This window comes from Glycine soja, chromosome 11 (assembly GCF_004193775.1).
Source record: "Glycine soja cultivar W05 chromosome 11, ASM419377v2, whole genome shotgun sequence".
In the NCBI taxonomy this organism is placed as follows: Eukaryota; Viridiplantae; Streptophyta; class Magnoliopsida; order Fabales; family Fabaceae; genus Glycine; species Glycine soja.
Genome location: NC_041012.1, coordinates 42,665,157 through 42,784,025, shown reverse-complemented (window position 1 = coordinate 42,784,025; position 118,869 = coordinate 42,665,157). Strand labels below are relative to the sequence as shown.

General features: G+C 33.2%; 13 protein-coding genes across 17 annotated transcripts; 7 read left to right on the top strand and 6 right to left on the bottom strand.

The window, feature by feature from the left end:
* Positions 1-2,008: 2,008 nt before the first annotated feature.
* On the top strand, positions 2,009-3,744 carry LOC114376710 (stem-specific protein TSJT1-like). Its single transcript, XM_028334953.1, has 4 exons — positions 2,009-2,349; positions 2,486-2,726; positions 2,867-2,987; positions 3,256-3,744. The coding sequence occupies exons 1-4, from the start codon at positions 2,141-2,143 to the stop codon at positions 3,438-3,440; spliced, it is 756 nt and encodes a 251-aa protein (XP_028190754.1). The 5' UTR covers positions 2,009-2,140; the 3' UTR covers positions 3,441-3,744.
* Positions 3,745-4,786: 1,042 nt separating this feature from the next.
* Positions 4,787-5,871, bottom strand: LOC114376711 (polyphenol oxidase A1, chloroplastic-like). The gene has a single exon (XM_028334954.1). It carries the CDS (start codon positions 5,770-5,772, stop codon positions 5,122-5,124), a length of 651 nt encoding a protein of 216 aa, XP_028190755.1. The 5' UTR covers positions 5,773-5,871; the 3' UTR covers positions 4,787-5,121.
* Positions 5,872-10,080: 4,209 nt separating this feature from the next.
* Positions 10,081-12,231, bottom strand: LOC114373600 (dof zinc finger protein DOF1.4-like). The gene has a single exon (XM_028331096.1). It carries the CDS (start codon positions 11,750-11,752, stop codon positions 10,877-10,879), a length of 876 nt encoding a protein of 291 aa, XP_028186897.1. The 5' UTR covers positions 11,753-12,231; the 3' UTR covers positions 10,081-10,876.
* Positions 12,232-18,722: 6,491 nt separating this feature from the next.
* Positions 18,723-25,617, bottom strand: LOC114376194 (splicing factor 3B subunit 2-like). Its single transcript, XM_028334168.1, has 18 exons — positions 25,309-25,617; positions 24,648-24,767; positions 24,441-24,566; positions 24,269-24,331; positions 24,037-24,144; positions 23,444-23,521; positions 22,786-22,878; positions 22,588-22,674; positions 21,849-21,950; positions 21,650-21,769; positions 21,440-21,502; positions 20,599-20,744; positions 19,945-20,026; positions 19,803-19,861; positions 19,644-19,689; positions 19,459-19,550; positions 19,296-19,365; positions 18,723-19,209 (listed from the first exon to the last, which is right to left on the bottom strand). The coding sequence occupies exons 1-18, from the start codon at positions 25,507-25,509 to the stop codon at positions 19,138-19,140; spliced, it is 1,728 nt and encodes a 575-aa protein (XP_028189969.1). The 5' UTR covers positions 25,510-25,617; the 3' UTR covers positions 18,723-19,137.
* Positions 25,618-27,474: 1,857 nt separating this feature from the next.
* LOC114373840 (probable polyol transporter 4) lies at positions 27,475-30,540 on the top strand. Of its 2 annotated transcripts, none has more exons than XM_028331385.1 (2): positions 27,475-28,007; positions 28,869-30,540. In XM_028331385.1, the coding sequence occupies exons 1-2, from the start codon at positions 27,797-27,799 to the stop codon at positions 30,230-30,232; spliced, it is 1,575 nt and encodes a 524-aa protein (XP_028187186.1). In that variant the 5' UTR covers positions 27,475-27,796; the 3' UTR covers positions 30,233-30,540. The 2 variants fall into 2 exon arrangements, with proteins under 2 accessions (XP_028187186.1, XP_028187188.1); XM_028331387.1 differs by having other exon boundaries at positions 27,893-28,011.
* A 1,964-nt stretch (positions 30,541-32,504) lies between these two features.
* LOC114375273 (lactosylceramide 4-alpha-galactosyltransferase-like) lies at positions 32,505-34,103 on the bottom strand. The gene has a single exon (XM_028333051.1). It carries the CDS (start codon positions 33,987-33,989, stop codon positions 32,712-32,714), a length of 1,278 nt encoding a protein of 425 aa, XP_028188852.1. The 5' UTR covers positions 33,990-34,103; the 3' UTR covers positions 32,505-32,711.
* A 7,035-nt stretch (positions 34,104-41,138) lies between these two features.
* Positions 41,139-44,711, top strand: LOC114373659 (NADH dehydrogenase [ubiquinone] iron-sulfur protein 8-B, mitochondrial-like). Its single transcript, XM_028331168.1, has 9 exons — positions 41,139-41,250; positions 41,536-41,598; positions 41,909-41,987; positions 42,527-42,580; positions 42,671-42,762; positions 42,846-42,959; positions 43,856-43,923; positions 44,000-44,111; positions 44,289-44,711. The coding sequence occupies exons 2-9, from the start codon at positions 41,545-41,547 to the stop codon at positions 44,382-44,384; spliced, it is 669 nt and encodes a 222-aa protein (XP_028186969.1). The 5' UTR covers positions 41,139-41,250; positions 41,536-41,544; the 3' UTR covers positions 44,385-44,711.
* A 2,986-nt stretch (positions 44,712-47,697) lies between these two features.
* LOC114374342 (RNA polymerase II C-terminal domain phosphatase-like 1) lies at positions 47,698-56,629 on the top strand. 3 transcript variants are annotated; one of them, XM_028331980.1, is made up of 18 exons: positions 47,698-48,386; positions 49,174-49,644; positions 50,006-50,216; positions 50,418-50,575; positions 50,671-50,741; positions 50,951-51,053; positions 51,199-51,282; positions 51,372-51,974; positions 52,094-52,157; positions 52,246-52,376; positions 52,494-52,547; positions 53,015-53,111; positions 53,190-53,285; positions 53,367-53,425; positions 53,534-53,623; positions 55,143-55,208; positions 55,333-55,406; positions 55,848-56,629. In XM_028331980.1, the coding sequence occupies exons 1-18, from the start codon at positions 48,126-48,128 to the stop codon at positions 55,954-55,956; spliced, it is 2,802 nt and encodes a 933-aa protein (XP_028187781.1). In that variant the 5' UTR covers positions 47,698-48,125; the 3' UTR covers positions 55,957-56,629. The 3 variants fall into 3 exon arrangements, with proteins under 3 accessions (XP_028187781.1, XP_028187782.1, XP_028187780.1); XM_028331981.1 differs by adding an exon at positions 55,695-55,750 and having other exon boundaries at positions 53,190-53,425; positions 55,848-55,962; XM_028331979.1 differs by having other exon boundaries at positions 47,699-47,935; positions 48,076-48,386; positions 53,190-53,425.
* A 2,790-nt stretch (positions 56,630-59,419) lies between these two features.
* Positions 59,420-62,891, top strand: LOC114375779 (clathrin light chain 1-like). The gene is made up of 3 exons (XM_028333636.1): positions 59,420-59,890; positions 61,857-62,010; positions 62,102-62,891. The coding sequence occupies exons 1-3, from the start codon at positions 59,532-59,534 to the stop codon at positions 62,528-62,530; spliced, it is 942 nt and encodes a 313-aa protein (XP_028189437.1). The 5' UTR covers positions 59,420-59,531; the 3' UTR covers positions 62,531-62,891.
* On the bottom strand, positions 60,516-71,155 carry LOC114375778 (putative serine/threonine-protein kinase). Of its 2 annotated transcripts, XM_028333634.1 has the most exons (13): positions 70,657-71,155; positions 70,412-70,604; positions 70,204-70,372; positions 68,711-68,988; positions 68,422-68,517; positions 68,195-68,264; positions 66,685-66,882; positions 65,881-66,091; positions 65,531-65,768; positions 65,174-65,327; positions 64,434-64,580; positions 62,278-62,302; positions 60,516-60,783 (listed from the first exon to the last, which is right to left on the bottom strand). In XM_028333634.1, the coding sequence occupies exons 1-13, from the start codon at positions 71,153-71,155 to the stop codon at positions 60,749-60,751; spliced, it is 2,313 nt and encodes a 770-aa protein (XP_028189435.1). In that variant the 3' UTR covers positions 60,516-60,748. The 2 variants fall into 2 exon arrangements, with proteins under 2 accessions (XP_028189435.1, XP_028189436.1); XM_028333635.1 differs by lacking the exons at positions 60,516-60,783; positions 62,278-62,302; positions 68,195-68,264; ... (3 more) ...; positions 70,412-70,604; positions 70,657-71,155 and adding exons at positions 67,046-67,146; positions 67,608-67,733 and having other exon boundaries at positions 64,131-64,580; positions 66,685-66,797.
* Positions 71,156-80,651: 9,496 nt separating this feature from the next.
* Positions 80,652-94,529, top strand: LOC114374577 (mediator of RNA polymerase II transcription subunit 16-like). The gene is made up of 16 exons (XM_028332239.1): positions 80,652-80,980; positions 82,588-82,656; positions 83,439-83,527; positions 84,685-84,797; positions 85,195-85,296; positions 85,839-85,929; positions 86,801-87,394; positions 88,922-89,540; positions 89,680-89,759; positions 89,935-90,017; positions 90,627-90,863; positions 91,195-91,366; positions 91,929-92,446; positions 92,594-92,770; positions 93,119-93,493; positions 93,901-94,529. Exons 1-16 carry the CDS (start codon positions 80,766-80,768, stop codon positions 94,045-94,047), a joined length of 3,681 nt encoding a protein of 1,226 aa, XP_028188040.1. The 5' UTR covers positions 80,652-80,765; the 3' UTR covers positions 94,048-94,529.
* A 5,730-nt stretch (positions 94,530-100,259) lies between these two features.
* Positions 100,260-102,452, bottom strand: LOC114374889 (acetolactate synthase 2, chloroplastic-like). Its single transcript, XM_028332609.1, has one exon. The coding sequence runs from the start codon at positions 102,391-102,393 to the stop codon at positions 100,456-100,458; it is 1,938 nt and encodes a 645-aa protein (XP_028188410.1). The 5' UTR covers positions 102,394-102,452; the 3' UTR covers positions 100,260-100,455.
* Positions 102,453-114,277: 11,825 nt separating this feature from the next.
* LOC114376788 (CBS domain-containing protein CBSX5-like) lies at positions 114,278-116,833 on the top strand. The gene is made up of 2 exons (XM_028335065.1): positions 114,278-114,925; positions 115,706-116,833. The coding sequence occupies exons 1-2, from the start codon at positions 114,555-114,557 to the stop codon at positions 116,529-116,531; spliced, it is 1,197 nt and encodes a 398-aa protein (XP_028190866.1). The 5' UTR covers positions 114,278-114,554; the 3' UTR covers positions 116,532-116,833.
* Positions 116,834-118,869: the final 2,036 nt, after the last annotated feature.

Here is a 118,869-nt window from a genome sequence, read left to right as displayed (position 1 = left end):
TAGTGAATAATAAGGCGTTCACCCGAGCAAACATGTCAAAGTCAATGAGTGTAAGGTGTGAGTAATGAGATTAAGATGTATACCATTAGATATGATGATATTAGAGATGGTAATGGGGTGGGTCGGAAACAAGTTTGACCCTCTTCATCTTCATTCCCACAAAAGACGAGACATATATGTGTATAAAAGAAACGAGTTTAGAATTTCAATACTCATTCCCATACCGTCAGATTTTGTTGAGTTTAGATATACCTATGGGTAATCCATTATACTTTTTTATAATTTTAATTTACTTATATATATATATATATATTAAATAATTATATATTAAAATTTTAATTATATTTTGATTCAAAACAATATATAAGTACAATAAATAACAAATAAATTAAAGTTAAAAAATTAAGAATTCAATTATGGTAATACAGAGTCCCACAAACGATAGCATTTATTCAAAACATTTCTAGGTGCTTTCCAAGGTTCACTTGCCAACAATTTTTTTAGAGAAACTTATACACTGCCTGAATTAAATTACCAAAATAAAGAAGACATTCTTGAATAGTAGTAAAAAGTAAAAAGAAAAAGAAAGACAGAAGATAGATTAACAAAAGCAACTGATGGATGAGAAGGCCAAAATTTCATCTTTCAGCAATCTTAAACAAAGGAGAAATTATACCCTGTATCTCTTGCAACGACTATCATAATAGCTCCTCCTGAATACACCAGTTAATATTTCAGATATGACTTGCTAGCGGGCCAACATATAGGTCCAAGAGAGATCTATCAGCCTTCTTGGTTCAAGGACTACTGTTAAGAGTGTGGGCCTAATTAGACTAATTGCTTGTTATTTCCGTAGCAGTTGCTTCCTACGCCTCCATTAAGTTGAGTTGCTACCACTAGCAACCGGTTTTCTTTCAAAAAAGTGGGTCAAAGATACAAAAAATAATATAAAAATTGAAAAAAGAAAACAATTAACCGTGTCTATTTTTGTAAGAATTTTCAAAATGTCCCTGCACAAAGTGTTTCCTTTTGTTTTAATGTTATACGGTATCCTACCAAAAACAAAAACAAAAAAATGTTACACAGTAGTACCTATTCGTAACATTAAGTCATTCATTTATTATTATTTTTTAAATCATTCATTTGTAACATTAAATTTTTGTTTTAACGATCATTTCTAAATTAACTATATTTTGTATAGGTTTGTAGTGTATAACTATGCATCTAGAAAGCATTTTTTCAAACATCAATTCTCTCAATTGCTCTTATATTTATTTATTTATTTTACAAAAAAGGTAGAAAAAGGAAAAAAAAAAAGTTATTCAAATCCGGCACGATGTACCAATGGAAGAACACATGCTTGCTTAGAAGTTAGAAGTTGAAAGTAGCATCATTTTCATATCAATATGATAAGAATACTCCCTATGTGTTTTTTTTCTCCCTCGTATTCAATTCCCAACAACCTTGTCTCGTTATGCCTTTCCAAACAATCACTGCCACGTCATCATAGACTGGATTCTGATGCTATCCTATCCTAATTAGTAATTATGTAACAAAACCATTTCTCGTAGTATTACTTTATAAAAATTCTTTTTTTCTTTTTTGGGAAATATTTCATGACTGCAGTGTGCTCTAACTATTCAGCCAAATCGAAGTTACACACAAAAGCGGAGATTATGTGGCCCAGAACATTACTAGATTTATAATATGATAATATACATTTCTGGTGACTCTTTACCACTTAGCACAATATTTTATTCTCCTTCCTAACAAATTAAAAATTAACATTAACTTTTTTTAAAAAATACTATACTTTATCCACGCCCATATAAAAGTTTAAACATTTCAAATCAGTTCCGACGTGCATATTATTATTAAAAACGGCTAGCACGTTAGTTGTTTTTTCATCTTTATCTACTTTTCTTGTTCGGATAGAACTCCCACGTTGATACACGGTTTCTCTCTTCGCATTGCAACTATATATATTAAACATGAACAACTCATTCATCCTATCATATCATTGCACTAAATCTCATTCTTCATCTGCAGCTATTTGGATTACTGATATTGGTGCATTTTTTTTAGAAAGTGTGTACTCTTTTTGGTGACATTGGAAGCTAACTCATAGACAGAGGCAAAGATGTTGGGAATTTTCAAGCAGAAGTTAGTTAATGCACCCAAGGAGCTGAACAGTCCAGCTTCTTTGAATTCATGCACTAAGCCTAAGCTAAGTCATGAAGTCCTGAAGGATTTCATGTCCTGCAATTCCTCCAATGCTTTCTCCATGTGCTTTGGGAGTGATGCTTTGCTAGCCTATTCCCCTTCAAACAAGCCCTCCATTCATCATAGGTATGCTTAATTTAACAAGTACATTCCCTTTTCAAATTCCATGGCAGATTGGTTAATGAATCTATTAATTGTTTGTGAAATGGATTTATGAATTATTGAGTTGTATTGCTAATACAAAAGAAAAAATGTGTCACAGGTTGTTTAGTGGTTTGGATAACATATACTGTGTCTTCCTGGGTGGCCTGCACAACCTTAGCATGCTCAACAAGCAGTATGGGCTATCAAAAGGAACAAATGAGGCCAGGTTTATCATTGAAGCGTATCGAACTCTTCGCGACAGGGGTCCATATCCAGTTGATCAAGTCCTCAAAGAACTTGAAGGCAGTTTCGGATTTGTGATATATGACAACAAGGATGGAACAGTTTTTGTTGCATCTGTAAGTCTCTTTTTTTTATCTCTACAATATTGGAACATGTGTATTGGGAATAGAAAAGGAATGTGTGACTTGACAATGTATAAATGGTGTTATTAATTTTTCTGGGACTGATTACCCATATGTTGTTTGTGTTTGAGCAGGGTTCTAATGGCCATATTGGGCTCTACTGGGGAATTGCAGCGGATGGTTCGGTTACAATTTCTGAAAATCTGGAGCTTATAAAAGCAAGCTGTGCTAAATCATTTGCACCATTTCCTACTGGTATGCAAATTTGATTTCTCTCTACCTTTGCAAAATCAGATTTTGTAATTTAAGTTTGGCAAAATTACAATTAATAAAGGATTCCATTGATAATGTCGCCATCAAATGTTGCAGCATTGATTCTAAACCACCGTTCAGATTACATTTTCTTCATTTCTTGTCATAGTAATACAATTATAAGACATGGACATTGAAAGGGTAACTACATTTCAAAGAGTGACTTGTGTCTAGATTCTAGAATTTAAAGCATAACCGGTTGAAATTGCAGGGTGTATGTTTCATAGTGAGCACGGTCTCATGAACTTTGAACATCCAACACAGAAGATGAAAGCAATGCCTCGGATTGACAGCGAGGGAGTTATGTGCGGGGCCAACTTCAATGTTGACTCTCAGTCAAAGATCCAGGTGATGCCACGTGTTGGAAGTGAAGCTAATTGGGCAACTTGGGGCTAACAAGCTTAGCTGATTTAATCTTAGTCCAACATTTTTTTTCTAAGTGGTTAAAAGAGGAACATAGTGTGATGAGTGTGACTCTTTGCTTTTCTCTTTTGGTTCCATTGTTGTGTACATATTCATGCTTCAAAGTTGAACATGACTATGGTAATTGTATAATATGAATAACAAGTGTTACACAACATTTATTTGTTATTAAATCTTTCCTCCCAAAAGGAAGCAGGGCAGGACAAAATCAAGCACACTTGTTCCATTGAGTGTACACAGCATGGCTCGGTGGTCGGTCAACTTAAATTGTGGCAAATAGATCCTTCTTGAGTATAATACTTCCATTAAAATATTTGCATACAAATAAAAATACGATATATGTGAAAAAGAAAATTCTGTTGGTAACTTTTTATATTTGGTTGTTGGATAGATTAAAAAAAAGCAGCCCATAGATCATATGGCTATATGATGAATTCCTCTTGTCCAACCCGCCAGCATAAAATTAAACATTCCCTCATAAGACCATCCATCCACCCAACCATTTGGAAATATACCACAATGCAAGGACCTATTGGTCCACATTCCATCACAAAATGTTCCAAATAACCCCCATTATGCTGTGATCAGCAAAGACCAAATACTTGTCTAAAACTGGAGATGCTTCACAACACCAGATGCTCCAGATAATCCTGTAAACAATGCTTGATTCAAATATCAGAATTTAAAAAATCAGTTTTGGCTACGCTTTAGTCTATACTCTGCCCACAACACCAGGTCTCATTGTGCCTGCTTTCCTAGCAATCTTTAACCAAAGGTAACATATGTAATTTGGATGTCAGAGTTGCAAGGAAAGTTAAAGTTTAGCAGGTTGCCTTGTAATCATCACTCATCGGTTCTGTTCCGCACTATCTGAAATTGGCTTCACAAATTTACTCAAACTTACTCTTGGGAAGAATCACAATGAAAACAACATTACTGTATTTATCAGGTAAGAATTCTAAAACATTGATGGGGATAGATATCGGGAACTTTCATCAAGAAACCTCAAGGACAACATGACTGAGTAATTGTCATCAGTTTTAAAATAGAACACATGTAACTAATATTATAAACTTAACAATAAAGAATGAAGTGTTATAGTATCACTTATTTTTTTCAGTTTCTTTTCATTAACTGATAACATTATCTTACTCATAATCGATATGAAACTCATGGTAAAAGTAACACAATTAGATATCAACACACAATAATAGAACTTGTGAACCAGCAATACTGATGTGAAATGAACCCTAAGCAGTAAAATTGAATCAAAATGAACCTACATATACTGAACCAACATTATGGAGACCACATGCATATGCTGAATCAACATTACTGAACTAGTAAGTAGTAACATAATCAAATAGCCAATACTGAACATGAACCAAAATCTGCCCTGAACCTAAACCAGAACTAATACAGTAATACTGAACCAATATTAACCAATACTTCAACATATGTTTCTCCAACACAAATAAGATTAGGTACTTGGTGAATTTTGGGACAACTGACCTCACAAGCTTTTAAATTTTTCTTAATATAAAATACAAGCACAATTATAAATTGTCTCCATAATTTAAAAAGCAGTAACAAAATTAACCTATAATACAAGTATTACACCCCACAAATTTATTTATATGCATAAGTATTTCCTTCACTCTGCAAGAAGCCGTGTCTTGATGGCTCTGATTTTGACACGTCCATCCCTGGGAACGAGCGTGACGACAACACTGTCATCATCGTCAGCGCCCAAATCTTCCAACAAATCCGTTAATCCCAGACTCATGGAAGTAACGATCTTTTTGTTATTTGAGTGAGGCAGACTCGCAAAGCTTCCTGCAAACTCGGTGTGATCGGGGCGGATTTCGTTATAATCATCGGCGTTAATGATGACATCGAACTTGGCATGTGTGTTTCCCTCAAACTCGATCCCTTCAATCACGAGAACCTCCTCCTCCTCTTCCTTCTGCTTCTTGCTCCTCGACTTGCTTGGCCTCTTCACCACCGTGCTCACAGCGGAATCCAACACCAGAGGGAACATGGGTGTGGGAGCAGCAGAGGCAAAAGGTATGTTCTTGTTGTTCAGAGACATAACAGCAGCGCCGCAAAATCCTCCTAGGCCAAGTAGAACGTTCCTCCGATGTGGGAGCTTTTCTCCTTCGAGTGTGTTTTCACTGCATGCAATTTTACTAATGTGGTGGCGTATTGGTTTTCTATATTTGGCAGATTGGAATTGTGAAAATGTGGGAGTGGTGGTGGTGATGAGGTTGTGAGAGACAAATGACAACGAAGAGATTAATGCCATTTTTTTATTTAATTTAAAAATTTAGATATTTTCAGACATTTTATTACGAATGAAGAACTCGTTAGGGCCGTCTCAACCTAGGTCTAGAGCCTTTTTTATTTGGGCCACTCCTTGGGTTTTAGTGGCCTGCCTGTCTTTTACGACTTTAGGTTAATTAAAAATCACGAGCTATCTATCTATTAGAGGCGGTCAAAATTCACATGAAAATTAAAAATAATCGTAAAATATTAACATACTTTTTATTTTAAATATATCTCTACTTTATCTCTTTTACATTGACAGCAATATAATTTGAACCAACAATTCCTTAAAAGCTATTCTAAAACCCTCACTATTAGGATAAATGTTAAAAATTAAGTGAAAAGTAATGGTATAATTAAAATAATAATAATAATTAATGTATCTTGAATTTTGAAAAAAAGAAACAAATAGATTTTTTCTCTTCAAAATGTCAATGGTAAATAACATTATAGGAATGAGCATTAGCCATTGCCAGTTGACATAATGAAAATTCAGTGGCCAGTGTTTGTCCAAATGAATCTGTTTGAACATGCCGCTATCGAATATTGATCCATTAACACTGAGCGCTCCTACCCGACTAAAGTAAAGTCTAGGCATTCATGTTTCCTTTAGTGCGTGTTTTGATTTATGTTAGATCATTTAGAATTGCATTGAAATATCATTTAAAGAGATTTTAGGTAAGTGTTAAGGATTCTATAAAATAAAAAAGGTAAATGTTCAAGAATTAATTACAAGTCCAAGATTGATTTTAAATTTAAAAAAGTTTTAAGTAATTTTTTTCATTAGATAAAAGTTTTGTACATAAATAACTTTCACATCAAAATCAGTTTTTAGAATAATTAATTTTACAAAAATTCATCCAAATGCAAACTATAATTAAAGAGCCCAAGATCTTAATCATAAATCCAACTCTAGAATCTCATACTTCCATTCCAATCTGAGACTCAACTCCAATGCCTTTCAATTGAATCTTAACATATTGTTGTTATATAAATATAAATAATGATATACAGTACCAACAATAATTCTATGAAAGTTAACAACCTGACGTGTTGGATTTATATTGGAAGATAACTTCATTCCATATCCTCTCTTGAATGATTGTGTTATCTACTGTTAGACTTGAATCTGCGTACTTTCGTGCTTATCACTTCAGTACTATAAAGCATTGTTATATAAATTTAGGTAGGAGAAAGATACTTGCAGTGTACATTCACTAGAGATAGTGCTGAAAATAATTAATAAAGGTTTATGGAATGTCATAGGACATACAAATAGGACAATACATACATCCAAAAGTTAGATACAGAAGTCCTCCCCTTCTGCGCAGTTTGATTCATCTCTGAATATGTTTTAAGGTTACATCAACATTTTCTAATACTGATTAACGCATAATTCATTGACACTACATATAATTCCTTTGTGTAACATTTTAGTCATCATATTTTACCATATTCCTGTATTATAAGACTCCTCCCTATGTAAAAGTATGAGAGAAAGTCATTTTATACGGTCTTATCTTTACATACACAAATAGATTATTTTTGGATTCAAACCCATGGATCATCAAGATACAACTTTATCATATACGGTCTTTTCTACGCCACTAAATCTATCTTAAAAAAATGATGATTTTGGATTCATTCATCATTGGATCGTCATGAAATTTGAACACCAGGTTCTGAATTCATTTCCAAATATTTTCAACGTTGGAAATTACTAAAAAATGTCGAAGCGGAGAGAAATACCCTTTGCATAATAGTTTTTTCTTTTTCCACAGAAATCTAAAACTATCTCAGTAAAACTATGATCTCAGACTCGTTAATCGTTAGACTGTTGTGAAATTTTGATATGTGGTTCAGGATTCATTTACGCACATCTTCACCGTTGGGATTTACAAAATAACGTCTCTGGAGGGAGAAATACTCATTGCACGTAGACAGTGGAATGGAGACTTCAATCACTTCTCCTTCTCTCTAACGTTTGGGTACCCTATCAGAGCAGTCAGAGAAAAAACTTGAGGAATCCTAGGAAACCGCTAGAGATGTCGCTATTGCTGTCACAATACACACATGAGCCCGGTAAGAGATAAGGGATGAGTTTATCACAATTGGAGTTAGAATGAACATGTGTAGGGGTTCTTAAAAGATCAAATGGAGGTTTATTTTGGGATGTTTATTGTATTAAAATTCTTCTTGTATGATTATGTAAAATTGTTTGAAGGGTTTTACTCCCCGGGAATTGAGAAATATTTTTGTATAATTTATTTGTGTTTTGAATAAGATTAGCATAATAAATAGTTATATTGGAATTATGAAATTATGATTGAAATTGTATATAAGTGATAAATTGAATATATGATTAATTGTAAAATAATATATTACTTTGAGATTATAATATTGTTATGGAGATTGAGTATAAGTGCAAAGTTGAATGTGTTAAATTGTGAGATACACATAAATATAAGATGGTTGATTGTGACATAATGAGATGTGAAGTTGTGAACATGAGTTTTAGTTGTGAATAAGTGTGTAGTTAACACTTGATGTGACATTACTTTATTGTGAGCTGTGAATTATACAATAATCCGACCAGTGTTTATCTTGAGAAAAATGCTGATGCGCAGTGTTAAAGGGAAAATGCAGGTTTCCTAGTTAGGAACCAGTATTAAATTGTAGTGCAATGTGTTAAACGTGTTTGAAACACAAGTGTGAGATCGTGAGTATTGTATAATTCATGAGTAGTGTCTGCTTATAATATTATTGTTGAAATCGAGTATAAGTATAAAGTTGAACATATGTTAATTTGTGAGATACATGTAAACCTGTGATGGTGGATTGTGACATTATGAGATGTTAAATTGTGGACATGATATTTAGTTGTGAATAAGTGTGTGTGTTTAACACTTATGTGACAATAATTGTGTTGTGAGCTTTAAATTATACAATAACTCGATCAGTGTTTATATTGAGAAAAATGTTTATGCGCAGTGTTAAAGAGAAAGTGTAGGTTCCTAGTTACTAACCAATGTTAAATTGTAGCGTAATGTGTTAAACGTGTTTAAAACACGAGTGTGAGGTCATGAGTATTGTATAATTCACGAGCAGTGTCTGCTTGCAAAAAATTGTTTTAGGGGTTGGACCTGAATCAAGAAGGTGAGACCCTAACGGATTCTTCGGAGTTTAGGCCTTGGGGGTAAAGACACTCAATTTGAGTGCTCCTTTAAACCTATGTTGATTTCATATGGTTGGAGCATTCTCACAAAACGAAGTGACTCTGACTGGTCACCTTATGATTACACTTAATGAGAGTGACCTGACATACTCATTGTGTGATGTGTCTTGTTATGTACTCGTAGGTGTCCCAGGATGATTTTTCACTGACATGATATCACATTACATGTAAGTTTGAGTCTTAGTATAATTGTTGCATAACGCTTGCTAATTGTTTATTATGAAATTAATGAGTATTATTGCGTCTTGACTCGAGTATGTGATTCATGTGTAATGTGATTAGTGATTGAAAAACGAATTTTAAAAATAAAGTGGTGAAGTGACGTGGGTTGTATTAAGTTGAGTTATGTTATAAATATTTTCATAATTTATTTTGATTAGGTCTTGTTTATTTGTTTTGTTATTTTTTTTTATAACTCACTTCATGTGTACTATTTGTGTTTAGATCTTGTGATGATCTCGAACCTTGTGTTCGTGGGAGCAAATGATTAGGTGGATGACTTTAAAGAATTTCGTGTCAGAGGACGTTGGGACACAGTGTTCTGATAGAATGTGACATTGGAGATGAGTTTTTATTTTAATTGCATGATATTATTTTATTTTATTTTATCTTATTGATTTAACAAAATATTTTTTGTAAACTTTGACGGTCTTGTTTTGAGCCGAATATATTTTTAATAAGTGAGTAAATGTGAACCTTTTATCCACATAAATTTGTTGATCAATATTTTTATATATTTTATTTATTTATATGTATGTCAGGGTAGAAAATATCATAGAGAGCCTAGTGGGAGGCCTAAGGCAATGACCTAATTGCCCTTACCATTGCCACGGCACTGTATAGGTTATACATGATAAGGACACTAATATTATTCTACAAGTTAAATCTGAATTTGATACAGTTACATTTCAAAACCCTGAGGATATCTTCTATTATGTGCAAAAATTCATACCTGAAAGGGTTCTACTATTGGTCCATGGCTATGCAATCATAGAAGAAACGACAAGCATAAACAAACCCTGAAAATACGGTGGGCCAAAGATACACACACTGTTGTATTAAACAGGAACAAATATTAAAGCACCATGTGAAGTATAAGCCCACAGATAAACGATCCGTGAGGAATATAATAGTAACAGAATATCATAACATCAATAAACTACTCTGGAACCAGAATTCCTTATGGCCCAGAAGCAAAGAATGATTCTCAACAAGTGGTGGTGATGAATCTTGGCCAATCAAATCCATGCTATATCATTCCAATTTCCAACACATGCATATATATACATATCCACAAGAATCTTCCATCACATTCTGTCAGTTCAGCTGTGCTGGAGCAGACCCCATGTCTCAATAGTAATCCCCATCACAAGGCACTCAGAAACCATTAAAGAAATACTACAAAACAAACAAAAAAAAATTCCCTATACTTGTGAATAATGCTAAACTACTTGGATACAACATTAATGTAACATTTTATTACAGGAAATTATGATAGAGAGATGAACAGGAAAACTCATTGGGTTACAGTTAATTGGATTTGGACCCCCTTGCTTGAATCTGAAGCTGAAACTAAAATAAGACAGCTCCAAATACTTCTCTTTGCAAGACTTACAAGTGCAGAAAGACCAGTGGATAATATGATATGATCCATCTGCCACTTCCTCTCATGGCTTTGTGATTTGCAGATATCTCCTCAAACCATCAAAGTGTGGCATAATATAGAAATATGATCCATCTGAAAACAATAACACTTACTAATCCCTATGAAACACAAAAACGCCACAATTAATTAATAACTAATCTATAGACATGGGTTACTATTTTCATTTTTTTTCCTTTTCTTTTGTCAGGGTTTGATATCAGAATCATCCCAAGGAACATTTAGATCAGTTGAGACCAAGGAATCAATGTCCTCCCAAGTCCAATAGTTTGACATTTCCAAGCCAGAACTTGTTGCAGCTATCTCCCATGGCTGTGTGTTGGTGCCTCCGCTAGCGTTGGGCATTATGCTGTTGATGGTTGGCTCCTCCGTTATTTTGAACTCTTCACCATAGTTATACACACTGGAGGATCGCAAAGAGGACGATATTGCACATTGGTTTGTGTCAAAGGAGTTTGATGTTGTGAAGGGGAAGAGAAGGCTTTGACTTTGAGGAAAAGGCACAGTTGAACTGAGAAAGATGCCATTACCAATACCAAAGTCTTTGCCTTCTTCTGAGTCTTTGGTACTCATCATCAGATTCTGTTGTGGCAGGCACAAGGATTGGTAGAGAGAGGAAGGTGTGGTTTTGTGATCATCCACTGCAAAAAGAGGAATTGTGATGGGGGTATTCAACTCACCATCCATGTTGGTATTTGAGGTGGTGGTGGTGGTGCTAATAGAATTTGTGGCCGTGGCTGTGTTTGGAGTGGTTGATTTCTTGACTCGCTTATTCTTCCTGCCACCACCAACAGGAACATTGCGTAGAGTTCCACCTTTAGTCCAGTGCCTCTTGCAAGCTCTGCAGTAATGGCGAGGCTGAGACTTGTTGTAGTTGTTGTAGTAACAAAATTTGGTGTTAATAGAGTCACATCTTGGACACTTCAAAGGCTCTGATGGCTGAGTTTGTTGCTGTTGTTTCCTCATAGGAGGAGGCTTTGGGAGCTCCAAGTTTTGAGCCTCCAACAAGGTCTGGTTCCAATCAAGTCCTCTATTAGAAACCTGCTTAGAACTCAAACCCATATCTTAAAAGACACCCCCTTGAAAGTACTAGTAACCAGAAAACAATAGTTTTTTTTCCTTTTTCTATGCAATTTTGATGAGAAAAGGTGGCAATTTGGAAAAAAATTATCCGTTTGATCGAGATGTGAGAAGAGAAATCAATCTGAAGGATAGCAAGAGGATCAGATTGCTGCTTATAGCCCAAACCTTGTGAAGGTCTAAGGAAATTGATGAATGGAAGTGGTTTGATAGAAGGAAAGACCTAGGAAGATGAGAAGAAGTGAGCATGTCTTTTCTCTAATCTGTCTATATCTTAATACCTATTATGGCCTTATCTATCTGTAAAGGATCAATAATTATAACAAGAAGACCATAAAAATTACTTGAAGTAGTGTGTGGTGAAAGAGAGAGAGAGGGTGTGTGTGATTGATTGCTACTTGTTGAGTGGAGGAAAATGAAATCCCATAAAACTTATGCAGACTATGGTAACAGCTTCTATTTTGGTTCTCTCCACACATAAGTATTTTAAAAGGGGAAATGTGGGGAGATGCTTAACCCCTAAGGTGAAGGTGGGTGGGTGGCACGTGGACGGTTTTAGGCCATTGATAGTGCTTTGTGTTATGGCTGTAAAAAGGAACGTAGAAGATGTGCATGATCCTGTGCTATAATAATTTAAGTAGCAAACTTGGCCACCAATACAAACACAAAGTTGGCAAAAAAGAAGGCAAGTACATTAGGGTCATGTTTTTTTCTTAATTTGATTGACATTATAGGAAAGGGAAGAGTGGTAATAGTGGGGCCTAAGATTCTTAGGAAGGTTAAAAACAGTTGGCAACACATGGTTTCTTGTGTGACACAAAGCTGAGAGTGGATGTATGTAGTGGTGGTGTTCTATGAAGTATGAACCTATATATGTCATTTGATTATATGTTGTGAGTTGGGTATATCTATATATTGCATGCACGTGTTGGTCTCGTATCTTTGGCCTATAGGTTTTGTTGATTGAACAATTCATGATATGTTAGCTCGACGCAAATTTTAAAAAATATATAAATAAAGTTTTAGCTTGTGGTTCTCGTATAATTTGTTTTTTTATATAAGAAAACATAGAATTGGTAATTGGTATTACGTTTAATTTTGTTTCAGTAGAGGAGAGTTTGATGCAGTACTTCAGGTGGTATATATACAGTATGCACTTGTTTGTTAGAGAGGATAACCCAAATTCTAGTGATTATTTATTTGGACGAGCAGGTGGCAAGTACTATACGATTTGTTGCTCAGAGTCATCACAACAACCCATGGTCAAATATCAGGTAAAAAAAAAAAACTGAGGCTAATAAGTTGAACCTTTGGAACGTTTAAAACAAGGGAAATGTTGTGGAAATCATTTCATATTAGTTTTTCTATATTAACAAGTTGTTAATAAAATTCATTCAACAAAAACAAGTTGTTAATAAAATTTAAACCTATAATCTTTATCTAAATTCTACAAACCTCAATTAAAGCAATTAATTAATAATATGTTTGACTGAGATTCAGATTGATTTCGCAGAAACTAACAAAAAGTTAATACCCTGTATTCGCCACTATAATTGAGAGGGCGAGCTCATGCTCCGTAGTTTTTACTAGAGACTACTATCACCATAAATTACATTTATTATATAAAAAAAACTAAACAAATAGTTCAAATTTTTGCTAAAATGTGTTCACAGAGAATAAACAGGAAGAAGAACAGAGATATATTTATTGAAATATGTCGTAAAATATTGTATAAACAATTGAATCGTTATAAAGTTTTTTAAATGACTAGTGGAAGGTGTCATATTAATTTGAATGTCTTGACACGAATTCATGTACAATGGGTTGATATCAGCCGACACTTGTGAGCAAAGAATGTGAATTTCAAGCCAATTACACCAAATTTTGAATTTTATCATAATCAACATTATCAAATTCGAAAGTTTAAGGAAAATTTTTATAAAATCGATTCATAAACTCAATTCATAGATTTATAAAAGTCTACTTCATATAAAAATAATAACAAAATATTTATAAATAACATATCAATTAAACATTTTAACAACATAATAAAGTAAGATAGTAAATTATAAATTTTATAATACTTAAATAATCAAGTCTAGTAATGCATCACTACTAGATGATAACTTGCAAATGTTATAGGAGTGATAGAGCATTCTCATTGAGGATTTGATGTTATTAGAGGTGAGAATTTTTTTATTCGTGAACAGCAATGAAGATATGTTGAATACTAAAAAGATAAAAAATAATTTAAAATAAATTATGTTTTCGTCTAATTTTTTTAACTTGCTGACTCTTTGATTCAATGGTAAACTTGACAGTCATGGAGTTTACTTAAAATTTATTGGATTTACTCAAAATCTACTAAAAAAAGAATTTACACATAAATTAATTCACAAAAGATAAGTACACTCATTAATTGAGTTAAGTCAAGTTCGATAATCATGATCACAATTACTAAAGAAAATACTAAAAACAAATGCTAAGAAATTTCGGAAAAAACATGACTAAACGGTTTGATTTTTCTTTCTTTACCCTGATACATAACCCTTTCTTCCGAAATCTCCTCGGTGCTTATTGATGTAAAAAAATGCATTTTTTTTCGACCTTTCATAATTCTGGATAGAATTTATATGAAGTAATAAATATATAAACTAACTAAAGGTACTATTTTGCACATATTTTTTTTTATTATCATTTTACACATGTTTATTTAGTTTGTTTTAATTTCTAATTATTCATATTTGATATCACCTATAAAAGAAACTCAATGCAAATGGATGAAATAAATTTCACGCATGAATAAATGAACAAATAATCACACGGTAATAATGTCTCCCACTTGGTGCTGGTTACAGTCACAAGATTAATTATTATTGTGAATAAGAAAGCAAAAGCCACATGCACATATATAATTAAGCCATGACTAGGGTAAGATATCACAATTAAGTGTGCTTGATTGCATTCACCATGTTCAAAGATGGGTTTTTCAAATCAGTGTCTTAAAGAATCAATAATAAAGAAATGTTAGAAACATATTAAAATTATAATGAAGCACACTAATGATAGTTTTTAGTACAAAATTTTCAAATTGTTACACTTAAGATATTGATTAGTAGTAGTATTTTTTTCTTTAATGGTTAATTTGCAAGGAAACCAATCTTTGTCGGTTGGTTAGGTAAAGGGTCTCGTGTGAAGGAATGCTACATGACAAATCAAAGAATGTTTGTTGGACAAATATGAAAACGACACAGTGAATTAAGTCTATGTTGAACTCACTTAACTCCGGGAAGAGTTAATAATGTCCAACTAAGATGCCACCTAAAGTCCTAAACTACTATTATGTCCGTTGAAATAAAAATAAAAATAAAAAATCGATTAAGGGTCAAAACAAGAGATTCTCATTCTCGTGTTCATGCTTTGGTGGCTCTTAGTGTAACAGGTGGACCCAGCAACCATGTAGTTTTAGTTTCGTAATCGTTTGACTTAATCGTTCAATTTTTCACCCTAACAAATTAACATTTACCTATTGCCTATAAAAAAAATTGTCATTGCTTATCTTAAGAAGACACGTGTTGTAACATCACGGGACAATTGGGCCATCTGATTGAACTATTTGAGCCTTTGATGCTCTTAGGAAAATCGATTGCAACGTTGCGATTGCGATGTTTCTTTATCTTATCGGTTAAGTGACCCAATTTGACATTTTCCATCACTATATATCTATTATTTGAAGAAAATGTAGCTTAATTCTTTGGTAATAATAGTTGTTGTGGAGGTTTTTTTTAGGGACGATGATGGCTTAACTATAAGGGATTTTTTTTAGTCAATTATAAAGGGAAGTGTTATTGTAAGTTTATAAGGATCTATTCCTAGCTTTCGAGTGGGGTTTTGCTACCATGTGACATTTTGCTATTGCGAAAGTTATAAAAGGTGTGTTTTTTTCTCTTTAAAATGATTAGAGAAGAAACAAATAATTGATTTGGAAGATTGCATATTATGGTGTAAATGTTTGTTGAAATAAGTGGAATGTGGACACGAAATTATCCTCTGTAGTATGTGGACAAACATATGCAATTTTTTTTTAGGTTTTTATTACAACACGAAAGTGATATACTGATTGAGTGATTGTCTGATTGATTAAGAGACAATACGTATAACTATGAGACTGCGAAATCTAACGATGGCATTTGAGAATCTGTTTAAATTAAGTATCCTTGTACGTGTAAGAACCAATCTAAATTGTCAAAAGTTGGGAAAATAGACCCCTTGTACTATGCTTTGTATCTGCTATCTGCTTTATTTCATGTTTAAAAAATTAGATCAGCCGATTCAGTTAAAATTCCAGTGAATACCAGTGGGAGTTAGGTTTAGTGAATAGTAATGGAAGTTAGGTTTAATGAATAGTAGTGAAAGCAGTTATAATCTTTCATAATACAGTGAAACAAGATTTGAATTTTTCTTAGAACTTATGTTCACATTTAATGTTTCTGTTGTGATGTATTATTGAAAATCAAATGTTAACCTAAAAAAAATGTCTCATTATACCTTGAATAAAATTGATTTCAAAAGAAGATACTTGTCTAACTAAAAAGAATGGTAAACCAATCAAATATTCAAAGGAAAAGATTATTTAACCTCCTAAACTTCATTTTTTGAAAATAAGGTGTTGCATGTCTCTCTTATCCATTTGCGCAATTACCTTTTTAATAAAATAAGTATAATATATTCATCGCATACTTATATCTAAGAAAATAATATTACTATATAAATATTAATCAACAAGAACACACCAATAAAACTTTATGAGCATATGTTTAACAAGCACACTAAAACAAAAGGGAACCCCAGTATTGGTATCCGCAGTTATTTTTCGTTATTGTAAAATTAATTAAATATTCTTACCTAAATATATAATTGATAATATTAGCTTTGTAATCTGTATTTTTAATTTGTTTTACTCATTATTAATTAAGAAGTGATTCTCGAGTTTTACTATTCCTTTTAATTAGTTTTCATGCATGAGTTGAATGATAGGAATAGCAAGCGACCTAAGTGTAATGATAAATTAAATTTATCATTTGTTTGATAAAGTCCATCTTATAAAAAAAAAAAGAGAATATATGGTTACTATTTTAAGTATTTCGGTGAGTTACACTAATACTAGTAGAAAATCTCTCTCTCTCTCTTTCCTTCACCTTACTGGCGATGCCTCAACATCATTCCCCACACAACCCTTCACTCCCATGACTACTCAACCCCTTGAGTTAATTTTTAGTGATTTTAATCACTTTTGAGGATGACCTAATCATGACCTGACGCTTCCAATTTAATTTGGCAAACTTGATTTGATTTAGACTAGTCTCAACTCACTATATTAATACTACTACACAATCTTTAACTTTAAATTCTGAAAATGTAAAAAAAAAAATCTTTAAAAAAAAAAGTTCCACATTACAAATTTTAAGTAAACAATAAATAATAATATTGAATTAATAAGATATTGAGTAAAAGTATGGTTAAATAAAATCTAATAATATAAAATTCAATTGAGGAAAAATTTTAAAAAAAAAACAGAAATTAGGCATTTTTCATAAAAGCCGAAGGAATAATTATACTAAAATTCAAAGCACAAGCTGGGCTTGAACAACGTCGTACACACAGTGCTACAAAATCTTCCTACCAAGCATATGTCCTCAGTAAATCTTAGTATCATTTCCTAAACAAGCATAAATCCACAACGCCTTAGGAATTAGTGTTCTGGCACTGGGACTTGACTTCTCCATCAATGTAGCCAAAAATAAAATGCACCACATGAATAAAAAAATTTGACAATGCAGCTTGATATAAAAAAAAAAAAAAAGAGATAAATCAGCAAGATTTTTTTTTGGTTATGTTTAAGAATGGGACAAAAGTAATTTTTAACCGTGAAAATTGTATTAATTATTAATTACAAATTAACCTTGGACTTTGGAGTGTACGTAGAATTGATTGATATATTTAACTTTATTTTATAGTTGAATCTGTAAATTTTGGTGTGAAAGATTGAAAATGAAAAGGATTTATGATCTTATAGAAAATAATACATTGATTTGTTTTTTTTTATTGACAAATGTTAATTGTTAATTTTTATTAACACATGAGGATCAAATTCCTTATTTTTTTTATATTTTTTTTCTTAACCACTCAATTAATCTTATATTCTCTTATATTGACTTGCTTAAATTCAGTATATTGTGCAAAATATAAAATGTTTTTCCCATAACTTACATACTATCATACTTTTTAGAATGACTTTCAAAATTAGGGGCATTTGCTTTCATTTTTTCTCATTTAGAGTGACTTCAAAATCTCTTCCTAAATCTTTTTTATTGACTAATCAGTTGAAATTGCTCCGAGCATGAATTCTATAAGTCAAAATCAAACCTAAATTGATAGTATTTTTTTGAATTATTTTTAAATTTATACTACCTTTATAATCAGACACATGTTTCCATAAAAATTACACATAATATCAAAAAGACTTACAACACTAACATACCTTACTCAACCAACTAAAATAAACTCCCTTAATAATCAACTGAACTAGATTTCTTTAGTATCGAAGACATTCTTATTATCATATGTGAATAACCAAGACCTATGCCACATCAACTCTATGTATTAAATTAAGTGTACATTGTATAAATATCTAAAACTAATTTCACGTATCATACCACACATTTTAATATAAAATTTGTAACGTTCGACCACTCATAATTATTAATATCAATTAATAAAACTATTAAACCCTACCCTATGACGTTTATGTTATTATGTTCCAACTTCCACCACTCCCCAAATAGACATTATTGTTTATTTACAAAGTTTTGCAAGGAAAAAAGTGTCAATTAAATTAAATGAAAAAGCAAAGCCAACAATTTGAATTTAAACAGATTTTTACATGTTACCAAGAAAGAAAAAAACAGATTTTACCACTCTTGATTCAAAAGTTTTTGTCTTCCAAAAGAAAACAGAAAATATTACCATAAAATGTCATTTAAAGAACAAAAGGAAATGAAAACTACAAATATAGTAGTAAGAATAACTTATTCCTCTAAGTAACATGCATTCATGTCGGCCAGAATCCGTAAAGCCTTGGTAGGATTCATCGTATTGAATTTTCAACTAAAGCTTGACTACCACGTTCTCTGCATGGAGTCTTCATTGTATTATATATAGTCGTATATAATTATATATTCTTATCAATTGAGACCCCTGCTAACAACAAATTCTCAACTCATGGCTCATGGAATGTTAGAACTTGCCCAGTAGAAAAGGGTAGCAGCCCCCCCATCTTCCAGCAAAAGAAACGAACTAGGCGCACCCTAAAACTTGAAGTCTCTCTTCTTTGACTTGCCCTCCTTTTCTTGCATCTTTCTTTTCCTCTTCTTCTCGTTCTGTATCAGATAACAACATTAATTATAAGTCGCATTGGCAAGTTAGCAACTATAATATATGATTTTGAATGGTGAATGTAACACACCTCTGCAACCATGTCACTGAAATCTTCACGCTGACTACGCAACTTCTCTTCTTCCCTTGCTTCTTCGTACCTGTACTCATCCAATAGAGGTAAGAAACCACTGCCTCATAAACCTTACACAACTAACCAACTCTAAAAAATTAGAAAATAAAAAAATTCATACTTCGCGGGCAAAACATTTTCCATGGCTTCCAACTCTTCAGGCTGTAAAGTGACATCTACTTTATCTGTCTTCTGACCTCTAAGCAGATCAACCTGAAAATGCCAAAGCCAGAATGCATGAAACATGCTACTCTTCAAAACAAAACAAATATCATCATCATAACCAACCGCATAAAAAACTCTTACCCTTTTAGCACCTGACTTGTCCTGTGTGCCAGTGCCAACCACATAACTGCAGAGAGGAGGAAAAGAAAACGTGGCAACTCAGCAAACAAACTAAGTGTGCATGGAAAAATAAATATGCTATTCAAATACTATAAAAAAGGAGGTACAAGTATTGCATACGTGTGAGTGGTTCCAAGCAAAGTTCCAGGAGCAATTTTTTCTTCCTTCTCTTCGAGTACCTACATAGAAAACAACAAACAGTAATTACATAACAAGTCAAATCAGAAGTCAAGGATGAAAAACAGCAATTAAAAAGACTCACTTGATAAAGAGGCCTCTCAGGCTCCTTCCTCTGTTGCTTCCGGAGGTCAATAACATCAGGTGTTTCCACTCCAGTGGGAGTGCTGAGGTGAAAATGCATAGGAAAAGGGTTAAGAGATGAGATGATAAGAAATTTACACTCAAAGATCTGTTAACTATTCTATCCATGAGATTAGTTCATTTTGAGTGCTAAATGTTCCTTACAGTTATACATATATTTACTCTCAAACAATCATTAATTGTAATAGTAGTAATAAACAAGCAGAAAAACAGAAATGCTAAATGTTCAAATGAAATTCTACGAAACCATTTTACTAATTCTGAACCATCAATTGATTGTTTTCCTTTTTCCTTTTGTTAAATGTTTAAAAGTAGAGCATGTTAGGTTGTGATCAAATGTTAGGGGCAAAAAAAATATTTTAAGTTTTCTTAATAAGATTTTTGATTATGTGCTTTAGTTAACAACAGTTAACACAATAAGCTAATCCAAAGACATCTAATCATGCCACATCATTAGTAAAGGATTCTCACAAGTTAATACCTAAATGAATAATAGCAATACTGATCACAAAAAATGTTAGTTACTCTTATCAACCTGAGCCACTTTAAAACACCTATGCTACCCATCATAATAGTAAACAAAAAATGTTAATACCTTGACAGACTATCAACAGACTGAATACCAGCTTCAAGTTCCTCCTCCTCCATTTCTTCTTCTTCTTCCTCCTCCTCCTCCTCCTCTTCCTCTTCCTCTTCCTCTTCCAAGTCTCCCCAATGCTTGGTCTTATCAACTGGCTCTTCCTGCATCATGAGAACATTAAGTAAAATGTCAAGATGGAATACCACAATGAATTTAATAACCATTTTTTAGTTGATATATTATCACAATCCTATGTACAACTTATTATTTTTATTTCTTGCCCAAAGAAAGATTGCACTCAATCAATGACAGGACTGTTTCTTATGAGTTAAAGTGAGAAATAATGTTTTTTCCCAATCACTAGGAAGGAACCATTAGTGTGTTTTCACCAAGCAGCTGAAGCCTTGTGAATTCTTGGTTCATGACATAGTAATATGCTTATCTGAACCTCTGACCATTTGATTCAGAGTTTAATCCTAGTTGTTTTAATTCTTATAAATAAAAGTCAAATTTCAGCAAAGAGTAGGGTGCGTTCATGCATTATTCAAGCTTCAAACCTAAAAGACTCTTAGGTGGGGCATGTTAGATGAAAACCACTCATGACCTTTAAAACAGCATAACTTTTGGGATTGTGAGTTCATGATAAAAGGAATGGTGATAAGCACTATATTGAGTTTTGGACATGCAAGATGACCATACATGCATTTATTTTTTCCCACTTCTCTCGTTTTCATCTATAAAATGTTTGTCCTATCAAAACACAGGATAAAAACACCAAAACAAAATTTCACATGCAAGGAAACAAGAAGGAATTCCATAAGCTTTAAGGCAATTCAACTCCGGCCTTAAACCAAACCTCATAGTTAGGCTGATCTTGTTGTTGAACACCAAAAACATCTCCATACAGTGGACGCCCATACTGTTCACATGAAGAATTGAAGACAAGTAAACAACATGTCAGTGAGATAAAAGAATGGGGGACTCTTCACTGAAAAAGAAGAATTAAGGAACCTATCAATTTAAAAAAAATGATAAAAAAACAGTGAATATGTAAAAAAATATATACTTCATCAACAGGAGGCTTGCCCCATCCACCAGGATGATAACCAAAGCTAGCTCCAGGGGGGATAGGAGCATTCAGTCCAGGGATTTTCAGATGAGGATATGATGGTGGAGGACCATATCTCTGAAAAAATCATATTTAATGGGGTCAAAAGGCCAGTAACAGAATATGAAAAATGCAACAGAAGACGCTATAATATTACCTGCATATTAATAAGCCAAGGAGGAGGAGAACCTTCAGGCATACCAAGAGCTTCTTTCAATTCATGTGATAACATGCCAGGTTTCATCTCCCTCAACTTCACCTGTGCACCAACCAATGACATCATATAAAAAAATAAGATCCTTTTCAGTCAAAAGATATGCTTAAATAAAATCTAATAACAAAATTAAAACTGGTGAGTAGGCAAGGAACTTTGACACTCGAAACAGAACAATGTACACCTCTATTAAAAGGACAAAGAAAGAAATTTAAACTCTTAGACTGGAACTTCAAATTGAATACCTATAGAAGTTCAAATTCAAACCCCAAAAAAATAATAACATCCTGACAAACAAAATATTGCAAATGAAAGGACGGAAATACATTTATAACATATTTCAAACAATACATACCACTTAATAACTTTATTTAGCTTCTTCCATCAATCATAAAATTTTCATTTTTTCCACGAGTGGAGATGGTACATAGAAATTCCTAACCTAAATATAATTACACACGCTATATTCCAGTCAACTCATTCATTTCATCAACTACCTATTGCTCCACATTAAAGAACCACTCCCTACTAAAATAACAAGAATGAGATTCTAATAGGGTCCGCGTCATAAACTAATACAAGAAAATTAAAATGAAAAATGTTGCAACAGAAAAATAAGCACAACAAAAACAAAAGTTATAGTAGTTCAAATCTCCCTACATTACTGTAGCGCGGGTAATACCTCAAACTCTTTTCCTTCATGATACAGGTCTCCAAGAGAGGTCAGTTTAGGCTTTGTTTGGTATTTAAAGAATGCATCATGAAGAACCTGGCAACCAATAAAAAGAACTAAGGATGAGAATAGTTCTGAAACTAGAGTAAACAAAAACCAAGCAAGCAATGCAAATGGTGCAAAACCAAAGGCAAACACAAATGAAACCTGATAATCTATATCCATTTTCCCCATTTTTGGTTGCATGCGCTCCCTTTGCTTTTGTTTCAGCTTCTTACTATCCTCTTTCTCAATATAAGCCTGCATGAGACAACATATGACAATTAAAAAACAGCGACTACAGCAATGATTTAGGTAAATTAATTAAAAGACACACACATGTAAAGAGCACAGAAAACTTCTAATATATATAAATATATTAAGTTGTTGGGAAGAGAAAATTAAACAGAGGATGTGAAACGAAAGCTGTATCTAGTACCAGCCACACTCACAAGGCTATCCCATTAACATCCTCAATATTATAGATCAATACCACACAATATGTTGATTTTAAGACAGACCACCAACACTTTAGAGTAATGCAAACTTCTTATTAAAATGAAAAACCATCCATCGATCAAAATATAAATAACAAAATTCTAAAACTTAAAAGCGCTTCTTCCAGAATCAGAAGCTCATAATCTAACATCAGGAAGAAAAAAAAAGTAACAGCTTATAATAGTGCATAGAAATGCAGCTTCAAGGTCACAAATAGCACATATCACAGAATATTTAATTTATTTTTGTAGGAAGTCACTCCAAATTAAAATCATAACGCATGCAAACAGATTATTTCTTGAAAAACATACGCAAAAGATCATATTACCTGTCTGATTTTCTCAATTCCAGTGGCAGCAATGAAATCAGGAAGCTGAAAGGGTGGTTTCTCTATACCTCGTTTACCCTGCCAAGAAAAGATAATAATTGATGAGATATAAGTACTTTATGTGGACATACACTATGTAATTGGGCTAAGTAATATCAATCATAAAAAATTGAAGATAAGACGAATTCAGCCCGAGCATTAAGCACAATGGAAAGGCATCTGAAAATTCAAAGCAGAACTATTAGCATCTTTGTCATAAATAAATGCCCATTAAAATTATGCAAATATGTCATATGATTATTCATTATAGATCCCCATTATTTAACATAATGCAAGCTCCATATTCCCATTCAATCTAACAGATAATAAAAGAGAAATGACTCAAGGTTGCCCATTGCCAAACACCTACAAGTCCAGGGTTGGTGATTGCCTCAGCAGCTCCCCTGCAAGCACCACATACATACAGATAAGAGAAACCTTATCAACGTTATCTTCCTCACCCTATCACTACATCCCTCATGCAGGCTACAACTATCAGACATACTTGCATCACATCTTGAACCCATAACTATCAATTTAGAATGCAGATTTACCTGTAAAAATTTTCTCTTCTGACACCAATGCCTAGGTACAGGTACAGTATTCCGATAAGACTTCAAGAACACCAGCAACTTTGGGTCTGATGCAGTAGCATCCCACACCTTAAAAATGAAAAAGAAACCATTATATAACATTTGCATATTAATGGCCATGAGACCAAACTAATAGTGGGAGGGGAATGCCCAACAATTGAAATCTAAGCATGCTACACAAAAAATATCCTACCTCAACAACATCTGGCCTCAAGCAAATTTGTTTCAGTTCAGCAATTTTCATCCTCCGTTGAAGCTGAACAAAAAAAAAATAAACTTTTTTTAGAATAATTATCAAAGGGAAGACAAGTAAAAAATGAATAAACAGAAGAAAATGTGTATAATCATGTTACAAATTACTACACCTTTTTCTTCTTGTTTGAGATGCCTTTCTCTTTTTGCTCATTATCGTTTTCTTCCTCTTCAGAATCAGAATTAGCCTTCTTATTAGTTGCTGCATTTTCTTCTGAACCATCCTTCTTATCAGTATCCTAGTTGTATAATAACAAACTTTCAGTCAAAATATACAAAGAAGATGTAATGATAAGAAGACAATTGAGACATAAGATTACCTCCAAAGCAGTGGCATCAGTGAAAGTAAATTTCTCAAAGATTTTTCTAAACTCTTCATCCATGCCTTCAACTAACTCTGCCTTCTCCGGTACGTACTCAATTTCAATTTGTTCAACAAGCTGCAATTGAAGAAAATTAACAACAAAATTTGTGCACTAATGACTATATTTCAAATATCATCCAGAAAAATTCAATCTATGATTAAAAGGAAACAATGATCTGCTGCAAGACATGATCTAATCACCTATAAACCTTCCAAAACACTCAACAATGAGACTCAATGCAATAATTACAGTAATTGGTCCAGTTTAAGAACTTCAACCGAAAAAAGTAAATTTGCAACGGAAGAATAACTAGTCCGAATACACAGATCATTCTCCAATCTTTTCCCTCCAATTCCCTTTCACCAAGCAAAGCCCTAGAGATTCTCTCACTCTCAACCAAAGGCCCTGAAACGCAACGAGCTCTATTCAAGTACGAAAACCCTAGTTTCACGTCAATATTGTTTGAACTAACATTCAGAATCAATTTCCTATGAATCTATCTTTCCCGGCGATTAAGCTATTATCGATTACAAACTTCCAATGGAGTAGGAACAATAACCAACGCAGCAAAGCCTATGAAAGTATCAAAGTAATTAAAAAATAGATGGAAGAGAACCTGTTTTGAATCGTTGTTCTCTTTCGCATCGTCACTCTCTTCGGAAGAGTTAGGAACCGGGGCCTCAGATGCCTTGTTGTTCTTCTTCTGCTTCCGGCGGCGGCGGCGGCGGTCGTTCTCCCGCGATTTCTTGCCCGTGGCGGTGGAATCGTTGGAGCTGGCAACGACGCCGTTCTGGTAGGGAATCGTTTCAGCGGCCATCGTTGAAGGTTTCTGCGGAATGAGAAATTCGATTAACTACAAGAGTGTTCAGTGTGAGAGATAAGAATCAAGAGTGAAGAAGATGATGAAGAAATGCAGAAGCTGAGGAAGATGGGTAAGTAAATAACTAGGCACCCAAACAGTCCTCCAACTTGCGCACGTGCAACGGTGTGAGATATTTTGGGCCCTTAGGCTTTTGGTTGGGCTATAACGCCGTCTAAGAAGATGAAGATGTGAAGGAGAACGCCTTGCTATTCTCACCCCGCTTTTCTTTCTTCCCATCCCATTCTTTGTTTGATAATTCTGCATTACGAAAATATCACAGACGGAAATGCTAACAGAATACAAACAAAAACACGTTTTACATTATTAAATTTTTGTATATAATTATTGTCTATTTTATCCAAAAAAATATTAGCATTCTATGACTAAATTAAGATACTTGATAGCATTAAATAAGATCATAAGAAAAAGAAAATTGAATGAAGAAAAAAAAAGATAAAAAGAGAAGAAAAATCTAAGTCCCAAAGTCAAAAATATTAATCCATAGTTAAAAAATATTAATTAACCAGGTCATCAAGTTGGTTCGGATTGAAAAAACATAAATCTAATAAATAAACCAAATATATACGGTTTAGTTTATATTCAAAAATAAAATAATCAAACAAATTCAAATAATTTTAATTTATTCTGTTTGAAATATCAAGTTCATGGAGTCAATTTTTTTTTACCGTGAGAATTAAACATCATCACAAATCTTATTTAATTAATTGAGTTAAACTCTATTAATGTTTATGGAGTCAATTTAATTTTACAAACACCCTTACTATATCAAAAGAAATAAAAGAATATTATTGAAATGATTAAATATTCATAATCTGTATTCTTTAAATTTAATTTAAATTTCATGTTTTATTAAACTTTGAATTTTCGTGAAGTTTTAATTATAATAATATATTCATTAAATTCTTGACAAATTATTCGTTATTTTTGTCAGTATATATTGAGATTATTAATTTCTGTTAAATAAACAATTTTCGATTTTCTAATTTTTTTTAAAACAAAACATGTATAGAAGTATTTAAATATTTTATATTTTTTAACTAATAATCAAATTGATTTAATTAATATTTTACATAATAGAATATTTGGAAATTAGTTTTGAAATCAAATTTTATTAACTTTAAAATATTTTTTATATTTTCTAAATTAAAATTTTAAAATATATTCATTACCTGAAATAAAAAAATATTACTGAGATGAGAAAATAATATAGGCAAATAAATTTGATATTTTAAAATACTTATATTTGTATTCTTTATATTTAATTTATAAACCAAAAATTGTAGTTAAGTTTTGAAATTTAATCACAAAAATATATTTATTAAATAAATTTTATATTATTTATGGAATTATTTTTAATATATATTAAAATTATTGAATTTTGTTTAAATATCTTTTAATCTTCTAAAAAAATATCATTGTTTAGATATTGCAAGTATATTTTACGAGATGTAAATTCCACTTGAATCTAAAAAATACTATTGAGTATTGATATATTTTTATAATTATTAAATATTTTATATCTTTTTAATTAATATGATTTTTTTATTAAAGCCGATTCAATAGTGCATTAAAAAATATTGTGTAAACTGTAGAAAAAAAATAGTGTAAAACAATTGATGCTTTGGTATAGCAAAAAGTGACTAAAGGGCCCATAGGCAAAGGGGGTTATAAAAGGGAAAACACTATGAATCTGTTATTCCAGAAATACCCTCGCCGACGGTGGAAGCCTCTTTTCCAAACCGGTGACACAGCTCAGCACCACGATGGTCTAAATTGGAGTTCAACACGCGCTAAAGGACGTGTTTCCACGCGCTACGGCAATCTCCCTCCGTACTGTACGATGACGTGTCGTCAATTGAGAGGCGAGGCTCCTGAGAAAAGCACGAACAGCAACGACAGAACCTGAGACATTTTTTTTTCCTCACCCTCAAAATACGTTTCTTTGAGTCCAAAGCGCGCACTGTGGAAATTCTTAACACATCGTTTGGCCAAAACCGAAATTAACAAAAACTCATTTTTCCAATGGAGTGCCAGTTTTTCCTTCCTCCTTAAAATTGTTCCTTCCCCCATTCAATCCCTTTCTGCATTTCAGATCTAAGACCATAATTGGGTTCCTCGCTCTCTAAAGAACAAGGGACTCCAATTTGGGTACTGTACTAGTTTATAAAGATTTCATTTTTATTATAAAATATTTAAGGGTGGGGGCTAGAGAAGGAGAGGAATGGGGTTAGTTGGGGTCCAAGAAAACGGGAACGGTAATGGAGATGGAATCTCTGAGATTCCGTTGGGGACTAAAACAAAATACATTAAGATGACCTCTGATCCAGTTGAGGAAGATGAAGAAGTTCTGCAGAGCAGAAAGTACGAGACCAAAAAATATATCTTTGCATGTGCCGTTTTTGCTTCTCTCAATTCCGTGCTTCTCGGCTATGGTAGGTAATTCTATTTCTTTTTTCTTCGTTTTTATGCAATTGGGTGGGTTCCTTTAAATATTTTATTAATTTTGGTTTTGGTTTTGGTTTTGGTTTTGGTTTTAATTTTGATCTGCTGGTAAATTCCCCAATATGTTTGTCAATAAAAAAATTAAAAATAAAGTAGATGAGGTGTTGTCTTTTGCGGGACTTGATACCTTGTTTTTAGGACTTTGGTAAGATAATTAAGTTTATAACGATCGTATATAGTGATGCATGTAAAATCCAGGGCCGTTTGTGTAATTTGCAACAGCGGTTTTGTGTTTTGGGGAGAATCTTTTCCCAGGGCCTAGATGCCAAGTCTTATATCAGATAGGTGCTTTGCTCGAGTATGTAGGCAATTTTACTGTCAGACACTCACTAGCAATTGAACATGCAAACCTTAAATCCTCTCCAATAGTCTAACTATTGAACGAGAACGTATTGTTTGTGTCTTGTTTGTGGTCATGTTCTATTAATTTATTTATAATATTGACTACATAAACACCACAGTGTGTATTTATTTAGAATTACAATTTAGTAGGAATACATCGAGCTTTTAAAGGATTTTTCACTATTATGTAATCATATGTTGTCATATAATAAAAATCATTAACTTTTCTAATAATTACTACTTTAAACAGAAATGCTAATAATAGTAAAATGTGTGTCAGAGAATGTGTTGGTAGCATTCATCTGACTTTAAAAGTCATGTCTAAGTTAATTTGTAAGTAGTCGACAGTGTAAAAGTTTTTTTCACTATATATCAAAATTAAACTCATTTTTTTATGCTATTAATAGGGATCAAAACTAAGACCCTAGTTGGTTGTCTTTGGTTTGCAGATGTGGGTGTTATGAGTGGAGCAATTATATTCATTCAGGAGGATCTGAAGATAACTGAGGTTCAGCAAGAAGTACTAGTTGGAATTTTGAGCATAATATCCCTGTTGGGTAGTTTAGCTGGTGGAAAGACATCTGACGCGATTGGCCGAAAATGGACAATTGGTTTGGCAGCAGTTATCTTCCAAACAGGTGGAGCTGTTATGGCTCTTGCTCCATCCTTCAAAGTGTTGATGATAGGCAGACTCATGGCTGGGGTGGGTATAGGTTTTGGTGTCATGATTGCACCCGTCTATATTGCCGAAATTTCTCCTGCCATTGCTAGGGGATCTCTTACCTCTTTCCCTGAGATATTTATAAATTTTGGAATCCTTCTCGGCTACATATCAAACTATGCATTTTCGAGGCTTCCAGCGCATATAAATTGGAGGATAATGCTTGGTGTGGGACTTATCCCTTCACTTGTTATTGCTATTGCACTGTTTGTCATACCTGAATCCCCAAGATGGCTAGTGGTGCAGAACAGGATTGAAGAAGCTAGAGCAGTGTTGTTAAAGATAAATGAGAGTGAGAAGGAGGCCGAAGAAAAGTTGCAAGAGATTCAGGCAGCTGCAGGGTCAGCTAATGCTGGCAAGTATGAACCGAAAGCTGTCTGGAAAGAAATATTGTGCCCTACTCCTCCAGTTAGAAGAATGCTTATAACCGGTTGTGGAATTCAGTGTTTCCAGCAGATTACAGGCATAGATACAACTGTATACTATAGTCCCACAATTTTCAAGAATGCTGGGATCACTGGCAACTCTGAGCTTCTTGCAGCAACAGTTGCTGTTGGGTTCACCAAAACTCTGTTCATCTTGATAGCCATATTTCTCATTGACAAATTGGGGAGAAAACCTTTGCTTTACGCGAGCACAATTGGGATGACAGTATGTTTATTTAGCCTGAGCTTGTCTCTAGCTATTCTGAGTCATGCAAAAGTTGGGATCGCATTAGCAATTCTTGCAGTGTGTGGAAATGTTGCTTCGTTCTCGGTGGGACTCGGCCCCATATGCTGGGTTTTGTCATCCGAGATATTTCCTTTGAGACTTAGAGCTCAAGCATCAGCTCTTGGAGCGGTGGGAAGTAGGGTGAGCAGTGGTGCAATCTCCATGTCGTTCCTCTCAGTCTCTCGCGCTATCACCGTGGCAGGAACATTCTTTGTTTTTGGCGTTGTTTCATGTTGTGCTGTTGCCTTTGTTCATTATTGTGTTCCAGAGACGAGAGGGAAGACTTTGGAGGAAATTGAAGTACTCTTTAAAGACGAGGATGATTTGCAAGAGAGTGAGGTGGAAATGGGAGATGTAGAGTGTCTGATGCAGAAGTCATGAGTTGGTGGCACACCAAATGTTTAAAACTAAATTCCCAGATATTTCCAATCTAGTATCATACTGGTTTGGTTCTTTGTAATAGCGGGCATTTCTGCTCTTACATCATAAAGGATTTGTTCTGCGTGGAGAGGGACATGGTTTATACTTTATAGTATTTCCTAACATCAAGCCACCAGCACCAATGTAAGGCTTTAGTATATCTTAATGTTTATATGTATTCCATTATTTTTTACAGTCTGTTGAAGATGAGTTGATATAGCATTGTTTAATGTAGCCATAATCGGAATTCTATTGTCTCTTTCGCGTCACGTGCTTTTTGTGTCTCCATTTACAATTTTATATTGTAGGAGTGAGTGATTGTTTGGGGCGTAGCCTCCCCCCCCCCCCCCCCCATTCCATTTAATTTATTTAATGCGATTCTTTCGTTTTTTTATTTCTATATTGAATGTCATATATTCAAAGAATTTTGTTACTGAAATTTGAATGTCATAGCCGTTTTTTAAGATTAGCAATAATGAATATCTTGTAAATTTGAATCCTATGTTGCTTGGCGAAACGCTTCTGCCTTCCATTGCATTTTCCTATATCAACAGGCTCCTCACATTAAAAAGAAAAAAAAAAAAACAGAGAATCCTCCTGAGTGTGGACGAAATACAAGCCATTTTGTTTAGGACAGGAGACTCCTTCTTTGGTTTGACCCGTTAAGAAACTATTTTATCTTTTTTACTTAAGCTCAATTATTCATAGTTCACCTTTTATTTAATTAAGAATCAAAAACAAATATTATAAAATTTACAATAACTCAGACACATCAGAGTTATGAAATCTTTGAGTAACAAACATCAATAAGATCTGATCTGTCTTCAAGGCATTACTAATAAAATCCAAAACTGCATCATATATATGAAAATGATTAAAGCATACTCATGCCATGCTTGGCCATGAGATCCGCAACCTAATTAGACACCCGTAATACATGAACCCAACTTACATGACCTTCATACTTATGATTTATGAATGTCATGGATAGGCTTAACCACGAATTAGCCCAAGGATGTAAAGAGAGAGCGATACCCTTTGAAAGTGATGCCTTTAACTGAGAAGGATGACAAGAGAGGGGACACAAGATCAAAGAAAGTTGAGACGAGACCACCACGTTGATTGCTAAAGCGCTTCCGCAAATATCAATATAAAGGCAAAGCAACAACCCCTTGACATTAATAAATACCCACGTCGCATTTATGGGTTTGAAGTCTGAAGATGTTGTGTTGTAGAATATAAACTAAAAAATCACATCTCCACTTAAAATTGGAGAGATCGAGTTCAAATTTACGTAAATTAAGGCTTTGATTCTGTGGAATTTATCCTCACATTTTATATGATTCTGTAATATACATTCTTTTTTTATTATAGACTTTAAAGTGATAATGCAACTTAATAGCTGATAAGAGAGTTCAACAACAACAAAAAAAAAAACCTGACATAGTAATTTACAACACAATAAGTTGACAGGAAAAATTATTATTGTTAATATTATAATTTCGTTGAGACCTAAGAATTTCTCAAATTTCGTTACCAAATTTAAAGAAGTGAGTCGGCAAGAAAAATGTGTTTGAACTAACAGTGGATAAATCCTTGACACCCGAAAGTAGGTGGATCACCTATCTGCATGTGCCACGCTACTCTCTACATGAAAAACAACCTCCTCCCTCTTCCCTTGTCTCTTTTCTTGGGTGATCCATACACAATTAGTATCAACATGACTAAACACAAAATATAGAATAAAGTTGTATGCTTAATAAAAAAAAACTTGTATGATTAATTAGTCCTCAGAGGCCTAACGTCACTGGTTTTTGGCAGAAACAACTAGCTATTATGACTACATGACCTGTTCGGACGTGAGCCAAACTTTTCATTTATGCAAAAGATTATGTTAAAAGGTGCTATGCAGTAATTTCCCCAAACATATGCGAAACAAGAATATAAGCCAAAATCAAAACCAAGGGGAATGGGATAGAAAGCGAATGTCACGTGTAAGGAAAATTAAAGTAGGTGCCCTATTAAGATTGGAAGTTGGGAAATCACTTTCACAATTTAATTGTCCCAAGCAAGATGAATTTCATGAATATCGATCAATTTTTACTTTCCACTAGTGAACTGCAATTCCAATCCAAAGGCAAACATGTCGCGCTCTTCACCATTCAGTGTTACCGAGAAAGAAAATGACAGAAGCTTTTCACTTTATAGATCCTTCAAAGAGATACAACAAATATATTATACAAGGGTGAAGGTTCCAATTTTAACCTTCTAATATATCCTTTGTTTATATATAGTCGAGACACAATTGGTCCCCATAACAATATGCAACACAAACATTGCTTATGACTATTTTAACTTAAAACTTGTCATTCTAACAATCTAACTCACTAATTACAAACTCTGATTAATATAAAGTAAAAATTACAAACATAAAAACTAGCTAAATGTTGCAGAAGATGCAACAACTAGAAATGATACTATCCACAATGCTTCCCTTGACTACTTTAAGCTTCCTACTATGCCTGTTCCACAGGTGCACTGCAAAGCTTTCTTTGCGAATTTGCTCCATTTTATTGATCAACCATTTGGAACTAATCTCATCTCTAAACAAACTCCTAATCCCTCTCCAATCCACAGGATAGAACGCAGAAGGAGGAAGCACAGTGAAATTGAATCCTGGTCTCCCACTCACCCTAGACACCACCCTAGAGATCAAGTAAGGACCATTGTGCCCCCACTTGTTCCCATCAAAGGTGAGTGCAAACTCCTCAATGAACTTGAAAAGCAAAGGGTGCTTCTTGTCAAATATCAACACTGCATTGTTCAAGCGGCTCCACTTGCCGGTTTTGGTATCAAAGTTCTGTGCCCCAATGGTGTTCCTCAGCTTGGAGAAGCTCTTTAAAACCACAACATCTAAGTCTATGTAAGTGCCTCCAAACTTGTACAAGAGAGCAAGCCTAAGCAAATTGGAGAGGTTTTGCCCCAAAGAGACTTCACCAGGATCCACATTCCCTTCCTTCAAACGGTTGAACCATGTTTCAGCATGTGTGTCCTTGAATATGTAACCGAAATCTGGAGCAACAGCCATGACTTTGAAACCGTTGCTCACAAATGGTTTCAGAATCTGAGTTCCAGCGTTAGAGTCTAGGGACTTTGACACTATGACCAAACAAGCTTCAGGGTGAGACTTGAACAAGCTCTCCATAGAGAATAACTCCCTCTCACCAAATCCCTTCAAGGAAGAAATCCAAGTCATGAAGAACCTCTCCTTGCAAGAAGAATGAGAATTGTTGAAGAATGCTTTGAGTCTGGCATGGAAAAATGGAACTGGGAAGTGAGATTCTGAACGCACGCTTCTGAGGCCACGCTTGTGCTTCTTGACTCTTCTACTAGGCCTCTGAATAGTTGAAAAGGAAAAGCTTTCAGTGGAGTTTTGAAGAAGGGGCAAGTGGGGGTTCTTGAAGAGAGGTGAATTGAGGGAAGAAGAGAACTTGGAGTTGGAGAGGGTGGTGGTGGTTGGGGATTTAGGGACATGGACAGAGAAGACGGTGAAAGCGTTGTAAGATAAAAGGAGGAGAAGAAAGAGAGCGAAAAATGATGTGGGTAGGGAGAAGAGTAGAGAAAGCATGGATCTTTTGAGGTGGTGCAGTTGAAGAAACGAGAAGTGGAGCAGAGAGTACTGGGAGCGTTTGGCGCTTTGCTCCATTGGGTGAAACATGGAGAAGGAAGGAAGGAGAGGTTCAAAATGTTTCAAGTTTCTCCTTCTCGAGGCAGAGAAAGTGGAAGAACATTTGCATTAAAAATTGCGAAAATTTAGAAAAGAAACTGCTTTTAAAGTTTTTTTTTAAAAAAAGTTTCAACTTCCATGCTAGCCAAGCATGTTTTCGTTTGTTTGTTTCTTTTGTTTTGGCTCAGCTAGCGTTGCTGTCTAAGATAACACTACTTCATTGGGAAATATCTTAGGCTGGGTACAATACACAATTATAATTATTGCTATATTGATTATTAATTAATTCATTCACCAAGCAAGGAGTATTTTGATCAAATAAACATTCTTAAAATTAATAGTGTACTTGTAGTAATTAATGTTTAGCATTTTATGTAGTAGTGCAAAGACGATTTCATGTCTATCTCACTCTTAACTTTATTTACGTTTGGTTGGAGAGAAAATAAAATTATAAAAACATATCATGAAATATATTTTTATTTAGTTGAAGTGCATAAGGTTAAAGATCAAGCAAAATAAAATATTTTTATTTTTTTATCAAAAAATGACAAGTGACATATCGTAATTTTTTATCTAAATAATTATAAGTAAGAATAATAAAAACACTACATTTATTTATTTATATTTTAAACAAGTATACTTTATATTTAATTTTTTCTCATTTTGAACTTAATTTTCTTAAAACTATCTTTAAAATAAACCAATAACAAAAAAAAAACTTAAGAAGTAGTAATAGTTTTATCGGAAAAAAAGTAATAACTGTTTACCGATAATTCACATGTTCACATGCATTTACATTTATTTACTTTTCAAAATATTAATTTTTGGGTATATTGAAAAAATAAATAAGAGAGAGCTAACCTTTTATGGGAGTTGAATCTTGCACCTTCTTTTCTATATCTTACACCTCTCTCTTCAAGGTAAAATTACGATAATATCCTTAATGAAACCTCAATCCTAACTTTTCTCTCCCTCAAAATCCAATCAACTCCTTTCCCCTCTGAGCTCCCACGTTTCCTTACTTCATCGCCTTCCTCCTTTGACTTGATCGGTAAGTCCCTACTTCCTCCTCTTTCTTTCGTTTTTAGTGGATGTGGGTTTTGGTTTGACATTGTGAATGGGGGTGGGGGTGGGTTTTGGTTTGGATCAAGGGGGGGTAGGGTGGGTTCATACTAGGCTTTCGGAACAAGTATTCTCGAATAGCTTTCCGAAATTATTATTCCTGAAGGCTATTCCAAAATGTCAGTTTCGAAAGGCTATTTTGGAATGCTTTGTTCCGGAAGGCTATTCAAGGCTTTTTTTAAAATAAAAAAAATTAAAACTTTTCAGGTCCCTTTAATTTTCATTTAAAATTATTTGTCATAATTATTTTGTGGGTTTAACTTTTTTTTATTTACGTCTATAATCATCCATTGACTAATAAATATATTAATCCACTGTATATTTTGTTTTAGAATTTGTATGATCACTCTTTGTTCTTCATCGATATTATAATATTCAATCATGATTGACTAAGAAATATATTCATCCATTGTAAATTTTGTTTTAGAATTTGTATGATCATCCTTTGTTCTTCATAGATTATATATTTTTAAAGTTAACCTGGGAAGAGTAAGGTGGAAATTCATACTTCTTTATGTAATCAACTAGTATTTGGAATTGTAGATTGGATCAATTTCCACCACTAATACTCAATGAAACCTCACAGAAATAGTTATGGATAGTTGTTGTGATTACAAATTCAATCTCTTTGGTTTGACATTGCAAATGGGTTTCCTATCTAGTATGTGTAGTATATGTTATTGATATTTGATAACAATGATAGACACATTTTATGAGTACTTGGATAAATGCAATAATTTAATTTTCATTTGAATTCCTCTCAACCTATATGAATTTATATTCATATTTGCAACGCTTTTAACCTATCTGGTTGTAGAATCTTATGACTAAAATTTAATGTTCATATGGCGCGTACAAAAAGAGTTAGTTTTGATGGTGATGATGACAATGATAGATGCAATAGATCAACAATGTCTAAACGGAGGCAACGTGTAGAAGCTCAATAGGTGGACCCTTTTGGAGCAACCCGTGCAAGTGGAGTCTATCGAGCATGTTGACCAAGTCCAGGTTGTTTAGGAAGTGGAGCCTCTTGAGCATGTGCAACCTGTGGACTAGCAGGAGCCAGAACCAGATGTTGGATTTCTAGGTGGCCCTAAGGAGACATCACTACTAACCTTATATACTGATCATGTGGCCTGGGAAGTATAAGGTGGCATGGTAAACTACTATACTTGTTTGAATATTTAAAATTGATTCAATCATCGAAAGTTTTTTTTTTGTTTTGGGACTTATTTAGTAATTATATATGTTATTGTAGGAACATGGTGAGCTTAAATTAGTATCACATGGGAGAAATTTGCAATTAGAGATTGTGCTACATGAGCAAATACACGATATGGTCAAAAGGGTCTAGTTTATTCCCGTTGACTACATGTAGTTATCAGATAATAGACAAGGGATTCTTGTTTGCTTTTGCTGAAAGATGGCACACAAAGACAAACACCTTCCATCTGCTCGTGGAAAAGATGACAGTAACACTTGATGATGTGGCATCCTTACTTGACATTCCTATTACTGGTGCTTTTTACAATTATGAACATATGGATAAAGAAGAAGCAATTATCGTGCTTGTGGAGCTACTTGGAGTTGAATATAAAGATGCCTTTGATGAGACAAAGAAAATAAGAGGGGAACAATTCAGTTTAAGTTGGTTGCAGGGTGCATATGAGGAAATGTGTGAAGAAGAGAGATGGGATGAGGCAGCAAAAGCCTATTTGTTTCATCTAGTTGGTTGTACCTTATTTGCTAATAAAAATGCAACCTATGTGGAGGTAAAATTCTTAGATTTTTTGTGACTTCGAAGGATGTTCTAGGTATTCATGGGGGACAATTACCTTGCCATATATTTATGAGCATCTTACTAGTGTTAGTTTTGTTGGGAAAAAGTAGATTAGTGGCTATGCCACTCTTCTTCAGGTAATTAAGTGTCTATAAATTGTTTGTTATATTATTAACATCATCATTGATGAACTGAGTATATACTTTCTTGGTGACACATGGATGGATCTATTAGCATTTTGTAACCATTGGTGCCAAGGATGATGTCTTGGGATATGAAGAGACGTCTCCACGCGTCAACTGGTGGTCAAATAAGTCATTTTTGTTGAGAATAGGAAACTAATTGATGAGCTGACCATCAAGGGAGTTAAGCGGACTTCATATGATACGTATAGGACTCATCGTTCGTTTGAGAATATATCCTTATTCTCTAGATATATTTGTTTGGGCCTAAATTTGCACCTTTATTTGCTAGAGAGGGTGTTGCGCCAGTATGAATATCACCAAAATATTCCCTGACACCCTTTTGTGCTCACTGATGAGATTATCACCCCACAACAGGTTGACGATAGGTGGTTGCACTTGCAGAATCACTTAATCCAGCCCATAATGGGTGTAGTTCAGCCAAGAGATTGTGATGTTGGTTATTATGTGTGGTTATACACAATCTCACATCCTTTTGTCCAACCAAGATACTATGCTCCACCCCTTGATGCAACTAAGGATCTTACCCATCTACAATTCAGGCACATCCTGCAGTTGTACGTATAAATGAATTTACTTTCATAATGTGTATATTATTCTGACATTTACTTACTTCTTTGTTGTATGTATTGTAGGAAACATGTCATAGGACTGGTCAACTACTGCATCGTATGATTGATCATAGGTTGGTTACCCAAGGTACTAATGTATATTTTGTGATTAAAGAGACATTAGCATTAGCATGTGGAGTAATTGATGATGATCATCTAAACACTAGTAAGGCACGAGGTGGCACCAAAGGTGAGTGTGGTAGAGTAAAAAATTGACAGTTGTTGGATTGCATTAATTCCTAAATTGTTTGTTTATTTGTTCACTTTATGTCTATGTTAAGACTAACTGATCAATTGTGGTAATTGACTTATTATATTTATCATTAGTGAATGTATGAACTTATAGTCTTTATCTTTAGTGAATGTATGAATTGACAAATTATGCATATGTAATTTATTTTTATTTAGTGAATGTATGATCTGTCAAATGTACCTACATAAATGAGGGAAAAGACTTTTTTTAGTTGAACTGTTGGATACAACATCGAGCCAAAAGAGAAATAAACCTTCCATTATGAGACAAAGTGGGTTCCGACTATGTAGTGGGGTTCTATCATGCATAATACATTAGATAAAATACATATCATGTTTAACCATAATCATGACTACAAAAATTAAAAGATTCTTTCTAATATGAGATGGTAGAAACTACATAAACATAATTGACTACACCAAAAATGACAAAAAATATTACATAAATCAATCATCTCCAAGGTTGACATAATCATATCTAACAACTATTAATTATGAAAAATGTTGTATGCAACCAACATAAGGGGTGACTCATTCTTTTGCTAGTGGATGACAATGTGTGGACCACAACACATGAAGCCCCGGTATTGGACAATGATCTCTCAAATGTACCTACGTGACATAATTAAAAACATAGTCATATTGTGAAAGTCTACTTTATATTATGTTATGACTCTTAGCATAACAAATGGTTTACCTAAACAAAATGATTCTCATTAACATGACTTATGCATATGATATGATGCACGAAAGTATCTTTTTGAGGTTGAGTTCTAAGAGGGGGAAAACTAATGTTGCATACCTTGAAACAAATCTACGCAGTCTCTTATACAATTGTACATTAAAAGTATGACCAACAATGTGAATGTTATGTTCGAATGAGGCTTTAATTTCATTATGCAGCATAATGATCATAATGTTCATTGCATCCCAATATTTACACAAGTCTACCATGCTAGTCTGTAGCAACTACTTCAACACCCAATGGGTAGACTCAACCCTACAAAATAAGTTTGTGACAAACGTTGCACCGGAATGAACATTATATATAAATACTAGTTTAATATACCATGGGTTATAAGTTAACTATCTATTGGTTGTTGTGTTACCCAAGTGCATGACTTTATTTGTCCATGCCTTTACAAATCTTTCCTTGTGCGGGATCAACCAAGTTTCTTTAACATAGGCAACAAACTCATGCCAAGATGCACATACAACTTTAAACTTTGTCACATGATCTTCATAGGCACACTTTGTAGGACAATCCATAACAAAAATCCACACCTCCATCACTTGATCCCAGGCCTCTTTGAGAGTTACTTGTTGTTTGCACTTTACTTTGACATTTTTATCAATATAAAATTAGCACAACAAATTATGTGAATTAGGAAACATAATTTTTATTGCATTCATCAAAGTTAGATCTTTGTCTGTGACAATCACTTTTGGAAATTCATCATATCTACGAAAAGGGCCTCTGAACCTTTCAAGTGTCTGCACAAAGTTTTTTTCACGTTCAGCTTCCATATAAGCAAAAGCACCAGAAAATGTCAGCCTAATACAAGTAACACCAACAATCTCAAACAAAGGTAGCCTATATTTGTTGGTTTTGTACGTACTATTCATGAAGAACACTATGTTAAATGCATTCAACAACTTTATCGCATCAGGATGTGTCCAAAATATGCCACACACGACTTCTTCATCATTCGTTACATGCCAATGAATATACCATGCTCTAACAAATACATTAAATGTTGCATTTCTATTTTGAAGCCTCTAAGAGAGATCTTCGATATGTAGTTCTGGTACTATACACTTGTCTAATGGTGGTGGCATTTTTGTCGTTGTGTTCTTTCAATAACAAAAGAATATTTTTAGGTTTCGCCATACTCTTTGTCATATTAGTAAGCATTGTCTTCTCATCATAAGTTAGTCGATCAACATATGAATGATTGACCAATGTCTTAGTAACATCATGATTATGAGACCCATACATGACCCTAAGTACCCATCCTTCACTAGTCTTTAGTGGTCTTCCTTTCAACCTAAAAGAACAAACACATTTTCTAGTCCCAGTGTTTGCCTTTGCATCTTTTTTGTATTGTCTATATTTGTCACCCTTCTCACAACCTAAGATGACAAATGTCTTCCTTCTAGGTTGTTTTCCTGTGTCTGAACTCAAAATGATAACAACAAAACTCAACTCAAATGCAACCTCCCAAATCCATTTCAATAATTTATCTCAAGTATAAAAAACCTACATAAGTAACATACAACATTTTTTTGAATAAACTACCTATTAATTATAATGATGATATTATTACATTCACAGTTGTAAATTTTTTGCTACAATCTTCATTTTTAACGGTATCATCCATATTCATGTCAACTTCATCAAACATCTTGTTGAAGTAATCATCATCCATACAAACTAAAACTGTAAAATAAAAAATTACTAAAATTGTAAAATAACAAAATCAAATTTGCTTTTGGAATGACCATTCTTTAACCAAAAAATACTTTTGGAATAGCGTTTCTATAAGCATGAAAAGATGTTCCAGAAATGCCTTTTCAGAAGCAAAAAGTACATTTTGGAACAAGCTTTCTAAAATGGATAAGCTTCCAGAAAAGGTGTTCTGGAACAATCTTTTTCGGGATGTTCATTTTGGAAGCAATACTGGGCCTACAGAAAGCCCGCTCCAGAAGAAGCACTTGCACTTCGGTACAGGGTCTTTGGAAAGGTTTTTTGGCTTTCGAAAAGGCTTATTAGGAAGAAAAATATTCCAGAAAGGTGTTACTTTTGGAATAGGTGTTCTGGAAACCTTTTTTTGGAAACCAAAAAACAAGGGAGGTGTAGTGCGCTGAAATGTACCTTGTATGGAGAGTTGGATGAGGAGAGCGCTAAAACCTTTGCCGTCGTTGGAAAAACACTTCAGTTGGAACCTTTGGCGTAGTTGGAACCTTTGGCGCTGAAAAGAAGATGTGTTATGGTAAGAAGAGAAGAAGGAATGGAAGGGTCCATGGGAGGAAGAAGGGGAAGAAAAAGAAGAAGATACAAGGGATAGGGGTAGGTTGGGGTTTTTAAAAAATGGGAGGTGCAGAATGCAATTAGGGAAGTGTAGAATATAAGTGCACCTCTTAAGGGCTGGACCAGCCCGTTCTAGTTGTGGGCTACCTATTGTGCCAATCTCAGCACTCACGAACATTTCATACTCTATTCTCGTACTTGGTTCGAAAGCTTCTCAGTCATTTCAATTGTTCCGAGATCAACCTTGGATCAGGTATTTCTCTTCGCTTTCTTTTTCCTTTCACAAACACTTGAATTGAACCATCAACGTTCAATGCTGAACCCAATCAAATCCTTCTATTCTTCTATTTCTTCAGTTTTCTCAATATTAACTTGTATTTGGTTCAACCACTACTTGTTTCCCCCCCCCTTTAATTCGATATTTCTTCACACTTTTTCGGTTCGAATCCTTGTAAATAATTGTTTCGCTTCAACTTAATCATTCAATTTGAAATAAATAGTAAAACTGCGTTTGATTCTCCAATGTTTTCATTTCCAGGTTTAGGGAATGGCTGCAATCTTAGCTCGAAAATCACTCCTTGCTCTTCGTGCGCGCCAATTGGTAACATTAATCTGATTCCGATTCTTCGTTATTTGTGGATATGAAAGAAACAAGAAAAAAAGAAACTTCTTAATTAGATGCTGATTGAGTTGAGAAAACCAAATGTTATCTGATCTGAATACCCTATATTTCTACCCTTTCCTTCCCTAATTTCTATTCTTAGGTTCCAAGCCGTGAACTGGATTTTTTTTTTTGTCTATTCTGATTTCTGACTTGTTATGTGAATTAAGTATGGATCATTTTAATTGTAGGATGCCAAAATGTTTAGGTTAATTCATAATACCATCCCTTGTTGTTTTTGCTTGTTTAGGCTGTAAGCGGTCAAGGGCTGCACAGCTCCCAATACTATGGCCTTCGGTTAAGTGCACACTCCTTCTCTACCAAAAGAGGTCTGTCCTTTCTCTTACCATCTTTGCCGACATATTTTCTGCACCCTTATAGAATGGTTAGAACTTAGAAAGCAAAATTATTAAGGACTGACTGACTATGAATGTTGATTGTTTTCTGCACCAAATTATCTATGGCATGTACAATGACAATCATGATCCAGTTACTGTTCAATAAATGAACTTCCTGAAAGGGGGCAATGAGCTACATTGAACTGTAGTATTAAAAATTGTATGCATTCCTTGAGGACATTTCAGTTGGTAGAGCTGTGTGACATGCAAGGAAAGTGCGCAGGTTGAAACACTGCAATGCACTCCCCGCTCCTCACTGTGGTGGCACTGGCCCCTGTGAGTTTTTACCCCAGTCCCCTCACTTTAACACCCCCATCCCCCCCTAAAAAAGCAGATAAATAAGTGGGTCAAGGGAATGACTTTCAGAATTGTTTATAGTGAACAAACATGACATTCTTTAACTTCACATAATACCTTCACTAGCATGCCATCTTCATATATATAATAATTTTGAGATGCACAAATTGCAGAGGATGAGGAAAGGGAGCAACTCGCAAAGGACATTTCAAAGGATTGGAGTTCTGGTATTTATTTGGAAGGCCTTTTGTTTTCAGTTTGATTGTTGTGTTTTTTCTCTAATGTGAGTAATTCATTGCTGATGCTCTGGATGACAGTCTTTGAACGTAGCATTAACACTCTCTTTCTCACTGAAATGGTTCGAGGACTAATGCTGACTCTGAAATACTTCTTTGAAACAAAAGTTACAGTAAGTGTCTTCTAAAACTGTTTGCTGGCCAATACTGTTGCAGCTTCTAATTAAATGCTTAATGCATGACTTCTTTGATGCAGATCAATTATCCATTTGAGAAAGGCCCTTTGAGCCCTCGTTTCCGTGGTGAACATGCACTCCGGCGATATCCAACAGGGGAGGAACGTTGTATTGCTTGCAAACTTTGTGAGGCTGTAAGGCTTTGACTGTTTATGCAATAATTTTGGTTTCACAATGATCCTTGAGCATACTACCGAATGGCATATAACTGCTGGACAGCATTTTCCTGTTTCTTTTGTAAACTGGACTACTAATAAGTTTGACAACTTTTAAGCCTATTTTATATATTCCAGTTGTGTCTAGATGTTACCAAGTGTAACATGTCATTGGTTAATGCAGAAACAAATGTGCAGCTGTTTTTGTATTCGAATAACACTACACAAAGTGTAAGGCTTAGACCCTTGGTAGGTTTATGAATCTGTGCCTGTCATTAGTTGAATCAGGTATAGAAAAAATACTTGCAATTACTAAGAGGTAGAAATCTGTCTAATTGGGTTGTCCCAAATAGATCTGTCAAAGACAAACCCCGCTCTCATCCTTGGAGGATGTAATAGGTATATTTTCCTATACATCAATAATAGCAGTTTTATTTACTTTGAAATATTTTCTTTTTAACTGAGACAGTGGTACTACTGCCGCATTGTCTCTCTATGGAGGATAAATAAATAGAGCTAATCGAGGACAGGGATAAAAGCACATTAATATATACAGGGGGGGTTAAGGAGAATATCTGGATAACAATTCAGTCTCAAACCATAGGTTTTGAGATCAAACATGTAGCAGTCTCTAAATAGTGAAATCCAGATAGTGCATAAACAGACTATTTGATAGGCTAGTGAATATAATTCTAAATTAAAACTATCATTTACCAGAAATCCTAAAGTATTTATAATCCATTACATATTTCCATTGTCCTAATATTCCTTTTCCATGTTTTATTTCTCCCTTTTTATACTTCCCCCATTTCTCTCCTTCCTGTCAGTAGTCAGCAGCTGTATGTTATTATTCTAAATAATATTTCTTTTATTAGATATGTCCTGCACAAGCAATCACAATTGAGGCTGAGGAGCGAGAAGATGGCAGCCGCAGGACAACTCGGTGAATTACCAGCCTTATCTGCTCCCTCTTTTTTTTCCCTCACTGCATTCTTGCTCTCTTATTTGTTAAATCTCAGGTATGATATTGACATGACCAAGTGCATCTATTGTGGATTTTGTCAAGAGGCATGCCCTGTTGATGCCATTGTCGAAGGACCAAACTTTGAATTTGCTACTGAGACTCATGAGGTTCGTTTCATTTCCTTTATGTTGAATTATATAAATACGATCTGTTAGTACTTGCTAACAATTGTTTCTATTGTTCTTTATTATTAATTATTATGTTTAATTACTATTTATTAGTACATGCCAGTAATTGTTTATTTACTTATTTCTTTATTTCTGGTTATTGTTTATCTGTTGCAGGAGCTTTTATATGACAAGGAGAAGCTGCTTGAAAATGGGGACCGATGGGAGACTGAAATTGCAGAGAACCTGAGATCTGAAAGCCTTTATCGCTGAAATTTTCCATGTGATCCTTGCCTGTTGCTTTTTCCGTCTAATTGGGCAATGATAAATAAAATGACCAGCGCATGATTTTAAAGAACTGTATGCATACACGATTGTTACATCAGTTTTTTTTTTCTTTTGTCAATGTTTGCGTTGCTGTTAAGTGTACAATATTGATGACTTTTATCTCCTTGAGATCTTGAACAAATGTGGAAATAATTGAATTTTTCAACAAATTGATGCCCTTGAAGCATACTAATTGATCCTTAGAAAATGGAAGCACTGATGCAGTGCAGCTTTCAGAATCTAAATTTATTAAGGATTCGGTGGTTGACAGCATGTATCAATTCTTATAATCATAAACTGCACCACATTCTTGGATGTCTTTTTACTTTATTCTTGGATCTCCTTGCTTAGCATATCGAAGAGCTTCCGCCAAGATTTATACATTTTGTAGGCGATATAATGTTGGTTAGAGTCAGAGAATAAAAAGAAAACAAACGACAAGTTATAAATGTAAAGACTAATTTTAAGAGTATCAATTTTGCTTAAATATAAATAACAAGGAATATTTGAATTATAAGTTTAGTAAGAGGCGCACAATTCTATCATAAAGGTAAATTTGGAGAACTTGTCTTAACACAATCCTAAATACTTAAATCTATATTTGAATTATAAGTTATTTTTACCTATTCTGCACGAGAAAGGGCACGGACAACGTCGTTTGAAGCATGTACTATGTTATTGGTCAAAGGATCCATTGAGATAAGAGTGTAATTTTGAAATAAGTTTAGAGTGCATTGTCTTCTAGTAAAACATTGGGGGACATCTAATTGTAATTTACTGTCGTCATAATGATTTAACAAACATGCAGGACTTATTTGATAATCTATATCTATATTATATACAAAGGAAAGCAACTTGCTAGAATAGACTTAGCAGGAGATCAATGATTTAAGTTTAGTTATCCCTGGATTTATGCAACAACTTAGCTTCTATTCTGTGCAGACTGTTTGATCTGCTGGCCTAGCAACAGATTACCATCCAGTGCAAGGATGAAGAATAATCTGTTTTAGATTGTCAGTATGGGCTGCTACTGTATGTCCACGATGGATAGTGTTCATTGGGGTGAAAAATGTTGCACTCGACATCCTCAGTCATTAAAAATAAGTCTATTTCGGACCTTATGCTACCAGTTGCTCCCACTTCCTTGTCTGCTCTGAGAAATTTTGCAATTTTAAGTCTCAGAACTTCAGTGCTATCAAGCAAATAATGTGAAAAAAATTTCAATTTGGTTGCTGTGACCAGGTAATATATCAGTAACTACAGAAGGTCACAGCCAAAATATGAATCATGAAGTTAGAAATGTGTATGAAGTGATACTTTCTGCACTTAAAAGAGTTTCCAACTTCCAATAAAGACCAGCCATTGTTTCCAACCACAAACACCACAATACAAAACATGAACTGTGAGAGAAACAACTGATCAAACTCCCTGTTCATAGCAACTTTAGGCTTCAAAATTCAAATCAAAATTGAATACAGTTCACAGCAGAACCTTACAGAATTCCAAGTTCGAACTACCTAATTGGACTTGGTAGAATTTACAACGCAGCAACAGTGGTACAAAAATTTCGCATTATATCGTGAGCTTAACGAGGCCTTACAATTGGATGGAGGTAAACCCAGATATCTGGTTTCATTGTGAAACCGCCTGGAGTGCATCCATCCAATTGTAAACACCTGTGATCGACGTAAGTTATAGGAAGGAACAATGTGATATAAGTTTGGTGATTAATCCACAGTAATAGGTATGTTGAGTATAAATAGAGATGGGTGTGGATGAGTCTTGTGTGGAGACTCGAGAAGAGAGAAATAAGTTGGGAAGGGCTTCTCTTCTAGTGTGGGGGTTACGTACTGTCACTTATGAAAAGGGATTGAAAGTGAATTTATGCTAGTGCATGCTAGAGTCATAAATAAGAGAAGATCAAAAGAGGGTTCGAGAGGAGGAACGAGAATCAAAGGGTGTTGTCCTGTGAGAGAGTGCTGTTGTGTGCTGCATAGTTTGTGTGGTCCTTTCAGAGAGTGAGTGAACGTTGCGATTTTCAGGTTAAATTTAATGACAGTCTGCAAGCAAGTTAAGTTTGCTGGAACTTAATTTATCCCTTGCATGAAAATGGGAAAAAGCTAGCCATGAAGTAAGAGAGAAAGAGTTGCGTAGCGTGAGAAAATGGATCACTATCCGTGCTATGGGGATGGTAGGAGTGGAGGCAAAAATCGAAAAGCATACTTTTTGTCGCAGACTAATGCATGAAGCAGGTTTGTTTACACCAAATAATATGGAATAGAAATTTGGATGACAAAATTTATGAATATTAAAAATTTGGGTTATAAAATTTATAAAATAATGATAATTGGGTAATAAAATGTGTAATTAAGTCTAAATTTTATTAACTTAATATTACTAATTTAATATATTATGTTGTGATATATTTTTAATTTGATTTTATATTAGAAATTAGGCAGCTAAAAGTCTATCGAGTCGCATCGAACTCAATTGGTCCAATGGTGCTAAACAAGTTGGGTGATATGGGTAAAAAATACTCATTTCTATTTAGGTCACTTTTTTTAGAATTAAACATGACCCATTTTGCCAAGCTAACAAAAGGTAGTCTACTATTACATTTAAATATTAGTAGTTTATTGTTTGAGCGAATGAAGTGTGTGATCTCATCTAGATAAGTTAAAGGGTAAACACATCCAACATATTACAGTTGCACTTGAGAGAAAAAGGAATTAAAAAATAATTAAGAGTGGAAGATGTCTATAAAAAAACTATCAAAAGAGACATTACTTTTATAGGATAAATAATTATTTTGATCCGTAAAATATAAACGTATAAATTGAAGATTTTTAGTCCATAAAAGAGTGAAAATCATGATTTATTTTTGAATGCGTAAAAAATATGATAATTAAATATTATTATATTAGTTAATATAAATTTGGTTATAAAAAAACTCAGTATTAAATTGGTTTTTTAATATTAAAACTTAATAGAAAATTATTTCACAAAACTTAACTGTAGGAATTAATTGCTGCGCTTCTTACAAATTTGGGAACTTAATTAAAATTTTCCTTATTTCAGGATTTAATTCTCATTAATCTTCTTTTGTATTAAGATGGTATGGGATATATAAATTATATAGATTTTTTTTGTGACCTTCCAATTGGTAGGAATAGTTTCTGTGGAAGGTGAACCAGGATTATTACTATAAAATAACAGAATGAGAAAAAAAAATCTTTATTTCGTTTAACGCTCGACATTATTGTTAATTTACAAGCTTATACATTTTTTTATATTTTATTTAATGGAATTACACATTGTTAGAGTATCGTAATCTTGATTTACGTTTTCTGGATCTAGGGTTTCTCTATACAGCTAGTTCTTCATAATCATCCCATCGTCCTCCTTTCTTAATTGGCATCGTCAAACCCATCGGAGTAGTAAACCCCACCAGATTGCTGGCAGAATCAATCACTTGAGACTCAGGCAGAGACATTGAGGTTGATGATTTGAATTTTTGGATTTTTCATCGTGAATCGCGGATCTAATGTTTCTTCAGAAAACAAAGTCTAATATTCTTTTATAACGAATCTAAAGCATTCTTGTTAAAAGAAACTTGAATTTTTTTTTTCTGTGAAAGTCCCAACAAAGCTTTTGCGATTGTAAAGAAGAAAAAAAAGGAGGAAACAAATGCCGACGTCTATGGTGTACCATGGAGAGATGGCAGTGGGAGAGGTAAAGATATACCCAGAAGAGAACAAGAACATGGATCTGAAAGAAATCAGAATAAGTCACTTCTCACAACCTAGTGAAAGGTGTCCACCGCTTGCAGTGCTTCACACAATTACTTCTTTTGGTATTTGCTTCAAAATGGAGTCATCGACCTCACAGAAACGACAACAGCAAGATGCACTCTTTCATTTGCACTCCTCATGTATCAGAGAGAACAAGGTATAATCAGCAAAACTTGTAAAAGTGAAACCCAGTATTCAACTTTTTAAAGAAAAAGAAGAAAAAAGAAACTCTATTCCAAAACAAGCATATTATGGACTCTGGACAGAATCTCGGATGATGATGACTTATTTTGAAGTTGCACTTGCACCCAAGTACTTGGCAATTCGGAATTTTCGTAATATTTGTCTCAACTAATTGAATCTATTGATTTAAAGTTTAGAACCCCAGATGTTGTGGGAACTGTCTAATTGGTTGCCCTGCATTAATTAATGACTTCCTTTACTCAGACTGAATCCGAACTGCGTTATGAAGATTGGCTTTTGTTTCTTGTGAATCTTGTAACATATTTTTGCCAAGGTTTGCTTGCTATGTTGGGTAGCATGTGATGATAGTCTAATGTAGCATCCATATTGGTCCAAATTACAACAGAATGATTAATTATCGATAGTTTCAAGGGCAGTCTAAAATAAACTAGAATGATTTCAAATTTAAAACAGAACAGCAAATATATTGATCGTGTATCCCTACATAACAAATGTGTGCTTTGCTTACATAATAAGAGAGATTAACCATGAGAGATACTTTTGATCTTTTCACAACAAATTTTAGAGAAATCCTGATTTTTTAGTTTGGCACTGTATCCATCTTTAACATTTTGCAATGCTTGCTAGATTAAAACCTTTTCAAATTTTGTTTCTTGTACATGGTCGTCAATTTTCCTTTTTTCTAATTTCTCTTGCTTGAGTTTAACCACAATTTCAATTTTCAATATTGGCTGGTGCAGACTGCTGTAATGCCAGTGCGTGGGGAAGAAATACACTTGGTTGCAATGTATTCACGGAATAATGATAGGCCTTGTTTCTGGGGATTTATTGTTGCCTCTGGACTTTACAATTCATGTCTTACAATGTTAAATCTGAGATGTTTGGGTATAGTGTTTGATCTGGACGAAACCCTTGTAGTGGCAAATACAATGCGTTCTTTTGAGGATAAAATTGAGGTGCTCCATAGAAAAATGAACTCTGAGGTCAATCCGCAACAAATTTCTGCTATGCAGGCAGAGATCAAGCGATATTTAGATGACAAGAATATATTGAAGGAATATGCTGAAAATGATCAAGTTGTTGATAATGGGAAAGTGATAAAAATTCAATCTGAGAGTGTTCCAGCATTGTCTGATAGTCATCAGCCTATAGTTCGACCACTGATCCGATTACAAGAAAAGAATATTATTCTGACACGCATCAATCCACAGGTATGTAATTTTTCTTTATCCATTTATTTGATTGTAAAATGCCGTGTCTTGGGATCAAGCATCTTCCTTTGGAGTTACTTTTCTACGTTGGTTCTGTATGATTTCATTCCATTAGTGTGAATTTTAGCTTTTTATCATTCAGATTGGAGATTATTAATTATATGGTTATTAATTACATAATGGTGTTCTAAAATGCCCTGTGCTCAAAGCATGTGTTTATGTTTCTCTAGCACAGTCTTTCATGTTTAATTGGATGATTTCAACATGAATGGATGGTACATGTTTTCTGTAGTTTCTTATAATTAAAACATGTAGACTTGTCAGAATCATTGGTCCAACAATAACTTGTGTCTTTGGAAAGATTCGTGATACTAGTGTTCTTGTGAGGTTGAGACCTGCATGGGAAGATCTCCGGAGCTACCTGACTGCAAGAGGGCGCAAGCGTTTTGAGGTTTTTGTTTGCACAATGGCTGAGAGGGACTATGCACTAGAAATGTGGAGGCTTCTTGATCCAGAATTGAATTTGATAAATTCGAAAGAACTGCTAGATCGTATTGTTTGTGTCAAGTCAGGTAAGTGGCATTTTTTTGAAACATTCAATTATCTTTGTTTTCAAATGAGAAGCTTTACATGTGTAATGGAGTAGATAAAGGAAGCAAATTAAAAGGATGACAATAGCTCGAATTTTAAATTTTCAAATTCATAGCAGTTTTTCTGCTGCAACTGTTCATTTATTTTTTGTGCTTCTTGTGTGTTTCAATATATTATAATAGGTTTAAAGAAATCATTGTTTAATGTATTCCAAAATGGCTTATGCCATCTGAAGATGGCATTGGTAATTGATGATCGCTTGAAAGTGTGGGATGAGAAAGACCAGCCTCGGGTGCATGTTGTCCCTGCATTTGCTCCATATTACACTCCTCAAGCTGAAGTAATTTCACTTACCTATATAATGTGATACTAATATACATAAAATTTCATTGTTTCTGTAGTGTTCTGAACTGATTAAACTTGTTTATCTTGTAGGCAAGCAATGCAGTCCCTTTCTTGTGTCTTGCAAGAAATGTTGCTTGCAATGTTAGGGGTGGCTTCTTCAAGTAAGAACTAAACCTAAGTTTTATTAAATAGACTTTTTTTTTACACCCGAACAAAAAGGAGGGGGATCTCGCCTATTTTCTCTAACAAAATGTACAAACCTTTATTATAATTATAACTTGATTTATGAGAACATTACTTCTCTCAAACAAATATAAAGGTAGACAAGCAGAATTCTTAGACCTGATTATGGCCTCTGATTTGGTGACAGGGATTTTGATGATGGTCTTTTACAGAAGATCCCTCTAATTGCTTACGAAGATGATATCAAAGATATACCTTCTCCCGATGTGAGCAATTATCTAGTTTCGGAGGTTAGTGTACTACTGTACATTTAACTTTAAGTATACATGTTATTAACCAATACTATAATCTGCTGGGTTTTAGTATGGTGAAATTTAAGCAGAATGCGAATCATTTAATTTGATCATATGTATGTGTCTGTTTTTTGTTTTTCAGGATGATGCATCTGCTTCCAATGGAAATAAAAATTTGCTTCTATTTGATGGCATGGCAGATGCTGAGGTAGAAAGAAGATTAAAGGTAACAACCTAGTCTGAATAAATGGGATATCTGATTTACATATCATTAAACATTGAGTTTGTTATCATTGTAACTCTACTTGCTTTCAGGATGCAATATCAGCTTCTTCAACTATCCTTGCATTGACTGCTAATATAGATCCTAGGCTTGCTTTCACTTCTTCTCTTCAATACACAATGGTGTCTTCTTCCGGAACAGTTCCACCCCCAACAGCACAAGCATCTGTAGTGCAATTTGGCAATGTTCAGTTTCCTCAACCTAATACTCTAGTTAAGCCTATGAGTCAAGTTACCCATCCAGGACTGAGCTTGCATAGTTCTCCTGCCAGAGAAGAGGGTGAATTACCTGAATCAGAATTAGACCTAGATACCAGGCGTAGGTTTCTCATATTGCAACATGGTCAAGATACAAGGGAGCGCATGGCAAGTGAACCCCCATTTCCTGTTAGACATCCTGCACAAGTTTCTGCTCCTGCTTCCAGTGTCCCATCACGTAGGGGATGGTTTTCTGTAGAAGAGGAAATGGGTCCACAACAACTAAATTTGCCAGTACCCAAAGAATTCCCTGTAGATTCTGAACCATTTCATATTGAGAAGCGCTGGCCCCGTCATCCATCCTTTTTCTCTAAGGTTGGCGATTCTATTTCCTCTGATAGAGTTTTCCATGAGAGCCATCAAAGATTGCCAAAGGAGGTAGTGCTTATAATGAATTTCAGTATATTATGCTCAAAGTTTTGCTGGAGGATCGTACTCTTAGATTATTTAGTAATTTAGATAGTTAGTTAGTTATACCTAAGATAATTGCATTGCAGGTGCATCATAGGGATGATCGCTCAAGATTAAGCCAATCACTCTCTAGTTATCATTCTTTACCAGGTAAATCAGCACTTGTATTCAAAGAATTAGTTGCTTCTATTGTTTTATGTTATCATTAGAATGACATTATACCATGGTTGTCATGAAGGTGATGACATTCCCTTGAGTGGTTCATCTTACAGCAACAGGGATTTTGACTCTGAATCTGGACGTTCTCTATTCCATGCTGATACTACAGCTGGAGTATTACAGGAAATTGCACTGAATTGTGGAACTAAAGTGAGTGGAAATATATGTGTCTGTAACATAATAGTTAGATGGCATTGTTGCATAATGCATGCATGGATTATGATCCCAATGTACCATTTAAAGTTTCTGTTGCTTTAATGCGAACAGGTGGAATTTTTGTCTTCGTTAGTGGCTAGCACAGAACTGCAATTCTCCATTGAGGTATGTTTCATTCTGGGTAGCAATATCTTCTGTGTCCTTGTTGATTATGTTTGCATGTAATTTATATATTATATTTCTTCTGGACATCAGTTTAGTTATGATATAGTTTGATTTCTATTAATTTAGAGTAAAATACTTATTTTAAAATCAATGAATCTGCCCTGTCGTAATTTTTCTATACTTAATTAAATGCAAGAAACTTATTGGTACAGTTTTTATTAATTATATGACTTCGATTTACTAAACACAGGGTTGGGTGTGCAGTGTGCTATATCTCAATGAGTAGATTTGAAATTGTTGGCTTTATTGTTTTATCTGGAATTAATTTCATAATTGCTTTAATCAAAGGCTCAAATTCTGTTCCATATTGCTACCTATACAGTGGTGTCACTTACAAAATATGTCCTCCATTATATTTTTTGAAAATTTGTTAATTTGCTTCAACTTGATGTCAATCTTACACGCAGGCATGGTTTGCTGGAAAAAAGATTGGTGAAGGATTTGGTAGAACTAGAAGGGAAGCTCAAAGTAAGGCTGCTGGGTGTTCAATCAAACAATTGGCTGGTAAGCTTTTCTAAATTTGTTAATTATAACTTGACGTGGCATTTTATTTTACCCCCTTTTTTTTTAATGATTTTGTAGATATATATATGTCTCATGCTAAGGATGATTCTGGTTCCACTTATGGTGATGTTAGTGGGTTTCATGGTTCAAACAACGATGGTTTTGTGAGTAGTGGTAATTCTCTTGGTAATCAGCTATTGCCTAAAGAAGAGTCAGGCTCATTTTCAACTGCATCTGAGTCATCTAGGGTTTCAGATTCTAGGTTGGAAGTCTCTAAAAGGTCAACAGATTCAATTTCTGCCCTCAAAGAATTGGTAAGCTTTTTAATTATTAGAGAAACCAATTGTGGCCCTTTTATTCATCTTATGCTATGTCAAATTTTGTTATTGATATACTATAAATTCTAAATTCTACTTTTTTAGTGCATGATGGAGGGTCTTGCTGCCAGTTTTCAATCTCCACCAGCTTCAGCATCAACACATTTAACTCAGAAAGATGAAGTGCATGCACAGGTTTGTAATTGATGTCAAGGTTATCAAATCAAGATTCAAATGGTGAATTGCCAAGCTAATTTTTTATCCGGAATCATAATATTTAGAGACTATGAAAAATAACTTAAAATATACCAAATAAATGATATATAGTGTTCAATGCAATAATTTTAAACTAGAAATAGATACAACAACTTAACCAAGTCTCATAAAACAAAATTATTAGTTATATCCGAGTTTGTGAAGCCTCTACTTTAGAAGGATGGAAACTATACAATGAAATAGTCAAATAGAGTTGAATAAGTAGTGAGTAACAAATAAAGTAGTGGAGTAATCAAATTTGATAAGTTCAGAAGTGGTCCTTCAATTCTTTTTCATTTGACAATTGAAGTTGTATGACTTTTCAATTTATTTCATGAGAATTGGTGAGAGAAAAGTAAAAAAAAAAATGAAAAAATAACGAATCGTTGAATCATGTAATTCGTATTGATGATTGAAATTGTACTAATTCATTCATGTATTGTAAGATTCAAAATTATTTGAGATTCATCTTATCATATGAATCAATAGGTAGCTGATTTGTATTGAATCATAAGATTCAATTTGTGAATAACTATGATTAACGCATGTGCTTCAGTAGGTTGCACAAATTGGGTTAAAAATATTTTCAAATTTTTCTAAACTAGCCATTGTTAATTAATGATTCTGGTTCTTTATTTTGTGTAGCTGCAGAACTTGCATTTCTTGTGCTGATGTCCTAGATTTTTCCCATGTTTGTCCCATTAGGCAGTTAGGTATTCCCATGTTGAAATTACACAATATACCAGTGTTGTGATAGGTACTGATTCAGAATTAGTGAAAGAATAAATGCAAGTGTTCATCGCAATATTTCAGATCCTGATATTGCTTCCAAAAACCGATCTTCCGCTAAACAAAATGCCCCTAGTGTTCTCCCCCTATCTCTTTATAGCCTATCTCTGCCAATCTGATGGGTTATAAATGACCATCACTAACTAACTCTAATTAACCACTCCATTGGGCTTATCGCTTACCTAACATGTTACTTTGATTTATGGTAGTTTATTCATTTTGTTTTGAGGCGGAGAATTGGATAGGTGCCTATGTATGAGCTTTGGGAACAAAATCCTTTTTAGCATTTTGAATCTGGTATAGTGTAGTAGCATTGCAACAGCATACTTGTAGGGATTATAATCTATAAAAGAAGCCTTCTCTGCCATAATACATTTTTATCTTCTCTTTTTTAATTTGATTTGTGCACTTTTAGTATAATGTTTTACATTGTCGGCCAATTAGAAATCATAGTGGGTATGACTTTTAAATGGTTTTTGTTAAAGTCAAAACACTAACCAAGTAACCGTACATGGAAACTGTGATTGGATGACAGTGTAAAAACACTTTACACTGTCAATGCATACACTATTTTCTCTTCCTTTTTTATCCTACGCTGTAAATACTGCTTAGTCCTGGCAATGTTTTAAAAAAGTTCTGAAAGTTCTTAAACAATTTTCTCATGTTTTAGGTTGAAATAGATGGTCAGATCTTTGGTAAAGGGTTTGGAGTAACATGGGAAGAGGCTAAAATGCAGGTATACTATTTTCTTTTTATGAAATGTTAGTATTGTTTACATATGTGTGTGTCTATGTAAAAATGAATTTGATTAACTTCTCTCATATGGTGTTGGGGTGCTAATATGCCTTTTTAATTTTCAGGCTGCCAAGAAGGCACTTGGAAGTCTAAGAACAATGTTTAATCAAGGTTCTCTAAAGAGGCATGGTTCGCCCAGGTCTGTTATTTTGACCAGCAGATCTGGTATATTTGATTTTCCTTTAGGTTTTACTACACAATGGGCAAACTTAGATCTTTAGGTAAAAAAAATGCTTTCCATGTTTTCTTCCTTGATTGAGAATTGAGTAGTTCAATTTTTACAATACAGTAGTGAGCGCAAAATACAAGCAATGTATGAGTATGAGCCATACTTTGTTACAGTTTCTATTGTTTCCTTTGACTTAAATTAGGTTTATCTTGTCTTTTATTGGGCAATATTGACAATTATAAGTCAACATGATGACAGAGAAAACTGATTGGACAAAGCGTCATACATACAATATCAGCTTCTGTAACAATGAAGTACTTATTTTTTAATTTTTAATCTTTATACCTCCCCTAAGGGTTTCAGTATTTTGTATTTGTCTTATTGTTTCTTCTTATTATGTTGCAAAATCAGGTCAATGCAAGGATTGGCAAATAAACGTCTAAAGCCAGAATATCCTCCAACTCTGCAGCGGGTTCCCTATTCTGCTAGATATCCCCGGAATGCTCCTCTTGTCCCTTGAAAAGCATAACTGGATTTTCATCTCACTTAATCATTGTGGCTTTTGCTGGGACATGTCTTTGTTACCGAGGCAATGATACAGGGAATGGCTGTTGGTCGGATGGCTTCCAGTTTAGTGGCTGTCTGGTCTGTCAGTCTTTTTGTTCAAATCCAATTCGAAGTAGAACACCCACTTTTTATATCAATTTAAGATACTCAGTCCTCTCAGAAGAGTGGGGTTAGATACTGGACAAATATTTGGGGATGTGTTGGTCCTCCCAGACAATGCAATGCCAACTGTGCGTGTCTGGAAAAGCTGACAACAGTCCAAAAGACAATGGATGAGGCAATCCCACATGCTGCAATTGTTCTTCTGTGACGTTTATACTTGGTGCCAGAGAGTAGCTAATTGGAATTGAGCATTTGATTCATGTTTTTATTAACTGAAGTCGTGATACACCAGTACAGGTCTTTTGAGTCGGTTTTCACTAACCTTACCAATTCTTTTTAGCTATAGTCATCATACACCTTTCAATACAGCCGTACAGGTTCTTTTACACTTGAAGTTGGTTTTCATTAACATTACCTGTTAATAATACTATAATAGTGTTTCCTGCCACTGACAGTTCTATCACTACTTCAGAGACACTGTTATTTATGAATTTTTGAGGTAGTACAGTTTTCACTTTTGATTATTTTTGTAACCCCCCCCCCCCCAAGTCTTTTGGTGAGGGAATTATTGCTTTGTGCAATAGAAATCCCTCACAAATCACAATCGCAGGTGCTTGTATCTGAATTTGATGTTAAGAAATTGGAGCTATGCACGATTTTGTATTTGAGGTGTACCTGTAATAACATGTTATTCTCTGGCTTTCTGCTAAATACTCGATTATACCCTTGAAGATTACTTGTGCTCACTGTTTTGAAATACTCGATTATACTGCTAATAACTTTGTTATAAAAAAGAAAGTAGATATAATACTCACAAAAAGGGATGGGGTGGTAGGAAATGATTTTACGAAAACACTAACTTTGCACAAGGATGCAAGGATGGAGTGTAGTCATTCATAGTGGAATCGTTTGGAATGGACTGGAGTGAAAAGGTAAAAGAATACCACTTTATTTTGACGGAGTTCTCTTCAATGGTAATTTATAGAATGGACTGAACTGCAAATTTGACTTCCAATACTGCCAGAAACTGGGGTTGGAAGGTAGTTTGTCAAATACTATCACAAAGGTGTGAATTTCCTAGAGGAGCACTTAGCTATGTATACCTACCGTTGAGGCTTCAAAACTTTGGTCTACTTGCAGAACGAGCCAGAGTTGCTAACAAAATTGGAAAGATTGGTGTCGTCAAAGTCAATTATGGCAAGGGTGATGAGAGTTATAAAGTTGGCTTGATGATTGAAGAGAGAAGTGGGAGTGAGAGGTTGTGGGTTCAAATTCTTTCACTAACCAAAATTAATCGGTGACATTGGATGATAAAAAAAAAAAAATGACCGGGGTGATAAGCCAAATTCTTGAAAGCTTTTGTTTGAAATGGCTAGTGAGAAAAACACTTGGATTCTCTAGTTTTCGAACAAGAAAATGGAATTAAATGTGATTAGATCAATGGTAGCAAAAGTGATTTGGAATTAAATTTATTTTGTAAAATTATGTTTGAAGCAATGCGTTTTATCTTTGAATATTTTTATTATATAAATAAATTAATGGTAAAATTTAGTAAAAAAAAATTATTTAACTTAAAAGTTACTTAAAATTATTTCAACTTAAAATTATTTCTAAAATCATAATCAATTTTTCAATGTAAATTCAAATATCTAAAATTTTACCAAATAATAATGTTCTTTGTTTAACTTGTTTAAATTAAGATGAAATATAATGAAACATGATAGAAGCATAAAAATGTGAAACTAATTTGTTTTCAACATTTTATACAAAAATATTATAATAAAATAATTTTATTTCATTTCTTTTTGTTCTGCTATATATTAAGCATTCAAATTCAAAGTAATTAAAAATAAGAGTTATATCAACACTAAAATATCAATTTGATTCATGAATAAAATATGATGAATAATTATAATTTATATAATTAAATTATTGTATATAAAAAATATTTACTTCATACTTTTTATAAATATTGGATGAATTTGTTTAAACTTAAAAATATTAAAATAAATTTTTATATAAGCATTTTTTGAAAATAAACAAAAAATTATTTTTTTAAACATAAACAATTTAGACAAATACACTAAGAAAACAAAAAAACTACTCATTTTATTAAAGTAAACATTTATTTTAACAAAAGATTGAAACAAAGTGAGGATTAAAATGTTAAAAAATAAAAAATTAGTAAAAAATTTACAAACTATGGATGTAAATTATAAGCAATATGTTTATCGATTAATTATGGATGTAAATAGTGAGTTGGAGTTGGTATGGAGTATACGATTGTTTGATCTTTTTCTAACTTAGTCAATGATGAATTTCTCAAGGACACCAAGCTCGATCAACCATATCAAACATATGTCAAGCGTCATTTATGGTTACCAAATACTAGTACTTTGGTGTTCTAAAATAATTATTGACATTTAAGGTTCCGTGTAAAGATTAAAAGAATAGGCACAAAAAATTTTAACATGAAAAATGCATTTTTAAAGCTCCTAAAATAATATTATTTATTTTGAAATATAATTACTTATAAAGTTTTTTACCTCTTGAAGATATTATTTTTTTGTAAAATAATAAAAGCATTATTGATAAAATAGTTCAATAAAAAATTTCTTCTTGTTTTGGTAAAAAATGAGTTATTTATATTTTTTTTGCTGAAATATTTATATAATTAATACTGTCTAAATAAAAAATGTTTTCTTGCACGATCCATTTCATATCAACATTTTAAAACTGTTGCCGTCAAATTTTCGGTTAGCAGCTATGTGTCTTTTCTGTTTTTAAAATTATTCTTCTAGTTTTTTTTCTAACGGAACATAATTCTTCCAGTTAATCATTCATTTAAATGCATTTGTTTTTACAAAATAGATATCGAAAGTATTTAATTAACTTAATTGTTTATGGTACAAGTCATTTTAAAAAACATTGTAATAATATTAGCTCCTTTTTTTTAAACGATATTAGCTCCTTTTTTTTAAACGATATTAGCTCCTATTTGACTTCTCAGAATATTTTGTTTCTTAAAAACCAATATTTTGAGATACAATCAAAATACAAAAATAATATTTAAGTAATAAATTTTCTTTATAAATAAATATTACTCCAAATATTTTTCATTATTTTAATATAAAAATAATCTATTAATGATGAATCAAACTTAAGTTATTTAATTTTTGTCGCATATATTATGTTATAATATTTATAATTTTTTTGGTGTTAGTATAATATTAATATTTATTTATAGATTATTGATGGATTTTCACTTTTTCTTTTGTATTATTCACCGTTAAGTATTTAAAAAGTACAAACAAGTTTAGTGGCACGCTCAACCTCCGTCAAAGCAAAGAAACAGTGTTTCATCATTTGGGTTTCGCAGAAGAGAGAGAAACCCATTTCTAGAGAGAGAAACTCGCAGTCGCAGACATGTCTTCCTTCGATGCCTTCGCCGACGACTTGAACGTCAACTCTTCTTCCACTCGCCAGCACGACGATGACGAGGACAACTTCTCTGGCTACGGCGGCTACTCCTCCTTCACCGGAGGATTCTCCGCCGACGGAGATGTCGCCGTCGATCACTCCGCCGCCGCGTCGCCGGAGATCTACGGCTTCACTGATTCGAATCCCGCTTACTCTCAGTCTCCCTTCGAATCGGCCACCGTAGAGAACGAAAACGGAAACGGATACGGCGACGGCGACGGTGTTTTTGTCTCCGACGGTCCGGTGCTTCCTCCGCCGACGGAGATGGAGCCGGAGGAAGGTTACGCTCTTCGCGAGTGGCGCCGGTGAGTGGTTGTTTGCAATTTCTCTTCCGATCGTGAATTCTTTGGATCTCGCTTGAATCTGCTTAGATCTGTGATGGTTTTGCTTTATTCCAGAAGTTTTCTAGCAAAGTTTCTCGCGCTTGCTTGTAATAAGTTAGGATTATGAATCGGGAGTGGGAAAGCTTGATGATCTTATTTGTAGAAAACAAATTGATGAACTTAGGTTAATACGATTTCACTTGAAGCAGTTGGTTGAGCTGTGGTAAGATATGTAGATGTGATGTTTTGTAGAGATTTAGTGTAACTGTGTTAGTATGCTAGGGAGTAGGGAGGAATTGATTTATATCCACCAATTGTAAGGCTATGCTTCGATGGATTAAGTTTGGAGAATAATAAGGGAGGGGGTGATTGATTTTTCACTCATGGATGTTGGATTTCTATAGTCTATAGTTATTGTGTGGTGAGCTATTTTTTAGGGTAAATTGCATGGCACGAAAAAACATTTAACTTAAGGTTGCGGTTCAAACTGAATTTCAATCCCTGTGCAAATTCGATGATTTTTAGGGTTTGTCTGTGTGCTCAGTTAATTTTATTAGATGTTGGCCAAACAATAATCATTGTTTGACCCCTTGTCCTTTGGAATTAGATAATCAATTGATCAAACTCAAATTGACCCTTGTTGGGCTTTTAGATCAGGCAAGCAGTTTTCAAAGAACTTGAACGATGATAAATCTTGAAGAGGATTGCATCAGATTCTCCTGATCTTGGATTGTTGTGATTGTGTGCTATGGAAGCTATGCTTTATACAATTTAATTTAGTGTGCTTCTTAAATAGATCCCGATGGTTGAATTTTTTATCTCCTTTTCTCTTTCATCCTTTCATGTGCTTTTGGGAGTAGTTGATATTGGACTATCTGGTTATGTTAATAAACTGATTTATGATGTGTAAAAAAGCTAAAAAGGAAATTAACTCTTGGAAATATATGATAATGATAGCAGCATATGTTAGCAGATGCTACTATCAGGCCCCAATACCCCTGAAACATATTTCCACCGAGTTAATGTTTTTGCTTGCCCTGAATAACCTGTTTGTTCTACATTATTTGAATAGAAAAGTGAATTTTCCCTCCTTGATTTATAAGGTTTTACAATGTTCTCTTCTCTCATTCCATGGTGGTTCTCATAGTAGTCAATGGTGTGCTATAGCAGAGTAGTGGAGTAGCCCTAGGTTGGTATGGGATTCAAATAGCAGAGCAGTTTTCAATAGCGGTCATTGTGGGTGTAATAGTGACCAAAATAGCAGCTTTTCTCATATTATGGCAGCGCTACCATAAAAACTCAATTTTATCCCTGGTTCAATGTTATTTATTTATTTTTGTAAAATTGTGATTTCTCCCCCATTTTCTAATGCATTTTTTGCTTCAAAAACATAATAGGATTTGAAACCCTTCTTCCTTGACCATTCCACAAAATGCCTTACCCTTCTCCCCCATTGTTTATCCATGTTCCTTCACTTTACATTCTGCTCATTTTTATTTAATTTGTTTTTTTCTATTAATTTCACAATCATCTTTCATTTTTTGTCTTCATTACTGTATTGTTATTATAAGCTTCTAGATTGATGGTGATTGTGTGCATAAACTTTGACTTTTTATTTATCATGAATTTCCTTAATTTTTTTTGTTTTTTGTTTTTGAGATTTATGTGTAGGATAGATTATTTAGTTGGAATTAATAATGGCTTAGGATAATATGTTTATTTCACACTAATAAAGTTAATACCATTAATAAATTGAATCCAAAAATTATTGTGATTAATCTAAACCTCCTGTTTATATAGTTATAAGAGGCAAAATTAGTTGTGAACTTGATGAAAGAACAATTATTTTCTTAATTTTTCATCTTGGGCCAATAAAGATTAAGATCTATTGCAAGTTTGCTGAATTCGGTTGTTATAAAAAAAAATGTCTTTTGCTTTCCTTGTGCAGTCAAAATGCCATTCAGCTAGAGGAGAAGGAGAAAAGGGAAAAAGAAATGAGATTGAAGATTATTGAAGAAGCTGAGGAGTATAAGGTGGCTTTCTATGAGAAGAGGAAGCTTAATGTTGAGACTAACAAGGTTCAGAATAGAGAAAGGGAGAAGGTAAGTTGCATCATGACATCATCTTTGGCCAGATATATATATATTTTCCTGTTCCCTTAATTGTAGAAAATGAAGTTTGTTTGTGGAGCAGTTATTCGTGGCCAATCAAGAGAAGTTTCACAAAGAGGCAGACAAAGCTTATTGGAAAACCATTGCAGAGCTCATTCCTCGTGAGGTTCCCAACATTGAAAAGAAAAGAGGCAAAAAGGATCAGGACAAGAAGCCATCAATTACGGTCATCCAAGGCCCAAAGCCTGGCAAACCCACGGATCTGTCTAGGTTGCGGCAAATACTGTTAAAGCTGAAGCATACACCACCACCTCACATGATTCCTCCACCACCGGCTCCTGCTAAAGACGCCAAAGATAATAAGGATGGAAAAGAGAAAGCAGCATCAAAAGCAACTGGATCTGCAGCAGAAGGTGCACCTGATTCACAGCCAAAGGATGCCACCTCTAATGGCCTCACAGAAGAACCCCAGAAAGAAGCTCCTGCCACTGAGGAGCAGCCTGCTGCATGATTTTGTCTATGATACTTTGGTTCCCCCTCAATCTTTCTTCTGCCACCCCTTTCTCCACCCTGCAGTCTTTAATGAATCTTTTTGCCCTGCTATTAGTTTCTAATGCTTATCGGTTGCATTTTATTATTATTAACTTTAAGGTTTTGTATGAATTAAATCCATTATTAACAATTATGACGTGGAGATTCAATGATCATGGGTTTAAATAGTACATCCTTTTAGACAGAGTATATGTTGGAATAATTGCTGTCTGGTGGTGTCAAATAGACAAATACAATGTTTAATATTTTTCAGTTGTTTAAATTTCCATTGTATGTACCTGATTCTGGTTTCGTTATTTGTAGGGTAAAATTTAATTTTAGCCATGACTTAATTTAGTTTTAGTTCTTTAAAAAAGGTTAGCCTTTATAAATTTTAATTTGTTTAAAAATATTTTGTATCATATTTATTCATGATATGCAATAGATTGATACATGCATTACAAGTTATTTTGAAATGTTTAACGATATTGTATGGTTAGAGACATATGTTACATTAAAATTAAATTTAACTATATTTATATGGATTAAAATATATTTAATCTTACTTTAGTAAGTAATTAATGGGCATGGGTATATGTTGTATCTTTTATTGGCAGGCATGCCGATCTGTGAGTTGCCTGCCACTTTTCAAATTTCCATTCTGACTGTTTTTGTCAGATGCGAGAGTTTGCACAAGTTGTCAGATGATCGAGACAATGCATGAAGTATTCAAAGCGAAAAATGATCTAGTTACGGTGTTGAAATAATTGAGCTAAAATATTTTAAAGCTAATCAAACTAAAAGTTTAATAAATCTTTTATAGTAGTGTTTGCATTTTTTTTAGTTACGGATGTACACATAGTTTATAATTATATGGATCATAGCACTCATAAAGATGTTTATTTTTTAGTTTTTTTTAGGTACTTCTTTTTGCAGTAAAAAAAAGTCTATATCTTTTTGTTTCGTTGATCTCCTGTTGTTTTGAGTTTCTATTGTATTGGCACTTATCGTTGTTTTTTATTGCTGTTACGGATTTAAGTCATGTACGAACTACAAAACTTATGCTCAGTTATTTGTGTCCTGTGATAGTTTAATAATTAAATAAATTATTGAGGGATTTAAAAAATAATGAATAAGATTAAGATCTACTAATAAAATACTTCGATGCATTAAATGAGGTTTCAAACTATGTCTAGTTGTTTGACTTTACTGAGTGTTAAAGTTTTAGGATTTGACTTATGAAAATGAAAGAATGTAAAAAGTGAAAGTTGAGAATGTATCTTATCTACCATTGATTTAAATAAAAATACCTTATAAGTTTAAATGTTTAATTCATTTTAAATTAATAATAAATGCATTTTTCTTTTTATTTTACATATTTCCTCACTTAAAAAAGACAAAGGCAAAGTCGTGTTACTATTGCATTTATTACCAAGGCACGTGAGAAATAGAAAGCGGCCAGCAACTCAAGTCAACTCAACTAATCTCTCTCTCTCCCTCCGTGATTCAAGCAGCGCTGCTCCCCAATTTCCTACCATAACCAACAAAACTAATTTAAGATAAATGTAAAACAGACATGCTTTGGTTTCAACATGCACTAGCACCAAATTGCTTTCATGCCATGTTATATTATATTCTTTGGAAAAAAATTGAAACAAAATAATAGAAGACTATCACATAATCTTTTAAGAAACAAACATTACTTTTTTACTCCATTTGCAACCCTGCAATTCACATTACCGTGGGGTCACTTGAGTAATAGTAATAATAGAAGAGATAGGGTTTGAGTTATTTCTAGAGGATTCTCCTTCGTTTGTGAAGAATCCTGGCGCTGTAAGTTCTTTCTCATTGAGTTGGATTGCCTTGGATAGCATATCAACAACTTGTATCATCAATGGCCTTCTATTTGCTGCTGACTGTGTGCAGAAAAGAGCAACCTTCATGTACCTGATTACCTCTTCCTCAGGAAATTCTTCCATGTCTTGATCTACAAACTCCAACAATTTCCTCTCTTCATAAAGTTGCCAGGCCTGTTAGACTAAATAATGATCATTAAGTCCAATCCGAAGTTCCACACTTAGAATAACAAACGACATATGTTACAGGGTTACTGATATTTTTAGTCCTTCAAAAAAAATGGGCCGTCTTTGGTTTTAGTTCCACTATTAAAATTATAACGTTTTCATCCTTATATTTTTGAAGTATCCAAACTTTAGTTCTTAAAAGCATAAGCTTTTGCTGTTAGATTTAGGAACTAAAATTTGAGTATTTCAAAAATACACTGACGAAAACTTATGATATTCTAAATTTTGGAGACTAAAACTAGAGATGACTTATTTTTCAAGGACTAAAAACACTGATAACCCTATCTTGCAAATATTTGGTTCAAGAAAAACATTGGAATTAATGTATTATGGTACATGGAACAAGGTAGCTAATGGAAAGAGCAGTTCAGAAACAAGTGGAGTGGAGAGATAATCAATAAACAAGTGGTAGTGAATAATAAGGATATGCTAGGATTTCATAGGCTCAATAATATTAACTTGGATACTTCACAAAACATAAAATGTATAATGTTGCAAAGTAACTCATAAATATAGGAAAGGAAACAATGACTAAGTACCCATTCCAAGAGGAATTTGTGTGATCCTCCCCCGTTTGTCCTTCTGGCACTGCTTCTGCCACTAATTATTTCAAGTATAAGAACCCCAAAGCTGTATATATCAGCCTTCTTGGTTAACTGGCCACCTAATGCATATTCCGGTGCTAAGTAACCTCTTTAGATTAAAACCAAAGCAGGATATAGTATTAGTAAGTTTCATAATCCATAATCTAAGTATAAATTGACCAAATTTTGAAATGCAAATAATTATAAACAAGTGGATAACTTCAAACATCACTATTTTCCAAACAATAAATTGGAGCATACCTAATCCAGTAACTATAAATATAACACAAGTTGTTCCCAAAAAAAACATACGTTGTTCCAGCAATTCTTGTGCTAATGTGAGTGACGTCATCTGGAAATAATTTAGCCAGCCCAAAATCACCTATTTTGGGATTGAAATCTCTGTCAAGTAGTACATTACTAGCTTTGATGTCTCTGTGTACAATAGGTGGTGAAAGTTCTTCATGAAGAAATGCAAGACCCTTAGCAATACCTAGACAAATAGCAGACCTTTTTCTCCATTCTAGTTTCATGTTTTTATTCCTTGTGCCTACAAAAGGATGGAAAATGGAAAGGAAGGTTACATGCATGTTTCAATCTCTCATCTGTATATGATTTAATTTGTGATTTGATAATTTGCACCAAGCATTTGACATATTTACCAAGTAGGGCACTATTAAGGCTTCCATTTTCCACATGCTCGTAGACTAATGTACGACTAGGTCCTTGAATGCAGAATCCAATCAATTCAACAAGGTTTGAATGTTTAACATTTGACAAAGTTTTAATTTCAGTCAAAAATTCGCGAACTCCCTGCTTTGACCAAACTGAGAGAGTCTTCACTGCTATACGCCTTCCATCTCTTAAGGTTCCCTAACAAAATTGTAACATGGGTATTTAGAATGGCTTAACATCAATAAGAGTATAAAATGGTAATATGTGATGCAATGTCTTGGCACCTTATACTCTTCCTCAGCTTAAATAATTTAGCATAGATACAGTGTCCTCAAATTGAATTATTTATTTTTATGGTGTGTATGCATAAGAGAATTAAATTTTAGTTTATTCTGTTTTATTTTGGGAAAGAAATAACCTATTGATATATAAGTACTAGAATGTAGTATGCATATAGTTTTGGACATTCCCCCAGGATCCTAATGTTGAAAACCAAGAGGAAAAAAAAAGAGTACAAGTGTAATGATATTCTTAATATCCCAAAAACAATGTATTGATGTTTTTTCCATTGCAAAGTGTGGAATACTAGCCGATCTAAAATTGGCTTGTACTTCCCATTTTGACTCTCAAAAGTGATATTCAGCAGCATGAGAAATAGGGAGGGGGAGAGATAGACTGCAAATAGCAATAACGAGCAACATAAACCCCTCTGAAGAATTTTAAGTTCAAGTTGCTAACATTCATATCAAGTCCATGGATGAAACTTATATTGGCATAAGTAACCTGAATACCTGGTAAACGGTTCCAAAACCTCCTCGTCCTATCTTATTCTTTGGATTATAATTATCAGTTGCTAATCTCAGTTCTTTATCAGAAAATTGCCTTACATTATCTAGCGGATAGCCTGCACAGCAAAAGAATAAAAACATGAGGCAATATACGTATAGAAATGGAAAGAAATTTTTAAAAAAAATGGTAAGTAAGGAATTCTAGGAAAAGACATTTCCAGTTAAAAACCGTTGACCACAAAACCATTAAAATGATACACACACGTGTGAGTGCTGCTAACCATTAAAACCAATATATATACAATCTTTACCACGCATAAATGATAATGAAATTGTAAAATATAAGTAACCACCAAATCCTCACCATCAATTTCACCAGGAACATAAGAAGGGCGTTTTGCCTTTATAGATTTGGCTCCAAAGCAGCCACAAGTCATAATGATCCTACTATATTGCCGCTATACTCTGCAATTGGCATAATCTTACATTCTAACATAAGCAAAATACAAGTTTTGTACATTTATATCTCATACTATTAAGAGACACAGCCATGTGCTGGCATGGGCACCCCAATAGGAAATTAGACCATGTTTTTAATTTTTTAAGATGGAAAACGGCATGCATGGTGTATTCAAATCAAAGAATCAAACACAAAACTGTAGGATAAAATTCAGTTTGTCTCTTTCTCTCTAATTCTATCAGGAACAGATAACTGACACACACGCACAAAAGTTCAGAGAATAAAACCCATTGCCTTAATATTTGATTTTGATTTTGGTTGAACTTGAACCCAAAAAGATTAAAACTTAAAAAAAACCAAATACAGAAACCTTCTGAGTTTCTAAACAAGTTAAGACATGGGAATTTTTTTTTTCAAAAAAAAAAAAACAAACAGGTGTTAGTTTTGAGATTGAGAAAATGACTACCTGGTCTGGTTGATAAGAGAATTAAGGTGGAAACACAGGTGTAATAATATTAATAGGCCTTAAAGTTGAATGCAGAATGCAGAATCAGAAACCAAAAACTGAAAGGTGATGTAATGTGAAAATAGAGTTAGTTAGTCGTCACATGATTGAAATAATGTTGGATTTAGCCGGCAGCTGTTCATTTATTATTTAAATGAAAATTATGAAAGTGCTGTTTGGTGTAGTTTGTGTCCCAATAAATAAGTCACATATCTCACATGCTGTGACTTTGCCTCTTGCACCGTTCCCACTTGCTCACACTGTTACTGACAGTGACTCTTCCTATTTTTAGTTGCAGCTCCACCTTTTTTTGTTGGGTCAATGCCATCTCCAACCACGCGTATATATGCTTTCTATTTTATGAAATGATTTATGTCATCACCATGCGTATGTTTTACTATGTTTTAGTCTTTTGTTTTTTAGTTTTGTTTAGATTTAGTTTAGTCTTTTATTTTTTGATTAATTCATTTGTAGCTAGTTATTCTTATTAGATTTGGGTGGTTGGTTATGAATGGTCCTATCAAGTATTGCAGGTTATTTAGGCATACTTGGCCCCTCAAGCAAAAGTAAATAAGAGTTAAACAATTAAAAGCTTTTAGCTGCAAGATGTGATGGCAACTATATATTGTAATCAATTATCATCTTCAAATGAAGAAAGTAGTTGTTACTTTTGTAACTATAATACCCCGAAATTCAAAAACACTATTATAAAATAAGCATAACTCAAGGGAGAAGAATGCATACTCTTTTATTGGATGATCATTTGTTTAAATACAGATCTGTTGTAACAGGAAGCAATAATAACGGACTTCCTAAATAATAATCAACCACTAACATAGCTACTAAGTAACAGAAAATAAAACAACTAATCCTAGAAACTTGGTCAAATAATTAGTAGAAAATAACAAACTAACAGGCAACTGTTGATACACGTTCAACACTCCTCCATGTATCAAGTCCAAGTTTCTCTCTTAGTAGCTCAAATCTGCTTCTTGGAAGAGCTTTGGTGAATATATCTGACAGCTGATCTTCAGTCTTGCGATACTTCAAGCACACTGCACCACCTCTGTACATCTCTAAGGAAGAATAATTTGATGTTGAAATACTTCGTTTTTCCATGAAACACTGGATTTTTAGAGATGATTATGGTTGCTTGATTGTCCACCATTACTTCAATAGTTGTATCTTGCTCCAAGTGCAAATCAGTTAGTATTTTCCTTAACCATAAGGCTTGATTAACAGCTGTTGTGGCTGCTATAAATTCTACTTCAGCGGTTGATTGTGCAACAGTTTCTTGTTTTTTGGAACACCAAGAGAACATCCTTGATCCAAAGCTAAAAGCCTGAGGTGTTTTTCATGTCATCTAAAGACCCTGCTCAATCACTATCATAATAACCTTGCAACTTGAAATTTTTGTGAATATAAGTATACAGGTTTTGATGATGCCAAAGTATTCACTTAATAAGCTCTGATTGATTCAAGGTCAAACAAACAAGATCAAGAAAAGATAAGGTCTTAATCCATTTGTTAAAAGAATCTCATATTGATTGATATAGGTTTTGGCCTCAAAGTTTATTTTTGAAGTGTTTTTAAAAAGATTGATCAGTTCAAAATAAGTATTTTTGAACTAGTAATCGATTACCAGGAGTTGTAATCAATTACCAGAGACACATTGCACATGGCTTTTCAAAAGTTTTTGAAATTTGAATTTTTAAATTCTTGTAATTGATTACCAAGTTTTAGCAATTGATTACCAACAACGAGACTTTAGAAAATCCTTTGAAAAGTCACGACTCTTCAAAATTTAAATTTAACTGTGTAATCAATTACCAGAATGCTGTAATCGATTACCCATGAAAGAATTTCAGAAAATATTTTGAAAAGACACATCTCTTCAAAATTGTTTTTGAACAGCCACCAAAGGGCCTATATATATATGTCTTGACTTCAAAAATATTAAGAGATTTAAAAAAAAAAAAGAACCTGATTATCAAATTCTCTAAAAAACTACTATTTGGTCAAACACTTACAAATCAATTGAGAATTCTTCTAAGATTTTTAATTTGTATCATCTGCTCAAAAGGAGAGAAATCTTTCTATACATCTTATAAACACAGTTGTAATTAAGAGATTGTTCGTCTCTTGACTTGTGAGAACCCTGAACACAACGGTGAGGGATCCCAAGGTGTGTTTAAAGGTTGTAAAGAGTTTACAAAGATAGTGAAAAATCTCAAATGAATTACTTGAGGACTGAACGTAGGCACGAAAAGTGGTCGAACTAGGATTAAACAAGTTTTCAATTCTCTCTATCCTTATCTCGGTTATTTTTATTGCACTTATTTTGTCTTGCATAATTGAAGAGCATTATCGAATTAATTGCATCTTCATCTTTTATATTCTGAACCTATCACATATTTTAAAAAGGGAATTAAAACTTGTTAATCGAAAAAATTCTTTAAAACTTAATTCACCTCCTCTTAAGTTATTGAGGCCACTTGTTCAACAATTTTGTGATTGACTAAATTTCATGCCATAATTTAAGGTCTCCTGGACATACCTTAGCACCCTTTTTGCTGCTTTCAAATGGGATTGTTTTGCATAATTCATCAATTTTGAAAGTACATTTACAACATACAAGATATTTGGTCTTGTTGTTGTGAGATACATTAAGCAACCAATTAAACTTCTGTAGAGTGCTTCTTCTACTTGTGTTCTGAACCATCATCCTTGCATAAATTCTCCTTTTGACACATAGGAGTGTTCACCCTTTACAATTCTCCATGTTGAATTTCTTCAGGATCTTCTTTGCATACTTCCTCTGACAGATGAAAATATCACCTTTGTTCTGCTTAACCTTCATACCAAGGAAATAGGACATTTCTCCTAGGTTTGTCATCTCAAATACTTGCATCATATCATCCTTGAACTGTTGAATAAGTTCAACATTACTGCCAGTGACTAAAAGATCATCAACATACAAAAGAGATCACAATGAAGTTAGCTTGATCACCTTTGATGTATAAATTAGATTCATTAAGACTTTTAACTAAGCCTAGTTTTGATAAGTACTCATCAATCCTGTTGTACTGGGCTATTGGGGCTTGTTTCAAACCATACAAAGCCTTTTTTAATAGATAGAATTTGTCCCCATGTCCTTTCATAAGGAAACCTTCATGTTGCTCAACATAGATTTCTTCCTCCAAAAATCCATTTAAGAAAGCTGACTTGACATCAAGTTGGCAGATTTTCCATCCATTTTGTGTTGCGATAACTAGCAATATCCTAATGGTATCCTGCCTTGCAACCGGAGCAAAAGTATCAAAGAAATATACTCCAAAAATTTGAGCATACCCCTTTAATACTAACCATGCTTTGTGTTTGTTGATTGAGCCATCTGCATTCAGCTTTGTTCTAAACATCCACTTCACACCTATGACTTTTCTGTGTTCAGGTCTTTCAACGAGTTCCCAAGTTTGATTTTTATCAATTATGGCAAGCTTATCTTGCATTGTATCCCTTCATTTTGGATCCTCCTTTGCATCCCAATATCATGTAGGTTCTAGAACTGCTGCATTGCATCTTTCATAAATATTTTAGGGCAATCTAGTGCCTTTCATGGGTACATCATCAATTAGCTCATCTTGATCTTGCAAAGGGCCATCTATTGACATTTTCTCAGTATCATTCTAGCTCCATTTCTCATTCTCCATGAATTACAGACCTCTACTTATAAGAATTTTCCTTGTGTGAGGTTGGAAAACTCTACAAGCTTTAGATACTGAACTGTAACCCACAAAGATATCGGGTTCAACTTTCTTGTCTAGCTTGTCTCTCTTAATTTGAGGCACATAAGTAAAGCGCAAACATCCAAATACTTTAAAAAATTTCAAGAAGGGTTTATAACCATACCAAGCCTCAAAAGGAGTCTTCTCATCTACTGCTTTGGTGGGAAGTCTATTTAGCAAAAATACTGCAGTGTTTGTAGCTTTCGCCCAATATGCCTTAGGTAACTCTTTCTCATGAAACATACATCTGACCATTTCCAAGATTGTTTGATTCTTTCTTTCACTAACCCCATTTTGTTTAGAGGTGTAAGAAGCTGTTAATTGATGTTCAATGTCTGCTTCCTCACAAAACATGATGAGTTATGCTGAAGTGTACTCCTTACCATTATCAGACCTCAAAGCTTGAATCATGCAGCCACTTTGCTTTTTAATCCACTGCTTAAATATCCAAAATAAACTTGCAACCTTTGACTTAGACTTGAGAAAGTAAATCCAACACATTCTGGTGAAATCATCTACAAAGATAATGTAATATTTACTCTCTTTAAGTGAAGTGGTCCTTTGAGGTCCGCCAAATTTGTGTGAATTAACTGCAGCTTCTCTATTGCTCTCCAAGTTGATTGTTTGAAGAGTAATCTTGGTTGCTTGCCATATTAACATGTTTCACAGTTTGGTAATTCAGAATCTAAATGAGGTAATCCATGAACCAACTCCTTTCATTGCATGTTCAACATAACTGCATGATGAAAATGGCCTAATCTTTTGTGCCAGACTTCTATATTATTTATAGTAACTGGATAGGCTGCTTGCTCTTCCTCCAATGGATCAAATGAGAAACTTTTGCCTCTCCTTCTGATATTGAAAATTTCCTTGTCATTGACATCTTTAATCAAACAGTGCTTATTTTGAAAGATGACTTTAAACCCCTTCTCAATCAATTATCCCACACTTAGTAAGTTTTGATGAATATCAGGTACATACAAAACATCGTAAAGTAATTTTGTACCTGCACAACTTTCAATGGCTACAGTTCCCTTTTTTTCAACAGTGATAAGATCACCATTGCCAATTCTAACTTTTGATACCTGTGATTTGTTCAACTCTCTAAAAAGCTCTTGATCGTGGGTCATGTGGTTGGTACAACCATTATCCATTAGCCAACATTCACTTGAGTTGTTGCTTGTAAAACATGTTGCTACAAATAATTGCTCTTCTTCTTGTTGATTTGCAACTTAAGCCACATTCTTTTGTTGAAAATTGCTTTTGCAAATTCTCACATGATGCCCTAACTTGTTGCACTTTTCACACTTAACATTAGGTCTTCTCCAGCATTTGAAAGGAGGATGACCCATTATGCCACAGTGCTTGTAAGGAGGAAATCCTTTGTTGTTTCCATTATTGTTGCTAATGTTAACTACTGCTTCTTGGGTGTTGAAATTTTTCTTCTTGTATTTCTTCCACTTGTTTTTCTCTCCTTGGTTAGTTTGCAATTTAGCTTGTAATGCTCCTTCCACAGAACCCTCAACCTTCATTTTTCTTCTTTGTTCCTGGGCTGGTAAAGCATTTACAAGTTCTACCAAGGTATGTTTTGACAGATCTTTAGTATTCTCCAAGGATGTAATAGTAGTCTCAAATCTTTCAGGGATAGTCACCAGTATTTTCTCAACTATTCTTGAGTCGGAAAAATTAGAACTAAGCAATCTTACTTTGTTAGCAATGCTAAGAAGCTTGTTAGCATACTTTTTAATTGTTTTGGACTCCTTCATTTTTTGCATCTCAAATTCTCTAACCAGATTTAGGGCTTGCATTCCTTTAATCCTTTCATCTCCTTCGTATTCATTCTAGAGGAAACTTCAAATTTCATATAGTGATTTAATGGTCATGATTCTAGTGAAAATTTCTTATGAGACAACAACAAACAAAGTAACTCTTGCCTTTAACTTTCTTGCTTTCCTTTCTTTTTGATTTTTTATCAGAGCTATTGTTGGATTAGTTGGTAAGGGAAGAACTTTGTAGTCTTCCTCAATAGCTTCCCAGAGATCATTTGCCTCTAGATGTGTCTTCATTCTCGCTGCCCAGATTTGATAATTGTCACCATCAAACATAGGTGGTGCTAGTGCTGTATATGATGTTTTGGAATCCATTTATCAGATGAATTGAAGCAAGATATTTAGGTTTTTTTGTGATAGGTTTCACTCAGTTCACTCACAAGTCATTCTTAAGAAGAAGGTTGTAGATACCAATTTGTTGTAAAATAAGCGTAACGCACAAACTTAAGGGAGATGAATACATACTCTTTTATTAAATGATCATCTGTTTAAATACAAATTATTGTAATAGAAAGAAACAATAATAACGGACTTTCTAAATAAACACTAACATAACAACTACTAAGTAATAGAAAATAAAGCAGCTAATGCTAAAAACTAAACAATTAGTAAAAAAATAACAAATTAATAGGCTGATACACGTTCAACAAACACATAGATGCTATATTTGATGGTCTTCCAAAGGATTACTATGGTTTTGTAACCTCTATTCTCGTTGGTTTAAGTCATACTCATCAATACCTCAAATGTGGCCTTATACATGGCATAAGAAGATTAAAGAAAATTAGAGGAACATGATGTTTTGACGACATCGTTACTGATATTGGTACATATGCAATAGATATCAATGTCAGGTATGTGGCAAGATTGGTCACCTAGCTTGCTTTCTATTGCTATCACAAATGTGATTAACAATTCCTTAATCCTAACTCGGTTTATAACTTTGTTACTCAAGAACACGGTGGTAATGTGAGCAATGATAGGAGATATTAAGTTAATTAATTCTGATAATTATTACTTTTAATCAAAATAATTACTGTACTTAAAAGTTACAAATAAAAACACAAAAATAGTTACAATTAAATTTCACGGGTCATTGAGTTTCACATAACTGAACTGATATACTTCAAATTAAAAATGAACAAGTTTTATTATGTTAATTTAAGTTCATTTTTTTGCACATAAACGAACTCAAATCAATTTAATTAATCTGATTTGTTTCTATATATTTCGTTTGTTCTTTCGTATTGCTTCAAAACAGTTCAACCCTTTCATTGAAGTTTCAACTTTTTGTGCACCTTAAGATGTCCACCTAATTGGATATAGTCGAATAACATAACATCATATAAATTTCAAACGAAAAGAAGGAACATGTGACTTTTTGTGTGGACATATTTTCTATACAAGGAACTGACGAAATATACATTTTCATTATAAAGTCCAATTAACCTATATCTTTGACTAATAAGATTATATGGAATTCCCGTGAATGCTGAAAATAACATGCAGATTATCATCAACTCTTTGTTATAGGAAGAGAGAATTAGAAGAAAGAGATAAGGCGTTTTCTATTTTAAAACATGTCTTCTGGTGTTTTGGAATGGTGGAGCAATGGGGGAAAATGACGTTGCGTCCAGTTTCAAATTAATCTCTTCAACTTGACAAAGATAAAAAAAAAAAAAAAAAACAAAAACAAAAAAAGAACTAGAAAATAGAGAATTTTTTGTGTAGTGATTAAAGTACGTAAGTTGTTACTTTAATTTTATTTTTATTAAATTGTAAGGATAATAACATAATCATTTAACATAATTATTTTTTATCCAATTAAATAGATGAAGAAAGAATTTAACTTATTTTAATGTATTTTATTTCTTAATTATCTTATTTTCAATAGTTTAAAATATACTTATTTATTATTATTATTATTATTATTATTATTATTATTATTATTATCTTTTTTTTCCTTGATAATTAACCATGCTATTTTTACCCTATTTCTTTCTTCGTAATTCTTGTTACTACATAAGTCACTTGATTAATACATAATCATTATTCAGACAATTTTTAGCTATAAATTCTTAAGTTATTACATAAAGCGCGTAGAATAAAATCAACTAAGTTTACCTATAAGAAGAATATCTGAATGGAAATAAAAGCATAAAGGCTGCTAAAGAACGCACAGGGCAAATGAAAAGGTATATAAATGAAAAGTTACAAAAGAAAGACAACAAATAAAATTATAAAGGTTTTTTCAGCCAAGGAATGCTAACCACACTAAAGCTGTTGAGATTTCAACCAGGTTGACACCCCAACTACTAAAGGACTAATGCAGCAAACCAAGAAATTCATTAACAAAAGAAAAGGAACAAGAGCAACATAACCAAAATCATGGGGGACATAAAAACCAAACTCATGAGCAAAACTAAGAAAACCTGTAATTAGGTAAACCTATCTTGTTCCTATTGAGCTCTGCTGCCAAAGAAAAAGGGGTTAGAATCCCACCAGTAGAACCCAAGCATATCTGCACAAGTATTGTCTTTCCTATAAATATATCCAACTACAAAAATTGAAATATTTAGTTAAAACTATTCAATTCAGCCATCTATTCCTAAGAGAATAAGGAATCAAAGAAACATCAGCAAAAGCTTGGACCTCTAAAGTTGAATCATATTCCAACCAGAGATTAGACCAAATAAGTCTGTTAGCCAACTCAAAATGGTCTGACCACTCCCATGACTTCAGCAAAAGAAGGGCTCTAAGTGTCCAGAAATTCAGCAAAAAAACCTTGAAAAGAGCCTATGTGATCCCTAAAAATGTCATCACAACCTGTCATATCAGAGCAATCATAAGTTGAGTCATCCACTCAGATAAAAGATAAAATGTTGAATGATATAAGATATATAAAAGGAAAAGATATTTATAAAACAAAGGTTTGTGTTAATTTGATAGATGTTGTGATGATTTTTTTACTACAGTTTAAAATTGTACACTTAGTACTATTTATAACGTACTCTAAATTAAATGTTAAATTTCAACAATTAAAAAAATAATACTAAATGAAATATAAATGGTTCCAGACTACATTAGCTAGAGGACTATCCTAAAAACATTAATTAAGAAAATAATAAATGAAATATAAATTTTATTAAAATTTACAATAAAAAATGAAAGTACATTAATGTTAGAAAAAAATTCATTGTTGATAAAAAAAAATGTGTATGAAATACTAGTATTTGTTAAAAAATATTTATCACCAAATGGATGAATTGACATGAGATTGTTATATTTAATTCAAATTTTGGAATTCAGATTTTAGATTTTACATATACAATACATTAAAATACTTTAAAAAATAATTTTACTATTTATAATTATTTATTCACTTTAGGTTATATTTGATACTATTAGTTGAAAAATTAATTTTTTTTCTTAACATTTTGGTTCATGGTTCAGTAGGAAAAAAAGAATTTTAATTAATTTAAAATTCAATTAAAAGATAAGTAAAATATGATTAAAAATTATTTTTATTAAAATTGAACTTGAATAATAGTCAAATGATCTAATCTTAATTTCAATAAATTAATTATTTGTGATCAATTAGTTCCTTGGTTGAAAAAACTAGTTAAGTATGCGCTTGAATTAGATAAGGTAATTACCATTTAATGTTATCCTTAAAATATTTATATCGTTCAAAGTACATTTATCCCATAGCCCCCATTGCTGTTTTTATATATAATCAATTCATGGGATACATCTACGATGCGGAGATCATATATGTGCGTGGTCAAAACTATTTGGTCAAGTGAATTGATGTCCCTCAAAATCAGCTTTGAATTGACACATTGTAAGTCCAAGAAAATAAAACGAATTTGCAATACATTCCTATTAATTACGCTATCCATCACATTATTAAGAATGAAATAAAATGAGGGGCCTCAAATAGAAAGAACCCGATAGAGAAAATGCAAACTCGATGGATGCAGAATAGAACTGCAAAAGTCTACGACCAGTAGAAAAAATCTACGTACGTATCATTTGTAATTAATACCAACCTTTTTGCATCATTGAGTTAGCACGTACTTTGCTTTGAGTCGATGGAGAAGTTGTAAAAAAATGCCAACATAAAATTAAATAACAAAAACAAAACCGAAAAAAAAAAGGGTACTGATGCTAAGAATTAGAGAATGATTATGGAAGCAAAGGTCGGAAAAATATCATGGAAGACAACATTTTCACAGTTAATCGAGATAAAACGTGGGAGGGGTGTTTAGTCTAACACCGATCAAATTGTGTGTAATATGCACTGTAAATTATATATATTGACATCTCTCAAAATTTGATTAAATTCTTTCTGGCACTCCTTATTTTTCTATTCCTAAATTAACTCTTTTGAATTGTTTAAAACATATTATTATTATTTTTTACAGAATTTCAAAACATTAACTATACCGTGTAGGTTGTTATAAATATTGAAAAACACGAGATTATGTGTAATATGAACAAACTTTGAGTATAAATATTTTTTTAAGGTGCAGTATAATTTACTTTTAAAAACGATATATACTAATAATAATAATAACATTCTGAAGACAATATAATTTATTAAATTCTAAAATAATAGCATACTCATAATTACAATGACTATATAATTTAATTTAAATTTAAAAATAATAATAATTGTGATAATTTAACTAACAAGTGGTTAGTTCAAGTTGTAATAAGTTCAAATCTTTTAAACAAATAATTAAGATTCAAATATTTATGAGTAAATGACATCAATCTTCCTTAGGATAGTCCAATGTAATATTTTTCAAATTACATAAATCTCCCTTTTATTTAAGAGCTACACTAACCTCCTTTATGATAGTCCAATGTAATGTTTTTCAACCAACGGGGTGTCAATGTATATCACAATTTTGAAAAGCAAATGGAACTTCCCGGTTCAATCGGGAACTAGCCTGATAATGGATCCATACATTCTAAAAATCAGAACATTTTCAGAACCAATGAGAATAGGTAAATATTATATCCTATTTTTTAGATCCTTTTTTTTATACTAATTTATAATTTATAATTTTTTTAAAAAAAATTTATATTATTTTATTGCTTCAAAATATTATATAGCTAAATTATTAGTTTGGTCCTCTAATTTATTTTCACTCTTCTATTTGGTCCTCTAATTATTAAATGGTTCAATTAGATTTTCTAATATTTTAAAATGGTTCAATTAGGCTCTCTTCCGTACAAAGTGGAGTTAACAGTGTCAATTTTATCTTTTATGATAGTTAAAAACCGCTAATAACTAATTTTCATGTATTAACAATTTCAAAACCACCACTAATTGTTTTTAAATGAAAAAACACAAATTAGTTCTTTAAAATAATGAATATATCATATAAAACCTTAACCAAATCCCAAATCAAATCTCATATCATGACATGTGTGCCTAAGGTTGGACAGAAGAATTTAACTAAACTGTTTTAAAAAAATTAGAGGACTCAATTAAATCATTTAATAATTAAAGGATCAAATCGAACATTAAAAATAAATTAGAAGATCAAAATAATAATTTGACTATTATATAATATTAAAAATATAAAATCAATTCAATTGCGATTATATCATTAAACCTTGAATAAGTTTTTTCATTGGTTTAATGACTGATTAAGTTTTTTAAATATTATGGTATATATTTAAATAACTAAGGAGATATTAACGTAATATAGAAAAATATGTCGATGTATATTTTTAAATAATTATGAGGGGTTAATGTAAGAGTAGATAAAAGTATATGTGTTTGCATAATTTACTCAATGTTTATGTATGAAGAAAACTTGATTGAAAAGTGCTAGTATCAAGAGAGAAAACTAAGTTACTCAATGTTTATGTAGGAAGAAAACTTGATTGAAAAGTGCCAAGAACAAAACTAGGTTATTTTAATTGAGGTGGCTAAAATACATCATTAAAGAAGAATTATTTTCTATTATTATAAAATATTATATATGATAAACAACAATCACTTTATTAATTCAAAAGTTTAATAATCCTTTAATATGTAGGATAACATGAAAAGTAATTTTGATCGTAGAGTGTTGATTAAAAAAATAACTTAAACTTTGGAATTTTATAAACACTTGTGTACACAAAAGTTTCACAAATTGAAACAAACTTCCTTAATTTGAAAACTTGTTTTTTTTAATTAAAGTGAATGAATTTTTTTTTTCTTATTATTATATTAGGGAGCAAATATCTTAGAATTTTGCATTGATATCTATTTATCATATTTTGATGATGTATGATGGGTGATAGAGACAAAACAAGGGCAGTTATAAGTTGTGGGAGCGGATACCGTTGGTTCCCACTACACTACTGACAGAAAGGGAAAGGGGAAAAAAGCTAAGGACAAAAACTGCTCATGAAATCAAAATCAAGTATTGTAAACTGTGGTACAGTGAGAGAGACACATGTCTCTGCCGACGATTCCTGTACTGTGAGTGTGTCCTCTTTTCCTTCCAAAATAAATAAATTATTAGTGTCAGACAATGCACAAATTCCACACTCCCATGTCCACCTACACCCTCTTTCTTCTTCATCTCAATCTCAAAAGTAAAATACACTGAATCCAACTACCAACTTCACCTTGGGTTTTGTAATTCACTCTGCTTTGTCTACCATCACAAGAAATTACCAGCTAGCTAGTAGTTCTATAACACTAAATGTGTATGATTTTCATCATTTTTTTTTAATACTCCATGTATTTAATTTTTTTATTTATAAAAATATTTTATAATGAAAATTAATTAAAATTATTAGACCACTCAAACAATTTCTCAAACCTCACATGCATCACCCTTTTAATAAAATAAACAATAAAAATATAAAGAGAAATATGATCTATATATCTTCTAACATATTCTATTAAATATATTCTTTATTATTATTATCAAAATTTATTAAAAATTATATTTTTTTTTGTGAAATTCACTCATAATAAATTTCTGTCATAATTTTAAACAAAATTAAACTAATAGTAAATAAATGTCTTTTAAAAATGTGTGTTAGATAATATTTTATAAAAAAATCTTAGATTATCATATATATATATACATATAATGTATAATAATTTTTTTTACAGTAATAATTATTTCAAAACTCTTACAAATTGGGTTTTCATAAAAAAAATTATTTGTACGTCACTATTAAAATTAAAACTCATGTAAATTTATATATAAGAAAAAAGGATCATTTAATGATAAGTTTTATACCATCCTCAAATCATAAAATAATAAATTTATTAATTTTTAAAATAATTTATATCAAATTTAAATAACAGAAATTAACTTTATATGTAAACCCGAAACTACACTAAACCCACTAACAATCCCTTGTTTTCTTCTTTCTCTTGCATCTGTCGCCTTCAGTTGCGACTTTCCGCCACTTGCACCCTCTCTTTCTCTTGTTTCGTGTATAAATAAACATTATATCATAGCCTCTTCTTTTGGGTTATGAATCAAATTGCTGCTATAAAGGACCCAGAGGAGGGTTCCGAGAAGAAGAAGAAGAGCAATGAAGCAATAAGTGGCGAAGAAAAAAAAGAGGATCCAATGGAGCAGGAAATGGAATCACTCACCCCTGCCACCGTCTTTTGCATTAGGCTCAAGCAACCCAAGTCCAATTTGCTCTACAAAATGAGTGTCCCTGAAATTTGTCGCAATTTCAGGTATCTCTACACTTGCATGACTTGAATTTTGCGCTATCAGCCTTGAACTTTGTGTTTGAGCAGTAATAAGTAAACTACTAATTCTTGTTATATCGGAAATAGCTTCCTTTAATCTTTTGTGTCACTGAACTTGGGATTACCATGTCTATAGTAGTAAGATTTTTCAGTGTTTTTATCATAATTTAGTTTATCTGTTGACTTCAAGAGTTGGCTATGTAAGTTTGTATCCACTAACAAAGCAGGGGAGCTAGATCAAACTAAAGATGATCGTGAATCGTGATGCTGTTTCAATAAGGATAGACACCATAGTCAAGAAATATGTACCTATTGTTAAACCAACCTCAGACCTAACTCATTAACATTTGGTGGTATAGAATAAAAAAACATTGATTTGTGGTCTGCAAATCTGTAGTGTCTTATTAGTATTAATTCTGTTAAGTAGTGTTCCAGTCCAAACAGAGAATGTGACCTACAAAAAGCCTTTGACTACCAGATAGGTTTGTCAAGAAGGAGATGCTCCTGATTAGAACAAGAAAAACTGTAAATTGGATTTACACAATGCATACTAGAAGTGTTAGTACTTAGTAGTTCAAAATATTGCATTTAGATAGGATGACTGGCAAATAGAATCAAGTGCAGAAGAGGTTCTTAATAATGCTTCATGTCCGAAGGATTTCCATTTCATTTGACCACTTTGGTGAAAATATCCTTTTATGCCTTCTGGATTTTGTATAACCTTTTTAGTTTAGGATACTTATTTTGGAGGATACTGGCTCAGTGCATTGCTTTCCTTTGAATAAAATCATATTTTAGAAAATAAAGAGAGGATATCAATGCCTTGGGCAGAGAATCATGGAAAAATATAAAATTTGCAATATAGTTTTCCTTGAAAATGTGGATTGAGAAAAATTCCGGTCTGTCATCTGCTAAATTTTTTCAAACAAATATTATTCCTGCATATTTGTTTGATTGTTCCAAATTGTGAGAGGAAGATTTGTGGAAATTGTACAATCAGTCAAGTCATTACCTTTCTGTGTTGCTTGAAAATCAACATAGTAAACAACTTGTCTTTAGTACCCGCATTGTTTTCATTTCAGTGGTACTAGTGCCATTATTCTTACATGAGGGAACCACATTAGTTCATGCTTATGCTTTTGCTATCATTTTAACAGGAGTTTTGTTTTAACATCTTTTATTGTCTGAATTATAATTAAACTGTTTTATTTTTCTCCATATCAATATAAGCTTGAACAAACTTCATCTCTCACTTAAATATTTATATAAGCATCTTTGGGAAATGGGAAGTTGATTAATATGTAGATCAGTAGATGATCAACTTCCTTGGATGTACTTCATAATGCTGTGGAGTGTGGACGCTGGTTTAGCCAGTGCTCCGTACTTCGATGGGCACACACATATTATCTCACAAGTCACAACAATTCCTAAGACAATGTAGGCTGGTTTTTCATGGTTGATAGTTTATGAATCTGTTGGTGTAAAATTGGGATTATGTATTTGATCTTCTGAGCATATTATTTTATGTCCTTTATGGTATTCTAATTCTGGCGCTGTCCCTTTTTAAAAGAATTTATTGATTTTTTTCCTAGTGCTGTTTCCTGGTGTGGAAAACTGAATGCTATAGCTTGTGCTTCTGAAACGTGTGCAAGGATTCCAAGGTTAGTTTTATCCAGTAGTCATGTTTCCTGGGTGAAAATATTTGATTATGTGCTAAAATGTTTGTTTAAAATATGACTATTGGTTTGGATAACTGAAAGTTGATGGAAAAATTTAAGAGCCAAAAAACAGATTAGATTATTTTGAGGGTCCATTGAATTTTAGCATTTATGGATGAATTCAAGAACATTTGATTAATGTTTCAAAATTCAAACTTTCCCAATTGCTTTTATTCTATTGTGATACCCAGGCCAGAAGAAGCACTAGGAAAAGATATTATGGGATATATCTTTTTGTATATTTATCTAGGTGACTGTCTCTTGGATCTTCTTTTTCTGACTGGTTTACATAATAATTTTCTTGCTCTTAACCAGTTTCCTCATTTGTTGGCAAATGAATTTGTCAATCGACTTTAAGTTTTTGTCCTGCTTGGTTTCTACTTTCTAGTAATATTGTAAAAGGTTTATATTATATGCATTTTATAGGCATATTCATTTGTTAGACAGACCCACAAGCAAATTTGAATGAATAGGGTTTATGGCAAAAAGACTTGTTCACATGCTAAATAGGCTTTGCATAATGATGTCCAATGCTTATATCATTTATGTAATATGCTTCCAATATTTGTTCAAGTATTAAATTTATATAGACAAACAGTCACATATGATGTCTAACCCTGCTCAGTTGTGTGTACCCAGTAGTTACTTTAGCTTGCTGACACCCCTGTATGTCTGCTTTTACTGGCAATTTTTGTAACGGTTATTAATGTTTCTTTTTTCTAAAGCTCAACCGGAAATCCACCATTTTGGATCCCTATACATATTGTGATCCCAGAGAGGCCGACTGAATGTGCAGTATTCAATGTCATTGCAGGTATTTTGATGTCACTGCTTCCTTCTATAATCATGGATGTTGCAGTTTTACTGTTCTGTTGGTGTTGTTTGATCTTATTTTTCACTCTGGCAGGAATGCCAAAATTGGCTTAACAATGGTAAAATTAGGTGTTTGTCTTTTTCAATTTCATTATGATAGTAATGCAGTCAAACACTGATTTTAATAAACCCTTGGTATTATTCTTCTGCGGATACTGATATCAGTGTACTATAAACACCTGTGGGTGGATTTACAATGAAAGGTAAATACTGAAACAAAAACAGAAACAGATGAAGTGGGGTATACGAGAAACCCTACCCTCTCCTTTGATTGCCTTCTAGCAGTCTGTTTACTGATATCCCAACCCCTTCTTTGATTGCCTTATTGGCAATCTGTTACACCAATTTTTCCTTCCTGAGATTTCAATACCCCCTGATTGTCTTTTTTGCATCTGATATATTCCAAGGTCCAGATCCTCTGTGCCCCTTCCTAATATAACCCTTAGTAATTGGTGATTTCCTAGCACATTACCAGCATAAAGGTTCTGCCAAATCCATGAGGCTGTTCGACATTGTTTTCTTGCATAAACTAATTATGGATTTGGGAATATAAAATTCAGGTGTAAGGCCACAAGTTGAAAACACAGAAGAAATCTTTTAATTTTCAGAACTTTTGGTCTTGGCACTTGTATATGTTGAATTAAGCCAACTCTTGGAGGATCTTGATCTGGATAGCCTTTAAGCATCATTTCAGATGTTATTGACACAAGTGTTCACACTTTTTGAAGTTAAATGATTTAATGTTTGGGGTATCAAGTATCAACGGAAAGGTCTGAAGAATTTCCTTGATGACAATATTCAAAAAATTGCCACCATTATCGTTATTATCATTGTAACCAATTTACATGGAATATTTTTCATAAATTACATCTCATTTGTAATATTGGTAAAACGAAAAAGTAGTCAAATTGAATCTGAACAATTAACAATTAGCTCATCTATTCTTTTCTTCTTGCCCTCAAATTGGTGCTATTTCTTGTCTTTTTTTTTTTTTTTTTTTCTGGGCTTTTAGTTTCTGAACTGAACTGCTTCACTATCTATGTATGTGTGTCTATATAAATTTTGAAATTTGATCAGTTGAACTGTATGCCTTCACAGATTCTCCTCGTGATTCTGTCCAGTTCATCGAATGGTCCCCCACCTGCTGTCCTCGTGCATTATTGGTAGCAAATTTCCATGGGAGAGTAACTATTTGGACTCAACCGTCTCAAGTAAGTCAGAGTTACTTAAGTAGATACTTCTACAATCACAATTTCCTGCATAACATGGTTGTGTAGTATAATTGCAAGTGCTCTGTCATTGACTTTTATGTGGCCATGGATTTAATTATTAAGTTTGTTGTTCGTCTGTAAAATAATACATGTTACTATTGCTAAAACTTACCCCAAACTCTATAGATGTCTATTATTGAGATGGTTTTTCTAAATCACAGAATGGAATCTTTAGCTATGTATTATACCCTAGCTCTACAAGGAGGTTAATGAAATTGACTTAGCGCTTGTGTGTGCCTTTGAATCGATCTTTTGTCCAACTTTAACCTTCTCTTGCTTCTCCATTATTCATATATGCTTTTCTTGTTTATTTGTTACTGATTTCTTGTCCATTCAGGGGCAAGCTAATCTTGCACTTGATGCTAGCTGCTGGTTGCGAGAGCATGAGTGGCGGCAAGATATTGCAGTTGTTACGAAGTGGCTATCAGGGGTCTCCCTGGTATGCAAACAATGTCTCTTCTATGTGATGTTTAAATTTTCTGCATATCATTTTTGAGGAATTGTTATAATATTTTTTATTTATCCAATTTTGCCCTTAAACAATTGTTCCTAAAAAACATACTCTTTTTAAACAATTGTCTCTTAAAAAATTCTATCTCTAAACATTATTCTCTAAAAACTGTTTATGAGAGAGCTTTTTTAGAGATAAATTCTTAGAGGGGGTGAATTTTTATTTTTTTTAGATAAGGAAAACTTTGTTTAGAGAGACAATTTTTTTAAGCTAAATGGGTAATTCATATTTTCCCTAGAAAATCCCACAATTTGGAGGAACTTTTAATTGTTAACAAAACGTGAAGAGAAAGATTTTGTAGGATTAGTGAAAAATCCCTAATTCCCCTTTAGTCACAATGTCATTGCATTGTGCTGACTTACAACTTATACTGTAGCAAGCTTGCACACACACACATGGATCCTGTGTAATTCAATATGGTGATTCTGATATTTTTTAATCCAATTTAATTGTGTATTTGAAAAAATCAGTATAGGTGGCTTTCATCTAAACCAAGTGGTCCTGCCAATTCAAGGTCAACATTTGAAGAAAAGTTTCTTTCACAACAATGTCAAACTTCAGGTATTTTTTTCCATTTGCCATTATGATTGCCTTTTTTTCCAGTAATTTTTTTCACTGTAGCAGTTATGAGATATCAAAAGAAATACTACTTTTGACATTGTATTTTGTCATTTTTGGTAATATTTGTTTTTTTTCCTTTTCCAATGAACCATCTGAAAAAGCTTAAGCTAAAATTATATCTTCCACGGTGCAATCCAACAAGGATTTTTCATGCACAGATTAGATGTTGGAAGAAGAGGGACTTGTGTGTGTGTTGGGATTAGGGTTTGAGGGTCATATGGTCCATATGTATACTCTTTGTAATTTAGTTGATCATAGCGTATGATTCTGTTTCACCAGAGGACACAAGTCTATCGATTTCTCTTATTATTTTCCACTTTACATCGGGTTATAGCAATTTTCCATTTTGCTTTTCTGATTTTGACAATAGAAGTATCTTCGGGAAGACAAGTAATTTGAAGTGAAGTACTATACTTAATCTTCCTTCCACTTTTGATTGAGTTTGGCTTTTAATTATGATACTGAACCATCTTAGTGTCTGGCTGATGCTTATCAAGCCCTGATTCTTCTAGCGAGATGTGCTATATCGGACACTCATGTCATGATGACACTTGTAATGTGTCTATGTCTATGTCATGTTCTGTTTCCGTGCTTGTTAGTCTTAATATTAACACAATTACACAATTTGTATGTTGACGGTGTAGTGTTGACAACCATGGAAATGCCTGAAATTAGAACTTTTTTCCTCTCTTTATTTGATTGCTTATTTCAGTTATTTTTTTAATAATTCGTTTTACATGTTCATTTTAATATGTATATTAAAATTGCTGTATGCTAGTGTGTCTGACACATGGGTTTGTTTTGATTTCAGCTAGATGGCCCAATTTTCTTTGTGTCTGTTCTGTGCTTTCGTCAGGCTCTGTTCAACTTCATTGGTCTCAGTGGCCTCCTCAGAATGCAACACCACCCAAATGGTTTTGCACTAGTAAAGGACCATTGGGTTGTGGCCCCAGTGGCATTATGGCTGGTGATGCTATCATTACAGACAGTGGTGCCATGCATGTGGCAGGTGTGCCAATTGTTAATCCATCCACCATTGTTGTTTGGGAGGTTATGCCTGGGCCTGGTAATGGTTTCCAAGTAATTCCTAGAACAAGTACCAATAATGGTGTTCCACCTCCTCTTAGCTCACCCAACTGGACTGGTTTTGCACCTTTAGCTGCATATTTATTTAGTTGGCAAGATCATCTATTATCTGAAGAAAAACAAGGGAAAAACCAGACAAACCAAAACCTTGGTGATTCTATACCACTTAACTGTTCACCGGTTTCAAATTTTTCAGCATATGTGAGTCCTGAAACTGCAGCTCAAACTGCTGCAACCACTACATGGGGTTCTGGTGTAACAGCAGTAGCTTTTGATCCAACTTGTGGTGGTTCCGTGATAGCTGTTGTGATAGCTGAGGGTATGGACCTGATTCTTGATCTTTTTTCACACAATTTATATTTGTTCTGTGCTATGGCATACCTTCATTAATAATGATTTTGTTCCTTCAGTTTCAATATATTCTTCTGACATATAATTTACATCATGGTTATTGAACTCGAGTTAACTCGTTAACTCTTACGAGTTTACGAGTCCACTTACCCTCTGAGTTAACTCGTGTGTAAACTTTTTTTTTAGTAGACTCTGAGTCTTCTATAAACTCTAAGTAAACTTGGTAGACTTTCGAGTTTACCATTGAGTCAACAAGTTAAAAAAATTAGATCAAAATATAAGTCATTTTGGATTGTTTTCTGTTTGTCTAATGTTCAACATACCTTCATTTAGTGTGTTGTTCCCGAATAATAAAATTCTCACCTTTAATAACACCAAACTTTTGTTCTCTAATAACATCAAATCCTCGATGGGAGTGATCTACCACTACTATAACATCTGCAAGTTATTATCTAGTAGTGATGCATTACTAGACTTGATTATTTAAATATTGTGAAATTTATGATTTACTATTTTGCTTTATTATATTGTTAATTGGTATGTTATTTATAGATATTTTGTTATTATTTTTATATGAAGTGGACTCTTACGAGTCTACGAGTTAAATCCACGAGTCGAGTCTAGGGAACTCTCACTAGTCTACGTAAACTCTTGAGTTTGATAACCTTGATTTACATTATCATTATTTTACCCATTTTTATGATTGAGTCCTAGTGAATATCACTTAGATCTGAAAACTTTATTGTGTTTAATTGTTTATCTGTTCAAGTTATTAATCCATCGTATTTGTGAACATTTCACTTAGATATGAATAACAAGTTAGGGAGTAATTATACAATGTTGAAGACACACTAGGGATCAGATTTCACTTGGTTTTCTAACCATTAATTAGAATTCTGACCTAAATCTAAACAATCAATTGATGGGAAACCATTAAAGTCATGGAGAAGAGTTAAAATACTAAAGCTCCAAATAAAGTCATTCTGAATCAAATTAAATCACGTATAAATCTTAATAATTAAAGCCCAAGACCTGTTTAATTTTGGAATACATGGGTTTGTAATTGAAACCAATAAATTGATTAAATAACCTTTCATTGTGGTCAAACTACTTGTCTTTTTAATAACAGCTATGCGTTATGAAACAAAAGGAATTTAAATATCCACAATTGAGAAGAAAAAATTGAATGTCAAATGATAGTATGATACAAATGGAGCATATGAAGGTTATGCATGTTCCCTGCAAATAATCGTGTTTCCAGTCTTGGACTACTCATCCTTGAACAAGTTGGACATTTTAGCCATGACCAACTAAAGTAACATACTGGAAGGACCCATGTGTTTTATCTAGCCATCTCTACATCTTTAGATTTCGTGACAATGCTATCTGTGATTTATGTTTGGCAGAATTTATGCCATAGTTTCTTGTGCATTGATCATTGAGCTAGGAAATTGATATTATATTTATAAGTATATAATTTATCTTACCTTTGTAGGACAGTACATGTCCCCATATGATCCAGATGAGGGCCCATCAATCACAGGGTGGAGAGTGCAACTCTGGGAATCATCTTTACAGCATGTTGTCCTTCATCCAATATTTGGGAATCCCACTTCCAGTATGGGTGGACAGCCTCCTATGCAAACTGTTTGGCAGACCAAAGTGGACCTGAGCATTCCACCAACAAATGATTTCAAGAATCATCAAGCTCCAGCAGTTGGAATGAACACTGACATTCAAAAGGTATCCGAGTTTGGTTTTGATAAGTCAAAAAGGGTCAATTTTGATCCTTTTGATCTTCCAAGTGATGTTAGGGCACTTGCACGAATTGTATACTCTCCTCATGGTGGTGAAATTGCCATTGCTTTTCTTCGGGGTGGAGTGCACATCTTTTCTGGTCCAAATTTTGCACCTGTAGACAACTATCAGATTAGTGTTGGATCTGCAATTGCTGCTCCTGCTTTTTCTTCAACAAGCTGCTGTTCAGCTTCTGTTTGGCATGACCCAAGCAAAGATCAGACAATTTTGAAAATAATCCGGGTTCTTCCTCCTGCTATTCCAACTAGTCAAGTAAAGACCAACTCATCAAACTGGGAGCGTGCAATTGCTGAAAGGTGATTTCTTAAAACCCTTCTCAGTATATGACATGTTAATGCTTTCTTATTTCTTTTACATAACTCAGTGGAGGTTGTGATTTATTTCCCTTTTCAATTGTTTATTTTGTTGCGAACTGACATCTGTTAGGAAAAGCAGGTTTTGGTGGAGCCTTTTGGTTGGAGTTAATTGGTGGGATGCTGTGGGCTGTACACAGAGTGCTGCTGAGGATGGTATTGGTAAGGAGGTGCAAATTATTTAGTCATGTCGAAGTTAGTGCCAGGGGAATTAGAGAAAAGGGATAAAGCAATTTGCTTTGTTTCATATATGCATTCTACTATGAAGCAACTGCACAATGTGCCATTGATGCTCTGTATTGATGAGTTTCTTTGTTTTTTCCTTTTTCTGTTTCAGTTTCACTCAACAGTGTTATCGCAGTCTTGGATGCAGACTTCCATTCTCTTCCTTCTGCTCAGCACAGACAACAGTATTGTCCTGTATACTTCTCTGAACTTTCACCATTAGCTTTCGTAGTTATCTTCTTCATTGTTAGGTCCTGGGGTGTCTTATTATTTTTCTGTTGTTTCATAGTGTTTCTGGGATATAATATTACCTGGATAATGGACCTTGCAGTAGATACTTGTTATTAGCAATTTTATCTCTATCTCATAGTTTTAACTATTGGCTTCCTTATAGGACTTTATGCTGACACAACTTGATGTTCATTTCCACCTGATGATCCTGTCATCCTGCTTTGTTTCCCTTCTTGTTTTACTATGTTTCCTGTTGGCACAGATCTCCCCCCTTCCTCAAAGTTCTAATATTGGCTTTGACATTCTTAATTATTTTTTTAGCCATTTCATTGGATTGTTTCAATTTATGTTAGTCTAGTATGAATCTCATTTTAAATCTTTTCAGTACCTTCTGAGATCCACTTGAACTAAACTTTCAGTATCCCTGTCCTGTGTCTTTCAATTATTGTTATAAAGTTAAACAATATTTTACTTTCAGTTTCTCCTGTTTATTGGTGTTTTTATGAAGACGTGTGGAAATGGGCGTGTTGATGCTTTTTGGGCTAAAAATAGCTTGGTTTTGTATGATTGCAGAGTCTAGACAGGATAAAGTGTAGGCTGCTTGAAGGGGCAAATGCTCAAGAGGTCAGGGCAATGGTTCTGGATATGCAAGCTAGGTTGTTGTTGGATATGCTTGGGAAGGGAATTGAGTCTGCTTTGATAAATCCTTCAGCTTTAGTGCCCGATCCATGGCAAGTATCTAGTGAGACATTAACCAGCATTGACCCTGAAGCAGTGGCTGTTGAACCTGCACTAGTTCCATGTGTTCAGGTTTGCTTTGGTCTCTGTTGTAATCATGTGCTCCTTATTTTGTTTAATGAGAAGATCTACACTCAGCTTTCTGGTGTAGCAATGGTTAACTGCATGGTTCAGTCCGCATACTTTGTTTTGTATGCACTTGGCATACATTTTATTTATATTCATTTGTTAAGAAAACTGATTTTTTTTTTACATATAGTAAACAATACCCGCCAACCTATTGAACATGTAATATTATTAAAACCTTTGATTCTCTCTCTTTGTTCAATAAGCTGACATTTTTTTTTAATTTGTTTAACATTTGACTGTATATACATCTCAGAATTGTTTCAATATTACTCAGGCTTATGTTGATTCAGTTCTTGATCTAGCTTCACACTTTATCACCCGGTTGCGGCGTTATGCAAGTTTCTGCCGTACATTGGCAAGTCATGCTGTAACTGCAGGGACGGGAAATAACCGAAATGTGGTAGCTAGTCCTGCCCAATGTTCTGCAACTCCTGCAACAAGTCAGGGTAAATGTGCAATGATATGATATTGTATTGTTTTTTTTAATAGTTTGTTTTATTCTATTAAAATTTGTTTCATTTTATTTATAACAAATCAGATAGATCCTTACTTCTAAAGTCTTGTCATTATGGATCTACTATAGAAGCAAGGATTTGGTGCTCTGTTTTTTATTCTCACAAAAAACTCAGTTGTCCAACCTTGAATACCTTTATTTGTCTTTCTATCATCATTACCTTTATTCTTTATATTACATTTTGATATGGTTATAATTTTTCCCTTCATGTTTGAATAGTTTTCTAGAAGGTTGGATAGGATAAAATCAGATCTCATTTGATCTTTGATTTTCTTCTATAATCAAATTTGATCTTGTTTTTATTTTGATTTATCCTTGATTTTCTCCTATCTTTAATTTAATTTACTTTGCAATCAGATTGGCTGGAGAATCTCTCTAACCAATTTTACCTATTCTTATCCTCATTGTAACTCTCTCTTAATCAATGAATAAGAAAATCATTCTCTTCTATACTACTTTACATACCAAATTAAAGCAAAAACAACGTTGTCCAGGAGGTCAAAATGGGACAACCAGTTCTAGTGGAAGCACACAGATGCAAGCTTGGGTACAAGGGGCCATTGCCAAGATTAGTAGCACTACTGACGGAGTGTCCAACCCGGTTCCTAACCCCCCCATCAGTGGTCCTTCGTCCTTTATGCCCATAAGCATTAATACAGGAACTTTCCCTGGAACACCTGCAGTTCGACTTATTGGGGACTGTCATTTCCTCCATAGATTATGCCAACTGTTGCTCTTCTGTTTTTTCTTTCGACGAGCACAACAACCCCGCTATGCGGGAGGTGTACAGAGAACTGCTGACACAAATCTACAAAAACCTCAACCTAATGCTTCTGTCCCTGGCAAGGTGGAGGAAATTGCAAAACCAGTGTCAACTGTGGTTAGGCCAGATGATGGTCAGGCTGGTCGAGTTAGTCAACTTGTGCCTGCATCAAAAGGAGGTGAAGAACCATCTCCAGGGCGTTCAAGAATTGGTACTGGAAATGCTGGCCTAGGATATACATATGAAGAGGTATAACTATATTATGACTTGTCTGAAAGCGCTCCTATTTCAGTGATTTATGACTGACATAAATGTGTTTCAAAAGTCAACATAATCCTCTCTTGTACTTACGTAGGTTAACTGTTAACTTATGGTCTTACTACACTGGTAATGCAGGTCAAGGTTCTTTTTCTAGTACTTATGGATCTATGTCGCCGAACTGCTGGCTTGCAACACCCGTTGCCAGTTTCTCAGGTGGGGAGTAATAACATACAGGTTCGGCTGCATTATATTGATGGGAACTACACTGTACTGCCTGAGGTTGTGGAAGCAGCCCTTGGCCCCCATATGCAGGTTACTTTCTGTTTTCCCATTTCAAAGTCAGTATTTTTGGCAGACAAACAAATTCATGATTTTGAAAACAAGATGTAATAGCGATACCTGCTAGTCAAGTAGGACTAGAAAGGGCTCTATTGTCTTTCTTCAGTAACGATGCTTTTTTGACGAAGTTTCTGATTTAGTGATGGAGCACACTGTTAGATTATGTAGGAGCATTTGATGATTGAATGTTGTGCTTTTTAAAAAATATATGTTTTTGTTCTTTTTGGGTGCATTAAAATGTGTTTGTTTCCTTGGAATAAGTGACTATCTTTCCTGTGAATTAATCCTGCCCTCAAAACTAAATAAAAACTGGCTATGCAGAACATGCCCCGTCCTAGAGGTGCTGATGCTGCTGGTCTTCTACTACGTGAGCTAGAACTCCATCCTCCAGCTGAAGAGTGGCATAGACGGAATATGTTTGGTGGACCTTGGTCTGATCCAGATGATTTGGATTCTGCAAATGATGCACCAAAACTTATTAGTTTAAATCCACTTGATTCCAGCTCATTGGAAAATTGTGATGTCTACTATGGAGCCAATGGCTTATGGCCAAGGAAGCGCAGGATGTCTGAACGAGATGCAGCTTTTGGGTTGAACACTTCTGTGGGCCTGGGAGCATACCTTGGTATAATGGGATCTCGAAGAGATGTTGTTACTGCATTGTGGAAAACTGGCCTTGAAGGGATCTGGTACAAGGTATGGAAAGAAACTTTGTTTGGTTTTTTGTGTTGTTTTATATCCTCCATATGTGCATGTAAGGTTTTATAACCTATTAAATGTTTGGTATTTAGTACGGTCCAAGAGTTATTCTTTTTAATCTTTGATAAAGTCATGGCGGTTTTCTCTTGATAGATGCAAGACAAATTGCTAATTGACAACCGATGTAAATGAAATGTTGAATGATTGAAAATTTTAGCAGTGTCAGACTTGTTAATCTGGCTAACATGGACCAAATTTGTAAACAAAGCCATTCCTTCAATGATGCCTAGAAATTAGTAATAGACACTTCTCTTTCTTCTTCCTGACCTTTTAATTTCATTATCTGCTTGCATGTAAATATTATTTTACTTTCTCATTCTCCATTTTACTTCTGTTTGATACAGTGTATAAGATGTCTGCGGCAGACTTGTGCTTTTGCCTCACCAGCTTCCACCAATCTTCCCAGTCAAAATGACCGGGAGATTTGGTGGATCAGCCGCTGGGCTTATGGATGTCCAATGTGTGGTGGAACATGGGTTCGAGTTGTATAGCTGGCTTCAATACAAAATTGTCATTTGAGTTTCTCTTTTGGTGAGGGAAGAATTGCTTGTATTTTACCTGCAGAAACTGAAGGTGGATGGAATTGTACAGGAGAGGAGACATGTAGATTACCTGACAGGTTCTTTATCAGTATGTTGTCATTAAAAGTGACCAAACGAACTTGGATTTGAGTATTATTCTACTGATCACTATGTAAAGTTCCAAGAGTTATCAACTAATTCACCTAGATCTCAAATTTCTTTGGAATTATGATCATGTGATTCGTGTTACACCGCCAAAATTAGGTATTATCCTTGTGATGTTTGTAGTTGCTCCTTCAACATCTATGGTTTAGGATTTTTAACCCTTAAAATTGACTTGAGTGCACCATATCAAGCACAACATATGGTGATATCATGCAAGGCATATTAATTTTCCTTTTACTCATCACAAGTTAGTTGGATGATCATTTGGTCATAATTTTTTTCTTTCACCGTGCGTCTTTTCTGTCAAATGCTTTATGTTTATTTTTGGAATTAGTAATCTAGAAGATTGAATAATTAGGAATTTGGATCAGATTATTCTAATTTAAATCAGAATCAGATTACTTTGATTTGATTTGATCCTTTTTTATTTACTTTCCATTTTATATTTATTATGTAATCAGGCAGCCTTGCCTATATATGTATCCTTATTATTTATGAAATAATATAGTGAAAGTATTTCTTCCTCTCCTATAATTTTTCTCTAGCAGTCCCTAAAACCACTTGGTATTATAGCTTCTACTTTGATCATGTAGTAGCCCACCATGGAAAAAACCACTACAACCAAAGAAAATTCCTCCACCATGTCTTCCATGAATTCTGGAGGTACTAAAACTACATCCCTGGTTGCATCTGATTCTCTATCCATGGGTATCAATTTACAACTTTTAATCCAAAAGTTGAATGGTAAAAACTACATTAAATGGGCTCGTTCCGTGAAACTAGCCCTTGAGGGCAAGGAAAAGTTGGACTACCTACCAGGAGACATCCCTCAACTAGGACACTCTAATCATTCTCTCCCAAAATGAAAGTTAGAAAATTGGTGCCAATCAACTCAATGGACTCTCGTCCGTTGGGAAGCCATTCTTATTCCTCCCAACCGCGAAAGATGTATAGGAGGTTGTCCACTATTGTTATTCTGATTTGGAGAACTCTTCCTAGATTTATGAACTCAAGAGTTTTACAATTTTAATTATATGGTTTCTTGTCCTATTCATGCAATTATATGCATTATCTAATTAAATAGCATTAGAATAGGAAAAAAGTAGCGAAGGCTTATTAAAATTGTTATTTTATCATTTGTTTATGTACCAAAAATCCAATGCAACTCATAACCACATTACTTAAATTGAATTTCGTTGTTCATGTCCTTTTAGTATTAAAAAATTAAATTAAACTAAATATTTTAATGTTTTAACTTCAAAAAGCATGCATGTATATATAAGAGAAACTATAAGAGAAGATAATTAGGTATAGCAAAAGTGGCAACAAAAATACAATTTTCTAAAACAGATTTTAAATTAAATTTACAAAACATATTATTTATTTTAATTATCCTCTAAAATATAGTTCTTAAAAATTACAAAGCAAAACTAAATCTCACATAATTAATAATGTATCATAGTTTTAGAGAGCATAATACATCTTTGCTTTGGGATCATATGTTTACCATGCTCCCTTGCATAACAAAGTTACCAAGCACTAACGTTACCGATTGCCAAATTAACAATTGAACCATCCTTATTAGTAAAAGAGGCTAAAGAAAATTCTTCGAGCTATATCTCATTTGGTTTTTTCATCCACCTCACACCTATCAACGCTTGGTCCTTCACATTCATAGTGAACATAAGTGAAGTTATTCATACCAAAATTGTTTAAAAAATAAGAAAAAATGAAAAAGATGTTTCAAAAAATGACGAATATTACTTTCGATCCTTGAGGAGGTACCACACGGGAAAAAAATTTCCTTGAATGAAATATGACTTTGAAATAAGGACGACATGCCCTTCCTAAATTCACTTTCTTATCCCCAAAAGGGAACCTCATTTAAATACAAAACAGTTTGAACCATATTTTGATTTTGTCCTTGAGATCAAACAATTTTGCAAGTGAACAAAAGGATGTAAAAACAAATGTTTTACTTTTTCTTGTTTAAAATGATTTTTCTTAAAAATATATATTCATGTAATTGCCCCATAAAGAGATTGTTCATCACCAATGATAACATTCACTTCATCTTCATTGTAGCAATCTTTGAAGTAGTGGCTTCCCCTTGCATCATCAAATAAGGTGTCCTAGTAACCAATGAAATTACACTTGAAGAAGAATGTTTTATGTGCTTATATCTTGCTTACAAGAGCTGCTGCAATGTTAATTATATCATTTCTTGTCTTATCCATGCTATTATATGCGTTTTCTAGTTAAATAACATTAGATTAGAAAAAAATAGCAAAGGTTTACTAAAATTGTTATTTTATCATTTGTTTATATACCAAGAAATATATGCAACTCACAATCACATTATTTAAATTAAATTTCGTTGTTCATGTCCTTTCAGTATTAAATAATTAAATTAAATCAAATATTTTATTGTTTTAACTTTAAACAACATGCATGTATGACTCATAAACATTGCGTGTTATGACATATTTGTAAGTACACATAAAAGTACACAAACATGTACACCTCAACAAACATATATATATAAACATAACGCACATACACATGCATGCATGCATGTATATATAAGAGAAACTATAAGAGAAGATAATTAATTGTAACAAAAATGACAAAAAAATATAATTTTCTAAAACTGATTTTAAATTAAGTTTACAAAACATATTATTTATTTTAATTATCTTCTAAAATATAGTTCTTAAAAATTAAAAAGCAAAACTAAATCTCATATCATTAATCATGTATTATAGTTTTGGAAAGGATAATTCTATCTTTGCTTTGGGATGATATGCTTAGCATGCTCCCTTGCATAACAAAGCGACCAAGCACTAATGTTAAATATTGGCAAATTAACACTTGAACCATCCTTATTTATGTAATTGTCTCATAAAGAGATTGTTTATCACCAATGATAAAATTCACTTCACCTTCAATGCAGTAATCTTTGAAGCAATGGCTTCCCATTGCATCCTCAAATAAGGTGTCTTGGTAATCAATGAAATTACGCTTAAATAAGAATGTTTTATGTCCTTATATCTTCCTGTCATTGTTGGTGCAATTTTAATTATATCGTTTCTTGTCCTATCCATCTATTATATGCATTCTCTAATTAAATAATATTAGATTAAGAAAAAATAGTGAAGGTTTATTAAAATTGTTATTTTATCATTTGTTTATGTACCAAGCACATTGCATAAATTGAATTTTGTTGTTCATGTCCTTTTAGTATTAAAAAATTAAATTAAACCAAATATTTTTTTTGTTTTAACTTTAAAAAGCATGCACATATGACACATAAACATTTCATGTTATGCCATATTTGTGTGTAGACATACATAAATGTACACAAACATATACACCTGAACAAACATGTGTATATAAACATAACACACAGATATGCACGCACATACACATGCATGGATGTATATATGGGAGAAACTATAAGAGAAGATAATTAAGTGTAGCAAAAGTGGCAACAAAAATAAAATTTTCTAAAATAGATTTTAAATTAAATTTACAAAACATATGATTTATTTTAATTATCTTTTAAAATATAATTCTTAAAAATTAAAAAGCAAAACTAAATGTCACATAATTAATCATGTATAATAGTTTTAGAGAGGATAATGCTATCTTTGTTTTGGGATGATATATGCTTAGATGTTCCCTTGCATAACAAAGCGACTAAGCCCTTACTAAGCACTAACATTACATTGGAAGATTAACAATTGAATCATCCTTATTAGTAAAAGAGGCTAAAGAAAATTTTCCGAGCTATAACTCATCTTTTTCATCCACCTCACACACCCTGTAGTATTAACCCTTGTCCTTCACAATCATATTCAACATAAGTAAAGTTATGGATACAGAGATTGTTTAAAAAATAAGAGAAAATGAAAAAAGATGGTTCAAAAAACTATGAATATTACTTTCTATCATTGAGGAGTTACCACATGAGAAAAAATTTGTTTCATGCATGAAATATGACTCTAAAGTAAGGACATCATGTCTTTCCTATCCCAAAAGGGAACCTCCTTAAAATACAGAAGAGCTTGAACCATAGGCTGATTCTTGTCCTTGAGCTCTAATAAATTCTAGTCCAGTAATATTAGTCCGCACAACTTTGATCACACAATTTTACAAGTGAACAAAAAGATGTAAAAATAAATGTTTTAATTTTTCTTGTTCAAAATGATTACTCTTAAAAATATATATTTATGTAATTGTCCCATAAAGAGATTATTCACTTGATAACAAAGCGACCATGAAATTTTTTGAATATTCCTCTTCTATTAGAAGCATCCAAATCACACACATTTTTTACAAAATCAACACAAATCCTCACTGTTCGTCCCTCCCTCTATTATACCAACCTCACGCTAAATGTAGCGTTGTCCTTTATGAAAGTTGTCTGGTTGATATTAAAGTAGCATACTCTGCGTGTTTGGATATCATACGAAATCGGTTTTGGGTACTAAAATTACGGTGTTACCATCAATTTCGAAAAATAACAATATGTTATTTTAGTTCCATCGTGAGATTGGCCACAATTTTATTTTACAGTGCCACCCTTCCAAACACACTCTGTTTAACATATATTTTTAAAGCCAAAACGAGGCTATTCTAGGACAAAAAAATGGGTGAAACTATATTGTATTTGACATAACCAACACGTTCAAAGAAAATAAATAAGTCTACATATGTTTAAATTGAACAAATTCATAAAATACTTCTAAAAGAAATTCACTTGTATTAGTTATTTATTTTTTATCCGTAAAAAATAAAAACAATATAATTTTTTTTTATAATACTCATATACTTTACATAAACAACTAAATTAGATCCATGTATACAAACTATCCATGTTTATGAAAAAATATTACATAACTCTCTTAGTTTACAAATAAAACAATTATCCTTAAACGTCACTCTCAAGCATTCTAAGGGGCAATTAACCTCTACCACTCCAAGTTCGTGGCACTTACAATGAAAGTTCACATACCCTCTTAGAAGATAAAACTCCTACTATCAAGTGCAAGGCCATCGGTTTAAAAATCAATGCTTTTTTTATATTAAAAATTACAATAAAATGACATTATCTATATTAAAATATTACATTTTTTCTATAAAAACTTGAGATTAAGACATTAACAAGCTGAAAGGCAAAGCTGAATTTCAGGATGTCTTAATTCCACTTTCAACGTACGTTGAGTTAAATTGCAAATTGTTCATTGATCTTTAATATATCATTTTGTTCTTTCAAGGAATTTCCTTCTCAAAGAATTAGTAACTTGATTATAACCCATAAAAATAAGTGAAAAAGGCTATGCCTAATTTGCAAAAAAACTACAAGAAAAAGTGGGATGAAGAACACAATTTTAATTTGTTTGCCATTGATTCTAAACATGCAACTGCATAAAATGACCTCTGTTGAAAAAAACTTTCTAGCTTCTTCCTCTGTTACGAACTCAATCAAAAGACCTGCTACAGACAATTTCCATTTGCACTAAAATTGGATGGCATTACACAATTTGATTGATTGTGTCGACAAAAAATAAAGTTCTGTCAGGGTTAGTACCTAAAAGAGACAGCGAACTCAATACGATAAGAGTACAGAGTCATAACGCTTCTAGAGCAACCATATGATCACGAGTACCAATTCAAGCCAAACCAAAAAATGGAATGGGTTTTTCCATCTTTAAGAATTCCATAAAATGTTTAGATTTCTAAATTGAATATTCCAGTAGTTAATTTAGCATTTTAAAAAAATAAGTGATGCAAGAGAAAGTAAAAAAAGATGAGAGATCCTTTACAAGAATGATTGATTTGTTAGAATTTAGAAAGGAGGATGTGATAATACTATGCAAATTGGTGTATTTTCCATAGCTCACTATTTGTTCTGTGCTGGTACAAAGAAATTAGCTTCTTCTGAATTCTGATTTGCAGTATTTTGATCACTAAGTAACCATTAAAGACATTTTAATAATGTTTCAGTAACAATTAACCAAATAACGAGAGATATAATTAACAAAAAATAATATTAGTCCCACTTAGGGAATATTTAGTACTAAAAGAAACCAACATCGTATGGAAAAACAAGCAGCCTATATTAGTAGCCAACGTGAAGACAAAATTTAAGAAGCTATATTAGCTTACTATTTTTACAAAACCACCATGAAGATAAATATGCTCAGGAAATCAGTAACTTGTCCTGCCATCACCCTCAGTTATCACGTCCTGGAAGGTTCCATTGCTAGGAATCATGGGCAAGACATGCTCTTGATGGGGTACAATGACATCAAGAAGATAGGGGCCAGGGGTCTCCAGCATTTTCTGAATTGCCGCTCTAAGGTCTTCTTTCTTGGTCACACGAGCTGCCGGTATCCCACAAGCATCAGCAAACTTCAACATATTGGGGTATATGGCATTCTCATTAGAGGGGTCTCCCAGATATGTGTGAGCCCTGTTAGACTTATAGAACCGATCCTCCCACTGAACAACCATACCCAAGTGTTGATTATTCAACAACAATATCTTAACAGGGAGCTTCTCCACCTTGATGGTGGCCAGCTCCTGAACATTCATCATAAAACTCCCATCACCATCAATGTCAACCACAACCGCACCGGGATTAGCCACAGCCGCACCAATGGCAGCCGGCAATCCAAACCCCATAGCACCAAGACCACCGGATGTTAACCACTGCCTAGGCCTCTTGTACTTGTAAAACTGAGCAGCCCACATCTGGTGCTGTCCAACTCCGGTACTCACAATAGCTTCCCCATTGGTTAACTCGTCAAGAACCTGTATAGCATACTGAGGAGAAATCTCTTTCTCAAAAGTCTTATAACTCAAAGGAAACCTTCGCTTCTGCTCATTCAGTTCTTCCCTCCAACCTCTAAAATCAAGCTTCCCTGCAACCCCTCTGCTCTCTAACACGCGATTAATCCCCTTCAATGCCAACTTCAAATCCGCACAAACCGACACATGCGGCTGCTTGTTCTTCCCAATCTCAGCTGAATCAATATCAATGTGAACAATCTTAGCCCGGCTCGCAAAAGCCTCAAGCTTCCCGGTGACACGGTCATCAAACCTCACCCCAAACGCAAGCAAAAGATCAGCCCTATCCACAGCATAATTAGCATAAACAGTCCCATGCATCCCAAGCATCTGAAGAGAATTATCATCAGCAATGGGATAAGCACCAAGACCCATCAAAGTGCTAGCAACAGGAACACCGGTGAGCTCGACAAAACGCCGCAATTCCTCACTAGAATTCAAACAACCACCACCAACATACAAAACCGGTTTCTTAGATTCCATAACCAACCTCACAATAAGCTCCAAATGTTTCTCATTAGGAGACTTAGGCAACCTAGACGTGTAACCAGGTAACCTAATTGGTTGATCCCAATTAGGAATCGCAAGCTGTTGCTGAATATCTTTAGGTATATCAATTAACACAGGGCCAGGTCTACCCGAAGTGGCTAAGAAAAACGCTTCATTAACGATTCTAGGAATGTCATCAACATCGAGAACGAGATAGTTATGCTTAGTGATGGAACGTGTTACCTCGACGATGGGGGTTTCTTGGAAGGCGTCTGTGCCGATCATGCGGCGGGGGACCTGGCCGGTGATGGCGACGAGGGGGACGCTGTCAAGCAAGGCGTCGGCGAGGCCGGAGACGAGGTTGGTGGCGCCGGGGCCGGAGGTGGCGATGCAGACGCCGGGGAGGCCGGAAGAGCGGGCGTAGCCCTCGGCGGCGAAGACGCCGCCCTGTTCGTGGCGAGGGAGGACGTTGCGGATGGAGGATGAGCGAGTGAGCGCCTGGTGGATCTCCATGGAGGCGCCTCCGGGGTAGGCGAAGACGTCCGTCACGCCCTGCCGCTCCAGCGCCTCCACGAGGATGTCGGCGCCCTTGCGGGGCTCATCGAGGCCGAATCGGGAGGCGAAAGCTTCAGCGGCGGCGGTGGAGGATTTCGTGGTTGCATCGGATAGGGCGCTGGAGATTCTGAGAGAACGGCGCTGGGAGTGATGGGGGCTGTATGGGATTGCGAAACGCACAAAGGGATTCGGGGAATGGGATGATGAAGGGAGGACGCTGAACGCAGCTTTTGGGGCAGTTATAGCCGCCATCTTCCAATACCACAATAATCTAAAGCCAGGCCCTAATAATCTATATAAAAACTGAATTCTCCCTGCTGCTCCCACATTTTAACTGTGTTTATGCTTTTCACTTTTCATTCATTAACCTATTTTAATTTATTATTATTTTTATTCAAATTCAAACATTTCATGAATTAACTTAGGTTTAATTACTGTTTTATTTTAGTTCTTGAATTTTGGTTATATTTTTTTTTTTTAGTTTCTGAAATTTAAAAATAATTTTTAGTCTTTATATTTTGAAAATGATATTTTTTAATTTTTAACATAATAATAAATTGATCCTTTATGGTGATGTGTAATTACTTTGTAAGATTTATTGTTTTATTATATGAAGTAGTGTTTAAATTTATTGTTTTATTATATGAAGTAGTGTTTAAATTTATTGTTTTTTACATAATTTTTTTATTTGTTGTCTTGTTTTATTTACTATTGTTTATTTTAATGAAATTCCTATTTTAATATAATGTTCATTGTTTTAATTATAACATTATTTGTTTTAAATTTTTAACAAAGTATTTGATCTTCAAACAAAAAAAAATGGGGCAATACAATATTAATTAAAAACTTAAAATTGTAATTACATAATAATACACTTTGGCATATAATATATATAAAAAAAAACACATATAAATAATACTATAATGACATTTTAAACAGGCACAAAACAGTTGAGTATGATATAATTATAAGTGGTCAAATTTTAGTTTGCATGGACCGAAAAGAAAAGCAAAAGCGTGGTAGGAAATGTGTAGGGCATGCAGCAAAATTGTAATTCACACATGCCCAGCACGAAGAAAGAGAGAAAGAAGTATAATCTAAGTTGAGAATCAACAAAAATAAATATTGTTGGTTTAATTATAAACACATACGTTTAAATGTCTTGACAACCTTCGAGAGGGAGAGTTAAGATCGTACTGGTACAGATGGGGAAATATGCCCTTAAAATGTATCAATGCTATACGGATCCTCTAAAAAAAAGTCTGTTATACGGATTGTTGGACCCAGGCTTTCATCCATTTAGCAATAATAGAGTTTAATAACAGGGTATTACTATTGGCCCTTATCATTCCTCTTATCCTTGCAAAACTTAAACTTTTTTAAAAAATCATTTTATCTTTATTGTCAAACATTTCACCCTCCTTCTTCCCCTTCTTCTTATCTATATCCTCCTTCTCTTCATCCCCTATTAAATACAAGCTTGAAATACAATTTTATTGTGATTTTTGTTAAGTACATGATGGAAGTATATTTTTATTTTGTATTTTCAAAACAAAAATTAAATACATAACTAAAATATGATTCTACTGTGATCTTTGTTGAAACATAATCATATTTTGGTTATAATTAAAAAGAGTAATAAAAAAGATAATGTGTGTCGTTATTAATATAATTTATATCAAAATTAATTTAACTAGAAAAAATAATTTAATTCTACAGCTAATTTTTTGTGAAAAAATATCTAACGGGAAGACGTTTTCATGGTATAAAAAAAGTGCAAAAAAACTACACAATGAAAATTTGTTTCCATTTTGGATTTTATACACAGAAACATGTTTTTGCAAAAATATATTTCCCTCATGTATTTTTTTGGACCTCCTTCTTATACAACGGAAACATGTATTCATTGTTATGTTTGAGACTGAAAAAATATACAATAAAATTATGATTACGTTGTATATATATATATAATAAAATCACAATTCTATTATAATAAAAAAGGTGCAAAAATCATATAACAGTATAATCATGATTTTGTTGTGTATTTCATTTAATAAAATTATAATTTCATGGGGAGGATAATTCTAAAATAAAAAATTTCAGATCCTAGGGACCAAGAGCAATTTGAATAAGATCAATGATAACTCCCACCGAATAAAAGCAATAATAAAAATGAGATAGACTAACTAGTGAGGCATCTAGGTTTGGGTTTGTTCATCCTTTTTTTCACCCAACAAAGTGGGCTCTAGAGGGAAATGCTTGAGCTCCACTAACGACCTCTTCCCATAGGGAGTTCTGTTCATTCTCCTTCTAGAGTCATGAACATCTCCAGTGGATCGAGCAATTGTTCACAAGAAATTAGAATTACATTCAATTTATTTCAGATAAAGAAAAAGAAAAGAAAGTTCAGTCAATTAATAGAATCGATCAGGAACTTTGTTCTAACACTAAGACAATGTATGCCTTAGTCTCAAAATATTTGAATTAATGGCAAGCAGCACAATATTTGCAGAACTACATCTTCATGTTCCAGCTTTACTTCAAATGAGATTGGAGAAAACAAATATGCACGCACGGGAAAGAAACTCAACCAATTACTATGGTTTGATATAAGGAAGGTATAAGTGTGGTTGTTCTACTATAAACAAGTGTAGCACAATATCTATTTTGCGCCTGCTTTGTTTTGCTGCATAAGGTAAATAAGTTTGGACAATAATTATTTCAATAAAAGATTAAATTCAAATAAGATTTAGCCTTCTTTAATATATTGATTTATGTTCAATATAATCACTTGATTTGATTAATCAAACATCTTATCTTATTGTCTATAAAAAAAACATCTTGTCTTATTCTTCAGGCGCTTGATTTTCTCCTCAGATATTGTACAGTGAAAATAAAATAAAATAATAATAATAATAATAATAATAATAAATTTCACAGCCAACTTAAAGCGTTTATCCCATCTCTCTTCTCTTAAGGTTATGTTTGAAAATTTTAACTAAAAAATTAGTGGGGGCCGAAAAGCTAATTAATAGTTGGTAGTTAGAAATTGAAAAATTAACTTATTAAATTAAAAATATTTGTTAAAATCAATTATTGAAGTAACTGAAAAGTATAAAATAAAAAAATATCATGAATTTATTTTTAAAAAATAACAAGAAAAATAAATAAATATATCAAATATATATATATATATATATATATATATGAAAAACTAAAAATTAAAAAATAATGTTTTAAATGAGTAACTTTTCAAAAATTGTCAGAAATTATTAAAAAAACTATTAAAAAAATAAAAAATAACTAAAATATTTTACCTAAATAATCTAATCCACATGTCATTCGTAGGTTTGCTAAAAGGCAGATTTCCATTTCCCTAACAAATGGAGAGGATCTGGACTTTCTTTTTAGTTTTTGGCTTCTTGTTATGTTTCTCAATTTGCAGTGTTTAAACTTAAATTGGTATCCACAAATTTGTGCCCCCAATAAATATTTGGAAAAAGAAGCACGGGGATATTGGAGCCACACAAATAAGTGTTCGTGTGCAGCCATATTCCCTGGACGTAGCTCCTATGCTAATTCCTAATCGTGCGCCCTTCATAAGAACACGTGACGCGACTTTGCATGCTGTACTGATCACCCTCTAGAGAAACCCAGAAAACCAACCTACCACGCAACCCTAGACCACAACCACATAGGCCCACTATGATTAATAGATATTTTTATTTCATAAGGTCCGGTAATTTAAGGTATAAGTTGCAAGACCCACTAACATTCTCAGCTTTAAATTCCTAACATACCAAACTCTCTATTATCTATTGTTTGGTGAAGAATAAACAAAGTAAAGAGAAAAAAAAATAGGTGAAAATTAGAAATTGAGTGTGTTTAAGAGAGGAAATAAAAGCTGAGTTAATCACATCAATGACATGGGGGTATAAAACTTTCTTCCTTTAGTTATTGCAGTTAAACTCTGCGATCAATGGATTTAAGTGTTTGGTTGAGTTATTCTCTTAATTTTAGTTAAACCACACTTTTCAAGTCCAAGAGATGCGTCTCAACTCTCAACACTCAACAGTGTTGATAACAGTCATCACACCAACTCCACCATTTTGGCTGTAGGATGGGATTGGGGTTCGGGATTGCACACTTTCAAAAAATTAATATTGTGTTGACTGTGGCCTGTGGGATGGGGGTTTGTACTTTTGTGATCACAACAATCTGGTGCTGTCAAGTGGGTTGGTGTTCTTTTTTTACCATTGGTTAAATTTACGTTGTATTTACATTGTATGGCTTATACCAAGTGAGCATTTCTTGTGGTATCACTTAGTTTTAATAAAAAAAATTACCTTACTAAGAAAACCACTTTTCAAGAAACTCTTTTTTTCTAAATATTCTTAGATGTTATCTTGGTAAATTAACATAGGTTTTCTGATTAAAACATTATTTTTCTCATCCTTCAAAGTTCAAATGTCGTTAACTTCTATAGGATGGCGAACCAAAGGAAAATTAATTAAAAATAATTATATTTTAAAAAAGATGGCAATTAAAAATTATGGTAAGTGTATGGTTAATATTTATTTAGAAATGTTGTATTTTTAATCAATATCTTAATTAATTATTGTTCTAATGACAAGTGTTAAGATTTATTAAACACTCTTTAATGCTAGTTGTGTTTAAACACTTATTTTTATGTTTTTTTTGCCGGTATTTAAACTCTTATTAATATGTTTTAAATTTATTTTAGGAGGTGCCAATTGGTTGGAATACATCTTGAGGAAATTGATTAGAAAGAAAGTGGATGAATTTTATCAGATGAAACAAGCAAGGTGCCAAAAGGAAAAAAGTCGGTTTCTGACACGGAATACACAAATGATGTGATTGGTCAGGTCATGTGACATTTTTTGGTAACAAATACTAATAGAATTGTTCTTTAATTTTAGTGAAACGGAAAAGGTTTTAGTAGCTAAATTAATACATAAAGAAGAACAAGGATGTCAATCATCGAGTAACATTGAGCCATGACATGAAGTATAGAGAACAAACGCGCTGCTGATTGATTCGTATGTTATTTTTGGCTTTAATTAGAAAGAACAACTCATAACGAAATTTAGGCTCTATAAATATACTATAACTAGTAATCTAGTATTAGTAACAACTAAACCACGTGGGAGGAAGCATAAAAAGCAACTATTAAATAGACTCAAGAGAATAATGATTAGAGATATTCAATCATTTCTCACGGCACATCATAAAATATACAAGTATAGTTGATTCATTAGGGTTCTTTCATGATAGAGATTACGAAAGGTAAACAAGTTTGGCACGGTGTGAAAGTTTTTATAAGCAATTTTCACCGTTGGATACCTTAGATTTTTAATTAATGGCTAAAATTCATTTATTTTTCTCTTTTTTATATTCCTTTTTTTCTTCACTTTCCCAATTTGACCCTCAACCTCTCCTCCTCCGTCACGTGACCAAACCTTCACTTCCCCTCTCAGCCTCCCACGTTGTTGTCGCCACCATCACCTATTGCACTGGTCTCCGTCCTAGTGCGACCAAACGTTCACTCTCTTAACGCGCCGGCACGGTCGGGAAACGATAGTGAAAACTGAAATTGATCAACAAGAAGCATTTCGGCAACGCTTCTCTTTCTCTCTCTTCGTGCTTTGACCCGTTTCTCGTTCATTTGACTCCGAATCAGAATTTGGGTCTAGGGTTGGGTCTGGTTACTTTCTCTTCTTCCTCATTCGTTGACCCTTTCTGATGTTACGACCATTACTGTTTCTGATTCTGCTTCATTGTTTTCTTGTTCTGAAACTGTGTTGGGTGGAAGAAATTTTTTAGCTTTCGTTGTTTTCTATTTCTTCTTCTCTAGCCTCTTGTAGATTAACCTCTTATTCTTTGGTTTTAAGGCTCTTTGGATGTGAATGAGATTCAGGGTGTGTTAAAGTTTCTCATTTGTTAATTCTGCATGCCAGGAACATGTTGGCACCACTCTCATGGTTTGAGCGTTCATGTCCATCTTCTTTGCTGTGTAATTGTGTGAGAGCCAATTATAATTAAACCCCATCCATTCTTACCAAGGTTTTATTTAGCCGTCGGTGGTGGAAATGAATGTGGCGTTGATGGAGACAGTGGAGGTACCGAGGAAGACAAAAGGCGAGGGTAATATAGTAGTATGAGGCAAAAAGGAGAAAAGATAAAAAGGAAAAAACATCATCTATTTGATTAAAAATAAAAATATCTAACGACACACATTAACTCTCGCACCATGCGAGATTTGTTTGTCTTTTGCAAACAATTTATTATACTATATGTCTGAAAATAGGATTTTGTTACTTATTTAGATAGCCATTAGACTCAATCAGTTATTTATTGTTTTGGCGTTTAATTTGGAATTTGGTAATGTGTTTGGTTTTAAGTCAGGATGCTATAGTATGCGCAAGACACTAAATCATTAAAGGTTTTTTTATATATAATTGTTTTTTTATATTATATATTATTATTCGATTTACCTTTATAATTTATGAAACTTTGATTTATTTTATGCATGAATATATTCTGAAAAATTTTATTATATGCATATATATATATATATATATATATATATATATATATATATATATATATATATATGAAATCAAATACATAATATTATGTTTTAATTATGAAATTATATGTGAGAATCTTATTCATAATTATATTATATATTGATTTTGAAATGCATAATATAATTTATTCTCATATGATTAAGTTTTATATTTAAGTGATCTTAATAATTTTGATTGATTATGAATTAGCCACAACATCTATATTTTGATTAAAATTATATATTAAGTTGTTTAAAGATCATATAAGGAATTAGACATAATATTGTGATTAATTGTACTTTATATAATGAATTTTATCCCACAAGAATTTTTATTATATTTGTATAATTAGTTGGGATAAAATGACATATTATTTTTCATGGTTTACCCACAAGCATCATGAGTTATGCATAATTTGTCAATTTTATCATAAAGTAAATATTTGTGATAGAAATTAAATTATTTTCATGTTGTACCCGTAAAACATGAATTTAAGTATGTAATTTGATTATTCTATCATAAGCTTTAATTTTTTCTTGTTAAATTAAAAATTTTGCCCACAGACAATTTTTATGTCACAAGATTCAATTTTTTTTGTATGTTTACATTGGTAAAAGATACAATTAAGATTAATATGCCTCAAAATTTGACATAAATCTTTGAATTTTACAGCTTCTTAAATTGTTAGTTTGTCTCTGATATTCAATGTGATGCTCCCGGACTCAAAGGAGATAACTATAAGATATGGAAAAAGAGAATTCTTCTGCAATTGGGGTGGATGGACATAGATTATGCTATAAGGAAAGACAAATCATCTGCAATCATTGATGAAAGTAGTCCAGCTAATGTTGCGCTATATGAGCAGTGGGAATGATCCAACCAGTTCAGGGTGATGTTCATTAAGACCAAAGTCTCGACTGGAATACATGATTCTGTTGACCAGCATGAAAAGGTCCGAGACTTGCTTAAGGCCATTGATGACCAATTTGTCACTTCAGATAAGACTTTAGCAAACATCCTGATCATGAAGTTCTCCTCTCTTCGGCTCACCAATGTAAAAGGTGTGTGTGAGTACATAATAAAAATGTGAGATATTTCATCTCAACTTAAGTGTATGCTTAAGTGTGCACAAGGCCTGACAATGCTTTTACAGTTGGAATGTTAGAAAGAGATTAGAGTAATCAAGACATTGACCATTGGAGAGCTGCTAAGAAAGTGATGAGGTACCTTCAAGGTACCAAAGAATACATGTTTATGTATAGACAGACAAACAATCTAGATGTGATTGGTTATTCAGACTCAGACTTTGTTAGTTGTGTTAACTCTCGCAAATTAACATCTGGGTACATTTTTATGATGGTTGGTGGAGCTATTTCATGGAGGAGTGTTAAGCAAACTTTGAGTGTTACTTCTACCATGGAAGTTGAGTTTGTCTCTTGTTTTGAGGCTACATCACATGATGTATGACATAAGAGTTTTATTTTTGGGTTGAAGATAGTTGATACTATTTCAAGGCCTTTGAGAATTTTCTGTGATAACTCAGTTGTTGTCTTAATGACTAAGAATAACAAAAGTGGAAGTCGAAGTAAGCACATCGACATTAAGTACTTGGCCATTAGAGAAAGAGTAAAAGACAAAAAAGTGATCATTGAGCATATAAGCATTAAGTTGATGATCGCTGATCCTTTAATTAAGGGCTTCCCACCGTTTAAATTTTAGGATCATGTAGAAAGAATGAGACTTGGTTCCACTTTATGATTGTATACAGACATGTTAAAATTGAAACTTTTTATATTGTAATATTTTCTCATATTTAGGTGTACATTTATTTATTTGAGAAAAATTATGTTTTGGACCAAGAATAAACATTGAGTTTATTCATTAAGTTTTATTATCACCTTGAGTATACTACTAGAAAATTGAGCATATTGTAATACATGGATGATATTACTCGTTATAAGAGAAACTATCACTATGATTCATATATTTATTTCTTGAGAAGATTGAACATTGACTTAATCATTCAGTCAAAACATTTGGATCATGTGAGAGAATGTAATAATTTTGGTCTAAACATTTTTGGAAAATGAAAAGTTTCATCAGTTTTGGAATTGAGAAGTCAAATTGAATTATTACTAATGGGTGGTAATGACCACTAATAAATGGTAATGACTACTAAATGTATTATTGATGGTAAAATGCCTATATATAACACATGCATCGGGTCACCAAGTTCACCTCTTCCAATTCATCGGATACATCGTCTAGAGAGAGTGAGAGCTTGAAAGAACCAAAATAAGATAATTTTTTCATGACAATGACTGGATGTATAATTTGATTTTTATTTTTCGCAATTTTCTTAATAACTTATGTTTCCTTTTGTAGTTTGTAACAAATGATTCGTGTTTTGTAACAAAACTACGGCCAAATTTAAAAAATGACATAGAATCTAGCATTTCTATCTTTAAAGTAAAAAATTGTGCATTTGTTGCTTTGAAAGTAAAAATACTTTTGCAGCACGTTAAGTGAGTTGGTTCACCCAACCAAACGCATGAAATTGATTATAAGAAAATGAATATAATTCAAACACACTAACAATACTTTTGCCTCTTTTTTAAGGAGCAAACACGTGGCATAGTTTGTGTAATAAAGTTTCAAATAATAGGAAGACACACTTCAATGCATTGTTTGAATTGGCCAAGGGAGCAATTGTAAGGAGAAAAAAATTACTACCATTTCTTTAAACGAAAAGTGTAAAAAAAATTATTCATTTTTTCGTGTTTCATAGTGTTCAATGCTTGTGTTATGCCAATGTTTTTTAATACCAAACCCAATTTTTGCAGTGAAAAAGATACCAAATCTAATTTTAGTGCGTAGTTATGAATAGATTATAAAGCTTTCAAATATTTTTTATAATATAAATCTGAATTACCATTGAAGAGTTATTTTCGAATTAATGAAGCATTTTTAAAAGTTCTTAAAAATGTTGTCATTTAAGATAATCATTTTAAATTATTTACAAAGGGGATAATATATATATATATATAAATCCCAACTTATATAAATGTGAGAAATAGAATGGATTTATATATGCATGAATGAATTTAATTTAGATTATATTTGATCAATTTTTAAAATAAATTTTAAATTCAAATTACTTTAAAAAATATAATTTAATATTTTTAATAAAAAAATTGCTTTTATATTAACTATTGTGAATTGCACTGAAATAAATTAATTTATAAATACCCGCGTGTTTGAATCAGCATTACGAAACTGTGGACATTTTACTACATTTAAAAAAAAAATGAACGCTGTTTTAACGTGAAACGTGAAGATCGGACGTTGATCCAGACATACACGCTATACATGGTGCGAATGTGGGGTTCTTGAGCATTAGGAGACAATTTTTTAAAAAACTTTATCAAATAGATGCAGTTTTTAATTATTTTTCAATTTGGGGTAAGTGGAGGATGGTTACCACTTAAGATACAAAAATAATAAGAATTTTGGAACTTCTGTTTTTTTTTTTAATGAAGTCATAAACTATTTTATAATTTTTGTTATTTTATTAATTCTTATTTTTATTTTAAAATTAAATAAACTAAACTATACAACTTTAAAGCTGCTAATTATAGTGTGACTTTAAAGTATTATTAATTATTTTTTACAATTAATCATACAAAAATAGTAAAAATATATGTTAAAATAATTTATTAATGTACTTTCAAATTTAGAGTTTACAAATGTCAAAGGTAGACATAGTGTATATGGAGAGTGAAAAATGTAAAATAGAACCTGATATTTATGACATGAGATAGCTTTGGATCCTTTGTGAGAGCTGACATAACAACTCTTATAAATAATGTTTAGCTTGTAAGATAATAGCTAATAGATAAATTATAGCTTAAAGATAAATTCATCATTCCGAGATAAATAAGTCCCTGCAACATGATAAAGAATCATAATATTATCATTAAAATTCAAATATATAGATATTTGTTAATATCTTGTTAGCCCGCCCGCCCACTAGGGATGTTGTGTTCGTGCTCGGGTGACAAGGAAGGACTGACGTGCATATTATAACGCTATGTCACTTGTCTAAATTTTTTATATTTCGAACAATACAATCAATAAAAAAAATTCTTAAAATAAAGAAAACATAATACATTAAAATAAATGGAACAATAACAATTTTCCACAAACATAAAATTAGAAAGTACACACAATATTAAGGATTGATTTGTTTATATGAATAATTATTATGATTATATCATTTAGTTTTACACGTTGAGTATTTATTAGCTTTATTTGAAATTGATTTGTTTATCTCGTTATGCATGTGACTAATGACTGATCTTTTCGATGTGTCTTGTTGTTTTGAAGGATTAGATATATAGTATGGACCAAAATGTTGAGACCATTTATCTTCCTTTTCAAGGAAATGAAAATAATGTTGATAAACTTTGTATATATTTTTTTTAAGAGTCATCATAAAGTCTAATATCGCTTAAGAGTCGAGGGTGTGAAACATTTATAAATACTCTCTTCTCTCAACCCACCAAGATGTTTTTTTTAATTCTCTTGCAAATAATGATTAATAATATTAGAAACATAAATATAGAAACTAAATAATTTACAAATAATAATTTATAACATTAGAAAGAAAAAAGTTACAAAAAAGATAAACAAGTGCACCACTTTAAAGTCGTAACCTTCTTATTTTCATTTAATAAATAATTAAAAAACTATCCCATTAATAAAGTAAGTAGAAAAAAAATACCCCTTAATGATCAAAACCCCGCGAATGTGTGATGGATTATGGATGGTGGGGCACCAAAGTAGTTATGGTAAACCCAAAATCAGGAAAATAATAATAATGGAGAAAAATAAAAGAAGTGTTGTAATTGATGGCGTGAAAACGAGACAGCGACGACAATGACCAAAAACGACACAGCATTCGTTTGGTCATTCTCTTAAGTAAGTAATAAATATCCTTCTGGATTTCCATATTTTTGTTACATTATTTTGAAAATACCGAAAATATACTCAATTGCCAATTGGCACCGGGTAGTGATTATTTATAGAGGAGTACTGATAAAAGAAGATAGTTTTTTTTTAAAAAAAAATAGATTAAAAATGTTTTTAATTTTATAATATATCATTTTTTTAGTTTTAGTCTATATAAAAATATTTTTTAAGAAAATAATTCTTGTAAATTTTTTTTGATACTTGTTATGTTTGTTTTAATCCTTGCAATATACTCATTTTTTCGTTTTTGTCCTTCTAACATGTACATAATTTACTTTTAGTTTCTACCATTTTTTTTTAAAGAGACTAACTCAAAATAAACAAATATTATATGGTAGGAATTAAAATGAAAAAATAATACAGTACAAGAAGTAAAAATACTATTAAAAATAGATAAAAGTTTGTATTTATTATTTTACATTTTGGGATAAATAAGATGAGAAAAAAATGATAGACAAATGCTAACAAAAAAGAAAATGTAAAAAAAAAGTAGAAATATATTTGTGATATCAGAATGTGGTACCAATTCCGGACGCCAGCCAAAATAACGTTGGGAAGGCCCCATCTGGAACCCTACAACCGTAAGCAGTAGCATCGATAAGGGTTTTACTGGCTATTCCGGTAACGAGCTCCCTATAAGTATGCCAACGTCTTCCACCTCTTTCTCAGCCAAATTCCTCGCTCATTTTCACAAACTTGGTTTTTGTTCTTCCAACAACCCAAATCTCAAACCTCTCCCTCTCTCTCTCTTGTGATTCTCTTTCTTTCTCTCTCTTCAAACTTGGACAGTTTATGGCAGCAGCTAGATTGTCGGGGCATGAATTGTCCGATCTGTGTCTTGGGAAACCGCCGCTCAGGTCCCTCTCCGTCCGCGACACCGTAGCCGACGCCCTCGCCGCCTTGAAGAGGATCGACGACACCTACGTCAGCGTCTGGAACTGTAACCACTCTTTCATTCGAAAACAACAACCTCAAATTAAATCCCAGGAACAGCTCCAATGCTGCTGCACCTGCATCGGTAAGGTTTGCATGGTCGACATCATCTGCTTCCTCTCCAAACCCCAAAACCTCTCTTCACCTTCCGCCGCCTTTCTTTCCCCAATCTCCGCTCTCCTCCACGACAACTCCGCCGTCCTCGTCCGCCACCTCCCACCCACCGCCAGGTACCATTTCCATTCATCTAAATCTATGCGCTGGCACCGCGTACGTGTTTATGTGGCTATCTTAATTCTGCCTTTTATTTTCTTTGACTTATTAAAATATAAAACTGAAGAAAAAAACAGAATGCCGGCCCTATTTTTCTTATATAGAATTAAATTCAAATTAATGTGATTTTCTTTTTTACCTTTGACTTCTCGTTCTATATTGTAACAATCACCTTTTACAAAATCGGAGGAGAAAGTAGTAATCATGCAATACAACATATAAAATTTGTGGTCAAATTAAAAAATAAATACTCCAATTATGATAAAGTATTAGTTGAATAAAACTTAATTGCAAATTTTTTGAGGTGCTTTTATTGTTCTTTTTCAATCAGAATTGGGTGGTCAAATGAAGATTTGCTTGAGTAAAAACTCCAATTATTCTGATTAACAATAAGAAGAAAAATATCAATTAGCCAACTACATTCTCGTACATATTAGTATTGTATAGAAAACGATAAAGTAATAGCATTTTTTGCACATCTAGTGTTGTATGCTGAATAGAGCATAGGACAGGGGAAAATTGTTGCGTATTTCGGAATTATGATGGTCTCTCTACATGGCATATGAACATATGATTGTTATTAATTATTTTTTATGAATTGAAAAATTCAAATGTGTTAGTTGGTAGAGATTGATTGAGACTATAAAAACATGGTGATATATGGAACTATCAAATAATTTTTCACCTATGTAGTGTGATGATTTTTGGGTTGTAATGTATCTGGTAATTGTTTGCAGTTTACTGGAGGCTATAGATGTTATGCACGAAGGGGTGCAGAACCTGGTGATACCAATACAAATCCAGTTTGAATCTTTGAACTCCAACAACGTGCACCACAATGACAACACCACCTACTGTTGGCTAACTCAAGAGGACGTGTTCCGCTACCTCCTTAACTCAATTGGTGTGTTTTCCCCAACACCGGGGAACCCCATCAACACCTTAGGCGTCATTGACACACAAAACCTTTTTGCAGTGTGCTATGACGACCCTGCCTCCTCTATCTTGGACCTCTTGGCCTTGTCCCTCTTATACCAAAGTTCCATCGCCATCGTCGACCCAAATGGCAAGTTTGGTGGCGAAATCTCCCCTGTCATGCTCAACTCCTGCGACGAATCCGTTGTGCCGGCTATAGCCACCCTCTCTGCCGGTGACCTCACTGCCTACATCGACTGTGGTGGGCCACCGGAGGACTTAGTGCAGTTAGTGAAAGAGAGGGTGAAAGAGAAGGTGGAGGAGCAGAACCTGTTGGAATTGCTTGGCGATGAAACAACAGGAACAGGACTTACTTCATGGTCTTCTTTTTCTTCTAGTTGTTCTTCTGATGAAGAGTTTTGCTCTGGGAAGAATTGGAAGCTTGGAGGGTACTCTGCAAGGGTTGGGAGAAGGTCTGAAGCCATTGTTTGCTACCGTTGGAGCTCTTTAGTTGCTGTGATGATTCAAGCATTGGCACATCGTGTGAGTTACGTGTGGGTTGTGGAAGAGGATGGAACCTTGACGGGGATTGTTACTTTCCAAGGAATGTTGAAGGTTTTCAGAGACCACCTCAAATCCATGTGCTAACAGTTACTTTAAAACTACTACATTACATGATGATGATGATGATGCAGATAACGACTACTATATGCTACCACTTCAGCTAATTTGTTGTAATAAAAATCCGCTTGCAAATGATCTCTTTTGGCTTTGTCGAAGAATCGAGATATGAAGTAGATAGCACGGATTTGTGCCTAGGCACAAATCAATTTTGCTTTTTGTTTACCTACCCGTGATTTTCTTTTGCTTAAATTTGGCCTCCCAAGATGTTCCATCATGTAATTTAGTTTTCAAAGGAAAAAATCTTAAAGAGTTTAATTTCCATATAATCATACAGTTTAATTTTTTTACTGCTGTTTACTTACATTATTAATTAATTAGAAATCATTATTCTTGATTCAATCAAATAATGGCATCTAGAAAAGATGAAAGTAGTAGCATTCTACAGTTTCATCAAATAATGGAGCAAACAATTTTTAATATAAGAATCTCAAAAGTTTCGACAGTTCATGAAAAACAAGCATTCTAATGAGATTTTAGTCTCAAATAAAAAACAGGGGATGCGGCAAAATTGGTAGACACAATATACTTAATTGGATTTAGTCTATGGAAACTTATTAAGTGGAAATTTTCAAATTTAGTTAAATCCTGGAATTCACAATGGACAATCCTAAACTAAATTCAGATTTTTAAAAACAAAGAAAACTTCATAAATTTACAATATAATATGTCCTTGAATTTTTATTTGTTTTTTTTATTGGACCTTTCATCTATCCTTATTAAAAATTAATTACAGCTAATTAATTACAATTATTCTCGCCTTTGCTAGTTTTAAACCTAGTATTTTTAATAGAGTTCTTCAACTAGTATTTTTTTCACAAACCTGTCCAAGTTTCACTTCTCCCTATAATAACTTTATACAATTGACTTGAACAACTAGTATTTTGTTGTTGCTCCAACTAACTGATAATGTGGTTTGCTAACCTTTTTTCAATATGTTATTTACTTTCTTTACAAATCTCTCAAAACAAAGTGTTAAGAAAATTTGTAGTTACAAATTTCTTGATAAGCAGATGAAATTATTACTTAATAGACTAAAGCGCTGTATTAGTAAAGTCTCAGTTTATACTTTATAGCAAATTTCATATCTTACAAGATATCATAAAAGAGCTTGACCCCCATGCTGTTATTTTTCTATTAAGCATGTATCGTAAATTTGAAGTTCGTATGTGTTATAAGCAGCTAAGATTTAACTGAATCAAATGACAAGATGATTTTAACCATAAATTTAATCCTAGATTAAGTGAAGGACTTATTAGGACAGTATTTATAATTTAAGGTACAATTAAAACAAATTAACATTTAAAAATATCTACATGTAAAATAAATGTATGATCGACTGATCGTGCCATTTTCTATGGATGGCATTAACATATACTGTATAAAAGATACAGACCCCTTTGAAATGTCAAATTCATTTTCTGGGAAAAGCTAAGCACGAAAGCTACGTGGTACGTGCAAGTTGCAACGCAACGTAATTTGTTGCAGAAACTGCATTATTGCATATATTTCTTTGATAGAAGTTTTATTTATTTCTCTCTTAAGCTTGTTGCCACAAAATATGAAAAAAGTAAATACAATTTAATATTTGAATTATTTTATTTTATAAACAGAACAATGACGTGATTGATTTTTATGTTGTATTTTTTGACAATGGTATCGATTGTTAGAAAAAGACTGTTGAGGTCTTGAGGATACTAAATTGTTCCCACAAATGATCTTTTTCTTACTGGTTACTAAAAAGCAAGTATTGTCAACATTCAATGCGACCTTTGATAAATACTACTAGTCTACTAAAATTAAAAAGGAAGGGAGCGAGTACTTTATTTGCTAGTAATGTTTGATAATTGATCTTTTTTGACTAAAGAGAATGATCCTAACAACTAACAAAAATTAACAACTTAACAACTAACATTAGTCTCTAAAAAAACTAAAGAGAATGATCTTTGATAAGTATTGGGTGATTGTAAACCTAAGAGACAGTTGAGGATACCAAAATTGTTCCAATAAATGATATTTTTCTTACACGTTTTCTATTCCTACGGAGTAGTTGCTTTTAGGTGAGTGTACTCAAATTGGCTTTCTCAAGGAGTTGAGTAGCCATTGATAACTTTATAATTACTGTACTAAACTACTAATTAGTGCCACAGTTACTTGATTGAGGATTGCAGTAGCACACAGAGGCACTATCTTCACTTCGCCTTGTCGCTAGCTGTTGTAATTTGTAATAGTATTGTGTTGAAAGAATCTTGAATGAAAACGAACATTACATAAAATTTGATGTTGAGGTGGTTCTACCGCAAGA

What these genes read in the sequence shown, in the direction of transcription:
- LOC114376710 (XM_028334953.1), top strand. Translation starts at nt 2,141, where the DNA reads ATGTTGGGAATTTTCAAGCAGAAGTTAGTTAATGCACCCAAGGAGCTG. An exon ending in AAGCCCTCCATTCATCATAG is followed by an intron (nt 2,350 to 2,485) that starts GTATGCTTAATT and finishes AATGTGTCACAG; the next exon opens with GTTGTTTAGTGGTTTGGATA. An exon ending in ATTTGCACCATTTCCTACTG is followed by an intron (nt 2,988 to 3,255) that starts GTATGCAAATTT and finishes TTGAAATTGCAG; the next exon opens with GGTGTATGTTTCATAGTGAG.
- LOC114376711 (XM_028334954.1), bottom strand. Translation starts at nt 5,772, where the DNA reads ATGGCATTAATCTCTTCGTTGTCATTTGTCTCTCACAACCTCATCACC.
- LOC114373600 (XM_028331096.1), bottom strand. Translation starts at nt 11,752, where the DNA reads ATGGGTTTGAGTTCTAAGCAGGTTTCTAATAGAGGACTTGATTGGAAC.
- LOC114376194 (XM_028334168.1), bottom strand. Translation starts at nt 25,509, where the DNA reads ATGGCCGCTGAAACGATTCCCTACCAGAACGGCGTCGTTGCCAGCTCC. An exon ending in CTGAGAGGCCTCTTTATCAA is followed by an intron (nt 19,862 to 19,944) that starts GTGAGTCTTTTT and finishes TTTTCTATGTAG; the next exon opens with GTACTCGAAGAGAAGGAAGA. An exon ending in ACAAGTCAGGTGCTAAAAGG is followed by an intron (nt 19,551 to 19,643) that starts GTAAGAGTTTTT and finishes TGGCATTTTCAG; the next exon opens with GTTGATCTGCTTAGAGGTCA.
- LOC114373840 (XM_028331385.1), top strand. Translation starts at nt 27,797, where the DNA reads ATGGGGTTAGTTGGGGTCCAAGAAAACGGGAACGGTAATGGAGATGGA. An exon ending in TTCCGTGCTTCTCGGCTATG is followed by an intron (nt 28,008 to 28,868) that starts GTAGGTAATTCT and finishes TTTGGTTTGCAG; the next exon opens with ATGTGGGTGTTATGAGTGGA.
- LOC114375273 (XM_028333051.1), bottom strand. Translation starts at nt 33,989, where the DNA reads ATGTTTCACCCAATGGAGCAAAGCGCCAAACGCTCCCAGTACTCTCTG.
- LOC114373659 (XM_028331168.1), top strand. Translation starts at nt 41,545, where the DNA reads ATGGCTGCAATCTTAGCTCGAAAATCACTCCTTGCTCTTCGTGCGCGC. An exon ending in CTTGCAAACTTTGTGAGGCT is followed by an intron (nt 42,960 to 43,855) that starts GTAAGGCTTTGA and finishes TTCTTTTATTAG; the next exon opens with ATATGTCCTGCACAAGCAAT. An exon ending in TTGCTACTGAGACTCATGAG is followed by an intron (nt 44,112 to 44,288) that starts GTTCGTTTCATT and finishes TATCTGTTGCAG; the next exon opens with GAGCTTTTATATGACAAGGA.
- LOC114374342 (XM_028331979.1), top strand. Translation starts at nt 48,126, where the DNA reads ATGCCGACGTCTATGGTGTACCATGGAGAGATGGCAGTGGGAGAGGTA. An exon ending in TAGTTATCATTCTTTACCAG is followed by an intron (nt 52,158 to 52,245) that starts GTAAATCAGCAC and finishes GTTGTCATGAAG; the next exon opens with GTGATGACATTCCCTTGAGT. An exon ending in AACTGCAATTCTCCATTGAG is followed by an intron (nt 52,548 to 53,014) that starts GTATGTTTCATT and finishes TCTTACACGCAG; the next exon opens with GCATGGTTTGCTGGAAAAAA.
- LOC114375779 (XM_028333636.1), top strand. Translation starts at nt 59,532, where the DNA reads ATGTCTTCCTTCGATGCCTTCGCCGACGACTTGAACGTCAACTCTTCT. An exon ending in GCTCTTCGCGAGTGGCGCCG is followed by an intron (nt 59,891 to 61,856) that starts GTGAGTGGTTGT and finishes TTCCTTGTGCAG; the next exon opens with TCAAAATGCCATTCAGCTAG. An exon ending in AGAATAGAGAAAGGGAGAAG is followed by an intron (nt 62,011 to 62,101) that starts GTAAGTTGCATC and finishes TTTGTGGAGCAG; the next exon opens with TTATTCGTGGCCAATCAAGA.
- LOC114375778 (XM_028333634.1), bottom strand. Translation starts at nt 71,155, where the DNA reads ATGCAAGATAAGCTTGCCATAATTGATAAAAATCAAACTTGGGAACTC. An exon ending in ATCTAATTTATACATCAAAG is followed by an intron (nt 70,605 to 70,656) that starts GTGATCAAGCTA and finishes ATGATCTTTTAG; the next exon opens with TCACTGGCAGTAATGTTGAA. An exon ending in CTTCCTGTTACAACAGATCT is followed by an intron (nt 68,265 to 68,421) that starts GTATTTAAACAA and finishes TACAATATATAG; the next exon opens with TTGCCATCACATCTTGCAGC.
- LOC114374577 (XM_028332239.1), top strand. Translation starts at nt 80,766, where the DNA reads ATGAATCAAATTGCTGCTATAAAGGACCCAGAGGAGGGTTCCGAGAAG. An exon ending in AGCTGTTGTGATAGCTGAGG is followed by an intron (nt 87,395 to 88,921) that starts GTATGGACCTGA and finishes TTACCTTTGTAG; the next exon opens with GACAGTACATGTCCCCATAT. An exon ending in ACAGACAACAGTATTGTCCT is followed by an intron (nt 90,018 to 90,626) that starts GTATACTTCTCT and finishes GTATGATTGCAG; the next exon opens with AGTCTAGACAGGATAAAGTG.
- LOC114374889 (XM_028332609.1), bottom strand. Translation starts at nt 102,393, where the DNA reads ATGGCGGCTATAACTGCCCCAAAAGCTGCGTTCAGCGTCCTCCCTTCA.
- LOC114376788 (XM_028335065.1), top strand. Translation starts at nt 114,555, where the DNA reads ATGGCAGCAGCTAGATTGTCGGGGCATGAATTGTCCGATCTGTGTCTT. An exon ending in CACCTCCCACCCACCGCCAG is followed by an intron (nt 114,926 to 115,705) that starts GTACCATTTCCA and finishes AATTGTTTGCAG; the next exon opens with TTTACTGGAGGCTATAGATG.